General features: G+C 39.7%; 25 protein-coding genes across 25 annotated transcripts; 12 read left to right on the top strand and 13 right to left on the bottom strand.

The window, feature by feature from the left end:
• Positions 1–297: 297 nt before the first annotated feature.
• Positions 298–2,879, bottom strand: FPRO_17005 (uncharacterized protein; the record flags this gene model as incomplete). Its single annotated transcript, XM_031225098.1, has 2 exons — positions 298–389; positions 449–2,879. 2 exons carry the CDS (start codon positions 2,877–2,879, stop codon positions 298–300), a joined length of 2,523 nt encoding a protein of 840 aa, XP_031090292.1.
• A 441-nt stretch (positions 2,880–3,320) lies between these two features.
• On the bottom strand, positions 3,321–4,457 carry FPRO_16003 (uncharacterized protein; the record flags this gene model as incomplete). Its single annotated transcript, XM_031225097.1, has 3 exons — positions 3,321–3,600; positions 3,678–4,136; positions 4,165–4,457. The coding sequence occupies 3 exons, from the start codon at positions 4,455–4,457 to the stop codon at positions 3,321–3,323; spliced, it is 1,032 nt and encodes a 343-aa protein (XP_031090291.1).
• A 1,752-nt stretch (positions 4,458–6,209) lies between these two features.
• Positions 6,210–8,524, top strand: FPRO_16002 (uncharacterized protein; the record flags this gene model as incomplete). Its single annotated transcript, XM_031225096.1, has 2 exons — positions 6,210–6,864; positions 7,863–8,524. 2 exons carry the CDS (start codon positions 6,210–6,212, stop codon positions 8,522–8,524), a joined length of 1,317 nt encoding a protein of 438 aa, XP_031090290.1.
• A 3,057-nt stretch (positions 8,525–11,581) lies between these two features.
• On the top strand, positions 11,582–13,035 carry FPRO_16001 (uncharacterized protein; the record flags this gene model as incomplete). The annotated part of the gene is made up of 3 exons (XM_031225095.1): positions 11,582–11,959; positions 12,040–12,284; positions 13,026–13,035. 3 exons carry the CDS (start codon positions 11,582–11,584, stop codon positions 13,033–13,035), a joined length of 633 nt encoding a protein of 210 aa, XP_031090289.1.
• A 29,793-nt stretch (positions 13,036–42,828) lies between these two features.
• Positions 42,829–43,287, top strand: FPRO_16000 (uncharacterized protein; the record flags this gene model as incomplete). The annotated part of the gene is made up of 2 exons (XM_031225094.1): positions 42,829–43,062; positions 43,120–43,287. 2 exons carry the CDS (start codon positions 42,829–42,831, stop codon positions 43,285–43,287), a joined length of 402 nt encoding a protein of 133 aa, XP_031090288.1.
• A 5,589-nt stretch (positions 43,288–48,876) lies between these two features.
• FPRO_15999 (uncharacterized protein) lies at positions 48,877–49,259 on the top strand (the record flags this gene model as incomplete). Its single annotated transcript, XM_031225093.1, has 2 exons — positions 48,877–48,945; positions 48,996–49,259. The coding sequence occupies 2 exons, from the start codon at positions 48,877–48,879 to the stop codon at positions 49,257–49,259; spliced, it is 333 nt and encodes a 110-aa protein (XP_031090287.1).
• On the bottom strand, positions 49,256–49,870 carry FPRO_15998 (uncharacterized protein; the record flags this gene model as incomplete). The annotated part of the gene is made up of 1 exon (XM_031225092.1): positions 49,256–49,870. One exon carries the CDS (start codon positions 49,868–49,870, stop codon positions 49,256–49,258), a length of 615 nt encoding a protein of 204 aa, XP_031090286.1.
• A 1,231-nt stretch (positions 49,871–51,101) lies between these two features.
• On the top strand, positions 51,102–51,749 carry FPRO_15997 (uncharacterized protein; the record flags this gene model as incomplete). Its single annotated transcript, XM_031225090.1, has 1 exon — positions 51,102–51,749. One exon carries the CDS (start codon positions 51,102–51,104, stop codon positions 51,747–51,749), a length of 648 nt encoding a protein of 215 aa, XP_031090285.1.
• Positions 51,750–53,238: 1,489 nt separating this feature from the next.
• On the top strand, positions 53,239–54,667 carry FPRO_15996 (uncharacterized protein; the record flags this gene model as incomplete). The annotated part of the gene is made up of 9 exons (XM_031225089.1): positions 53,239–53,283; positions 53,334–53,372; positions 53,436–53,530; positions 53,583–53,623; positions 53,676–53,830; positions 53,883–53,920; positions 53,973–54,110; positions 54,165–54,584; positions 54,634–54,667. 9 exons carry the CDS (start codon positions 53,239–53,241, stop codon positions 54,665–54,667), a joined length of 1,005 nt encoding a protein of 334 aa, XP_031090284.1.
• A 2,604-nt stretch (positions 54,668–57,271) lies between these two features.
• Positions 57,272–58,218, bottom strand: FPRO_15995 (uncharacterized protein; the record flags this gene model as incomplete). The annotated part of the gene is made up of 3 exons (XM_031225088.1): positions 57,272–57,475; positions 57,525–57,863; positions 57,916–58,218. 3 exons carry the CDS (start codon positions 58,216–58,218, stop codon positions 57,272–57,274), a joined length of 846 nt encoding a protein of 281 aa, XP_031090283.1.
• Positions 58,219–60,688: 2,470 nt separating this feature from the next.
• Positions 60,689–61,958, bottom strand: FPRO_15994 (uncharacterized protein; the record flags this gene model as incomplete). Its single annotated transcript, XM_031225087.1, has 6 exons — positions 60,689–60,752; positions 60,805–61,230; positions 61,287–61,430; positions 61,478–61,534; positions 61,589–61,737; positions 61,794–61,958. 6 exons carry the CDS (start codon positions 61,956–61,958, stop codon positions 60,689–60,691), a joined length of 1,005 nt encoding a protein of 334 aa, XP_031090282.1.
• A 2,253-nt stretch (positions 61,959–64,211) lies between these two features.
• On the bottom strand, positions 64,212–64,325 carry FPRO_15993 (uncharacterized protein; the record flags this gene model as incomplete). The annotated part of the gene is made up of 1 exon (XM_031225086.1): positions 64,212–64,325. The coding sequence occupies one exon, from the start codon at positions 64,323–64,325 to the stop codon at positions 64,212–64,214; it is 114 nt and encodes a 37-aa protein (XP_031090281.1).
• A 1,745-nt stretch (positions 64,326–66,070) lies between these two features.
• On the top strand, positions 66,071–66,679 carry FPRO_15992 (uncharacterized protein; the record flags this gene model as incomplete). Its single annotated transcript, XM_031225085.1, has 1 exon — positions 66,071–66,679. The coding sequence occupies one exon, from the start codon at positions 66,071–66,073 to the stop codon at positions 66,677–66,679; it is 609 nt and encodes a 202-aa protein (XP_031090280.1).
• Positions 66,680–67,688: 1,009 nt separating this feature from the next.
• FPRO_15991 (uncharacterized protein) lies at positions 67,689–68,736 on the bottom strand (the record flags this gene model as incomplete). Its single annotated transcript, XM_031225084.1, has 2 exons — positions 67,689–68,518; positions 68,571–68,736. 2 exons carry the CDS (start codon positions 68,734–68,736, stop codon positions 67,689–67,691), a joined length of 996 nt encoding a protein of 331 aa, XP_031090279.1.
• Positions 68,737–71,069: 2,333 nt separating this feature from the next.
• On the bottom strand, positions 71,070–71,751 carry FPRO_15990 (uncharacterized protein; the record flags this gene model as incomplete). The annotated part of the gene is made up of 2 exons (XM_031225083.1): positions 71,070–71,301; positions 71,348–71,751. 2 exons carry the CDS (start codon positions 71,749–71,751, stop codon positions 71,070–71,072), a joined length of 636 nt encoding a protein of 211 aa, XP_031090278.1.
• A 1,271-nt stretch (positions 71,752–73,022) lies between these two features.
• On the bottom strand, positions 73,023–73,463 carry FPRO_15989 (uncharacterized protein; the record flags this gene model as incomplete). The annotated part of the gene is made up of 1 exon (XM_031225082.1): positions 73,023–73,463. The coding sequence occupies one exon, from the start codon at positions 73,461–73,463 to the stop codon at positions 73,023–73,025; it is 441 nt and encodes a 146-aa protein (XP_031090277.1).
• A 4,095-nt stretch (positions 73,464–77,558) lies between these two features.
• FPRO_15988 (uncharacterized protein) lies at positions 77,559–78,870 on the bottom strand (the record flags this gene model as incomplete). Its single annotated transcript, XM_031225081.1, has 3 exons — positions 77,559–78,210; positions 78,307–78,660; positions 78,716–78,870. 3 exons carry the CDS (start codon positions 78,868–78,870, stop codon positions 77,559–77,561), a joined length of 1,161 nt encoding a protein of 386 aa, XP_031090276.1.
• A 1,887-nt stretch (positions 78,871–80,757) lies between these two features.
• Positions 80,758–81,159, top strand: FPRO_15987 (uncharacterized protein; the record flags this gene model as incomplete). The annotated part of the gene is made up of 1 exon (XM_031225079.1): positions 80,758–81,159. One exon carries the CDS (start codon positions 80,758–80,760, stop codon positions 81,157–81,159), a length of 402 nt encoding a protein of 133 aa, XP_031090275.1.
• An 813-nt stretch (positions 81,160–81,972) lies between these two features.
• FPRO_15986 (uncharacterized protein) lies at positions 81,973–82,812 on the top strand (the record flags this gene model as incomplete). The annotated part of the gene is made up of 1 exon (XM_031225078.1): positions 81,973–82,812. The coding sequence occupies one exon, from the start codon at positions 81,973–81,975 to the stop codon at positions 82,810–82,812; it is 840 nt and encodes a 279-aa protein (XP_031090274.1).
• Positions 82,813–84,644: 1,832 nt separating this feature from the next.
• FPRO_15985 (uncharacterized protein) lies at positions 84,645–84,806 on the bottom strand (the record flags this gene model as incomplete). Its single annotated transcript, XM_031225077.1, has 1 exon — positions 84,645–84,806. One exon carries the CDS (start codon positions 84,804–84,806, stop codon positions 84,645–84,647), a length of 162 nt encoding a protein of 53 aa, XP_031090273.1.
• A 2,070-nt stretch (positions 84,807–86,876) lies between these two features.
• Positions 86,877–90,032, top strand: FPRO_15984 (uncharacterized protein; the record flags this gene model as incomplete). The annotated part of the gene is made up of 7 exons (XM_031225076.1): positions 86,877–87,909; positions 87,955–88,161; positions 88,211–88,303; positions 88,573–88,950; positions 89,004–89,058; positions 89,109–89,135; positions 89,186–90,032. 7 exons carry the CDS (start codon positions 86,877–86,879, stop codon positions 90,030–90,032), a joined length of 2,640 nt encoding a protein of 879 aa, XP_031090272.1.
• A 6,456-nt stretch (positions 90,033–96,488) lies between these two features.
• On the top strand, positions 96,489–99,110 carry FPRO_15983 (uncharacterized protein; the record flags this gene model as incomplete). Its single annotated transcript, XM_031225075.1, has 1 exon — positions 96,489–99,110. The coding sequence occupies one exon, from the start codon at positions 96,489–96,491 to the stop codon at positions 99,108–99,110; it is 2,622 nt and encodes an 873-aa protein (XP_031090271.1).
• A 1,353-nt stretch (positions 99,111–100,463) lies between these two features.
• FPRO_15982 (uncharacterized protein) lies at positions 100,464–100,979 on the bottom strand (the record flags this gene model as incomplete). Its single annotated transcript, XM_031225074.1, has 4 exons — positions 100,464–100,568; positions 100,613–100,782; positions 100,831–100,921; positions 100,971–100,979. 4 exons carry the CDS (start codon positions 100,977–100,979, stop codon positions 100,464–100,466), a joined length of 375 nt encoding a protein of 124 aa, XP_031090270.1.
• A 3,931-nt stretch (positions 100,980–104,910) lies between these two features.
• Positions 104,911–106,248, top strand: FPRO_15981 (uncharacterized protein; the record flags this gene model as incomplete). Its single annotated transcript, XM_031225073.1, has 1 exon — positions 104,911–106,248. The coding sequence occupies one exon, from the start codon at positions 104,911–104,913 to the stop codon at positions 106,246–106,248; it is 1,338 nt and encodes a 445-aa protein (XP_031090269.1).
• Positions 106,249–108,131: 1,883 nt separating this feature from the next.
• On the bottom strand, positions 108,132–109,149 carry FPRO_15980 (uncharacterized protein; the record flags this gene model as incomplete). The annotated part of the gene is made up of 5 exons (XM_031225072.1): positions 108,132–108,261; positions 108,433–108,552; positions 108,641–108,661; positions 108,719–108,802; positions 109,052–109,149. 5 exons carry the CDS (start codon positions 109,147–109,149, stop codon positions 108,132–108,134), a joined length of 453 nt encoding a protein of 150 aa, XP_031090268.1.
• Positions 109,150–112,620: the final 3,471 nt, after the last annotated feature.

Here is a 112,620-nt window from a genome sequence, read left to right as displayed (position 1 = left end):
TTGACCCAGCGGAGAAAGGCCTTGGCTGTCTTCTCCTTTGATGCTGTCTGCAGTGGTGGCATCTCTTCTTGTTGGAAGCGTTTCTGGAGGAGCTTAGGACGCCTGCACGAGACAAGAAGCTCATCTGTGCGTCGGAGTCGTGTTCTAAAGCTATTTTCTGCCTGTTGATACCTTCGCTTTATGAGATCGTGGTAGGTAGGTTGACGGGTTGGCAACGTTCTCCGCACAAGAGGATGAGCGTCGTCAAGTGATTTGAGCCGCGCGGAGAATCTCCATCGCCGTTTTTCCAAGAGTTGATCAACTGGCGGTATGCCGCTCTCGTGGTGGAGGATGGTGATGGGCGTCGTTTTCCAGATGGGCAGTATGGCTCTCATGGACTGGTGTAAGGCCTTGTTCATTCTTTGTATGAGATGTTGATTGCTCGATGGCGTGTCTCTATTAGGCTGACTCCATCGCGGTCTGGTGGTGCCCGGGTACCAGGCTTCAGATCCATGCAATAGTACCGGCTCGACACAAGCCATGACGGCACTTCGCACGGCGCTTGGGAGAGGGCCGTGTATCGTGTTGGCGAGACCCCGTAGATGATAGGCGACGGCATGCGCCTTGGCCGCCCACTTTTCGACGTGAACGCGGAACGATAGCCTGCTGTCAAGCCAGATGCCGAGCCAGCGTATGGCTGGCTCGGGGTGCTTCTCGACATCGCCGTGGCGTATAGCCGGCGTGGTCCTGAGTTTGCTGCGAGAGAAGTGCATGACTTCGGTCTTTTTCGGGTCAAACGAAACGCCATTTGCTGCACCCCATCGAACCATCTCGCCGATGGAGCTGGAGGCCGTTGCAGTGGTTTCATCTATTGTGTCGCCTATAGAAAGGATAGCCGTGTCGTCTGCGTAGCCGAAGCGGCCCTGAGGGTTGCCTAGTCGGTGGATTGGCTCAGTGTAGAGCAGGAAGAGGATGGGCGATACTGGTGAGCCTTGAGGCAGTCCACACTGGAGAGGAGCGAAGGGCGTGAGGGTGTCTTGATACCTCACGCGGGCTGAACGATCCTTCATGAAGGACTCAGCCCATCTGACGAGATGGTCGGGCCAGCCCTGTTCACGGAGACGCAAGACTAGTCTCTTGCGCATGACGGTGTCGAAGGCACCTTGGATATCCATCGTGACCAGGGTGGCCACCTTCTTGCGTGCAAATGCTTCTTCGATATCGTGGATCAAGGCGGTCACCAGGTCTGTTGCCGACCTTTTGGGGAGAGCGCCCGCCTGTTGTGGATGAAGGACGCCATAGTGAACAGCTGCCCACGCCAAGCGGCGAGCGATCAATCTTTCCAGCCCCTTTCCGAGACAGGAGAGCAAGGAGATGGGTCGCCATGCCCCTGGCTTTGTGAGGTCTCGTCGTCCCGGCTTCGCGATCATGACCACCTCCGCCTGCTTGAATGGTTCCGGGTGATGACCCAAGGAGAGGCACCTTTCGAACAAACGACGGATATGCGTCCCGACGATGTGCCACACGGCTTTGAGAAGATTGACGGTGATGCTATCCGCCCCAGGGGAAGTATTGCCTGTATGGATAGTCGCATGCTGTGCCTCGTCTAGGGAGACTTCGGGTGAGAATGTGATCGATCGAGGAGGAGAGACTGGTGTCCAGGGGTCTCCAATATCGTCATCAGAAGTTCGGCGTTCCAGTAACGCTCCCCGAAGTGCGCTCGCCTTGTCCATCTGAGTTTCGTATACAGCGTCGTCGACCTGCAGGGGAGGCGGCTGGAAGGGCCCCGGAGATTTCAGCCACCGGACGGTCTTGAAGACAGCACTGCTGCTGGAGAAGCTATCGATGAGTTCCCGCCAGTACTTTCGTTTTGCTCGGCGGACCACGCGATGAAAGTCTCTCTTGGCGATCTGAACATCCTGATTGAAGCTGAGGGGGTGCCTCCTTCTGATGGCCCGGAATGCAGCCGCGGCACAGGCGCACTCTTCTGTCCACCATGGAGCTGGGCAGCCACCTTTCCGTGAGGGCCGACCCACTGCCTTCGCTGCTGATGTTAGCAGATTTACAAGTGAAGACGCAAGATTGTCCAGCTCCGCGGGCGTTGAATCTCTGAGGGGGATCTCTGTGGCTCCAAGCTCTACGATCTCGACGAATCGTTTAAGCTCATCTTCTGTCGTCACTCGAATCTTGCCCGGCTGTAGTGGAGCGGGCTTTATGTTGGGGAGAGTCAAGCTGAGGGTGAAGTGGTCGGAGCTAGTGGCGAGATGGTCCTCAACAGTGGCTTCAGCAAGTGGGATGTTGGCAAAAGCGAGATCGATTGTGTTGCCGTGTGGGTTTGTTGGGATATCTAACGTGTTAAGCAGGTCGATGTCATTCTCTGATGCCCAACCGGCAATCTCTTGGCCGCGGTCCGTAGTCTGCCCTGTCTGCCAGCTTCGATGTCTAGCATTGAAATCGCCAGCGACGAGGCAGCGTTCCGGGACAGGCCATCGAAGCAGCGTGTCAAGGGCATCCCTTTCGTCGTTCTGGCGGTAGAAGTTGACTACAGTCACGCCATTGATTGTGATCCAGAGAATATCGCGAGTCTGGAACGGTCGTATCTGGTCAGCGAGAAGCCTTGGGTCTCGTCGGACATATGTCATCACTCTAGGTCGAGTATCGTTACTGTCCCAGGACTCTACTGGCGTGAACGTGTCGTAAGCAGGATGGGTCTTCGTCAGGCAGCGCGTTTTCGTATGGGCTGTCCACGGCTCCTGCAGGAGCACGATGTCATATCGTTCCGAGTCAGCCAGTGCCAGAGCGCAGTCGTGAGCCGGAGGGATCTTGCCGACATTGGCCTGGAAGACCTTGAGCGGCTTCCTGTCGTTCTTTCGTGTCTGCGAATATCTATTCCTGGTCATGAGGACGAGTAATGAGTACAATTCGACGCTTTCGTGGCGAGCCTGGTCTAGGATGCTCGGGCTCCTCCATTTCATAACCCGCCCTGGGGGCGGTGGCCACCATGATGCACGAAGGTGCTCGTGACGCGGCCGGGCTCGAGTCTCGAGCGTCTGGACGTTCGTCTGCTGGGGTATCGTCCCTCAGCAGCTCGGTCGTGTCTTGTCGGATTTCTATGTGGGATTCTGGTTGTGAATCCAAGTGACGTTGTCGGTACGTCTCAGCGCCCACTATTCTGATGTGTTCCCGTTGTTCTTTGCTGAGCCGGCGGAGGACGCCACGCACTTTCTTCGGCCGGGTGACACGTACAGGCGCTCGTGGCTAAGCAATTGACGCACTGCTCCCATGCAGCGCAGTCGTCTCCAGAGTGGCCAGTCTTGCCACAGCGTTGGCAGACTGGCTGTCTATGGCACTTGCGGGTAAAGTGGTAGCCCCAGCACGTTTCGCACTGCTTGGGGTACGTCGCTTTTGTCTACGAGTCTGGCCGCCCGGCTCCCGAAGAGGGACCAGAACCTCTTCTTGGTGGGCTTCAGGAAGGAGACAAGGAGAGCCTTGGTCAAAGGGTTATCCGAGAATTGTCTTCCAGGACGTATATCAACGGGCTTGAGCCCTGTCTGGATTTCTATCTCATCACTGACAACGCTGTCACTATCCACCTCGTTGCCGCGAAAGTCGGTCAGTCTTCTGGGAAAGTTGAGACCACGTAAGTATGCCATTCCTTGTTTTTTTCTACCGCCGTAGCTCCCAGCTCAGCCGCCCACTCGGCCTGCTTCTCTACGAGAAAATCGCGTGTTTCATGGTCGGCCAGTAAGGACTGCCAATCCCGACCTGACCGAAACTGGTGACCTTCCGAGACGGTGCCGAGTTTTTCCCTGATCAGGGTCCGGATGGCATAGCCGCTATGGTCCCTAGCCGGAGCTCCGGCTTCTAGACGGACGAAGACGCGGAGGTCCTGTCGGGGGGGGCGGGGGGGCTTTGTTGCTCTTGGCGATGAGGTGGGCCCTTTGTCGGTGCTTTGTTTTTGATGATGATGATGCTGGTGGGCTGTGCGGGCGCGGTCAGCGGGGAGCGAGGCGGCGGCGACACTGCTGTAGGTAGGTTTAGAACCTGGTACATCGCTAGAACTTCTTCGCAGGACGCTGTCGACAAACTTCTGAGCGAAACGTCGGCGGTCGGAGGTGAATTGCTTGTTGGCTTCTTCAAGCTTGGCGCCAGAAGGCCTGGAAGACCATTAGTTTGGCGTCGTACTCTTCCGCGTGTTTACGCGCGAGATCATTGGCCGATTCGATAATAGAGATTGGTTGCTGTTCAGGGGTCGATGCGGGATTGGCACGCTCAGCTCTTCGTACTCGAGGGGGCGGCGTTGAGTGGCGGGACGGTGTCTGGGCCGTCCGCCCAGGTCTGGGTGAAACACCAATGGGGCTGTTCACGACCGCGGGGCTGTTCTGCAAGAGGGCTGCACGGGCTCTTCGGTTCAGATTAGCGGGAGTGTGGACCCCTAGATCAAGGGCGGGGCCGAGGGGGGACGGGAGAGAAGCCATCGCTGCGACTTGCGACTGCGCAAAGCGCAGATTGAAATGTTTGTTGTGCACTTGTTAAGGATTTTGGTGTAGACAGGGCCACTTTCTTAACACTTGTATGCCAAGAAAGTGTGATGACGAAGGAAGGTGTTCCTCCACACTGCTCGCGGAAGATCTGTTTGGTCTAGTGCAAGAGTAAAAATTATTAGATATAGGGTAGCCTTAAGCGATTGGCTGAATCAACTCTTCTCTTATCTAATCGGCGTGTTCATGGCGCAGCAAAGCAAGGATAACCAGTAAATAACACATTTATATTGTCATCACAATAGCTTAATGCCAAACATAAAACAGTCCAGAAACGAATTTATGACTGATATATGGTCTGCATAGATTGTGAAATTATCGAAGCCTGTATTGCTGACAGTACGTCGCTTTACACGCCTGTAACGGCCTAAACCGCCTGTCAATTGCAGCCTTCCTCCAAATCGCTCTATCAAAACACGGTCAAACAGGCAGCAAGAAGCTGCGACAAAGTCGGAAGAGCATGCGCAGTGGTAGCAATGTCAGTGACAGTAGATAGCCTGGTGATTGACATGAATCAGGAACCTGGCTCGCTTGTCGACTTTTCCGATGAAGGGAGACGATCGTTTTGATTACCTAGTTTTCGATTCTTGCCAGGTTGCTGTCGTTCGTTGTCTTGAGTGGTCGCAACTTGCTAGTCAGTTTTTAATTCGTTTGTCTGGTTCTGGTGCCATTCACCGTGGTTGAATGTGACGTGCGATTGGAGATTGTGGGTCACGCCGTGCTTATCGGCTTATCTGCCGAAATCGGTCTATCGATAAGGTTATCGGCTTATCGGCGTTTGATCTATTTATAGTATTCCGCTCTTATTTCCGTGATTTGTACTGCAGTTTCCAGGTCACCATGCAAATCCACCAACCTGAGGATCAGCAATGATAACTACACCTTTCCATTTAAAATTTCTACTATCTCTGCGCTTTCATAATCGCGTGCAAGGTCTTCGAATGATATGACAGCGTCGTCATTGTTCTCCAACATCCCCATAATAAAGAGCTGGTTCGTGTCATTCATATAGGGTATTCTTACACCATGCGTAATTTTAGGATTAAAACCTCTAACTGTCCACACTTGGCCCATTCTCTAAGACGTTCAAATTAGGCTGGCGAACAATCCTGAGCTTCTCTTGCTAACTATTGGATCGACATACCAGGAGAACAACCGCTGAGGTCCATACGCATAACGAACAGCTACACGAGCTTTACCACAACTTTTAGTTCATATCCAGGCTTATGCTTACGGATTTTTTGTTTAAATGGAAGCACGTCTCGATCAGGGCCGAGGCTATACCGGTCAGAATCGTGACAGTACTCTGATGCATCAAGGTAGTCGCTTCTCATAGCGAGAAGCAATGTGAGATCTACTCACAAAACAAGAACGGTCCCGAAAGTCCCGTAGCCGCCGCGCGTTCTGATCCATATTGTCAAGGGATGAAGCGTCACTTTTGAGCTGTATTGAGGGTACGTTATGCAACGGCGTGTTTCGACCCCGACACAGCCGAGCAACAGGGCGTTTGGGCATAAATATTGGTGTAACAATCGGTCGAGGTGAGCATCAAGACAGCAGACACGTAACTGGCTCCAACTTTTCATTCAGCCATAGCCATTGCACCAGATTTTCCTCGCCTATGCCTGCTTTGACAACTTGTCGTATCTAGACAAGAGGCATATTGACCTGGCTGTCCACTAGTAAAAAATGAACAGAACCGAGGCCGTTGACATGGCTCGCCAACGGGACAGAAAGTTTGTCTTTTGGTCCATCCACAGAGACCCCTTCCCGGAAGCCATTACACCTCTGTCGCGGTTTGGGCGATACTTGCTTGCATCCGTGCTCTTCGTCGTCCAATTGACCTTGTTGGTCGGCGTACCAGCGACACCAAGCCTACTGGCATGGTCTACTCAAAACCAGCTTTGGCTGGCCCTGATTGAGTCGGGACTGGAGAAGGAAGCAAGGGAGGTCTTGGGATACCTTATCCTTGATACGATACTCCTTGTTTTCATGATCTGGGGTGCTGTGCCGGTCTTTGCGGTGACCAGGATGAATGGAAGTCGAGGAAGGATGCTCATGTATGCGGCGTTTGGCGGGATAACGATAGTGTTTGTCTGCGTCTCGATTCGTACGATGTACTTGACCTGGACCTGGTCACTGCTTTTTGAGCTGGCGGCTGGTGATGCGAGACTTGTAGGACGATGCAAGTTCATCTCCCTCACATTGGGTGTCCTGCTTTGCTTGGGTTGCGCCTCGGTCGTCATCTACGCATTCTATACGGCAAGATTCGGCACGCCCTTGGTCATTCAGCAGATGCTGGAAGATGCTGCGCAGTTGCTGTGTCCTACCAAGATGCAGGCTGGTATGGTGGCCGAAAAAAATAATGGGGAGTGAATGGGCAAGAGCCCGATGCCTAACTATCGCGTGGTCCTTAGCAGTGCATGCCGCACGAGGGAGTCATGGTCTATGAGTAATGGGAGGATTTCCGCCCGGAGAGAAGTATGTGCCGTTTCCGGAGTTGGTAGGAGCACGGAGTTGGTAGGAGCACGGAGTTGAAGCGAGCGTGCATGGTTGGGTCTGCAGGTTAGGCGGGCGTACGATAGGTACATGTGTCAGTGTGTTTGTTGAGTACCAAGTGAATATGTGCAAGTGAATAATATGTGCATAAAATGCGGGATGTTCTGTTAATGAATTGTGTGTGTGAGATACATCAGCTATGGCGCACGCGTATCGCGTATCGCGTGTTGTGCTTCCTGTGACACGTGACGCGTGGGGACGGTCGGCAAGAGCGAGAAGGCAGGGTGAGCGGGGTGGTAACTAAGGATGATCATCCTAGGCAGGTTCAAACGTCAACACTTCGACTCATCAGCGGGCAACAGACCTCATTTCCCAGCACAACACAACGTCTGGCAATTATTGTTGGTCCTCCTCACAACCACCCAATGGCACACCAAACAGCTGAAGTACTTTCGACGTCCATGCATCCAACGACCATTCGTGGAGGTGTCTGGTTGACCAACGACATGCACGTCTCAGATGACCACACACAAGCCCGGCACGCTTGGATTACCCCTCTTCATTTCTGATGGTGCTAATTATCGGGATCCTGTCCATGAATACACTTGTCGCCTTTCCTCGATCATTTTGGACCCCAGTTCACCGCCCGATAACCAGGCACTCCCGAAGACAACCCTAGAGGCCCCCGCATACAATTCTGCCTACCTGGTCGTGATAATCGTCGAAATGAGCCTCGCCGGTCCCGCATCATCGCCAGCCTCAATTACCAGCAGGCTCTTATACTCGCCAGACAATTGGGGCCCCTAGTGCTAGGGCTATCTCAGTTGCTGACGCAGAGGGGAGAACGGAGAGCTTCGAGGCAGCAAGAGCAGACGTACCAGGAGGTACGAGACGCTCTACCGCAGTTACTCAGCGGCATTCACGCGAGAGAAATTCGGGTCGTTCCCAATGCGTTCAATTCGACCCCAGCCTTCCTAGCCTACTTCGAGGCCGCCGCCCTGGGCTCTATATCTTTGGTACTGTTGGATGTCGCGAGTGCCATCAGAAGAGTCGGTGCAAGCCTCGATGCCATACGATCCGAACTCGAGATTGCAAACGTCGCCAGGGTGCAAGGTTGGGGTCATGGTGGGTTCGGCACCTACGTGCATCGCTTCGTCCAGAATGAGATGGCTGCCGTCGACGGTACACAGGATGGTCAACATCACTGCTTCTATGTATGGCACCCGGACAGCGATTGGTATCCTGCATTCGAAGGAAGACAGGCAGAAGATCCCCTTGGTCCTGCGTTCGGAGGCTATCATCATGATCTTGCGACAATATGCTTGAGGATGCGAGCCGATAGAGAAGCTCTTATTGCAACGACCGATTATGGGCGTGCCGCCGTGTTCCATCTTGTTATTCCAGCCTACTACCCGCTCGTGATGGACCATCCCATTGCCTTTGCTGACGAACTGCTACCGCTGATCGTTACCGGGGGCCGGCATCGAGGCACTGACCTGGTGTAGTTTACACTTGGTCAAGATCATAATGAAGAAAGATTGCATTTTAACTTTGTTGGTCTCCTGCCCCAAAATCATGAGAGCCTAGCGACAAGGAGCGGCATGGTAGGATTCATGGGCTCCTATTTGGGTGCGATGGGTACTGTGGTTGCAGCGACAGCTTTCCCTCCTTGCGCGCCAGTTGCAGGAATCATAGGTCAATCATTTGTTGCGTCCGGGTTCGCATCGTGGACGGTGGGAGCGGCAGGTGTAGTTTATGATGGACTGACGCGTGAGACCACTCAAGTTCTAGGGGATCCTGTTTTCTTGGAATAAGCGTCTTGTGAGCAGGCCGTTGTATTCCGCACCCATTTATGATATTCACAGAACTTATTGGGGACTTGGCTTTTGAGTATACGATTGTCCGCGTGGCACTGTTAAGAGCGACTGGGCAGGAACCACTAGTAGGGTACGGTCTCTGTTAGAACTATTCCTCAGAGAATGTTCGATATGTGCAAAGCGGCGGATCCCAGATGTAGATGGTAGCCAACGGGTATAAACGTCTCGGTATCACATTGAATTGGGTGGGGTTTCCCTTTGTTTCGCTATGCAAGCCCTCCTTTCGTTCAACTCTCGTAACACCTTTGTCCTCTAGTGGTTCTCTGATCAGTAATTTTATAGCCTTGACGAAGCATTTCTGGCATTACAATACTTTTGACTCTTCAAGGCATTTTTTAGGTTACCGTTAGGCGGTAGACCTAAAGCCAATTCACAGGGACATACATGCTCGGAGTAGAGCAGAGATTCTTGGCGACTTACAAGCACTCGTAGCAACTTGGGGGCACCGGCAAGCAACATGATCATGACGAGGACGGCAGCAATGCTTTGATGGCTGCATAACGGCAACCCAAAGTATACTATATCATTCATTGTAAGGCTGGGGCAAAGCTGAGTATGTTCAAGAGGAGTATGAGACAAGAAGAATAAAATCGATACTTAGTAGATAAGCATTGTTGATCTCATCCTGAAACTGCGTGCTCTGCATGCTCTGCTTCAAACCGGCCAGGAGCTCAGAAATCACCGTCCTTTCTCCTTCAATGACGGCACATGCTAGTGGGGAGATCTCGAGCTTCGTGCTACTAGGGGGGGAATAGACCAGTTTCCCATCAAGGGAAATGCTGAAGGATTTAGTGGGATACACGGGCTCAGGAACGGTTATCGACTGTTTTGTCAAAGCGTGATTCTTGTAGCATCTTAGGAAGTCTTTGGTTGTGTCAACGACGGCCTTGGCACTCGAGCCGGAAGAAACCAGCAAGCCAGTCATTGTATCGGCTTTTCCGGGGTCGAGTAGATGGCCAATAAGAGGAGAGGAGAGACGAAAAGTGCTTTGGAGCTGGGACCGTGTATACCCAAGTTGAAAGAGACGGAATCAATTTGGCACCCAGTAGAATATGTAACAATGACGGTTTGGAGGTGGTGAAGAAGGAAGTTGGGGTACGAGACTTGGGGGGGACATCACTTCCTTAAGTACTAAATCGTCCCACAAGTGTGTCCTGCGTCGTGGCTAGGGGAGAGGGCATATATGACAAGGTTAAGGTAAGATGCCTCACCAAGAGCAAGTCGGTACATCCCAGAACGTATCCCTGGCTATGATTGTCGAATGTCGAAGAACGGCAACCTCAGAGCGGCGTGCAAACAATATAGGCAGCAGCAGGGCTAAGTAAGGGAGGGGGGTCTGCAAATCTTGACTGGACCAGTAGCATCAGGGGGCTTTCACATTGCTTCTTCTTTCCACAAACTAGGATAGAAGTGTTTTGGTCAGAGATATTCTCTTCTGCAGAACACAGGCAGATGTTGCGAGCCAGAGGGTCAGACTACCAGTCCGGATACATGAGAATAAGAAAGACAGAGGAAAGTAAAATCACTTCACTTAGGCAGCAACAGTAAACAGTCAAGTGTCCAGCCAGTCGCCTAAGTCATCATCTGTTGCGCCTAAGTCATCATCTGTTGTAAACCTTTGGAAAGAGCCGAGCGTAGCTGATGGTTGGCAAGTAGAGCAGGAGCAGTCGGGGTAGTGTCAAATCCCTGCCCGAAACTTGTATAGTAGCAAGCTTTTTATGCCAGTTGATCTTTTCAAGATTGCCCAGATTCTTGGTATGTATCATACTGTTGGTATATCTGAGGTCCCTGCCCATTTATACAGTAAGTCTCCAACGGCTGAATTACCTTCTCTTGAAGTGAAGCTGCTCCAGGGTTGAGAAAGAAATGTTGTGATTCCAAGTATTAGGTATAATATGATTTGTGGATGTATGTATGATTCTTTTCGCAAAGGAAAGTGACTCCATGCGATAGTATCGATCTCAATTGCGGAAAGAGAGCGTAACGATGTAGCACGAATAGGAAAGAGAATTGAGTCCAGGCAACATGAGGGTTGATGTGTATGTAATCTTTTCTCATACATATCATATCTGTTGGCTTCTGTACCTTCAGGCCCAACCCACCGACTCCTTACTATGCAGTGATAGAGGTTTGTGTATGATGCTAGTTGGGCCAAAGTGCACTCTCACATCGTACAGCGGAGAATCCTAATGTGTGTACTAACATACGTCTACTATAACGCCTCCCGGAACTCGTAGTGACCTCTGGCAATGGACTGGAACAGACTGTCCAAATACCACTACGATGAGTTACATAATGAATACTTGTGATCTAGAATTAGTGTCTGGATGATGCTGCGAGCGGTGGAGGAACAGCTTTACCACGTATCGTTCCGATACACCCAATTGCGGCGATTCCTGGCCTCGCAACTAAGCTTCACAGCGTAATCAAGCTCGAATCAGAAAACGGCCCCTTGATACAAGTAAAATAACTTCAAATTCTAACAGCCTAAACAGTCTCAGGAAGAGCCAGTCTGTCATTCCATCGATAGTTCCCACACGGACAGCTTGGGCCTGGGATCGTAGGGTATATAAACAGGTATTTCCTCCAGCCATTGGACTCTGAGAAACAATGTCGTTCACATGCCTGATACTAAACTAAGGTTACCTCTAACATAAAAATCGTAATCATACCTTGCCACATACGATGGCAGCCCCGAGGTGCCTACAATGCGTCGAGGAAGGTGCCCATATACGCACTCCCTGGTCTGCCCACGTCGTGATAAAGGATATACTCGTAACTACTCAAGTAGGGCCATGGGTCTTTTATGGTGTTTGTGCCGAGACTTTAGATGCGACTTCATCGGACTGGACAAGCCCAGACTGCCTTCTATGGGTTTTTGACGATGGGTCAGGGCCACGAATGTGGCAGGACACCGCCCAGCCGTCGCCCTTCAATTCCGAGGACCCCGAAAAGAATTTTGATCAGATCGTAGGCCATTATGAATTCAATGATGGAGAGTGCTATCTCGCAGTCAAGTGGAAAAGCTGCCTGGCACCGACGTGGGAGAGAGAGACGGACATGGTGTGTTGTGGTCGCGCCATCACGCAGTACTTCACTGAGCATTGTACTTGAGACTTGCTTACCATACCATTGTTTTCCAGCCGCTTTCTCCGATCGACAAGTGTCCTCGAAATCACTTCTTTGTGGCATGGAACTTTGTCGCTGTAGCGCCTTCTGGTGGCGAAGTCACCGTCATATCAAGCGCTGTGCTCGGAGAGCCGACAGTCTGGACCTTACATGAGTTCAGAGAAAATGCACCTGAAACTCAGCTCTGGGGAGTTATAATCGAGGCCGCCCTGGACGAGCATAATACACAAAGCTGGCCTCGAAATACAAACGGGCTTAGGTCAGTAAAAGTCAACTTGACTTCGCAAACATATGCTGCTTTTAACCATCGCCTGTCCAATAATGCACAAAGCTATTTCCGCCACCCTAAGTAGTTACCTGCCGTTAGTTTTCTTCTTTTCCTGGCTTGATTGATGATCATTTCTTCTTATTTTACTATACTATACTCTGAATCTCGGGATATTGCTTTTATGAGTTTTATTAACAAGTTTATTTATACCTACTTAAATACTTATACTAAGTATAGTAGAATAAGTTACTATTATTATTTCAGTTTTAAATAATACTTTAAAAGTTTACTTAATTTAAAAGAAAGTAGTATTATTACTATTAATTAATTAATTATTATAATAGTTGATAAAAATAAGCTATAAGTATTATTAAATAACTTTTACTAATTATATATTAATTAAGTTTAGTATTTTAATCATAATTAAAGTTAGTATTATTAATTTTATCTTAAAGTAAAGAATTTATATTTAATAAAAAGTTAATTAAACTTTTAATAATTTTATAATTCTTAAAATAAGTATTTTTAAAAATAAATTAATTAAAAAAGGTTAAAGTTATAAGAGAGTTATAGACTTTATTAATTAAGCTTTTTATAGCTTTTTAGTTAATTAAATAATATATTTATTTCAATTAAAGTTATTTAAAATACTATAGCCTAAAGGTAATCTTATTAATTAAGTTTATTAAGATTTTAGTCTAATTAAAGACTTTATAATTAATACTTTTATAGCTATTATTAAAATACTTAAATCCTATTTATTAATTATTACTAAGTTAAGGCTATATAATAACTTATATAATAAGCTAAGCTTTTATCAATATTATTTATATTATTACTTTGAAAGTAAAGATTAAATAACTTAAAGTAAAACTTATTTTTTAATAATAAGAAAAAGAACGAAAATAACTTATTTAAGAAAATAATAATAAACCTTAAAACCTTTTTAATACTTAAAAGAAAATTAATTTAAAACCCTAAGTAAATATTTTATATTTTAAATAATACTTTATTAAGTTACTATTAATTATAAACTAGTTTATTTTTTTTAAAAAAAAAGTAAATTAAAATAAAAAATGCTATTATCTTTAAATATTTAATTATATTTAAAAAAAAGAAAATAATTTAATAATATAAATTAAAGCTTTTAAAAAATATAAAAGTAATATTATATTAATAAAGATTAGATTTTCTTTATATATAATAATGTAACTTTAAATATATAATTTATATAATTAACTTATTATAATAGTTAAGATATATTACTTAATTAGCTAAAGAGCTATAAAAAGTTTAACTAATAGGGTTCATAATTCCCCTATAACTTTAACCTTTTTTAATCTAGAAAATTCTATTAAAGTTAATTATATAAAATAAAGAATTCTATATATAAGAAAGAGTTTTATTTAAAAGTTAAAAGAGCCCTTTAGTAGGTAAATAAAGCTATAGTTAATTAAATAGAATTTACTTAATTAAGTATATTTACCTTATAAAATGCTAACTAATACTAAAGTAATAAATAGTAGTATTAATAGTAATTTAATAAAGATAGGTTTTATTATAAAGTAAGGTAACTTAAACTTTATTCTTAATAATTATAGTTATATATATAAATTTTATTACTAATATAGTATTTACTTAATTATTTTTAAATATAATTAAAAGCCTAGCTAAATTGATATTAAATTATAAATAAAAATAAAAATAAAATTTATAAATAATAAAAGCCTTTAATCTTATTATATTTACTATAAGTACATGTAAAAAGGTTATTAAAGCTATATAAAACTAATCAGAAATTATAAAAGTTATTAATAAAGTTGACGTTTAAGAATATAACGTTTAAGTATTTAAAAGTATAATAGATATAAAAAAAATATATAGTAAAAGTTAAAGTATAATTAATGAATTTAAAAGGCACTTAAAGCTTATTAAAGATATTAAGTTTTACTATAAGTTTATATTTAATATTTAATATTATAAATATACAAAAATAAAGTACAAATAAAAGTAAAAACAATAATTAAAGTTAAAACTAAAAGTATAAAAGTAAAAATTAAAAAAACGTAAAAAGTATATACTTATAGATCTAACTAAAAGGAAGTCCTACTTATAAAGTAGGTAGCAAAATTATAAGATAAGGGCAAAATCGTAGGATAAGCCTTCACCTTACTTAGTTATAACTCTATAATTTTTCTTGATTTAAACTAAAGATTTTAATAATATTTCTAAGTATTATTTAGTTAAATTATATAGTTAAAAATATCTTATTTACTAAACCTCTAAAATAAATAATCCTTATAATTTTAGTACTAAGGATAAGCCTTTTACAATCTATACTACTACTAAAAGATATAAAGCTTTAAAGACGTCTATTAGGCATTATCTTAAATTAATAAAGCTATTTAAAAAGCCTGTTTTTAATAATAATAGTATTAGCTACTTAAAGAATCTTAATAAAGCTAAGTGTAACGGCCACACCTAACCACTACGCCCCAGGGCAAAAGATTGGGCTATAACTGCTATTGTAGCAATTACAGTGGTGTGTACAGCTGCTTATAGAAGCCTTACAGCGCTGTTACGGGCACGAATCGTAACACTAAGGAGTATACTATAATTATATATATTATTTAGCTTAAAAGAGCAGGTTTTCCTTATAATTAATAACTTATTAAAAAAGCAGTAAATAAGCTAAAGGTATTATAAATACCTTTAGCAGGCCCTATTAGTAATAGCTAGTATAAGACATTTTTTTTAAGATAATCTATAGTTAAAGAAAAAGAAGTTAATTTAAGCTTTTAATTAAAAATAAGCAGGATTTAAAGCTAAGAGATTCTATACTAAAGGAAAAACAAATCAAAGCCTTATAAATATTTAATACTAATAAATATAATATATAGATTAGTGCTATTTAAAAGTAACTTGAAGTAGTTATTATAAAGAAGATACTTAACGCTAAATATAAGGTTATTTCCTTCTTTAATAGGGAAATAATTACATTTCTTAAATATATAAATATAACTAGATATAAGTAATCTCTACCTTAGGCTATATATTAATATACTTTTTTAATTATAATACTGCTACTAATAGTATTTAAAATATAGCTAATAAAATCTTAAGAAGTTAATAGCTTAAATAGAGCTATTTACTCTACTTACTTTAAAAGCAGCTTTTCTAATACTAAAATCTTAATAAATTAGATATATCATTTTAACTATAACTCCTTTAGTATATTATAAAGGTATAGGTAAGAGGTATTATATTTAAAGATTAATTTAGCTATAATAAATTTATAAAAGATCCTAATATACCTAACTTTAAGTTTATAAAATACTGCCTTTACTTTAATATTAAGATTTTTATTTTCTTTTTTTCTTTTATATATTCTATATAGCTGCTAAATATTAGTATATTTTAGCTATTAAAGAATTTATATTAGAAGTAGCTTTAGTAATATCTTTATAAAGGATTTTTTAATTTTTAATACTTTTATCTTATTAAAAAGCTTAGTAAGATTATTAAAGATAGCTTTACTCTTTATAATATTATAAATAGCTTTCAGAAAAGTAGAATATTTCCTATAAATAGTATAGTAATTATTTATAAAATTAAGGAGAAAAATAAGTCTCTTTTTACTTTTATAAATCCTGCTTTCTTTTTACTTTTCCTAAAAGAAGCTTACTCTAAAGATATTTATAAAGTTATTTATTATCTTAAGTATAACTATTATAATAGCTTTTTATTACTCACTTATTAGGCTTTTAGTATTTTAGATAATAGTATTATAAATAATATCTTCTAAAACACTACATTAAAAGAGCTACTTTTTATTTATTAATAATATATTATAGCTTTAAATAAAAGGAGGAATAAAAGGAAAAAAAGTAATACCTCTAGGGAAATATATTAATAGTATTATAGATAGTTAAAGTAAATTTAAGAAAGTCTAAATACCTTGATTAAGAAAGATTAAAAGGAAAACGTTTTTTACTAATACTATAATATTAAGGAATTATATAAAGCTAAAGAAAATTACCTAAAGGAAGAATAAAAGAAGAACTACAAGTATAATATAAATAATAATAGGAAGCTTATTTATATTAGCTCTAAGTATTGGAAAAAGTGAAAGGGATTAAATATAAAGGATAAGATTATCTTTATACTTCCTTTATTATAAGAAGCCTTACTATCTTTTTAAAATAACCTTTTTTATAATATAAGTAGTTTAATATAATAAAAGCACTTTTTTAAGTAATTTTATAAATACTTTTACTACTAGTCTTTATTAAAGTCCTTTTTAGAATATACCTGCCTTATCTTTAAGTAATAGTATTAAGATTATTTTTAATAACTTATAGACTTTATTAAAAAGGCCTAGAAATTAATATAAAATAGTATATATCTATATATAAGATCTACTAAAAGATAGTATTTAAAAGATATTAACCTTATAAAAAGCTTAAAAGCCTACTAATTCTATTATATTTTTTTAAAGAGATCTTTATAAACTTTATTATAAGAATATTACTAGTACTTTTTAAAGGCTAATGGATAAATATAATCTTAATAATAATTAATAAACTTATAAAATTTATATAATTCTTACTTAGTTTTAAAATCTTTACTGTTAAATTTACTAAACTTTTCTATGAAAAGATGAAACTGTAGTTTAAAGTACTTAAAGGTATTATTTTAGATAAAAGATCTATTTTTATAAGTACCTTTTAGTTAAAGTTATATTATTACTTAAAGATTAAATAAAAGCTATTAATAGTACTTTACCCCTAAACTGATAGGTAAATAAAAAAAAGATTTAAACTTTTAGTTATTATTTATAATATTTTATTAAAAATAATTAAAATACCTAGTTAAAACTTTTATAAATAGCTTAATTTACTTATAACTTAAAAGTTAATATAATAGTAAAAGTTACTTTAAATAAGGCTTTAATAAGTTTTAACCTAGAATTCTATATTATTATTAAAGATATTATCTTTAAAAGAGAAGTTGTAGAAGTTATATATAAAATAAAAAAACTATAAGCGTTAAAAGATAAGCTTCTAATATATTAATAAAGTACTACTAAAAGATAGGTAAAGTACTTTAATATAAAGTATTAGAAAATAAACTTTAAGTAAAGATAATTAGTTATACTGTTAATTAAAAACCTAAAGCTTCAAAAAAAGAAAAAAAAACTAGCTTTAAGATTTATTAGACCTTTTAAGATTATTAAGAATATTATGTTATAAGTATATTATCTAGCTTTACTAAATTAATATATAAGGATATATAATATCTTTTATATAAGTTTCCTTAAAGTACATTAAGTAAGGAATTATAAAGAGTATAATACTTTACTAATACTAGACCTTAAAGAAGAAAATAATTAGTAAGAAATTAAATAAATTAAAGAAAAAAAGGAAATTAATAGAAAATTATATTACTTTATAAAATAAAAAAGATAATTAGTTAAATATAATTAATAGGTTATTACTATAAATATAAAAAATATACTCTAAACTATTATAATATAAATTAAGTCTTAAGCTAAATTAAAAGGTAAAAGATTTACATTATAAATAAAAGTAATCTTATAAAAAAAAGACAGTGATTAAAAAAAAGTATTAATTAAATCTAAGAATATTAACTATAAAAGTATTGAATAAAAATAAAGTAATTATAAAACTATAAGTAAATCTTTTTTTATTTTAACTTAAAACTATTAAAACTAATTATAATTATAATTACTAAAACTAATTTACTAAAATAATAATTACTTTAAGTTAATTTATTATTATCTTTAATAATATAATTCTTTTAAAAGTAATTAAAAAAGCACTTAACTATAAATATTATATTTAAAGTAAAATACTTATACTTTTGAGGGAATTTCCTAAAGGTTTTAGTAAGCTTAAATATAAAATAAAGTAAAAGTTATATTAATAGTATTAAGTTACCTAATATAATATCTTTTATATATAAAGAAAGAAGTAAGTTAAAGGTATTAAGTATAATGAAATATTAAAATCTCATATTATAAGGTATTAACTAAATAGATTAAAACCTTTTGATAATAATAAGAAGTTAGGCAAGGAGTAAAGGATATAGTATAAGTAAACTAAAAACTTAACGTTAGTATTAATTATAGGTAAAATAATATAATATACCTTATTATTAAATAAAAGTAAAGTAACAGGAAGATTTAAATTAAGACCTATATAAAAATTTATATTTAAAATAAAACTAAATCTTTTAAATTTTTTAATTAAAAAGGAAATGTTAATAAAGTTATTAAATAAGCTTTTAATAGCTTACTTAAAGAAAGTATAAGTAATAACTTATTCAGCTATAAACTTATAATCTAATAACTTTACAAATAAGGTTTAATAAGTATAATAATATCTTTAGATTTTAGTATTATTAATAATATAAAAAGCTAGATATACTTGAATATAAATATAACAGTGATTTATAATAATAGTAATATATAATAAAAAAGCTTTTTATATTAAAATATATTAATATAAATAAAGAGAGTTTAATATAATAACCTATAGTAATAGCTTTAGTATTAAAAATATAAAAGGCAGTAAAATAAGTAACTTTTTATTTTTAGTAATTATAGCTATATATATAAACTTTATTATTAATATAATATTTACTTAATTACCTTTAAATATAGCTAAAAGCCTAGCTAAGTTAGTATTAAATTATAAGTAAAAAGGAAAATAAAACCTATAAATAATAAAAACCTTTAGTTTTATTATTTTTATTATAAGTAAAAGTAAAAGGGTTATTAAAGAAATATAAAACTATATAAAAGTTATGAAAGTTATTAATAATGTTAAGGTTTAAGAGTATAGCTTTAAGGAAATTAAAAGTATAATAAAAGGTATATAATAAAAGTTAAAGTATAATTAATAAATTTATAAAATACTTAAAGCTTACTAAAGATATTAATTTTTATTATAAATTTAAACTTAATATTAGATATTATAAATATAAGTAAATTAAAGTAAAAGTAAAAGTAAAAGAATTAATTACAGTTAAAACGAAAAAATATAAAAGTAAAAATTAAAAAAAGGTAAAAAGTATATAAACTAAAAAGGTTATATAAAATAAAAAGAAAAAGAAAAGAAATAAAAGAAATAGATTAAAAGGAGAATTAAATAGCTATAGGAAAGGTAAAAATAGAAGCCTATAAAAGTCTGACGAATTAGAAGCAGACCCTTTAAATTATTAAGTTAAAAATATATATATTTAAAAGGCATTTTAATAAAACTATAAGAAAGAATCTTATAGTTTTTTTAAAAAAAAATTAATTTTAAGTAATATAATATTAGCTATAAACCTTAAAGTATAATATAAAGTATTATAAATAATACTTATAAATATAAACCTATTAATAGTTACTTAATTCTATTATAATAATACCTAGCTCAAAATAACTACTTAAAAAAAAGGGATAATTATAATAATAGCCTAGGGATAAGGCTAACTAGCTTTTTATATAACCCTATAACCCTTTTAACTTTATTATAAAAACCCTTTAAGCTAGAATCTTACTTCTTTAAGCTTTAATTAGTATAATACTATTATACTTACCTAGCTTTATTATTAATTACCTAGAGGATTAATTTAAATAATTTTAAATTAAAATTAAAAAGAACTTACTTATAGTTTTATAATTATTTTTTTTCTATAAAGCTATTTTTATTTATAATTTAAATTTCTTACTTTTTAATTTAATTTAAAAATTAACTTATATTATAATAATTTAAAGTATATTTTTTATTATTTTTTACTTGACATATTTTAAAAAGATTTATATAAAGAATATTATATATTCTTATAAATTAATTTAATAAAACTAACAAATATACTTATAACTTAATAGATTAAATAATTTGAAAAAACTAAATAGATTTAAAAATTTTTTTTTTCTTTTGTAAATTTCAGGTTTTTAATTAAAAGTATAATTAAATATTTATATTAAAAATCTATTTTTTTATATTTTATAGTAAAGTATTTTACTTATTTTTTAATAATATTATATTAATATATTATAACCTTATTTTTTTGCTTTTAAAGTTTTTTTATTTTATATTTAACTTTTAAAATTTCTTTTTTAAAGCTAGTATATAAAGTAAAACTTAATTACCTTATTTATAATAAGGAATTCTTAGCTATTATTAATTATTTTAAGGAGTTTTAATATTACCTTAGAGGCAGTATATACTAAGTTAGGGTATTTATATATTGTAAGAATATTACTTATTTTACTATTATATAAGAGTTAAATAGATTATAATTATATTTTATTAAATACCTTTATAAATTTAACTTTATAATTATATACTATAAAGGGATTAATAGTAGATATATAGATATTATTAATTTAAGACCTAATTATAATATAAGAATAACTCCTAAAACCTAATTAAAAAGGAGGATATTAATTTACCTAACCAATTAAAATAATAGTAAGAATACTTATATAATAGAACTCCTTATTAAAATAAGAATATAACTTTCTTTATAAATTTTATTTATACCTCCTATATAAAAACTAAGGGATTAAAAAAATATTAAAATAACTTTAGAACTAAGGATATAAGCTTAAAAGAAAATATATAAAGCAGATTATTAAATAATATTATTTATACCTAAGAATAAAAGCTTAGAGATATAAACTTTATGAATAATTATAATGATTATTAGTAATATAATAACCTTAGGACTTAATTATAATAAACTTTATAACTAAGTTATTCTTATTAAAAGAACCTTTAGCTAAAATCTTTTATAATAATATTATAATTATAATTAATAAACTTATAAAATTCTTATATTACTTACCTTATAGACAGGTAATAAATACTAAAGATATTATAACCTAATATATTTTAATATATATAAATAAGTGCCTTACTTTCTCTCTTAATTAATAGCTATCTACCTTATAATAAGTTTAATATATATTATTTAACTTATATAATAAAGGAAGATAAATAAAGTTAAATTAATTATATTTAACGTATATATTTATTTAATAGTAAATAAAATTTAACTTATTAGCTATTAATAAAGTATCTTTATATTCATAAGCATAAACTATATTACTTAATTATTAAGAGATATAATACTTTATATTACTTAATATCATATCTTATATTATTTGTAAATATAAACCTAATATAAATAAATTTACTTATTTAAAAACCTAATTATTAAATATTAATAGATCTTATTTAAGTTATATTATATAATACTAAGTAATATCTATATAATAATACCTATTACTCTAAGCTGCCCTTTAACTACAAGATATACCTAATATACTACCTCCCCTAAGGAACTTTAAACCCTTATAGAAGAACTATAAAAGGTTCTAATAGAAATAAATAAAAAAGCAGAAATATAGAATTTACTTATTTACTTAAATTCTTATAAGGATAAAGTTAAGAAACTATAAGAAGAAACTTTATAACCTAACAGAATAATATAATACCCTCTTAAATAATACTAAGAATAATACTAAGATTATATAAAATAAGATTAAGGCTTTAAAGAAAAAGATAGCTAATCATATTAAGATTATAAAATTACTTAGGAAGATATTTAAAGACAGTTAAAAGTTATATAAAAGATATATTAAATATATATAAGTTTTTATTATTATTAGACAAGACCTTAGAGAAATCCTTTAATCTTATTAAATAAATCTATTTAATAATAATAATAATAAATTATAAGGATTTCTTATTAGTCTTTAAAGCTATTAAATATATTATTTAATTTAATTTATAATTAAAGAACTAAGATTATAATATAATATAATAATTCCTTAAAGATAAAATATTATAAACAATAAAACTTATTATTTATAATTATATTTATAGTTTGCCTAATAAATAATAATTAGTAATTAAATATACTTATAGAAAATATAAATACTTTAAATCTAAACTTAAAAGTACTTTTAAAATTATAAATAAGAAATAAATAATAAAAATAAGAATCTAATAACTTAAGTAAAAAGGATTTATTATAGATTATCTTATAAAATACTATTATTAAGTAATAAATTAAACCAAGGCAGAGAAGCCTATATAGCATAGGGATATCTAGGACTTAAGTCTAAAGTTAAGGATATTATAGTAAATTTAGATCAAAACCTAAGGATTTAAATAAGCTTATTAGTATTATTATAAAAATTAATACTTAGTAATATAAGTAATATAAGGAGAAGTAAGTTAAAAAAAATATAAAAGATTATATCCCTTATTTATATTAATAGTGCATTAATGTTTAGCTAATCTATTAAATCTATTATATGCTATGTCCCGTGACTTATTTAACCCTCCTTATGCCGCCAACGCCGACATTACGACTTCAGGTCTTTGCAACTAAACTTATATAAAACTCAATATATTTTCTTCCTATTTCTCTAAACCCTATGATTACCCCTCTTCCATCCATATTGCGGCATGCCGTCCCCCTCGTCTCAGTCGCGCTATGGTTCAAGACTATGATCAGCCTGGTCTTCACGGGTCGCCAATCTCCTTTAACGAAAGCAGTACCTCTATCGCCTGCTTCCTGATATCATGGAGCCACTCATCATGCAAGCTACCACGAAGTTTCTTTAGGAACTTATTCTGCCTTCTCCGTAGGTGGCCTTTATTTGGTGCCTATCTAAGAGTCTTAAGGCTCTCTATCTCAGCATTAAGGAAGGCCTCGCTAATCCGAGGGATATAAAGATACAGCCATATAAGCCGGAGGACCTTGCAGCCAAAGAGGGCCAGCCTAACGCGGCCATCATTATCTTCAACCATCCAGGCTACTCCGATTTCAGCAGCCATTATATAAAGCTTATTACAATTGCTCTGCTTAGCGCTTAAGAGAGCTCTTTTAATTATTCGGATTACATTATGGTCTTCTATTAAGTAGGGCTTGTTAGGGTCTAGGTGGCTGCAGGCTTCTTCGAAGTATCGCAATAAGGCAGCTGTAATGCTATTAGCAGTTACGATCAGAAGGTATGGGAAGTCGGATCGGATCACTTACTATGGAAGCGCAGTGGATGATTTAAGTGTGGTATCTATAGGGGTCGGCGAACACCTTTAAAGTGGGTTACAGGAAGAAGATTAGGGCCAGCTAAAGAGCAAGGCTCTCTAGCTGGGTTATATGCAGCTAGGTTTAGGATGCAATTAAGGTAGCTAATTATAATAATATTAACTTAATAAAGCTTTGCCTGCTGAGGGGTAATAAATATTTAAATTATATTAAACTTTAGAGATGCTTAGATATACTTTTCGAGGCTGACTTATAAACTTAAAAAAAATAAAAATAAAGAATTATATAACTTCTAATAAAATATTAAATAATATAATATAAATTAAAAGAGAAAGAAGTATATTAATATATAATATAACACTAAGCTAAGATTTATAATACTTAAAGTAATATAATAGACTTATAAACAAAAGCCTTTTAATATATATAAAGTTACATATTATACATATTATAATTATAATAGGTTTATATATATTACTAATATATATTTAAAACCTAAAAAAACCTAAGGACTTTAATTAAGGTAAGTATATATTAGAAGTGTAACGGTCACACCTAACCACTACGCCACAGGGCAAAAGATTGGGCTATAACTGCTATTGTAGCAATTACAGTGGTGTGTACAGCTGCTTATAGAAGCCTTACAGCGCTGTTACGGGCACGAATCGTAACAAGAAGTAATTAAGAAATAAGACTTTAAATAGCTATATAAACTTAAATACTAGGAATAATAAGAAGTGCCTATAATATAATATAATATACTACTCTTAGAGGAAGTATTAGGCCTAAAGTAGGATAGTACTTATTATCATACCTGAGGAAATCTAAATAAAGAAGAAAAAGGTATTTATAATAATAAAATAAAAAGTACCTAATATTATTAAGGAAATATAAGCCTTCTTAGACTTTACTAATTATTATTAATAATTTATTAAAGAATTTAATAAAATTATAAACCTCTTAATAAAGCTTACTAAGAAAAATAAGCCTTTTACTTAAAATAATAAAACTTAATAAGCTTTTAATAGGCTTAAAAAGGTAATCCTTAGTAAACTCATATTAATAATACTTAATTTAAATAATGAAACTAAATTATATATACTAAGGGGATAAATTAGTTAATAAGATAGATAATATAAGAAAATTATATTTTATTACCTTTTATTTATATAAACTATATAAAGTAAAACGTAATTACCTAATTTATAATAAGTTCTTAGTAGTTATTAACTATTTTAAAGAATTTAAATACTACTTAATAGGAAGCAAGTATTAAGTTAAGATATATATTAATTACTAGAATATTTTATACTTTATTATAATATATAAACTTAACTAGTAATAGTTATATTATATAAAATACCTATATAAGTTTAATTTTATAATTATTTATTATAAGGGATTTAAAAATCGGAGGGAAAATATAATTAGCTAATAATTAGATTATAATATTAATACTACTAAAGTAAAGAAATAAGTATTAAAGAAAAATAATAAAAAGGAATATTAATTTACCTAGTAAATATAGACTGTAAGATAGATATAAGTAATAATAATTAAAAGAATTCTAAGAGACTTATAAGAATTTATTTAGGAATTTTATACCTATTTACTATATAGATATTAAGAAGTAATTAAAACCTTAAAATAACTACTATAATAAGGGTATTAAGTGATAAAAAAAGAAGTAAAAAGGATCATTAGATAATATTATATTTATACTAAAATAAAAGCATAATAATATAAACCTTATAAACAACTATAGTTAGTTAAAGTCATAAAATAATTATAGAGTTTAATTATTATAGATTTTATAATTAAATTAATATTATCTAAAGACCTTTTAATTAAAATCTTTTATAATAGTATTATAGTTATTATAGATAGACTTATAAAATTCTTAATTTATCTACCCTATAGAGAGGTAATAAATACAGAAGTTATAACCTATATCTTCTATAATAAAATAGTGAAAAAATAAGGAATACTAAGGGAAATCCTATAAAATAGAGGACTAATATTTGCCTTTAAATTTTAGTAATTACTTATAGCACTTATAGGAGTTAAATACTAACTTATAATAGCTTTTAGACTATAGGCAAATAGCTAGATAAAATAAATAAACTAAGTATTAAAATAATACCTTTAGTATTATATTAATTATAAACAGGACAACTAGGCTAAGAAACTATTAAATAGCTCGCTAGCTTATAATACTACTTATAATAAAAGTATAAAACTTATACTATTTAATATAAATACTAGATTTAGACCTATTATATTTTATAATACCTAAGAACTAAAGAATATAAACCTAGCAGCTATTATTATAAGGCAGAGGTAATTAAAAAAATAAAATAAATCAATAAATAAAAAAAATATTTAATTAAATAAAAAAACTACTTATTAACCCTAAGGAAAAAGAATTAAGTATAGTACTTTAATTAGTAATACTATAATCTTTTAATAACTAAATATTATTTAAAATAAAAGACTTTTAATTAGCTAACTTTTAATTTTCTAATACCTCTAACTTATTAAGATCTGTATAATTATAATAAATTATTTTAATAGCCTTCTTATAAAAATACTTTTCCTAATAATATAAATACTAGAGATAAGTAAGAGCCACTTAGAGGTTAGCCTTAGCCTACTCTTTCTGTTTATTAATATAATCCTTTTTATATAATACTCTTATAATTATAGAATTAATAAGAAAGGAAGTAAAGAGGATGCCTTTATAAAAAGAAATATATAAGCTTAAGAAGTTATATTACTAAAATTACAATTAGTATACTTCTTAGATATATAGAAATTATATCATTACTTAACTTTAGAAACTATATACTAAGATAATTAATATAAAAATAGGTAAAATAATAAGGTATTTTAAACTTAAATTTATGAATTAAGTTAAAAATATTTTTATAATACTTAAAAGCTACTCTAACATAGTTAATGTACTTGAAAATATAACTAGATATATTATTAATCTAGAAAAATATTTATAAGAGTAAGTTTAAATTATACCTATAATTTCGCGCTTAGTTGCTTATAGGCCTTAAGGATAAGACCCTAGAGAGGGGAGAGGTTATATTATAACCTAATATATTTAAATATATGTAAATAAGTGCCCAACCTTTTCTCCTAATTAGTAGCTACCTACCCTATAATAACTTAAATATATACTATTTAACTTATATAATAAAAGAAGATAAATCGAGTTAAACTAATTATATTTAATTTATATATCTCTTAGTATATATATATATTTACTTAGCAGTAAATAGAACTTAGCTTATTAGCCATTAATAAAGTATCTTTATATTAATAAGCCTAATATATATTACTTAGTATTATGCCTTATATTATCTATAAATATAAACCTAGTATATACTAGTTTACCTGTTTAGAAACCTAATTATTATAATAATTAAATACTTAAATAATTTAGATTTTATTCTAAAGGCTATTTTCTATTTATTACCTTTTTTAACTTAAATGAGGTTATAAGCAGATTTAAGATTAAGTACTATAAATTATTGTTTTCTAAATAGGCAGTCCTTAAGTTTAGTAATAAGTAATAATAATATTTTATCTTTTTTTATAATCTTATTAAGTTATTAGTAATTTACTATAAGCCTTAGCTTATTAGAGTTAGGTTGTAATATAAATATAATTAAATATCTTACGAAGGATTTTAATAATCATTATAATATATCCTTTTTATAATATATTATTGATTTATTTTGTAAGTATATTAAGCTTATCTTAAGATAGGTTATATATAAGGAAGAACTTTAAATTTCATTTATCCTTTAATATAATTTTAATATTATAATTTATATATAAAGGTAAGTTAATATTTAATTCCTCCTAAAATAGTTTTCTATAAATATAATACTTTAATAATATACTCTCAAGTTATTTATTAGATTCCTTTATAGTAATTTATTTTATTTATATAATATTTTAGTCTAATTATTTAAATTATCCTTTAAGAGTTATTATTATTTATCTAATATATTTAACCTTACCTTTATAATACTTGTATTATATTCCTTTTAGAACAAGTAATACTACTTTATTATACTTATTTTTATTACTCTCTTTAGTTAAAGCTTAAAGTCTTATATTATGACCTAAATCACTTTTATTATATAAAAGGTAATCTTTATAGTTTACCTAGCTAGTTCTCTAGTTAAATTATAAGTTATAATATAATAGCTATCAATATCTAAGTATTAAATTGTATTTTTATATTAAGATAATATTAAAGTTAATATGTTTATTCTTTCTATTAATAAAGACCTTAAGATAATTAATCTCTTTAATAATATTGTTAGTTTTATAAAAATAAGTTTCTTTTTATTTTTTATATATTATATATAGGTTATCCTTATGTCTTTATAATAGCCTTAGTTTATTAATTATTATAAAAGAAAAAAAATTTATATTAGTTTTATTATTTATAAATATACTTAGCTACTTACCTTTAATTTTAACTTTTAGTTCTAGGTAGGTTTATTAGCTTACTTTTATTATTATTCTTGGAGTTTTTTTAGGTAGTTTAGCCTTTGATTTCTTACGTATTTATTACTTTATTATAAATAGTATATACCTTTTCCTTATAGGTAAGTTATATTATATTTACTATTATTAGGATATTTATCCTAGGTAGTTAGTTTTTGATAACAAGTAATTTTTATTTTTTTTATTTTATAATTTAAAATAATATTTACTTTTACTTCTTTAATAAGAGGGTTTTTTTTCCTTTTTAATTTACATTAATTATCTTTATAATTATTACTTATTTAGTTACTAAAAGATATCTTATTTATCTTAAGATATTTCTTCTTCCTATTAGGTAGTATCTTAATTAAATTAATTAAGTTTTTTATTAAATAATTTATTTTTAGCTATTTAAATTTCCTATTATACCTATTATTTTTATTAATATATTAGAAGTTTTAAATATACATTAAAGCTTATTTTTATATCTTTATATAAGCTATTGGTTTTATTACTTAAAATCCTTTATATCTTTTTATAACTTAATACCTAATTATATTAATAATTAAATAAAATCTCTATTTTTAATATTCTTAGACTTATACTAAGAAGTAATTATTTACTATTTTATCTTATTAGTATCTTAAGTAATAATATTATATATATAATATTTATAATATCTATTTATAGTTTAAGTAGGCAAGATACCTTCTTAGGTCCCTTTTAGCTTAAATATATTCTTTAGGGGGAAATAAGGTCTTTTAATATTTCTTTTATATAAGCTTAAATATAAATATTATTATTTTATTCTATAATTACTTATTTTTTAATAAGTTTTGTATATTTTTAATATTTAATAATTTAAATATAGTTATTAAGCTTATTATATTATAATACAAAAAAAGTATTTTAAATTATGTTTCTATTTTTAAATTTAAGTTTCTTAATATTAAACTCTCTTTAGATTTTATAAGATTTTAAATAATTAGGATTATTAATATATTAATTTAATTATTATAAGATGACTTTAATAAAAATATTATTAATTTCCTAGTTAATCTTGTTACTATTAGGTCTATTATTTATATTAAAGGTAATTCTTTTTCTCTTTTTAATTATAAAAATAAATTTCCTTTTAATAGTTTATTAATATTAATATTTCTTTTAATTTAATTAATTTCTTTTTAGCGTATTATTATTATTCTCTTTAGTACATATTTTTTTTTTTATCTTATAAATAAAGAATTTTTATAATTAGGGCTATATATATATCTTAAAATAAGTTATTATAGTTTTAATTTAAAATAGTATTTTCTAAGGGTTTTTTCTTTATTAAGAGATAAGTTATATATATTAATAATAAGTCTTAGGTTAAATAAATTATATCATAAATTAATTATATCAATAATTTTAGTTACTATTTAAGGTTTATTATTTTTCTTAATTATATTAATTCTCTTACTTTTAGGTATTAGCCAATACTTTTAATTAGTTTTAATAGGATTCTTATATTCTTACTTATAATAACCTCTTTTATTATAACTATAACAAGTAGCTTTAGACTTATTTTATTTAATATCTTAATAGCTATTAATCTTACTTTAATACTATAAGATGTATCAATTTCTTAGATTTTTAGTTAGTTAGTAAATAGTTTACTATCAATAAGTATAGTAATTTAATATCTTTAAAAGTTAATAGTACTTTATTAATAAATATGGTTAATATCTATAGATATTATATTTATATTACTTAATATTATATAGTTTAATTTAAATAAAAGCTATTAATATATAATAGTTAGATCTAACTATTTTAAACTAAACTATATTTAGGTTTATTATTAATAGATTACATAAAATCTAAACTAAGTATTATTAAAGTATTATACCGCTTAATAATATATATAATATATATAAAGCTTAATTAATATAAAGAATTATTATTAATAATTAGTAAGTTAAGTTCTATTTAATATTAAAGGAATATATATATATACTTATAAGATATATATATTAAATAAAGTTAATTTAACTTTATTTATTATTATTTCTAGTATTTATATATAATTTAAATAGTATATATTTAACTTTATGTAAGGTAAATAGATATTTATTAAAGGAAAAGGTAAAATATATTAATTTATATATATAAGTTATATTAAGTTATAATATAAGTAATATACTTATAGCTTAATACACTTAATAATCTTAAAGGGTTTAATAAATTTTAAAACTAGTTTCTTTTTATTTTTTTTAGGCTTTAAGTTTTTAATTAAAAGTATAATTAGTTATTTTTACTTAAAGTTAATTTCCTAGTATTTTATATTAAAGTATTTTACTTACCTTTTAATAGCATTTTATTAATATATTATAAGCTTATCTTTTGGCTTTTATAGTTTCTTTATTTTATATTTAATTTCTAAGATTTGTTTTTTAAAGCTAATATTTTCAATAATAATATAGAATTTTAAATTAAAGCGTATGAAAGTTTTATTTAAAATAATGCCTTTAAGTACTTTAAATTATAATTTAATCTCTTTATAAAAAAGCTTAATAAGTTTAAAAGTAATAATGTTTATAAAAATAAATAAAAATTATATAAATTTTATAGACTTATCAATTATATTAAGATATTATTTACTTAATAATTTTTAAAAAGTATTAGTAATAATTTTACAATAAAACCTATAAAAACCTCTTTAAAAGGATATAATAAAATTAATATATTTCTAAGCTTTTTATAAATTAATATCTTTTAAATACTATTTTTTAATAAATCTTATATATAAATATATCCCTAGATTAAACTACTAATTCTCTACTAATTTCACTTTATCTATTCTTAGATATAATATTAATTAGTTATATACCCTAATATATATATTTAATTAGTAGAGTTATTATTAACTTTAGGTTAATTTAACTTTTACTAACTAACTTATATAAAAACCTTTACAGAACCCCGCCATTACCCCGATTTACAGACACGCTATCTTTTACTATTATAGTCTTAGACTATGACTAGCCTGTCAATTCTGTATAATTAGGAGGATATAGACTACCTATTTGGCCTTAATAATCACATTTGCAAGCCACTCTTTATACCCAGCTAACAGGCCTCTAAAGGCAGTAAGGAAAGTAGCCTAATCAGATGTAAGGGTCCTGCCTTACCTAATAGCTTCTTCTAGCTACTTTAGTTATAATAGCTCTTTAACTAGCTAACTTAGTAACATCTTATAACCTAAAGAATCTAGATCTATATAACTAATTAAGCTAATTAAGATATAATTAAAAATAGCTATTTTAATTAAATTAAACTAGTTTTTTAATAAGAAGTTCTTTATACTAGCTACTACTATTATGTATTTATAGCCTTTAGCCTAACTTAAGGTTAATTTAATTATATTAAGAAGGTTATAGTTAGTTATTTAATAAGTCTAATTAGAATATAGGCTTTATAAATCGCAGGTATTATATTAATAGCTATAATTAATATTAGTAACTGTACTTAATAAAGGGAAAGTCAGGTTAGGGAATATTCCTATATAGTAAATATATTAGGCATGTCTTTTAGATAATAGAAAGTTAATATAGCTGCGAAGGGATTTATAGCTAGTATTTATATTACTTAATTAAGGTAGTAATTGCGCTACCTAGGTAGATAAACTTTTACTAATTTTAACTCTTAAGATATAGGCCTATTATAGGGGCTATATTATTTAAGATTTTAAATTAAAGTTAAAAGCTTAATAGCTTTATATAAGGCTAATAGTAGTAAAAAGAATATTACTTAATATATACTATTAGTAATATAGTAAGTTTAAGGTATTCAAAGAAACACTAAATCTTAATATTAATTTAATTAAATAATATAATTAAAATAATATTATTTTTATTATTTTTAATTTAATTTATTGATTTTACTTTTTATTAAGCTTAATAAGTAAATACAATACTATATTAAGTAAGTTTAGGAATATATTAAGTTGGATCAAGATTATCTAAAATCTTTATATTAAAATACTTAAATTATTTAATAAGCTTTTAATTAAATTTAAGAATAAAAGGATTTAAAAGTTAATTGTAATTAGCTTTATTTAATTTAAACATTAATTAAGTATTTACCTTTTTATAAGTAGTTTAATATAATATTTTATAAAAATAAATACATTAAAATACTTAAATATAAAGACATATTTATAAAATATAAAGATATTAATTTTTAATTTAAACTACTATTTCTTTACTAGTTTTACTTTATTTACTTTTAAATATAAAATTAATTAATTATATACCCTAGTATATATATTTAATTAATAAAGCTAGTTATTATTAACTTTAAGTTAATTTAACTTTTACTAACTAGCTTATATAAAAGTTAACCTAATTCCTTTAATTCTAACTTTAATAGAACTTTTAATCTAATCTTGCTATTACCCTGCCTTTATCTAGCTCTATTTACAGATATACTATCCTTATTAATTTAAAAATAGCTTCCTTTTAACTATAATAACCCTTTTAGCTATATTAAAAAGCTACTTTTTTATATATATTTAAGTTTAAGCCTATAAAAGTAATAAAAAAGGCTGTTTAATTTAATTAAAAAGGATAACTTTTTTTTCAATTACTTTTCAAATTTTAAAAGCTAATTACTTATTATTAAGTTTATTTAAATTAAATAAATTAAAAAGGCTTATATAATAACTTAATTGAATTAAATTATAATTAAAAATAATTATTTTAATAAAATCAAATTGATACTTTAATAAAAAGTTCTTTTTAATAATAGTTACTATTATACATAACTCTTTATATTTTACTTTACTAGCTACTATTATAATAGGTCTAATAGCTAAATTAAAGTTATAGGTAGTTATATAATAGACCTAATTATATAGCTATAGGCTATTTTACAGTACTATAATAATAGCTATTATTAATATTAATAACTGTAACTAATAGAGGAAGTCAGGTTAGGGAATGTACTTTATAATAGATATACTAGGCATAGTATATTATAAGGATTAATTAAAGATATCTTAGTCTTTTAAATAAGATAAAGGAAAAAGGGTTAATATAGCTGCTTAGGGATAACCCTATAGGTAGTATTTATATTACTTAATTAATATATTACTAAAGTTAATAAACCTTTATTAATTTTAATTTTTAAAATATAGGCTTATTTATTAAAAAGAAAACAAATATTATCTTTTTATTTTTTTAAATTACAAAAAGTAAAGTATTATTTAACTAATTAGTATAAATATTATATTAAGGAATTTAATTTATTATCTTTAGATTTTTTTCTTATATTATAATTAGAAATTAAAGTAATTAATAAAGTATCAAAGAAAAAATACCCAAAAAACGTTAATATATTAATTATTATTAAAATTATTATGATATCTATTTTATTTTTATTATTAAAAAGAATTTAATCAATTATTATATTACTAAATTAAGAATTTATTTTATTTATTTCTATAATTAAACTATTTAACTATTAATTATTTATATTATTCCTTAACTTATATTCTTTATACTATATTACCTTATAATTTAATTTAATTTAATTATTATTAACTTATAAAGCTAGCTTTAATTTACTAATATTTATGGTTTTTCCTTTAATACTAAATCCTTTATTTCTTAATTTACTTTTTTCCTTTTCCTTTCCTTTGTATTTCCTATTTTTTATATTATAATAGCTTTTGATTTTTTATAATATAATATTTATACTAGTAATCAAATTACTATAATTATATATTTTAACTTCATAAACTATTTTTAATATAAGTGATTATTGTTACTTAATATAATTTTAGTAATAAAGGCCTATGACTTTATTAATAGGTTTTAACTTTATTATAAGTATTTAACTAGGTCTTTTAAGGCTTATAATTAGCTTATAATATATAGAATAATAAAAGTATTTAAAGATATATTATAAAGCCTAACTTTATAATTAAAGATTATAAAATTAACTTATTAGTAATTTATTAATATATAATAGGTTTTTACTTATAACTTACTATTATTAAAGGAAAATATACAAATTAAAGATATTACTAATATTAAGATTATTAATATTAATTAAAGAACTAGTTATATAGTAATTAGTTATTATATTTAGTTAATTATAGCTAAGTTAGCTCTTATCAATATTAATTATATAGTAATATATTTTATAATAGGTTTTATAGTTTTTAGCCTATTTTAAAATAGTCTATTTAAATTAAAGCCTTAATAGTAATTACTTTAATTAAGTAATAATAAAAAGAGTACTTAGCTTACTAAAGCTGAAAAAACATCTTTTTAATATTATAAATTAAGGCTACTTATTTGATTAAATTATAAGGTTTAAAGTAATAGCTATATAACTTTAACATTTAATATTAAGGTTATTATATTTCTTAATATAGTGTATAATATTATATATTATAATCTATTAAAAAATAAGTATTATATTATATTATTCTTACTATACAAGACCTGATTAGCTATACTTTATATACTAGCTATAAAGATATTTAACCTTTTAGTAGAAAAGTAATATTAAAATAATATATTAATTTAAATAATATAATAATTAATTAAAAAGTAATATTGTACTTAATTAAAAGATATATAATTTATAAATCTACTAATTAGTTTTAATTAAATAAAATATAATATATTATATATAATAATCTAATAAAATAGTAGCTGTACCTTATTTATAGTTATAAGAAATAATTACCGTATATTAATAATTATATTACTTGCTTAAGCTATTTTATACTTTTTAATTTTAGTTTTGTCTTCAGGTATTACTTAAAAGGTTTTAGTTATAAATATTAAATAATTAATAGATTTATTTTAACTTAAGTTTTTTAAAAAAAATTTACTATTAAATAATATCTTTAAATAAATATAACTAAAAAAAACCTTTTTTAATAATTATTAGTAAAGATTATAATATAAAAGAAATAAAAGTAAAGTTATTATAAAAATATAAGTAATTTTACAAAAGATACATAAATAAAGATAATTATAATTTATATATATTAATAAATATATAAAATAGATTATACTTTTTTAAATAAATATTTAAAAAGCTAAAGATTATAAATTTAAATTTTAATAAAAAAAGGTAAAAATATTAAAATACTCATAACTACTATATATAAATAAGGATTTAAAATTGAAGATTAAAGATATATGTATATATAGTACTAATTTCTTTAATTCAAGGCTTTTATAAAAATTAAGTAATTAATAATTTAAATATAAATTAGGCTTTTAAAAATATTTCTAATAATACTTGTATAAGTAATTTTAATTAAAATAATTATAAAGTAAGTTAATAGTATTTAAAAAATTAAGAATTCTTTTAAAGGCTTAAAAGTTATTAAAAGATAATAAATAATATTATTAATTATTAATAATTAAGTATTAAAGATCTTTTATAATCATTATTATTTAATATTAAACTATAAGTATATATATATAAAAGTATTTAAAAAGGTATTAGGGATTAATTTTAAAATAAGACTTAATATTATAAAATAAATACTAAAACTTAAACTATTAAATAATTTAAGTTTTAAAAGGGATATAAGTATTATATACTAATTGTTTAAAGATTAAATAAAGGCTATTAATAGTATTTTATTTTAAAGTTAATAAGTAAATAAAAAGAATAAATTAAACTTTTAATTATTATTTTTAATAATTGATTAAAAATAATTAAAATACTTAATTAAAGCTTTTATAAATAATTTAATTTATTTATAATTTAAAAACTAATTTAATAATAAGAATTACTTTAAATAAAACTTTGATAGGTTTTAATTTAAAATTTAAAATTACTATTAAGAATACTTCATAAAAATAAAAAGTAATTAGGTATAATACCCTTTTATTATATTATTATCTTATTTATCCTCCTAAGGCAAAGTTAAAAATATTAATCTTAAGTTTTACTTACTAGTAAGGGTTAAATATAATTAAGATAAGTTTACTAATAATAATATCCTTAAGTTATTTAAAAGCTTATTATACTTCTTTTATTTATTTAAATTACTTATCTTTTTTAGTAATCTTAATAAGTAAGATAATAATCTTATTAAAGTTCTTAATAAATCATTAGTAATAATTAGTAAATCCTAAAGAGAACTAGGTTTCTTTTATTAATATTAGAACTTTCTATTTAATAATTATAGTAATTTTCTATTTATTTATTCTTATCTTATTATAAGAGATTTTATATCCTAGGTAGATTATCTTAAACTAATAAAAGTAACTATTAATAAGTTTAATAATATATAAATTAAAGCTAAAGGCCTTAAAGTAAGACAATAAAATATGGTATTTATTTTTAATATAATATAATATAAGGCATTATATACTATATTAAGAAATCTAATAACCTTGATATTAAGTCTTAGTAGAATATATAGTTATTACCTTAAACCTTAATATCTAATTAAATAAATAGCTGTAATTTATAAGTATAAAAAAGATATTTTCCCTATCTTCAGAAGGCTAAATACCCTCTTTATTATTACCTAATTAAGCTAATTACTACTAAGGCTTTAACCCTAAAAGATTATATTAAAGTAAGCTAAAAACCTTAACTTTTATTATAGGATAAATTACTATATAACCATTATTAATAATAATTAACCTAGTCATGATTATTTAATTATAGTAGTTAATAATTATATAATAAGTCCTTTAATAGATATTAATAGGCTTAAATTTAAATATATTTTTACTTTATATTCCTTCTTATAGTATTATAAAATTATAAGAAAATACCTATTATATACTAATAAATTATAATTAATATCATAAGTTAATCTTATAATCTTTAGTTATTATATATAACTTCTTAGTATTGAGAAAGATATATATTTTATTAACTATATTATAGGCTAGATAGAGGTATTAAAAGACCTAGCTAATTACTTAGAATAAGGTTAAGGTATATTAAGGTAATAATAGGCCTTTATTAATAGTATTATATTAGGTAGTAATAATAATTTATATTAGGTATAATTTATAAAGTTAATATATTTAATATACTTAATTAAATTAATAATATAAATATTTTATTCAAAGAATTAAGGGCTATTATAAGATAAAAAAGAGAAGTAAGAAGGAAAAGAAAAATTAAGAAAAAAAGGTTTTTATACTTAATAAAAAGTCGTAAATATTAATAACCTAAGGCTAGCTTAATAGGTTAACCATAAATTAAACTAGGTTATGAGATAATATAATAAGAGGAAGATAAGTTAAGGCTAAATATAATTAAATAATATATAGGAAGTATATTTATAATTATATATTAACATACTTTAAGTAAATTATTTAATTTAAAAAGTATAATTATATATTTAAATAATTTATATCTTATTAAAATAGCTGTTTTTTATTTATTATTTTCTTTAATTCAAATAAGGTTATAAGTAGATATAAAATTAAATATAATAAACTATTTTTTATTAAGTAGTTACTTCTTAAGTTTATTAATTAGAGGTAATAATATATTTTTTTTATAGTAATTTTATTAAGTTATTAGTAATTTACTACAAGTCTTAGCTTATTAGAATTAGGTTTTAATATAAATATAATACCCTAGTTTAGATTATTACTTTTCTACTAATTTTACTTTATATATTCTTATATATTAGGTTAATTAGTTATATATTATATTATATATATTTAATTTATAAAGGTTGATTTAAGTTTTACTAACTAACTTATATAAAAGTTAGTTTAATTACTTTATAAAACCCTGCCTTTATGCTATATTTATTTAACTTTATATGTAAGCTCCCCTTACTAATTTAAGAGCAGCTCCTCCTTAATAGTATTAACCCTTTTAGATATATGAAAAAGCTACTTCTTATTTCTAACTAAGTTTAGACTTATAAAGGCAGTAAGGAAGACTACGTAGTCTGACTAAAGGTAATAACCTTCCCTTAAACCCCTTTCTAGGTCTTTAAGACCTAATAGCTTAGAATTAACTTAGTTTAGATTAATTAAATTAATATGATACCTCTAGTTTATATAATTAATTACATAATAGGTATAACTATATAGCTATAAGCTATTTTATATAGGTATTAAAATAATATATTTATTATACTATTAGTAAGAAGGGTTAAAAGCTAGGTTAGGAAACTTACTTATAAGTTTATACTTAATTACTTACTTAGCTAGGATTTAACTAATCTTTAAGGCTAGATAAAGAAAGAAGGGTGACTTAATTACTAAGAGCTATTATTAATACTGCCTGGTTAAGGCAGTAATTATATTACTAAGGTAAATAAACTTTATATAATTTTAGATTCTATAATAATAGCCTGCTATAGGGGTCTTACTATTTAAGCCTTAATAGAAAAGTTAAAAAGCTTAATATTTTTATATAAGGCTAATAATAAGGAAAGAAAAAAATAAATATAATACTTTAATAATATATTCTTAAGTTATTTATTAAATTCCTTTATAATAATTTATTCTCCCTAGTTTAAACTACTGCCTTTTTATTTTTATATATAAGGTTAATTAGTTATATATACCTTACTATATATATTTAATTAATAGAGGCTAGTTATAACTTTAGGTTAATTTAACTTTAACTAACTAACTTATATAAAAGTTAACCTAATTCCTTTAAATTTCTATAAAACCCTGCCTTTACCAAGGCTACTTAATCTAACTTAAGGTAATAACCTTCCTTTAGGCCCTTTTTTATGTCTTTAAGACCTAATAGCTTAGAATTAACCTAGCTTAGATTAATTAAATTAATATGATACGTCTAATTTATATAATTAATTAAATAAATTAGGTTATAAGTAAAAATAGCTTTCTTAATAAGGTTAGATTTATACCTTATTAAGAAGTTCTCCTTAATAGTAATTACTATTATATAAATCTCTTTAAGTTCTTTTTTATTAATTATATCTAAGGCAGGCCTAATAGCCAAATTAAGGTTATCACTAATTAAATAATAAATATAATTATAAAACTATAGGTTATTTTTATACACTAAGTATTAAGATAATATAATTATTATATTATTAGTAAGAAGTGTTAAAAGCCAGGTTAGGAAACTTACTTTTAAGTTTATACTTAATTACTTACTTATTTAGGGTCTAATCAATCTTTAAGTAGAAGTATAATAAATAAACTAGGCATAGTATTCTTTTAGGTAGGATAAAGAAAGAAAGCTAACCTATCTGCTAAGTAGTAATTAGTCTTAATACTACTTAGTTAAGGTAGTATCATACTATTAAGGCAGATAAATGTTATATAATTTTAAATTCTATAATAATAGCCTGCTATAGAGGTCTTACTATTTATGCCTTAATAGAAAAGTTAGAATGCTTAATAGCCTTATATAAGGCTAATAATAAGAAAAAGAAATACTAATAATAACCTTTAATATATATTTCTTTACTTTCTTTAGTATTTTTATATTTCTTAACTCCTTATATATATTTATCTTTAGGTAATACGTATATTTCCTGTTTTAATTTTATTATATAATAGTTTATAAGGGTATTTCTATGTATTTTTAAGTTATTTATTTTCTTTATAAAGGTATCCTAATATTAGTTATATTATACCTTCTTTATATCTTATACTTTAGGAGTATTAATAGTAATAAGTATATATTTCAGTTTATATTACTTTCTTTTATTTAATTACTTTTCCTTTCTTTAAAGTATTATTTTAATAAACCTAGGTATGTTATACTTAATAATATACCCTTTTTAGTATTTATTATAAAAGTTAATTTATTATATTAGATATTTTATTTTTATAAAGATATTATTTATTCCTTTAGATAACTAGGCTTATTTATATATATTATGGGTAGTTACCCTTTTTTTTCTTCTTAATAACCCCTAAGATTTATACTTTTCTGAGTCCTTATTTTAATATATTTCTTTATTATAATATATTTTCTCTTACTTATATATTTTCTTTTAATTAATATATTAAGTCTTCGTTATATTTTCTCTTTTTAATTATATAATACTCCTTTTATTATTTTTTAAACTTATTACTTTTATTATTTTTTATATATTTGCTCTTATACTTAACTAAGGCGTTTTATTTTACTATTTCTTTATAAGTAAGGAATAGGTCTTATAGCTTTTTTTAATTAAGCTATCTAAGTAAAATACTTAATAAAGCCATAATTAGAGAAGAATAAAAGTAAAAGTTAAGAGAAAAATATATCATAAGCCCTAATAATCTTAAATACTAAGACGCATTATAAAGATATTAATAAAATTAAAAACAATAAATGATAAAATAAGTTAATACACTAAGTATATTTTACTAAATTATATAAAGAATAAAGCTATAAAAAGAAACCTAGGTAAGTTAAAATACTAAGAGTTATTAAAAGTAAATATAAAACTATTAGCTTATAGGAGAATAAGAAACCTAAGTAGGTATATATTCTTCTGCTTCTTTATATTAGGAATAAGTCTTATAGCTTTTTAATTATTCTTTATATATATAATTCTTATCCCTTAGAAGTAATATTATTATATATTTTATAACTAGTCTAAGTTATTTCTAGTATTTAAATATAAATAGTTATCTAAGGGTCTTATTATCTAATTAGTCCTAGGGTTTACTTACCTTAGTATAAGTCCCTAGGTTAATATAATTCTAGGCAGCTTTATAGTTTATGATTATTCTTATTATAATTATAGTATTTAGCTTTATATATATTTTACTATTAATTATTACTATTCTCAGGCTAAGTAGCTCTAAGTAATATAAGTTTTAATTATATTTTATATAAGGTATTACTTAATAGGTTTTCTTATTATTATTTCTAGTTTTAATAGTTAACTTATCTACTATTTTATTACTAGTTAAGGTAATATAAGTTAAAATTACTTTCTTATCTTACTTTAATCCTAGTATTTCTTTTTTCTTTTATATTTATATTATCTCTTATTAATTTTAGTTACTATAATAATATATTTTATAATATGATTAAGTGAATCTGCCTTATATAGCTTATCCTTAACCTCTTCGTTTAATCCTCTATAATAAATCTTTGGTAAGGCTTTATTATCTTATTAAGTTTTAAAGGTAAGTTATTAAAATTTAATAAAATAGGCTATATATAAATAGGTTATTTATGTATTATAATTTTAATAGCCACTTAGTATTGCTTGTTAATTACTTAAATACTATTTTTAAAAGTAATTTTAAAGTTATTTTAATTAATAAAGATATTAATAATTTCCTAGTTTTATATAATTTCCTTATTCTCTAAGTAGTCCCTAAGGATAAATTTAAATTAATTTCTAGTATTTCCTTAGATTATAGGTATTATATATAATACTTTCTTTATAATTATATTTAATTAGGAATTAATAAAAGTAGGCCTTTATTCAGGTTAGGAATAAGACTATATTAATAGCCTATCTCTTAAAGGGTCTTAGCTTAAATAGCTTTAATACTTCCCTAGTATTTAATAAATCTTACTTATTATTTTTATTCTACTAAGTAGTTCTTTAATATAAGAGGGTATTAATTTAATATTATTATAATAGTTAGGCTTTCTAAACAAGTAAACTAGTCCATACTAAGTTACATTTATAAATAATATAAAGCATAGTACTAAGTAATATAAAGTATTATATCTCTTAATAATTAAGTAATATATATTAGGCTTGGTAATATAAAAATATTTTATTAATAGCTAATAAGCTAAGTCTTATAAAAGTGCTAATAAATATATTTTATATACTAATAATAATTATATAAGAGTATTATAATATGAGGTTATTATTAGTCTTAGAATAATATAATTCTAGAGTATTATTATTCTTATACTTATTAATCCTTCTTAGATTAGCTACCTAAGGTAAAGTCTCTATAGGGTATATATAATACAACTACTAGGATTATAATATAATTTCTCCTCTTTATTAATCTTATCCTTAAGGCCTATTAAACTAAATAATATTATTCTTCTTTTAGTAAGGCCTAACTTAAATGTTTTATTATTATATCTTATAATATCTAATTATATATCTAAGTAGTTATCTTATAAAGATTATAAAATCTAAATACTTACTCTTTTTATTAAGTTTATTAATAAAAACGCTAATATGCCTTATATTTATTACTTTAAGGTAGGCAAGAAGTATTTAATATTTACTAATTCTACTTACTATAATAAGTATAATTAGATTAAAAAATCGTAGCATAATACTTATATTATATCTTTTTATTACTTATTATGTATTATTTTATTAATCCTTTATTAAGTATTATAATTATAAATTTAATAAAAAAAAAACTTAAAAAAAATAAAAATAAAATAATTAAGGATTTTCTTAAACTTTATAAGGAGATAGTAGTATTATAATCTTATTTAGCTTTAGTTATTAATTATTTATTTAGGATTTATAAAATTTATAATTATATAAAGGAAAAGTCTTTTAAACCTACTTATTATAGCCTTTAAGAACTAGATTAAGAGGATAAAGTTTTATCTAGGTTAAATATATATAAAGATATATTACTTTAAGACCTCTAGGTAAATTATATTTCTAATAATATTAACTAATCTACTTTAGGTTTAGGTAATAAGCTTCTTAATACTTTCTTTTTATTTAAGGTTAATTTAAAAGTCAAAATGCCACTCTAGCAACGCGTAAAGTGAAGCCAAGGCCTTAAAGCAAGATAACAAAATAAGGTGTTTGTTTTCAACACAACACAATAAAAGGCGTCACACACTACGCCAAAAAACACAATAACCTTAATATATCCACGAGCATAAAGAAGATGTTTTCCCCATCCTTGGAAGGTCGAATGCCCTCTCCATCGCCACCCGGTCAAGGCGATCACCACCAAGGCTCCAACCCCAAAAGACCACATCAAAACAAGCCAGGAACCCCAACTTCCATCACAAGATGAGCCGCTGCGTAATCGTCATCAACAACGGCCAACCCGGTCACGGTCATCCGGTCTCGGTAGTCAATGACTACATAACGAGTCCTCCAACAGACATCAACAGGCTCAAGTTCAAGCATATCCCCATTTTACATTCCTTCCTGCGGCGTCATAAAATCACAAGAAAATACCTGCCGCATGTCGACAAATTGCGACCAATACAGCAAGTCAATCTCGCGATCTTCGGTTACCACGTACAGCTCCTCGGTATCGAGGAAAATACGTCCCTCATCGAATACATCGCAGGCTAGATGGAGGTGTTGGAAGACCTAGCCGATCGCTTGGAAAGGGGTCAAGGCATATCGAGGCAACAGCAGGCCTTCATCAACAGCATCGCATCGGGCGGCGGCAACGGTCCATACTGGGCGTGGTTCATGGAGTTGAAATGCGCGGTCGAGTTGGTTGAATTGACGGTGTAAATGCTCTATCGTGAGAATCGAGGGCTTCCGCGAGGTGAAGGAGGGGAAGTGAGGGGGAAAAGAGGGGGGACAAGGCAAATTGAGAAAAGAAGGTTTTGGCGTTTGGGGAAAAACTATGAATGTTAGCGGCCCGAGGATGGCTCGGCGGGTTAGTAATAGATTGGATCAGATCGTGTTACGACCCCCGCGGTTACGTCACGTGTACCCCACAATTTCATCCAACAACTCACCAATCATGTAACAAGCCATGCGGGACGACCGTGCCCCCTTGGGACAGCGTCCTAACACCCAGACTACTAGTATATAGAACACACTCATTAGCACTTTCATAGACTTAGCTCACCAGCTATCAATAAGACTTCTTTACATCAATAAGCCTAACACGCATTACTTGATCATTAAGAGACGTGACACCCAACTCGCTCAGTATTAACGCCCTACGCCATCTGCAAACATAAACCTAGTACGGACTAGTTTCCTGTTTGAAACCCCATTCGTCACAATTAACTTAATGTTATTATTGTTACGACCCAACACATTCTGACGCACGTGAGAATGGGTGCCCGACTCTTTCTTCCAATCATTAGCTACCTACCCTGTAACAAGTCGAACGCACGCCATTCGACTTACATGACAAGGAGGACGGACAGAGTCGAACCGACCGGGTTCGAGCTGCATATACCTCAGTATATATACACATTCATTTAGCAGTAGATAGAACTTAGCTCACCAGCTATCAATAAGGCATCTTTACTTCAATAAGCCTAACACGCATTATTTGATCATTAAGAGACGTGGCACTTCGCATCGCTCAGCATCACGCCCTACGTTATCTGCAGACATAAACTTAGTACGGACTAGTTTACCTGTTTGGAAACCCAACCGTCACAATTATAATTAGCTGCTTTAATTATAGCCTAAACCTAGCTATATATAACCTAGTTAAAGAGTTTTACTCTTTATCTTAATAACTTTAATAATTAAAATAAATATTAGAAATTTAAATTTATTTTAATATAGGGTATACTTTAAGGGCTTAATATATTAGCCTTAATCTTCTTCTTATAACCTATTTTAAATGTCTTTTATTAACCCCTATAAATAATGTATCTAAATTATCTATTATTAATAAGTAATTTACTTTAACTTCTTATACCTTTTAATTATAAGTATTAATAGTATTAATATAGTTAATGAGTAAGCTAACTAGATAAGCAAGCTAACTATAAGTCCCTTATTTTATATTATTCCTAACTAATAAGATGCTTCGTGACTACTTAATATATTATAACCTTTAAGTAAGGCTAGAACTCTACTTACTCTCTAAGCCTTCTAAAATAACTTAAAATTATATTTCTAATATAGTATAATTATATATAAGGTTAAATATAGTACCATTTATAATAAGTAAAATAGTATATAATTATAAAGTTGTTACGATTCGTGCCCGTAACAGCGCTGTAAGGCTTCTATAAGGCAGCTGTAGCACACCCATGATTGCTTGCATAGCGATTATGGCCCGATCTTTTGCCCTGTGGTTTAACGACTTGGGCAACCGTTACACCTGTGGCGTAGTTGTTAGGTGCAACCGTTACACATAGAACGAGAGCCAAGTTACCTTTCAAGTTCTCGAAATATTCAAATGTGATTCTTTAGTCATGAGATGTTGTTTGTCATACATCATCCATCTCTAATCTTTGCAATGACCTCTCGCATAACAAGATAATGTTAGCTAGATTCGTTGTCAGTTTTCAGAAAACCTCGGTCACTTTGGTGATATCATTTCTGGACCTATTAAGCAACCCCATTGTTGCTGAACCTTTTCTATACAAAACCAACGTTGGATAACCTTACAAGTCTACTCAAATGAATATTAATAAGTAGCGTCTGGCAATATGTGTCCTATAGAAGGAAGTTCCAACCACCCTGGTCTAGATATCGTCTATGTTGCTACGAACTCACCTTAGTTCGCAGAGAGAAGCCCGATGTTATCGCCTATAGTGATCCTTGATGTCTGATATCGTCTAAGAAAGAGCCTTCTTGTGCCTTCCTAGCAAATCGCGTGATAGCATGGAGGATGGATGAGTCGTAGCCTAAGACCTTGGAGGTATAACAATGTGACTTCCGGCACCGCAGGCTTCGTCCGTTCACGCTTCGTAGCAGAGCAATTTCCGGCCTTACATGCTCCTAATGTGAAGTTATCTGAATAGTAAAGATCTGGTTTGGCGGGTCCGAGTCAAGGTTGTTTTCTGACGTTAAGCTTCTCTGCTGGAACGGTATACACAGTCGGGAGTTTCTCGCTAAGGCTGGAGCTGTGCAGTGTCCACTATATGGATAGCTCACAGGAAATTGAAAATGTAATGAAATACAGTAAGCCCAATGTGGCCTGGATAGACTAAAATAGATATAAAATCGCACAAACTATCTATCGTCTATCCCATCTGTGTTTCCCGTGGCTCTGGCATGTCGAGAAACTAAATTACACGAGACGGTAGGGCAGCGTGATGCTAGTATGGAGAAGGGCGAGAGTTAAAGGACGCGTAAGAAGACGCCGGTCGGCAAATGTCGTCGTTGAGAGATGATGTTGAGTCGGGAGGCGTATGCGAGGTCAGCGGGATGCCCGGATGCCCATTTGCAAGTCCACGGTTCCGTCGCTTCTGTTCTGCAGGTCGTAAACCCATGACTGAACTTTCCGTGAAAAGGATGCCTTGTAAGAACACAAGGCTCGGGTATTTTCCACTGGCTGAAAGCCCAGCTAGAACCATGGAGATGATTATCACAGCTAAGCCAGCCCAGAAATGGTGAACGGCCGTTCGTCTAGGTATGCTGTGCCTTTGAGTCCCACAAGAAGTACGATACATTATCGCTATTGTTACGACTTGGGATGTCAGCGGAGGCAAGACACACGCAATTTCGCTGTGAACCTTGACTTGAGGAACGAATATCAAGGCCACTACGATGATAACCTCAATACACTCAAAGGCAACAGCAAACATCGCCCAGATATCCAGATCGAAGCCATTCCAGATAGGAAATATAACCGCCAGGACCTGCAAGGATATCTTAGAGCAAGCGCATGACGGGTAGCAGACTCTTCACTTACTTGTAATGTTCCAATCCCCCATAGTGATAGCGTGATCAAGATCGCGTACATAGCACCCTGAGGAGACCAGGAATCCTTGACCACTCCACTCATCTGAAGAGAAAAAAGAATCAAGGCCAGCAGCTCTAGTATTATCCATACTATAGCCAAGGCCACCAAACACGTATTTTTTGACCAAGCGGCGTCGAACTTGAGGTATATGAAGAGAAGGAAGAAAGACAAAGAGAGTATGGATAGGAGATAGCTATCAACGATTTGATATTGGTGCATGTTGTCTATGTTTGTTTCAAAGAAGTCGATGGTAGAGTATTCGTAGGCTGCACTCAGGGTGGTTGAAGCGTCATGATGAGCGACTGGAAGTGGAAGCCGGGCCTTATTTAAGCCTGTCACCCATCAGATCCATGGTCTCTTTATTGGCGATTGAAGTTGGCATGGTTGCTCAACACTGGGTCTCGCTTATGACTGGGGATTATACAAAACTACCTCAAGTCCGCCAGCCGGTCTTTAGCGCTTTACAAAGGATCTGTGGAACAGTTCCGAGACCCCACGAATTTGTGGATTTGGTAAAGCCCCTGACGCATGGCAAAACTACGATAAGAACTCAATCACGCTAATTAGTTCCCGCCAACGGTGTTGGTCGAAGTGGCGTCAGGGAACTCCTGACTTGGATCATTCAGATAGCCTACTTCCCGATATTTGACAATTTGCCACCCAAGTTCATGGCCGTTCCCATGACTGCCTGAGGGAATCATAGTTCTACTCTCTGTGAACACGATATAAAGTCACCAGAATCATAATGAGTAGTTTTGTTCTACAACATGAATCAAATTGCTGGATTTTAATTACGTTTCTTCTCGTCGGTACTTGTCTACTGTCTGACGAAAATAGATGTCTCATCCACCTTCTGCCCCATTCGCTGTGTAGTCTTGCACGACGCGGATCTAAGCAGCATGTTAGCTCCTGATGCAATTGAACATCGCAAAGACAAACCTACCCTCGTAAGGACGACAATGCGTTCAGGTTCTTTCTTTTCAGCCTTTCCCTCACCCGATACCATATTCTACATAGGTTTTTGGGCGCGTGTCCAGGGAACATCTCACAGAGTTTGGCCAACTCATATGGCGATGTCCGATTCTCGCGCAAGCACGCCTCTATGCGTTGTTCCATCTCTTCGAAAAGACCTCGTGAGCCTAGTCATGACAACACAGACGCCATCGAGCCAGTGAGGCAGGATGAAAACAATGAAGAAAGACAGCCAACGACTCAGCGAGATGGACCTTCGTCTGGTGGAGGGGGTCTCAACGAATTCATTACCTGCCATGACATGATGGCTATTATGGAACCAAGTGTCCATGTAGCTGCAGCTGGAGAAGATGGTAACCTATCTCGCAAAGATGATCCGGCCAACGAGAAGAATGTCTAAGACAGGCTTTCTACTGAAGCAGTGTTGGGATCTACTACGGCATGACTAAGATAGTTTTGTTTATTTAATGTAAATTTCTGGTCTCTCCATTCAGAAGGACAGCGAATCCCCCTCCTGTAAAAACACCAAGATGATGCTCGTTCGTACGGTTTGTCGGACCTTGACAATTATCAAAGCCGTTCGGCCAGGCAGATTTAAAGCTGAAAAGGCATATTCACCGTCTATATTTGTGCGCACAGATTTGATTTGATTTGATTTGATTATCCTACGCGGTTGTCGTCGTTTAAACAGTTGTGCGCACAAGGTCGTCTGATGTTTTTCTCTAATGTAATCAAACTTTTAACCTGATTTGGTTTCAGCTAGCTTCATCTCACTTTACTTCACTTCATTTCACTTCATTTCATCGAACTTCATCTCAGTCGAGGTCGATTATCCCTTGATAGATTGGTGGCTAGGAATGTGCCCCACTTTCCCTTCTCGCAGTATTATCCTTGCATCTAGAAAGTGAGGGGGGATGAATCAACCCCTGATCAAGAAAAAGAATCAAGTCTAGAACCAATGACTCACCACATTCTGGGCCGCACTTGGATACACTCACCCTATCGCATTTGTGCGTATCTTCCATCCATTTGCCCCATAAAATAACTACGGGTCGCTTCACCATTAATATTTTTACCTCACTTCACTTCACTTCACTTCACTTCACTTCACTTCACTTCACTTCACTTCACTTCACTTCACTTCACCTCACCTCACCTCACGTCATTTCCTCTCATCTCCCATGTTTCTTCCTCCCGCCTTAGTCATCGTCAGTTTCAATACGCGTTACCTAATTTCACCAAGTCTTAATTTGTTTCATTTCATTCAGATTACCCCAATATCAAATCACTAGCGGCATTAGGCACGAATTTTGCCGAATACGCCGCTACCCGAATGGCCTAAGGTTGCCCTAAGAAGCTTAGCAACAATACCTCCTCGACTCTTCTCGCCGCCCTCAGGTCCGAATTGCAACACACTCAAACAGTCGTTTGTAATATTGCTTTTCTCTTGATTAATAACCGATATGGTGCAGCACATATCAGAGACCGTCGCCAAAGACGAGGGAAGGCTCAAACAAGAGGTCCAGAGACTGGTAGGCTCGCATATTCCATCTTCAAGGCTACGTTTTTAACTGTCAATTAGTTTGATGATCAAACGAAGCTCCTAGATGAAACACAAGGGACTGGAAGTTACTATGTGCCGGGCGTACATTATACAGTTTGCGGGGTGTTTGTCATTGTTCAGAGCGGTTATGGAGCTGTGAGGGTACTCGGCAAGGATCAAACTCTGCATGAGAATGTGATCACAAGCCCTAACGAGAAGGAGCAATACTGTATTATCATGGTTGAACCAGGGCAAGAATGCGGGATCCTAGGAAAGCCATCTTATCGTCTCATAATCCGTTAAGAATCTTTGTTTCGTATTTGCCTCTGCATAATCTGCCGTCCAATTGCATGTACCACGTTCACAGACATTTCCATCTTTACAAACGAGTCGTTGGATCCAAGTCTAACAAACGGGAGAGGGATTCCATTGTAAGGGCACGAAATTTGGAGCTGCATCTCCCCAAAATGTTCCAGCAGAAAGCTGAATAACTCCTTGCAAGTGATTGGGATCTGGACTTCTCGTGAATCAGGCGGCGATTCCAGTACTGATGGGAGAGCATCTTTGTTGAGATCCATGAATCTCGTCAAGTCCTGAGGCTTATCCACTCCGTGCCACCATTGCGATGCAGCGGCCAGATAAGTGCTTGATTTCAGCGACGCGAGCTCAGACTGATTAAATGCCAGGGAGCATAAGAAGTAGACTTCTGGTAGATGCGTCCATAGCTCAGTCAATATAGTATGTGCTCGTTTCTTTGGGATATTTTTGACGATATCCGACGCATCTTGTGCTATTAGAAGCTTGGATCGCTTGAGGCGGTCGATCTGCTTGGTGGTCAAAGGGAAGCACCCAACAGAAAACTCTTGGAGCTTCTCCTGGAGTCCGGCGATGAATTTATTGTCGTCAAGGGCCATGCTGACGAACCCGACAAGGGTCTTTGTGACGATAAGGCGGTGTGCGTGAGATGAGATGAAGGTAAGTGATCTAAGATAAAGTGAAGTGAAGTGAAATGAAGTGAAATGAAGTGATATTTTAGAGAGCGAGATTTTTTAAGCGATAATCTTTTTGTGATGACGTGGCCCGAGAGCGTTGGCCAGCTTTTCACTGGACAAGCCCCGCTCAAGCCCTTCAATTCTTGACCCCGTCGTCCAAGTCGTCAAAAGCGAAACTCCCACCAATAGGATACACCCATTAGAATACCACATTGCTCGCCGTATAAGCCTGACAGACAGCATCTGGGAGTGTACCTCATTAGTCAAGTGGGGGCCAAGGCTGTTAGATACCCACGAATACGACGGGGTGAATGTATCCTAGTGTGGACCAGAATGTGGTGATGTTATTGATCGTCGACTTGATTTTCTGATCAGTCTGTCAGGGGGGCGGGGTTCGAATCCCCTTCATTTTTGGATACAAGAATAATATGGTGATAAAGGGAAGTGTCGCAGGGTAGGCATGATCTTCATGGCCACAGAAACAACTGCGTTAGTAAGCAAGCTTTATACTTTAAGTAATTATGCGGAATGGTATTCCATGCACGAAAAAAAAAGAGAAAAAAGAAAAGAAAACAATCAATCAACTCACTACTGCTGCTCACTATTAATAGCCTGACCTTTTATCTTTTAAGCACACTACGTACGACACACCATAACCAATCAGTTTGTTCAACAACTTGCGTCGGTTGGCGAACCACACAACTTGGCCGGTGTGGGCTTGATTGCAAAAACATCCAGTCTGATGCAGGGCACCGAATCAGCTCGAGGGGGAAGACTGGGACAATGGCCCGTTGGGACAAAGCGGTGGTTGCTAACTAAGCTAAGCACGTTAATTCAGCTGTGGCTGGCTTAAACAACTGTTTTACTTTTGGCTACCGGAATGTTGACCCGTCCATTAGTATGCAGCCGAATGCGCCATAGCGGGTCCGGGACGACAGAACAGGCAGATCATTTGCGGGGAACAGACAGCCGAGCAAGTAATTTAGCCCCTGATGAACGGACTCCCGGCTTGCCGTCCTGCATACGGTAGGCTCCTTGATCAGCAGTAAGGTAAGGCTATCCACAAATACTAAAGTCTTCGTCTTTAGAATGCAGCTTGGAAACCTCTTTCAAGTTACTGTCTGCAACGAAGCTTTTGCTTCCTCTTTCTGCAATGGCTGAGACCACAAGCAACAAGGGGGGCCTAACAGCCCCGCCAAACAGCCCAATCCAGGGCGCCACTACTCCTCCAAGTTGCGACGAAATTCAGTCATGCTCACTCATGGGTCCTATCCCTAAGACCCGGATGAGAGAACAATTAGAAGATGAGCCACCACAGTCAAGCTCTTCCTCTCGAGCTCCTTCTCCCTGTCAGCCAGTCACTCTTAGGGGCAATAGCATTGTCCTCTCACGCGCGAACTACGGCCGTCGAGGGGACGACGAAATTATACACGCGTCTGCCACTCCCTCGCTCAAAGACAATGTGTCTCCGAACAACAGTCCTCCTCTGAATCACTTGCTGATTCGACTCAACCAAAATGCATTGCTGGCCTGTGGAATTTTCAATCACTCGAGGCCCTCGAACCCGTTTGCCCACTGGGATGTGCAATGCCTCAATCAATATGGCGTCGAAGTCTACACATGGCATCTCCTTGCCTTTACCGAATTGTCGACCAGTAAACAGCGCAAACGGTACAAGAGTAACGCTCAATCGCTCGAACTACGCCTTCGTGACCTCCAAGCGCATCTTCAACTGCGTGATTATGCTGTTCTTGAAGCAGAGTTTTCGGATCGGCAGACCCTTGACGGTATGACGATGTAGGCAATGCTATGCCAACTGCAGCGTTCTTAAGAAGCCGCACTATCAGACTTTGCGCACTTGCCGAGTGAAGGCTATGACGATGCTGTTGCGATTTTCCTCACTAAGTGTCTTGCTCGATTGCGATTTACGGCTTCCCTGGCAGCTCTTCAAGCAGACCCTGCGAGAGTCATGGCAACCATTTATTGGAAGTTTGAGAGAACTCTTCAGTCGGATGGTTTATCTTCTAACTTGCCTTCACCTTGCATCACAGATCAGGCAGATTTCTCTGAGGAGTATCATTGCAAAAGTTGGTTGGCAGATGTAAGTGATGACAGTGATGATGACAATATTGGTTGGCGGTCTGCTTAATGGCGATGTTCGTGGCAGTGGCAGATATATTCTGCGTCAGTAGGCAATTGGACGAAGATGGCAATGACCATCGTCGATTTTCGGCCTATGTTTCCAATTCATGTTACTGAGCATAGGAAATCGTGTTGGTGGAAGGATAGGGAAGCGAAGGTATCTAAAAGTCGTTATAGAAGCGCGGATAGGAAGTGGTTTGAATTGATCTTGAGAATAATACATCGTGAAATTCTTCTGGCAAATCCTGACCACCGCTAAAGTCTAGGGACGTACCTTGCTCACCTGAGAGCCTGAACTCTGGTAAACTGCAAATTTGGGTACTGCACGGCAAGGACTGTGCCCCTCGTCATCCACACCATTCGCCTGGTCGATCCTTTGCCCTTTAACTGCTATCAAAACTGTTACATATCCAACAAGATGTTAAGGTCATGTATGCTTCCGTCAGTAAATAAAAGATAGTCATGTGCTGTATGTGCCGTATTGCGTTAAACCGCCCCGTTAAATCCCCGTAGTTGGTTTGTAAGTGGACCGCAAAGTCTGCAATCACCTCCTTCAGGTTCAAGATGCCTTATTGTTCCGATATGACTCTGGCAGGGCCAATCACACGTCGTGCTTCCTTGGTCGCGGCCCGATCCCTCTTAGATGGGATGTAACGCGACTCTCGATTCTCCTCCTTGTCGCCTAGCCGCCACCACAGTTTTTCTATTTTCTATTTTTTTTATCTTTATTTTTTATACTTAGGCTCTTTTGTCACTCTATGCGGACCGAGCACGGCTCAATTTTCAGTGGATTATTATCCGGCTTTCACTCGCAGTATAGTCTTTTCCCTGGCAGATACGACCTCTACATCTGCAAGCATGTGGGATTGGATGGAGAACATCTGGACCTTGTATATTTGTTGGTCCAACACTCCGTCCAACACTCCGGCGGGGCGTCTGCTGAGATGAGAGAGAACAACGTAATTCAGCTCAGACGTAATTGGTCCCCGCTCAAGCTTGGCAACAAGGGGGTTAAGGTATTAAAAGCTGGCCGACTCGCCGCCTTTTTGTGAGGGGAATGCTGACTGCAATGCTCTGTTCAGTCTACAACCCGGCTCGTTGATAAACGAACCAACACACGCGTATAAAGACAATTCAGGTTCAACACAATGGCAGCAACCAACGGAGATGTTATCGTAGCTCCCGATGATAATGTTCAATCCCAACTACAAACAATACAAGCATGAGCTAACCTTGAGTCTAGGATGTTGCCGATCAAGACTCCTCTTTTGGAAGTGTATGGGTAGCCTCTTGCTCGTTGTCTTTTAAAAAGACGTCAGATAACTGACATAAGCCCTGGCCATAGGAAACGGCGTCGTCAACCACAAGCCTGAGAAGCTCCATTCTTGACTACCGACGCGAAAACGGGAGAACGTATCATCGATTCAAGGATGGAAGTGGGTTAACCTTCCTTATCCTACAGACATTTCCTACTAATACATACCAACTCTAGAGTACAACCTTCCCACGACGAGCGAGAGAATGAAAGGCTAGGTAAACTTACGCAGCTCACCCGCCGTTTAATTTTGATGCTAAAATTGTTTAGACCTGCAGCACCATTTGTTTCTCCGAACCTTCGACAACAAACTTGGTCTCGCCCCACCAAACCTGCCCGGTTCCAACGTCGAACGAGTTCTCGACGTGGGCACTGGAACAGGTATTTGGGCAATTGGCTTTGCGGATGATCATCCTGAGGCCAAGGTAAAGGAAGCATCCCAGAGCTTAAGATGCTCATAGCTGACATCATTTATAGGTTCTCGGGATCGACCTTTCTCCCATTCAGCCTAGCTTGTACTGTATGAGCTACTCTTTGGGAGCCAAATAGTGACTGACGGTTAACTAGTGTCCCTGCCAATGTGGAGTTCCAGATCGACGATATTGACGAGGAGTGGAATTATTCTGCGCCGTTTACTTACATTCACAGCAGAATGATGAACATGAGCATTCAGAACTGGGAGGATTATCTACGCAAAATCTTTGAGTAAGTTTCACTTGAGGCCCTGTATTGCCTATAGGTTAACCCTGACTGGGCTAGTAATCTTGCTCCAGGCGGCTACGTCGAACTCCAAGATATTGATGCTTTCATGAAGTCTGACGACGGTACGCTTACCGAAGCACATGCACTATCGAAATGGTGTAAGCTTCTACGTGAAGCAGCGGTCAAATTTGGTCGCCCGTACATACCAACCAAGGAATTGAGGAACATCATGGACAAAGTTGGATTCACCAACATCGTTGAAACTCGTTTCAAGTGGCCGTCAAACTGCTGGCCCAAGGACAAAGAATACAAGGACCTCGGAGCATGGAACAATGAGAACACGAACCTTGTTCTTGAATCAATCAGTTTAGCACCATTAACGAGGGGCCTTGATTGGACTATCGAGGAAGTCAATGTTCTTTTAGTTGATGTGAGAAAAGAGTTGAATGATCCAAACATTCATGCCTACTGGCCAATGTACGCAGCCCGCCTTTGACTTCGAGTCTACATGCTAATATATCATTAGTTGCTCAGTTTATGGAAGGAAACCAGAAGTTTGAGGAAGGGTATGCGAGCAATGCAGTAGCTGCGGAATGCTATGGTTGTGTGAATAACTTTGATCCCGGGTCGTGACGCAGTCAGCCACGACCATCAACTACGTAGAGGTAAATCGGCAGCAAGCAATCGAACCTAGCATCGAGTCCGACTGAGCATCTTTGTACTGCACGCATGAATAGCATGCAGTGTCTGTATTATGTTACTCCCATAATCTTTCGGGCCCGTCCACGCATCTCGTAGGTCCATCAGCATCTAGAATACCGCTCTGGCCTTGCTTGCCCTCCTACGGCTTATCGTATGAAAATAGTCACCGCTGTGCTTTGTAAACCTTCTGATCTGTAAGCTCTTTTCCCTATTTACACATGTGCTCATGACGCAGTCTTTCGTAAATTTACAATATCCAGGTCCACGTCATCTAACAAAGGATTAGAAGAGGTTAACGTTGTCCTCACTGATCGTGAGATTGTCGATCGACCTGTCTCTTGGATGGAGCCTGTCTTGTGCAAAGGCTAGGTGTGCTCGATGAAGCACTCAAAAGCGGCAAGCAGAGCCCATCGAGAGCTGCCTTGTAGACAAACCTTTCTATAGCCTAGAGTATGACATGTTGATGAGCCCTGTTTGGTAGTGCATGGGTGTTAGCCTTTGCTGGGGACGTGGATTTGTTGTTTATATTGCGTAGTAGCGCTTGGTGAAAGTATTGGTTATTAAACTTGATTATATGTTATTGAGATTAGACTCCTTCTCCGTGTTAAACCTCTAGATGATTCCATCTAGCCCTTTGAACTCTAAATCTAGGGCTTTCAGACAGTTAGCCTGAATCCTGAAGGGAATGGAAGGAGGATTCCGGGATGCTGCAGCAGCATTAGGATTGCTTAGTAAGAGTGTATTGGGCGCCAGTTGGCTAGATGAGCACTTCTTACTGGTGGCAGTGCTACTACATCCTTCCGGGAATGCCTCAAATGCGATATTCTCCCGCGGTATTGGCCGTTGCGACGGTTGTTCGTGGACCTCGTTATGCCCGTCCCCTGTTGAAAGTTGTTCCAAACGTCGGCATCCATGTAGCTGAAGTCCCTCCAAGACACCACATGTAACGTCTCGTCTTCCTCATCGCGTTTCGGGTATGCCGATGACCACTTCATAAGAAACGCATCTCCGGACATACTGCGAGGTGGGTTTTGCTACAAGTCGTCGCCCAGCCAGCATTCAAGCAACTGCTGTATCACCTCGTCAATGACGATCTCCTACGTAATGCCGTTCCGCTTGATCTTGAGGAAGCTCTTATAGTATGGCGTTAGGTTGATTAGGGGCTCCACGTTCCACTTCGTTCGTTTACGAAAAGCTGAGGATCGTGGACACAAATTGCAGTCCATCCTCTTCAACCTTGGACTGCTGGTATTTGCGACTAGTGACACCAAGAATCGTTCCTAATATTAGTGCCACTTATAGGTGACGCCTAAGGAGCGCTGCCCGTGTCTGGATCTCGAATGCCTGTGCTTGGGTGCGCGGATACGCAGCACGATAAAAAGAATATTGACCAGTGTCTATATGTTGTTTCCCTGCCTGTTACCGTCGCTCACCTTTCGTTCCTTTTCTATCCTTGGCAAATTTCATCTGTCCCCGGTCAGAGCTTCATTTGGCATCTTTGCCTGTATTTGGACTTGCGCCAAGAAACACCAGCGCTCTGCAAGCATGTGGAACGTCGCGCGTGGCGCAGCCTACCCACCTGCTTCTCAACCGGCATAGGCTCCGGTATCATCTTTGATTTCGGATACCACTCTCTCCTAGCCTCCAAGCCCGTAAATGTCTTAGCTAAGGCTATCTAAAAGATCGTCGCCGGGTAAGGCCGAATTTGACTGCCACATGCTTGAAGATACCGTTTGCCAGGTGGCCACGAGTTTGTTGATGCTGAACAACGGAGCTTCATGCAGTATGTGGAGTGCGGGCTGCCTAAAGACAAGTTTTAGACGATGCTGCGGTGTGTCTGGGATGTTATTGTTGGAGACATGGACGCCAAGATGTGGAAGCCGATTTAACTTGCCTTGAGCATGTAACAATAATGTCTTGTGGTGGAGTATATAGAACTCTACTTGGATTGATCTAGCCCAGTTCCATGCATTGGCACCGTGCACCCAGACCTGACCAATCTGGTCTTGTCCCCGCGTGTAGTGCGGCAGGGACAAGCACTTGGATTGCAGGACACTAAACCTGTTGATGCTCGCGTTATCTGGGCTCGAATATTTGCTTCCTGCCGCCCGGCCTTTCACCTCATCCCTTGCCTAGTTGACATGGTGAGCATCACCGGCCGTAGAGGGTCACTATCTGAGTACAATTTGCGGCCGACTTTATGCCACGCATCCGAATCACATTCCCACAATAAGCTATCCGCCATCCCTTACGCGTCCTTCTCTAGAGTGGGCATGAGCTGGCAAAACGGGATAGGAGGGCTTGAATATTCATGATTCGCCAACTGCTTGGACAGACTTTGCCGACTTAACCCATACAAGTATAGGCGTGGGTCGGTAAATGGAGAAAGTCGTCGATGCTCACTGCAACTCAGCACATCGATCGTATGCAAAAGACTGAGGTTTTGTAGAGTTGTCACCCAATTACACAGGATCCAGCGTTTCTTGACTAGGCATACAAAATGGATAATCGCGGGTGTCTTCGTCTTCGTTGAGGCGCCATTGTGAAGTTGGCAACTGCCGCTGCGGCTGCAGTTTGAGTTCTACCTCGGGACTTCGATGAAACTCAATAGGGACCAGTGACGCGCTCTGAAATACATCATAAGCGGCAAAGGTTGAGGCAGTAGCCTTATGTGTTAGCGATGGCTCCTCACCGCTGCTGTGGTTTGTAACTCACCAAAAGCCCATGGTCGGTGGACGACGAAAGCAAGAAGACGAAGGCCGCCAATGTCAGTACAATACGTGCCATAAGATACCCCTTCTCCATCAGGCCAGGTTTTCCTTCTGACATAGGCTGGTTCTTCTCTGCAACCACGCTTATCCATTCCCAGATAAAATAAAGATGGCACCCGCTGGCCGACACCTTCGCAAGTACGAGGCCGTGGCTTGAGATTGCAAGCAGCTGGAATATAACCCCGAGCTGGAGCAAAACCCAAGCAATACCAAAACCCGACCAAATGTGCCAGGGGTTGAAGATGCGCATACTCGGTTGCCAAGCGAAGGTCGATATCATGGCCTGGATGCGCTGTTAGCCATAGGTCTTGGTCTTTTGATTACAGTTGGCATACCTCATGAAACAAATTAGTAGATATGATCCAAGTGGCTAGTACCGTGGTGTAAGGCTCGCCACGAACGAACGTTAAAGCTGTAAGGGCTGACGTCGTTGCGGATGTAGTGGACACGAATAGGAATATCCGCCAAAAATACCGCTTAGGGTGTCGTTCCCTGTAACACGAGAACGCGCTCGGTGCTTTGGGCTTGCATATCTTGTTCAGCCGCCAGTAGATAAGCCGCGCCAAAGAGATCAGACATGAAGTATAGGTAAGAATGAGAGTGACCAAGAGAGAGATACTAGGTGACGACCAGGACATTTTTGCAGCCTAATGAAGAAAGACACTGACAAGTAGATGAGAAAGATGTCTTGTCTGCCTCATCTGCAGAGTACTGTTGCAGGTCAGTAGAGCATTTATATGTCGGCCAAGACCGTGGTCTCGAGGATTAAGAGGGAGACAATCCCAGTCAGTCGGCCTCTCATTGAACAGAACAAAGTCTTCAGGGAGCGGAGCGATCCTCGTTGGTCAGTAATCACAACCCGCTTAACTAGTGTTCCATGATCCATGTCCTACGAGCTTCAAGTTCCGGCAGCCGTTCCGTCCCCTGCACTGACCCTCTCACCCTCCTTTCTTCGCTTAGGGGTTTCTGCATCATCCTTTCCGTGTGGAAGACGAGGTTGCTAATATTTTATTATGTTGACTTTGTTTTAGGCGACAGTATAGCTCAGTTGTTTTGCGCGTTTGGTACCCCAGCCTCTGTTGAAGAGTGAAGATTGAAGTTTTCGTACCGTGAGGATACTGCGCGTAGAATTCTCTGCGTGCACAGTAAGGACGGCGAACTACTACACCTAACGGGTCACATCTTTGCTATATCGCGTAGCGCTAATGATCTACCAGGGTCCAAGAGAAGCGCGCACCTCAACGACTGTTTCCTCCAACGAATCAAAGATTATATTCGTTTGTGGAGGATCCCGCCTCAGCCGACACCTGACCCAACACCCCCTCCGTTCATTAACGTTACTGCTGTCTCTTTTGGCGCGGTTGTTCCACTGGCACAATTGTCCCATCGAGGCTGGATTTCCACTTATCGCCTGACGCGACTCTGTTCCCTCACTAACTTGACAACCCAAAAGTTAGACATCCATGCGAGGTTGCACGGTATTATTCCCATCTTTCTTAATTATATCGGGTGGATGTTGCCCTCCACACCTCAGCCGCACCAGATATCTGCCAATGTTTCCAAGATTTTAGGGAAACGAATGCAATTCAGTTCGAGTAATAATAGCCATAGCCGCATTCATCACTAATGTTCCTGCATGGGCCTATCGTCGTGATCCCAATCGCCCGATTCGTAAGAAACTCCGCCATCCTGGATATTGAGTCGCCGGCTCGCAAATTCTATAAATTGCAGCGCCCCAGCGTCGTCTTTTAACACTCTCTGTTGCTTCTACCATTTAATTTGTAACTATGACGACCTTGACCGTATTGGGAACAGCTCAGTTTATGTACTCCAATATGGGTGTCAGCTACGCTAACTACTTCTCTTCTATGGTATCTGATTTCAACATGCGTAATATATATGGAGTTGAAGGTTCCGGTTGCTCGATAACTATTCCAAGTATCGAGACGTTACTGAAAAGCTTGTCCCAGATTTTCGGATTCCTGTGGAAGCCGGCGCGATAATATCAGGAAGTTTTCGAAGAAGGTCAATGTCGCACTCCCATGCAAGTACACTTGGCTGTTCTGCGATGGCTCATCACGAAGAGAAGCCAGCGTGCTAGCATATCCTAGGACATCCATGGCCAGATTGAAGGGGTACCTCTTATGGATCAAAGTATCCACCTCGCAGCAATGCGCATGTGGACAAACGAGAATAACAGTCGAGCATTCTCTTTTCCAATGCATAACATGGTCGACGCACAGATCTGGAATGCTGCAGTGCTCTGAGACACTGAGGCGATACCTTTTCTTCTACCTGGGAGGAAAATAACTATCAAATGACGCGAAATGGATGCTAAATATGTAAGCGTTCTACGCAGCCATACGATTTGCGATAGCTACAGCTCAACTCGACAGACGATATCGAGGCCAGATTGTAAAAGTATACCTAATCACCCTTAATAACCATTCACCTTATACCAAACACCCCGTGCCGTGAATGCGGATAACATTTCCGTCGCCGTAGATAGGACATTAGGCACTTGCAGAATCGTCTTCAAGCTAGTCCGGTGGCAACGCTACTAGATCACGGGAAAACAGAGGGGGCAACGGAGCAGGAAGAAAAGCGCAATCGAGGACCAGATTCAGTATGAGCTCCAATACATGGATTTCAATCTGAATGATGCAAGGTACGGCGTGGGCTTAAGGAGATGAGGACAAAAAATAAGGCAATGTATGTGTATGCAAGCATTAGTGGCTAGGGCCCTATCGGCCAAAATAAGACGCTGGGCGTAATAAATCGTTTTGTATTGTATCGATTCTAAACTCATTTAACAACAGCTATTCCTCGAGAATCCGAGAGGCATTGCTTTCAGCCGCCCAACATAGGAAACTGAACACTTGGAGGAACTGGACTTCAAGTCGACTTGCTACTGCTAACGCGAGGACCAGGAAGAGTGATGACTAGACTGGAAGAAACAAGGCGAGAATGGTGAGCTCGGCGAGAGCAAGGCGATGACTAGCGAAATGTATGTATCTTTAGCTTCAGAGCCCTTTGGGCGTTGGCCCACTGGGTGTAATAGATTAGTGTCTATATGTGTGTGTGTGTGTGTGTGAGTGTGTGTGTGTGTCAACTCGAAAAAATTGAAGAGCTTCTAGAGGCGGTTCCTGGTTTTCTTGCCGTCCAAATATATCTTCGTCGGTTGTCAGTGACTGGCCGTCTGCCGCAGGTATAGTAAGGCTTACATTCTGCAATATGCATGGTAGCTCCGCATACATATCTCTTTGTTAACTCTATTGCAAAGATCTTCCACCTCTTCTTTGGACATGCCAAGCATTCTTACCATAGGTGCGCACGATAGAGCTGTGAGACCGCTAGAGAGCCCCATATTGAACCATCTCGCTGCCTCTTTCTCCGTGGCGTCCTCGGGCCAAGGATTGTAACACGCTCTGATGACTGTTTCACTGATGTCTACGAAGCCAGCCACTGCAAGTTGCTGTCGCGTTTCCTCGGGGTTTACTCTCATTGGGCGGCCGTACTGGTCCATTGCGTCGAGAAGTTTTGAGGCCCATTGACTTAGAGCACTGTCGGTCGGAAGAGAATCGTCGTCACACTGTGGGGCCCAGTCGATTTCAACTTGCTCCATGTAGCCGCACCCAGGCTTCAGATGCCTTACTAAGGGGTTAGCAAGGTTAGCGAGCAGGGACTAATGGCGGATGCAACCAACACGAGCATGTTTTTGTACAGATCTCGCCAGTTTTGAATACTGCCGAAGAGTGTTCGGACATGCATGAAGTCCCAGTCCAGGTCAACGGTCTCCCAGGAACCCTCAAGGTCGAATGGTTTCGGAGGTGTCATAGTCCGTGGAATCCTTCGCGATATGAGTCAGCGAAACTGATATCTCTTGTTTGCACTTACATCTTAGGCTGTATCATATTGAAGTCAAGACCCTGTACGTGCATATGGGGATATTTTCTATAGCAGTTTGTAAGATTGAGGGCCAAGTTGTCTACATCTTGATGGACTCACTCAGAGAGTTCTATGGCCCAGATTCCCGTGCCTGTGCCGAGGTCGAGGACCCGCAATGGCTGCTCCACGTCCAACAAAGCCGAGAACAGATTGTTCTTGCGAACTACGAAGAAGAACTTGTGCAAAATGTCTAGGCGAGCCAGCTCTTCCTTTACGCGAACGAGGTTAGTGTTATCGAAGGCAAGATGGGGGTACTTGCACTAACTTTGTCGATTGGGAATATGTACTTCTCCCTGGGTAGATTACCATTCTTTCCGTACCAGCGACCATAATACAAGTAAAAGTCTTGGAGTTTTCGCGACGCTCGGTAGTCGGCCAGATCGCTACGACAGGATGTCAGTACAAGAGGATGGATTGTGTTGTAGGCCATGTGGTGCAGATATCTCAATTATAGGGAAGAGTTTGAGCAGTACCTGGTGTTTTTATGGCTACCTGGCATACTGAGAGAGTGCAATTCTCTCTGGTGGACTTGCAACAGGCTCATGTCAGCGTTATTTTGAAGAACAATCTACGCCCGGAGGTGCGGAGACATTTAGTCCACATCCACTTCGAGTCATGTGAATTGGGTTCCACAAATGGCTAGCCCGCTTCAGCCAGCAAAGGTGGAGAAAGTGGACGGAGAGTTGGGTAACAAAACATCGTTATTTGGCACCAGCACTGCCCTCAAATAGAAAATAAAGTTAGATCCGGAGTCATATTTGAGATATTTGGCAACCCTCAATGCTAGATTTGTTGTTTAAAATATTTCTTCAAGTATTTCAGATATTTCGAATCGTACTCTCTATGCTCTTCATGGTAGTATGCCCAATACTCCCCTAGACCTCGTTCTCCAACTTGCTGTCGCCCCCAGCTTCACCGCACCATGTCTGACCCAATTCCCCAGGCATAAGAGCTTCTACAGGCGTTCACCAAAATCAACTTTGGTGGCCCCACAAGGAGTGGTTTCTAGAGGCTTTGCCAATGATCGCTACTCGCAAGGGCAGGGCAGTGTTGTTAATGTTGATCGTTTCGCCCCGTCCCATTACCGTGATTGGCAACCATTGCAAAGCCATCCAGAGCATCTCAGCTTACCTTCCGATTATGGGATGAGCCATAGTGTACAGACTCCTCCAGATAGCAACTACTGCCATAGTCCGCTCTTCTGAATCCAGAACCGTCAGACGAATCAGAAGCATACGATAGAGGAGGGTGGCTTCACCATCTACACTTTTCTCGACAAGAAGAGATGGGAGCGCATACTCTAAGATTCACCGCGCAAACGCAATATACCCCGCATAAAGAATACGTCTCAACCACTCAACGCTGAGGGTCATGCACTTGTCTCCATTGACGTTTCAAGCGGCTAGATGGGCATCGGTAAGCACGTTCTACTTTATAGGAACACTGAGGATCACCCTGACCTGCCGACAGGAGCTTTCTGCTACCAAACTCATAGAATTGGCACTCCCAATGCTGAAGTTGACGCAAAAATATTCTCGCATACCCAGTATTACAAAATTCTTAAAGCCCCAGCCCCTGGACAGTCTCGGGAAATACCTGCTTTTCCTTTCGTCGAACATTGTGTCGACGTGTATTTCCAGCAATGGGCTCGTCTTCCCTAATTCTACATGAACCCACGTTTCTCGATGCCACCAACAGGCTGTCGAGCGTCTTTGGAGCTTACCCGGAACCTGGTGGATCAGGTCTAGTGAGTGGATATGGCCAATCAGAGTCACGATACAGACCTTACGTTAGTTTGCTACCCCCGACAATGACTTCGGATCGACTAAAGGGAAGGTAGCTTCTTAACCCTCATGATCCTGGCCCCACCACACCAAGCCGCGTTAGTGCTAGTCTGTTTACCTCGATGCGTGCGATTCCTTGCCGATCGACGCCTAACCCGATGGAATCCAACGACATTATGCTTCTTCTCCACCCTCCGCCTTTGCTCCTCTCCGCCCACCGAGAAATCTGGCAAGTCAATTCGAGCTGACGACGCGGGTGGCTTCACCAGACCACCCTACCGTTGCAGATCTTCCGCGAGTAGCATGAAGGAACAAATGATATGTTTTAGACGAGTCCTTGTCCCGGCAAGGCTCGAAGGGCCGAAAGAGCTGGATCAAGCGCCATGGAATTTTTCTCGTTGAGATTGACACTAACGACAGCCCGTTGATTCCTTACGGGGCCAATCATTTGTGCGACGCGAAGGGGGTCAGCCCGAGTTCTTCGCCGCTGCTGGTACGAGTTCGGCAGCTGACCACCCCCTCTAGTATGTGAATGTGACGTTGAGCACCATTGACCAACGTAGGTTCCACAGGATCTTCGAGAGCATTCACGGCGCTGGTACAGACCCGTCAACCAATGGATGTGAACGGTCCAAGTGACGGCTCTTGCAGTACAGCGCCGCTTGCTAGAGTCAAGGTGATCTGAGAACTGAGCCTGGGACTTCTGACCAACACCAATGTTCTTTTTCTTTCTTTAACCATACATTCTTTCAGCAACTCGCGTGCCAACTCGACCCCCACCTACCTGACCAGTTCCCAAGGATATCTCCTGGCGAGTGAGTTTACAGCAGAGCTAGAAGTCGTTATGAACAACGACACGAGATGGAACTCCACTTATCTCATGATCTCTCGGGCGTTCCTCAAGCAAGGAGACATCGGGGCGTCCTTAGTCCATCCAGAGGTGGCGAAATGGCTACTAGAGGCCGACATGTTGAAAGGGGAATGACTGGAGACTTTTGGCAGAAACCAAACATATTATTGAGCCATTCTACCTGCAAACTATGGCAACGCAGGGCTTGGCAGCGAAGGAGGTAATGGGCATGGACGGCTTTGGGAGGCGGCGACAGGCACGAAATACTTGCTGGAACATCTTGAGGATCGGAAGTTGTTCTACCATGCTGTTCCAGACGAGGCAACCGAAGAGAATACCGACTCGCAGGTCGAGCTAGCTCGAAGACGACCAGACCGAAACCGGCAGATTCCTGCTAGGTTTAGGGATTACGAGATCGACATCCATCCGCGAAAGTCAATGCAAAGCTTCTTACCAGGTCATGGTTCGGGACAATGTGATGATGGATCAGGCAAGATCATCGGAAGTTGACGACATGAAGAAGGATCTCCGACGCTATCTGAGACTCCCTATCATCACCGCCTGGCAGAAACACAATGAATACTATACCACTCTTAGAGAGTCGCCGTTGTTTGCCGCATCCACCATTCTCCATCCATAACTGGGCAAGAGCTATCTGGAGGTGAATCGGGCATTGGAAGAACAGCTTGTCTGGGCGAGGGACGTCAAAGATGGACTAACTGACTACCTGGACCGCTGATACCGCTGCAACCGGTCGGTAGATGAGCAGCGAGGGGCAATTGTTGATACTACGGCATCCCCAAGAGTGCCGCAGAGAACCCGGGTGAACAGTATGGTCAAGCAGTGGGTGAAGAGCAGGACAGCGAAGACTACGGCAACGAGAAGTGAGCATGAGAGGTATCTGCGGCTAGGGCCGCAAGAGATTGAGGATCCAATCGAGTGGTGGATGGCTCATCAGGGACAATTTCCGATGACCAGCCAGTTAGCTCTCGGTATACTCGCGATACCGGCGATGGCAAGCAATTGCGAGAGGTCGTTCAGCCTCGCCCAAGTTAACGGCGACGTCGCAAAGGGCTTTCGATGACGACAGAGACATTGGAGAGGTGTGATGATGGCGGAAGACTCGCGATGGCACGTCTGATTGGTAAGGCAGAAGGATTCAGTTCGTCGGTTGTCCAGAGGTTTTCGGGGCTAGGACCAATTTCTCAATCCGTATTATTAGATTACCCAGATTTTGCCATGTAAATATCACAGACGATCAATATCAACTGCAGATCTCCAAAGATTCAACTGACAAATGAAGTTTGAATGAATCATGTACGTGGAACTGCGACTTTCTCCGTCCGAGTCCCTTTGCACGACAGTGTAGCACTTCTCAGGAAGTGAACTCACCTCAAGATCTGAAGAACGTCCCATACGGTCTACCGACGACGAGAAAACTAAGCAATACAGTTCAATATAAACTCTGGTACCTTGTTCTCATTCGGCTCAGGGGTGTTTTCTTATCGCGAGATATCAGAAGCGGTGAGTCGAGTCCGCGACGATCGGTGAAAATGATGATAGGGGTCAAAATGGACCTCGCCAAGCTCTGTCGTTTCTGGCCGTCTGTTGGACGTACGGACGGGAACCGCCAATATCCATTTTGAGGACGTGCAAATATCCAAATGTAGAACGCCATGATTCTAAAAAAAAAAAAAAAAAGATTACTTGAGCCGCAAACGCATGCATATGATCGACCGATACTGGATGGCATTCTTAGTTACTCGAGACCAATGGCTAGTGAAAGACCGCCTAGGACTTTCAGCCCCAATAACTTGCATCATTGTCCTTGTTGATCGGATCTAACCCTTTCCACAAGATACTCGCCGTGCTCCAAGCTTTTGCGATCCTTAAGCCCGTGAGTCCGCCATGAATCCAGCTGCCGACCAGGACCTTCTGCTGTATTCAGCCCTTCCCAATGATTCAGATTGTAAGAACGAATGCCCCTTGCCACAATTTATCCAAGAAGAAGGAGGCTTCTTCCAAAATCCATCGCTCAGTCATTCCCTTCCATCTGCATCGCAGCCTGGGATTCTTCAAGATAGCTGGCACCCGACCTCAGCTCAGGCTGATCACTCCTTCGATGGATGGTTCGAAAGAGATTGGGTGTTGTTTCCAGATACGCCAGATGCAGTTGAGCAACCTGACGATATAACGGAGATCTCAGTTGTCCTCAGCAGTTACGGTTCATTAGAAGAGGCCCAGTTTAGAGTAGATCGGCACGTGCAGCGGACATTGGGGCAAAGGCATCTCGTGGCCCAGAGTGGCAAGAACAAGCGCCCAGCAAATGCATTCATCCTCTATCGTATAGCCTTTCAATGCGTGGCTGAAGAGTTCTATAGCACCAAATGTCAACAGCTTGTATCAAGAATATGTGGGAAGAGCTGGCAACTCGAATCGGACGATGTAAAAGCGTGGTTTCAAGAACAGGCCACGATCCAGAAGGCGAACTATAGGCGGGCTTTTGAGCATGGGTGAAGGAGAGGCTTGAAACTTAAATGTATTTTAACAGTTTTCCTTCTTCTGAGCTTCTCTGGTGGAGAGTGATATGGCCTTTTCGAAGGGGGAGAAAAAGGCAAATATTTGCACCAGAACCGAAAGCTACAGTGCCCTTGGAGGAAAATTGTATCCAGAAACATGGAAAGCAACTCAACAAAGCGCGGACACTATACAACAAGCGCCTCACAGAAATGCAAATATATCTAACATGAAGAGTGAATTGTCTTTTGGACCACTTTGCTTACATATGTGCGTTGCTCGCCCACTTATGGAATTCCTCGATTACTAGTTAGAGGTTTTGAGATTCTTCGGACTCGCGTCTAAATGCATGATAAAATCGCGAGAGGGTATGCCATAATTCTTTAGGTGATGCGGCAAGGACAAACTGTGTCGCTTCTTTCGTGAGATATGAACAGGGATGCATGTGGTACAGTTCACTGATGCCGAACAAACACTGGCAGCCAGCCTGAGAGGGCGCTACGGACATGAGTTTTCCCCTCTTGACTTGTTGTATCGGTATTCGAAAGGCTGCCATGAGCATTAGAACATTATAGCAGCTGTAGCTGGAACGGCATTCATCGATTATATCTGTACCAATCCTTCTGGTCTTTTATGTTTTACCTTTTATATTTAGAAATATAAAGAATAATGATATATCTGTAACTTAAACCGCCATAGCGCTCGTCTATAGTCCTTATTAACGTATTGTCAGACTCGGTGTATCTTGTCTGACTGTTGGTAAAGTCAAATTGGTTGAATCCTGGACCTAGAGCTTGGATGTCTATGGTTTCGAGTTATAACTTCAAGACTAACGCCATTTGACATTATATCATGTTTCCCTTTCCTGGCTATCTCGAATGCAGCCTATGCTCCCCAAAACAGTAGCCCAAAGCAAGGCAACCAAGCTCAGTGGGCCGAAAATTATCATCGGGAGAAGCGATACGAGGAAATGCCCTATTATGTTAGCGAGAATTGGACTCAGTGTCATCTAGCAGGCGCTCTTACCGAAGAACAACGGCCTTCTCGTGATTGTTTGCCAGAACTCCTCCGATGTAAGCATGTCTGCAGCACCACTCCACTGCCAGGGTCCCAGGAGACGAAACTTAGTGTTGAAGTGTGCGCCAAAAGCCCAGACAACAAGCAGACGCCACCCATCACGAACGTGTTTTTTCTGCGCAATGGCCAAGACGTCCCAGAGCCCTATTGCTGAGTTCATATCCAAAGCCAACTGATATACATAGCTTTCATGGTCGACACCGTATTCTATACGAGAATCTGGAGGAAGCTTTAAGCGGTAGTGTTCTTCATCGGTAGCTCGCAGAGGATGGGGTATCTTCTCTGGAGCTAATATATTCAGAATCCAAAGCTGAGCCTGCATTTCTGCCAGGGGCGGGATGGCGCCAAGTGATGGTCTCACAAATCCAATAAATCCGACGGTTGGCTCATCACGTCGCCAGATACCGCGGACATTGGCCTGGTTTGCCGTTCCGTAAGCTCTGGTAGGTTTTGTTCGTGAAGGCTCAAGGAACGGAAAATCTTGTTTATAGCCAGTAGAGAGAATGACGATATCTGGTTTGATTCTCTCTCCTTTCAACCGGCTGAACTCGGGCTGCTGATTATCGAAGAAATGGACAGTCCCATCCCGGCCTATCTCCTTCGGCCATGGTGCCAAGTCCACTTTTCTCCCATTGGTGTCTGGAACCGGAGTTTGCACGATGGCAGATCGCAGGGCGTATAGCCAGAGGCGTGGGCCTGGCATACCTGGACGGTACGGAAGGCTGATGTATGGACAGACTTTCATAGATTTGTTAAAGAATACTAGAGGAATGGTCAGCACTGCGGTGGGAGTACGGTCGTAGAGGTATGTTACTCTTGGACGGATGATGGCGTTCCGGACTGATCCTTCCGATCCACTGGTCCATTCCCGCTGTGGTTCCAGACGACAACCAAAGGATGAACTTGATGTACCAGTGATAGTAGTGCCATAGCACCATGGAATTGCGAAAGAGTGGGTGAACATATGTGGTATCGAACATGTTGGCCCGGCTCACATCAATTGGTATGCCTGGCTCTTTAGGGTCCGGTTTCCTCCCAAGAATTGGAAACAACACGGGACCCGGATTTCTCTGATCGTATTGTCAATAGACAGGACAAAGGAGGAGCATTTGAGAAACGTGATACATCACGGAGTGCTACAGTACATACCTTTGGAGCGAAATGCAAGCCATCTCTATGGCAGAGTAAGACTCTTTTGGTAGGCGACGTTGCCGCTAGATATGCGATATCTGCCCCAGTCTCTCCACTTCCAACTACCATGACGGTTTTGTCGGTCCCGAACTGCTTTCTTGATTTGAAGCCGGAAGAATGAAAAGCCAACGGAACATTTTCCATTCCCTTTATGTTGGGGATGTTGGGTGTCACATGCAAACCTGAACAAATAGCGACCGCATCGCATCTCCATTCACATGGAAACCGGGCCTCGTTTGTTTTGTACGTGATGATGTGGCTCCCACGACTCCTCGGGTGACAGATAAAACTCGTGTGTTGAGTCGCATATGAGGCCACAATTTGAAATGCGTGCAGTAAGCTTGAAGATACTGCACATACTGCTCAGTGCTGAGAAAGTCACCATGCTCGGAATGTCTGAAGTCGGAGAAAGTGGTGAGTTGTTTGGAGGACACGAGCTGCAGTGAGTATCAGTGGTTTGGTTCATAGTCTCTCGACTGCTCTAGCCACTCACCTCGGCGTCTTCGTATGATCGTGCAGCAAATGTACCTCCAACTTGCGTTTGATATTCAAATAGAATTGCTTCGACAGGCTCGCAGGATATGCTCGCAGAAGCCTGGATTAGGTACTTCAAGGTGACAAGCCCTGACGGACCTCCCCCAATCACCGCCACTCTCATAGCCAAAAGGCCAATGCTCAATCTCGTCGATTTTCCTTCTGTATGAGAGCCGGATCACAGAACCGCTTCCTCAGGCAGCACTTTACTGATTGCGATAAGCATAGTGCATTGATCGTGCGAGTAATGAACATAATTAATACTCTATCCAAGTGTGGATCACGAAGAGCTGAACACGAAAGGCGGACGACTCTATTTGGCCTTTCAACGCTGAGCGCGCGTCGATTGGACGGGCGAACCTTCGAGGATCCTGTACCACAGTATTGGCCGCAGGCCAGGCCTGGAACCTGTTCCCAGAGCGTTCTAATGGCTGTTTCTCGACGAATTTTGTTCACAGGCAAGCATGTGGCCAGCTTTTTGCCAAAACTAAAACGTTTTGAGAAGCATCCAATTAGATCAAGATTTGGCAAATGGTGTTAACTGCGGTTGAAAAGGTCAATCCTCGCTCATTATGTGTGGCAAAGCCGATGCAAGCGATTCAATCCTTTATGAGATCATCTCAGCATAGACATATTGTAGACTACGCTGCCAAACTCAAAAAAGGATCAATGGAAAGAAAATTCGCAAATGGCATGCAACAGTCGCTTGCTTACCCTAGAGCCCTTCGGGCTATTGGCCAGCCAGATGGCTTCTAAACATAATCTGACAATGCTGGGCAAAGAGGGGTAAGATTAAGAACCTACTTTCGCTTTGGCAGGTCTGACGAGAGTACCTCTCTAACAGGTAGCATCAGTGAAGACTCTAGTATAACAGGAACTACATATGGAGTACTTGCGCACCACGGCCGCTGAGGGTGTACGAAGGTGTTGTGATAAAAGACCGATGAATCGTCATTACCCGGGACGCCAACATCAGTTCCGCTAAGGGCGGTTCTTGCGCTTGAACACACTCATTAATGTTGTCCTCGATTTCCCATTAAACATGAAACAGCCGAGTACGGTTGAACATATTTCTTACAGGTACTAAACGAATTTATGCTTGAGCATGGGTAACTTAGTCTATGAATACTCGCTACGGAGTATCAATAATTACGTTTGTGTTTCCAAATAGGTATCCGGCTTGTTTGGAATGGCTATTGATTGTTCTGAAGGAATGCTTTCCGAGACTTTGGTCGCCGTAAACCTCCTGAGCCTTTCCCGTGTTCGTGTGTTCTCACCCACATTAATACTATGATTTATTGATGAAGGACGTGATGCCACATGAGGCCCGTTGCCCAAAGGTCTAGAGTAGAAATTTCTGGGTACAAATTTGTGCTTCGGGAGTATGTTGTTGAAGAGGAAGCTTCAAGTGCTCAATAATGTATTGTTACATCAATCTGATTTATGATCCCCATTCCAGATCATTCTTTTGTTCCGATCCTCAAACAATGATAAGAGAGTAAAAGAACAAGACGTAAATGAACCTCGGCAAAGCCATCATGGATAAACTGCCAAGTGAGGTGCGATGACGAATCTTTTGCTCGTCCTCTTACAGCTGTGGTGCTTCCGCCTTACCCCACGAAGATATACGAGAGGAAGCTACATAAACACGAGCGAGTGTACCGCAGCCTACGACCCACCCGAGCGATCCCAGTAGTACAGAAGAGTTCACGACGGTCGACCCAATAACACCTGCTCCGAGAATGAGGATGGTAGTATATTTCATCTTCAGCGATCGCGCTTCGCCCCCGCATCGCGTGAAGTACAGTAGAAGAAGGAATCTAATTGGTGTTAGCATATATGGTTTTCAGTGTGTTGACAATATACAGTATGTACAATATGGCTCGAGTAAGGATCCATGCGATACTATAACGCCAAACCCACCATGTCAGGACACGTTCAAAGAAGCCATGCTTTGGGTGTCTGAATCCGGTGGTGGAGGGCCAAAGGTACGCCAACAGCGGCTTGAGCCCTACCAAGGACACTTTCCCCATGAGTGGCCAACCAGGACTGAAATCACACCATCGCGTTCGAGCGCTGAAAACTAGGCTCGTTATGTTGGCCAAATCTATAGGGCTGCGAGAAGAAAGCGCATATGTGTCGACAAGCGAGGCCGCACTCGCAGATAACCGGCTCGATAGATCGACCAACCCATAGATTACTGAAAAGAAATTGTTCCTTTCGGGCAGCGAAGAGCTAGCTTCCTTATCATGAGTATTCGCTTCAGGCATTGATAAATACGGCTATTCACACAGAAGATATTAATAGTTCCGGGAACCTGAACGTGACAAGGCTATACAACCAGTGGGTATTTATGTCAACTTCCAGCCAATATAGGGCGTACGCTTTTTGGAAGGCATTGCGGGCAGAAACCGCCGAGTGCGAAGGCCTGTTTCTTCAGTCTTTTCATAATGTCGATATTGGAGACAATTTTCACCAGCTTCTTGAGGAATGGTTTGACAATTGTTTCGACCTTTTCTGTAATATGGACTCTAATGGACGGCCGTAATTATTTCGATGGTGGTTATATATCGACTTTGCAAACACACTTTGTTGACCTGTTGCCTGCGTCTCTGAAACTTGGATTCTGTGTCTTCATTACAAAATTTTCATTTCAGCAACCTCTTCAAACGGTGGTGACTCCAACCTAGATACAACCACAACGTCCTGAAATGGCGAAGCCCCAAGCAAGTCTGGTGACTATACGATGTTTTCTCTGTGCCATTCTCATAGAGATAATGTCTACAGACGACCTGCCTGCGGTCCGGATAGGAGAGGGGCTCTACTATTGCAAGAGATGTAGTATTAGCACTGGATACTCTCAGGAAGTTCTGGGACAAAGAGGAATATCCCCCGAGCAGAAAACCAGGGGTCGAACGTAGAAGAAAAGTCAATAACAATATCCAACTATCGAGACATGAAAGTCGCTGTGTCCATGTAAATAAAACCGACTTCTTTAGAGAAGCTTTGATCATATAGAAGGTTCAAGGTGTCTTTCAGATCATCCTTATCGGCTGTTCTTCAACCTTCTTCAAAGAAAAGCCCAGATATCGGACTATGGATATGACTCAACTCATCTGACTACCAAGTATTGGTTTATTATCAGTCTGCTATTACACTACGTTATGTTGCGCTGGTGGGAGGCATCCACAACCTGTAGTATTTGTGGTTCTACAAGCTGGCGTGCAAGGTCAATGATGGTTACGTGTCGGCAAATATCTCACTTTTAAACAAATGCTGGTTGATCAAGAGGTCCTGTATAGATAGTTGTGTTCTCTGAGAAGTTTTACTGTGATTTCTTCCCTTTATTCTGTCCTTTTTCTTCTTTGTCCATCAAGAACTTAGGTTACAAATTCGATCGGACGATTCCACTAGGTCCTGAAGAACACAGTTACATAATTTTGGCTAGGAAACCTGTATACAAGAAACAGCTATTTCAATCCTCAGCTTCTACGATAGAATGACCATCTCTCACCCCTCACGGAATTTAGGGCAGTTGAACTTAGTTGGCGTCGTGGATAAATTTCCTCTTTTTCCCCACACCGCTGTATAATTGCCAATCATTCTTTTCGAAATCTTTGAACTGGTTTCGGAGGCTCGTGACGGTGGTCTCGAGCTCTCCTTTCTCGTTCTCCAACCGCCATACATTGCCATATAAGTCGCCAATGTGGAAACGCTGTGTTTCGATTGTAGAATCTCTCTCTCGCAATAATTCTTCACGTCGCTGGACCTCTAATTTGAGGATATGTATCTGGATTCTTTGTTCTTCAAGTTTCTTTTCAGCATGAGATGCTTTGGAGAAGGAAAAATCTTCTTTCGGTGAACCAGATTGTCCAAAAGCCTCTTGAACCAGCGCTCCAGGATGTTCTACCAGTTGAGGGTCCACCAAGGGCAAGTAATCGCCAAAGGTACATGAAGATTCTGTGGTATTGAGGGTTGCCATCGCGTTCCCCTAGCTTACACTACCTTGGTGACGGTGGTGCGTAGAGCTTGCTAGATTTAGCTACGAGAAGGTTACGCTATATATTGGCTCCTGCGGCAGAAAAAGGCCGCCGTGCGTCTGAGCGAGTTTAGGACTAGTCAGTCGTTCGAAGGGAACAGAGATAAGTTGTGGTCTGTCTCGTCTGTCGAAAAGCAAATGGTAAGTTCAAAAAGGCAGCTGTTTACTGCCCCTTTCGTTCTTGTGTCTGGAAACAAGCCGTTTCTTGATACTTATGGGATTGTCGCCTGTCTCGGTAATACAAAGGCGCGGTCAGTATCAGATGTGTAAGGTAGTGACTAGTGATTGCTTGGTTCAGTGCTCGATCCTATAGCCAAACCGATTCGATTGCTTTGGACCCAACGACGAAGCAGCTGGACTAAGCGTTCTTTGAATTCGGCGCATACTGATTAATTTTCATATAGTACGTCCAGTGAGATATATCAGTCGGCTGATCTTTAGCAAAACATACGCCGAACAATACGTGTATTCAGTTCATTGACGCAGATTTTTGTATTCAGGTTGTGTTCTATTAAACCTCTGGCACTTGGTAGATTTACTATTTCCGTGTGCAATCTTAGAAGACGCCTTGCATGTGACACCCCGTCACATGCTTACTGCATCAACGAATATAGGAAGCTGGTAATATGAAACCTGCCAATGATGCTTTACTCATTAATTCACATGGTAACACATATCCTTCCAAGAATCTTCCAGAAACCTACTTCTCCTCAATTAATGCAGTCTGGCAGCTATCTCAGAACATATCATTTTCTACCAATACTTGCAATAAAGTGCAGGTTCGGCGTCAATAACTTGACTAACCAGAGACATTCATTGCGTACAGACAATCCAGACGGAGGTCACTTGAGTAGCCACCTTCAGTCTAAACTCGAGCACTTCCAAAATCAACCTACTAACGCTTAATACGCACCAAAGGATATACCTAATAAGAATGAGGCCTTGTCAGTTGCTACTCCATACTGATTGAAAAGGTAGCCTTGACTCGTTAGGCCCCTAGAAATTTCTCCAGCACTACGCAAACTAAGTGAGAAGCAGATGAAACTAGCGCGACGATAGACACCCAAAACGCCGTACCGGAATGGAAAGAAGCTTTCGGGAGCTCTGCCAACCCACGACCAGAAAACCAGATAATAATAACCAATGTCATGAAGCAGGTGAAAATGCCACACATGCATATACTTAGAATGATGCATATGAGGTTCTTCAAAGGCAATCCATTACTTGCTATTGGCAAGATCATGACCACAGCATTTACGACAGCATAAGCGCATGATATAGCGAAGCAAACGAGTCCAGCAATGAATAAGCTTTTTAGTGAAGGGAGGCGGTGCAGTTGGTTCACCAGAGAGCCAGCTTCATTGGACAAATTGGAGATGATGTTAAAGGTCTTGTCGTCCCCCAACGGGAAGCTCACACAGTCAGAGTGGCCGTCGCCGTATTCCACACATCCGGTTGTGGTCCCAACGGCTAAGGCCTCTGGAACAAGCTTATTCAAAAGGGTTTCTCCCGCCGCGATTGCACTAGTGACTTTACTTTGGATATCTTGAACGACATGTGTGGCTTGAGCGACAGCAACAGTCGCTTGTTTTGCAACGCCGTCGGCCCCTTTAACAACTTCTGTGGCCTGAGAAGGTATATTCTCCGTGGGGATGGATAGACCTCGATGAAGGAGATTTCGTCCTAACTAAACGTAACGAAACATCAGCCGAGAACAATTTTAATGATTGGGCCGTCCAGTACCTCAACTTTGAAGATGCCTTCCTTCTCGTTCTTGCTATCATTGAGAAATGTCGTACCAACTGCAATTAGAACTATGGCAAGGGTGATGTGAGCCGCAAGTGAGAAACACGCTTTTAGCCTTTTCAGCATAATGAATTACCAGATAATTGAGCTGTGCCCAGACATTTGACATAAGACGGGCGGTCGATGTAAATAATTAAAGAATAACAAGCGGCCATTCAACGCCGCTTGGTTACTTCAACCAAACGAGCTCGCTCAACAGTCATAATCGACCAGTTTGGCCTACTATTAGCCTTCGTACAGGGAAACAACAGCCAAATTATGACCGCATTGGCAAAAGACCAAACTTATAATAATAGAGAAATGCAAGCGACCTTCTGTCATTCGAGTAGCGTGGTCCTCTCGGTCATCATAAGCAACAGCGAATATGCCCTCAGCCGACGCATCTTTGGTACTCCGTAATACAGATGTACAGTCTACTATCTCAAACTGTCTCAGGTAAACGCTGGATGAAGCTGACATCGGTGAATCAGGTCGCGTCGCCATATTATTGCTATCTTTTGCCAGACACGACACCTCAGCCTACACCCTCGCCGCTTGGCCAGTCGATAAGCACTGTGACACCTGCAGTCAATGTGCCGATGGTGCCTGGGGCTGATCTAAAGAGCATTACGACAATGTGGCCGACAGGAGCCCCATCGCACGCTCAAATCAACACACCAGCTACTTTGCTCAGTAGCAATCTTTCGAGAACTATCTGGACGCCTCCCGAAATGGCTACTGAAACCCCAACTGGGATTTCTTCGGCAGGCGCGAAAGTAAAAACATCTGGTGTTATGCTGTGGCTGACTTTTCTGAGTGCCATGGCTGTACGGTCGCTGTGAAACTCGAAGGGCTACTCGAAGCTACGGTATACTTTATACCTAGTATCACCTTTAGGTCCTGAGATAACCATCAGGCATTCGACGAGGCTTTGTTGTCGTAGTTGTATTAGTTAAAGAAACATTGCATGCATTTTGGGCTAGCCTTGTCCTCCCTATGATTTTGTGAGCCCATCATCCAAACTCTTGACCTTCTTGGTGCCAGGACTCATTGGGATATGTGTGACATACACTTACCATTCGGTCTTTCCCGGCCTCCTTCTGAAGGGAAAATGAAGCACCAAAGTTTGAGACTTTACAGAGAGGCATTACAAAGTGTCTTTCCCGAGAGTCTCACTATCTATGTTGCCCTATACTAGTTCCTACTTTGATGTCTCAAGGATTCTTGGCGCCGATACGAGTCAGCATGGATCATAATTTAGATGCAATGATATATCTCCAACTAGTGGGTGAGTTGAGGCATTCTTTGACTCGGCCCAACATGCTCAGTGCCTCCATCCAATGAAGAAAGTGCGTCATCGTAAACTCACATGCCTCGCAGCTATCATCCGGTTCGGAGACGACTTGGTCTGGTGATGGATCCAGTACATGCAAGCTTACTGAAGCCCTGGAGGTATGTGCTTCTCGAGCTGCCCAACGCCTACTGCCGATCGGCGCACGCCTGGGAAAGACAGAACCCATATGTTCTTATGCAGAGCAAGGTGCATTATACACAAGCAGTCTTTCGCCAGCCTTCGATGACTGACTTTCTCGCTCATTCAGACCTCGGCAGTCTCTTTGTTTTCTGGACAGATAAGCTAGTCCTGGATGATAAAGGGAGGAGACAGACCGGTTTGAGTCGAGACTTTCCGGAACCACCAAGACAGAATTCAGCATACATAGCGTAGTCATCACCTTGCTTATATGAACATCAAGAAGTTGTGCTAGAACGCGCTTTGACAAGGGACTAGTTAGTGTGACGATAGTGCTAAGGATGAGACGAAAGCTCTCGACAATACTACATCTCTCGCATCCTATTTTATTGACGACTTGTGGCTTCAGAACTGGTGAGTAGGTCATGTCAAGCTTCGAGGCTTAACCGGTATCTATGACGTGGAGTACACATGTCTCGGCAGCCCTGATGAGCTTCTGCAGAGAGTTGTTGACCAATCGGCGATGAGTCATGGCGAAAACGAAGAGTGGCACCGCCGATCTTGTAAGCTACTAGAAGTTGGGTCCTCTAGACCAGTGCACGAGCAGTTTCAGCTCTTCTACTGCCTCGTTGAAACAGTTGCAGGTGTTGACAAATTCACGTGGAAAAAATGCATATAGTACAGTACAATATAAAATAATTTATTACGGCCGGTGGCTTATTTTGATCAGGTACAGTATAGTACCTATCAAGTTCAGTGTCCCTGATGCACCAACTGTAGGTTTAAGAGCGGGCCTTACACCCGAATATCATGTCTAAAATTGAGCTAGCAGATTCCTCACCAACGGTCAACTTCGCGAACCGTCGTATCCAATTGCCATGCTGCTGCCGGTCCGGATTATTCGCTATATGTATGATAGCTGGCGGACAATGGCTCTCCATATGTATCTTGCGCTCTTCAGCCACTTCCCGCCCTTCCCGCTGAATGGTTATGAAACTTTGCAGTACGTTTGAGTCGCTCAGCGTCATACGATCGAGGACGTCTTGGAATACGTTTTTCGCCAAATAATAGCCCCTTCCCTGATCGCTGAGGCCTTTCTGCGCAATGAGTAGTGTGGCCTTGGCGGCTCTGGGATCTGTATCCCCCACATCCATACTAGATTCATTTGGCCCGGAGGAATCTCCTGCCCTGAGGGAATCGAGCTTATTAAGAGCAAGGAACGCGAGCATGGTGAGAAACTGGGGCAGCATCATATTGCCGTATTCGAAGCTATGGCGGAGATAGTGGATACGCAGAATAGTCTCAAAGTAGGCTCTGTATTGGGTAAGAGATTTCTGGAGCTTGTCTTGATCAAGCAGAAGTGGCGGTGAGCTGTTGTTCCCATATGATCCTAAGATTTCGTAAAGTTGGATGAGGACATAGCAGTAATGGAGGCTTTGGTTCATGTTAGTCTAATTTGTTCCCAGTAGAGCAGGGGTGTATCAACTGTCCTCTACCCCCACTCTCTTTCAAGGCGGACGAGATACTTACTGTAACTTCAGCTGCGATGGGAACACGATATTTGACGGCAACAACGGGTCTGGCAACGTCTGATACCAGGCTTCTAGCTTTTCTATTGTCTCAATAATTCTTCCTGTCCCACTTTGAACTACTTGATTGTCGTTTTCATTCGTAGAAGCCTGAAGCATGGCCGCGTTGAGAATGAGGCTAAACTCGACCCTGGCCTTGAAAGTACAACGGTACTGCATTGGCACTAATACCGAAGTTGAGGGGTACTTCAGCCAAATTTCACTATACCAGTCGGGATTGAGGTCGGGATCGGGTAATGGACTGTGGGGCGGAGTTCGTAGCAGCGGACCTGTCTGGAACTGAAGATTCAACGTACTGCATTCAGTTAGTGAAGTGTCAGAAATGTATTGGTAATGCTAGTGTTTTATACCATTGCCAATGAAACAGTGACCACGCCGTAAGATCATAAGAGTGGCGCAACTTCTTGTGCTTTTGGTATGTTGTTGGTTCGAACAACCCCAACTCATGAGCAATATCAATTGCCTGGGCTAGATATGCTGACGCCAGTGTATCCATACCGAACATGTTTACGATAGTATTAATGATGAGAGCAGCTTGTAGGGTGGTTAGGCTTCTCTCAGGGGATGCATGATCAAATCAAAACAGCCCCAGGTGCCTGGAAGCGATACTGTGATGGCCTAGAAAACCTAGGCCATGTAAGCATTACAGTAGCCGCAACACGAAAGCACAAGCGTTAATCTATTACAGGTCCAGAACGTCCTCGAAGAAATGGTTCAAAGTACGCCTCGCATGGCGATTCCCATAATTCAAGTCCACTTGGAAGGAATAATCTCATCCATTCTAGAGTCGACAATAGAAGCTGCGTGAACCGGCCTTAAATACTGGGCTTTGCACTTTTCTTCAGATTCCCGTAGTGGCGGGACACTGGCAGTGCCAGCGTGATCATTCTCATTCCGCTCATGAATCAAGGTGTGTATGAAAGGGTTCGTTGAAGTTTGTAAGTATGAGGACATCGAAGGTGAGTAAAGAAACTGATAGCGACATCTGGTTTCGGGTTCCAGTTGAACTTGTAGAAGGAAATCGGCTGTGCTGAGTTGATGCGCGACAGTCTCAGCATCAGAACCAGCTCGAATACGACGAATAAGCTCGTGGACTTCGGCCTCTGGTAGAGTCTGTATAGCGCGATAGATAACAGCAGCAGGATGCGATACTTGAAGCGCTTCTAGCTTCTCTCTATAAATACCCCCAGGTGTTCTCCGGTAAATACAATCAGTATGCTTTATTCGGCACTGAGAACACATCGGCCGAGCACCGTTACAGTATGCCAACCATTCAGCCCACGTTTAACAGACCGTCAAGAGAAGGGTTACATCCCGAGGTTAGTGTGCGTACCTTGGATTTCCGTTGCCGACACGACTCACAAGCTAAAGATATAGGAATTCTTCGTTCTAAGGGAGCTATTCGATGCCCAACATGGGTCCTTACCGGATGACGGTGCGGAGCCGGAAGTAAAAGTCGGAGATTAGTCCCCTGACTTGATTCGCGTAATGATGAGGTCGAGGGATCCGAGATATTAAAAGATCCGTTTGGAATCATACTTGACATTCTTAGCAACGGGTGCGGCATTGAAATAGATGAAAGGCTACGGCCTCCAGCTTTTTAACCGAAACGATAACCTAGCCTCCTAGTCAGACCTCGACGAAGCTTACGGATAAAGTCAATGCGTAATTACCAATTACTCGTTGGTTCATGTTCAGATAAAGCCGCCCATTGCAGCAGCCGTTCCCTCAACAAGAATGATGTCATGGTGGTGAAAGGATGATCTTTTGCGCACGTTTTTACGCCATTGACGGGAAAAATCAGAGTGACATAGTTTATCGGCCTCAACCAGTGAGTCCATAACGTAACCTTTGTTTTCTTGATTTGTTTGTGAGCCAATCACAGTCGATGAAGACCTCAGCTGACTGATGGGTCAGGTTCGGACTGGGAAAAACCACGCAGAGAGCACTAACATGGGACCCTATCAATATTGATGTCAGGTTGATGTAATGAAACACCTTACCCAGTCCCTATGACACGAGCATGACATGCTTTCACTATCGCTCTTTCTCGCCCTCCTCCATAATGAAATACGGACCAATGGATTCCATCTTTCGAACTCATGTTATATGATGGCCCTATGAAGCAAAGCGTTGATCACTATAATGCCCCTGTTTTGGTAGCGACTTTATTTCTTAATTCCAGTCCGAATCCCATTCCTAATCAGAGGTAGTCGCAAGAACGATTTCTTACATTGTTCTACGTCCCTGGTGCCCTGCCTGTACGCAACCTGTAGCATCCCTCCCTTCGACTGCGAGTTTAACTAAGAGATTAGCTACCAGCAAAATCGACCCAAATCTATCTGTATACCGGCCCGAAGAGAAAGTTATATCGAGTGAGCAAGCACCCATAATGACCAACGAGGAGCGCGACATTAGCCGGCTAGCACGACTGGATACTTATGGGGGGCAATATTCCAAGAACTCGGCACTGAATGCTGAGCGATCCCGACTAGAGGCGGAAATAGCCCATCTAAGCTACCTACTCGTAGCTCACAGGGACTGTTGCGGCACTTCGCAGGGGTGCACTCACTCCATGCACCTAGGGTCGCCTCAGAATACACCCGGTAAGCGAGGCGTCTTCCCGTTAAGACTGCAAAACTTACTCATTTGCCAGACTTGCAATGTAGCCAAAAATACAAAAACTTCGAAGGGTACTGATTCTACCGGTAAAAGTCGGATGAACCATCATGTGAACTCAGTAAGCCATTGCAGCCCGAGGCTATTTCCCCTTGGCGCAGTATGCAATTGTTGAATAGCTTATTTCGGTAGGCAGCTGGCGATGTCGCGCCTGCTGCGATTAGCGGGCTACCCAACGCATCTGCGACGCGCTGGACCCCATTTCAATGGTGCCGGACGGCTTTCATGACGGAGATGGGAAGTTATGGATTGTAGGAGAAGTCACCTCGCTGATACCGTCACTTCGAACGACTTCATAGTCAAGATGGTGCCCCGCTGGTTTGAGAAAGTCGAATCCAAGGTCAAAAGGCTGTTGCAAGTCGCTCCATAAGAATCCGCCTCGGCCCCTTCACCGTCATCACTTCGCCGACACCATTAATTGCGTGTCACGAGGAGCGGCATAGGCAGGCTGAGACGGCGATAGTATCCCCGCCTTTGGTAGTCGCTGCTAATTTAATCCCCGAATCGGGCAATCGGATTTACTGTTATTTCGGTAGCGAGATTTTGCACAATGTAAGCCAGCCCCATGACGTAAATGGTGAGGCCATTATCAAGAGGGGTGATGGCCCCTCCACTACGTGACAACCTGCTAAGATTTACTTCTGGTGACGTCATACCTCCGTCTGTTTCCTCCATCAGCTAACGAACAGACGATTTCGCGCCCAGCTCAATTGCGGCTCATTCTGCCACACCGAAACCAAGCACAAAATATCGTCCAACATCCTTGGAATTGGTCCCCAAATCAACAGAAGCTACTATAAACAAATCTTGTCAATCGTCATTCTAAATCCTTAAACAAAGAATTAAAAAGGTAGGGTACGATTCTCGTAGCTCCTCATCTCACTGCTGCGAGCTATTATGTCTAATCAACTTTCCAGGCAACTACATGATGGGTGAAGGCGGATCTACGGCAGTTGATCCCATATTAAATAAGCTGAGTGTCGACGCTTTCAATATACTACCCATTTCCCTCAATCCTTTTTGGGAGCAATGGTGTTCAATGGACCAGCGAGCCTTCCCTCAGTCGGCGGAAGAAGGCAATTTGGTGAGCGCTTACAGGCAGAGTAAATTCGTGTTCGATGATTCCCTGCCTACCTCCCCAACCAGCTCCCTGGATCACTGCAGTGATCCGTACCCTGCCGCCACCTTCACGGCTACACCCTCAGTCTTTCAGACGCCATATTCCCAAACATCCCACCAGTTAGGCATCCCGTCTCCGCCCCTAACGGCTAAAAGGGAGGAGCGTCAAAAGCGGAAGCGTTGCTCAAATAAGAATTCAGCTCGCAAATCTTTAAGACGATATTCCTCTCGAGATAGCAACGCCAATACAGCAACGAGAGAAGGAGGTGCTGGCCGTTCAAACAGATCTTGCGGTACCCACAGCCACCATGGTAGTGAGCACTCGGGCCAACAAGACAAGAACCATAGCCAACATACAAAAGAGAGGAATCGTATTGTGTCCGGCAAATTCCGAGCTAAGAAGCGAGAACATATGCTAAGAGTCCAGTCAGAGGAGCAAGAGCTGGAACGAACCAATTACGACCTGTCCATCTGCGTAGCTAACCTGACTCGTGAGGTCCAGGAGCTCAAGATGAAGCTTTTACAACATACCGATTGCGACTGCTCGCTCATCCATGACTACCTCGCCATAGAGGCCCAGCGCTACGTTTGTGGACTCAGTATGCAATCGCAGCTCAAGACTACTTCCCCCGGCGCAGCATGCAAGTAAAGCACTATAAGGAGAATAATTGTGAGAACGGGGAGACGAATAGTGATGATACCGTTATTTATGTGTTTATTTATCTTGACGTATATATGCATAAGGTTCTTGTTCCCATGGAATGCTAGTGCCGGCATGAGCACGGGAATCGTTCTGTGTCTATAGTCGCCCCTAAAAGAATTCGCTGGTCTCACGATTCCCCTATCTCCCTAGCCGCCTCGCTGTATCGTTATGTTGGAACCTTTCGGAGCGCTCCGCATGTGATGGTCCGGTTAGCTTTATAGCACTAGAGAGAGTGCGTGCAGGCTTGTGGAGAACGGCAGCGCTTCTTGTGTGCCAGAAGAATGGTTTCTAAATTGACAAGTTCCGTTTGTAGTCGGGATATCTCGACCTTTAATATTAAGTTCTGTAAATGGTGATCCTCTTGAAAACGCAGACCTGCTAGCTGGTTACTGCTAGGCTCGTCGCGGGACATGGCAGGTCTCCAGAATGTGGCCATCGTACTGGCATACATCCACTAGATTTGTTTTGACTCAGAATCAAGAAATGTAGGAGGCCTCTGCCATAGATAGCTTACAGATAGATGATGTTAACCTTGCCGCTGGCTGACTCCTACTGTACGTAGACACATCGAACAGGATGATTTTGTAAGTAACTCGTACAAGGGTCCCAAGTCCGTAAAGATGTGGGGAAGCGGCCTTTTATATCCTCGTTACTAGTAGGCTAATTAAGAGGTATTGGACTTTGAAATATCTTAGTATAACGTAAAGATGTCATAAGCTTTCCATCACAGGGCTGTCATAATGAATCATAAGAGTCACTGGGGAAGTAGCGGTTCACTCCAGATGGCGCACTCTGCTGAAAAATGGAAATTTAAATAAAATGACATCTCCAAGACTCAAATGTTCAGGATCTCACTGATGATAAGCTTTCTCATCTCTAACGACAACATTGGACTTTTGAACCTGGATCTCCTTGCTCTACCACCTGTCAACTTTAATCAATCGACTGGCGCACCTTTACACGGTGCTCGCCACTCTGCTGGGATATAAATGCCGAGGTTGTATGGGTTGTAAAAGACGGAAATAGGATGCTTTGGTTGTCTTCAGAGTATGGAGTCTTGTAATCGGTTGTGGTGGGATCAACAATTGCTCTCAGCTGTCGTTTAGCTCATGTACCGGTGATGGAGTTCTCTTAGAGAGTAGGCAGACAGGGGCTTATATTACGCCCCGGCCATATCCGAAGACTTCCGTATCCCTGGTCAGTCTGCGTGTATTATTTCTTGGGGTAGACAGCTGGGTGATCTAGAGAGCATGCATATATACCTTAGATCTATATCTGAGACCGTAGTCCCTAGCTTGATGCTCACAGTAGATTCTATTCGCTTGGCACAATAGTACTGTAGCACTCCTTGGCTCGTTAAGATACATCACACCCATCTAAAAGTCCGCTGATCCAGACGAGCATGATAGCATCAAGCTCACTCACAATCCTCGAGATTTGTACAGTAATGCGCTTGTAGGCCCGATTCGACTCGTCAAGGCCTCCTATCAGAACTGGCATAGAATCTGAATAACAGCAGCATCAATTTGTGCCATATCTATTTCGAGAAATGTTTTCGCATCCTCGGTTCCCTAAAGCCGACTTCTCACCTCGTGCCGAATTAAGCCTAGAAGACGCTCCATTTGATCTAAGGTCTCGAGAATTTCCGTACCAGATAGCGGAGCACATCGATTGATAAGAACATCAGCCATGCAAGCACGGCCTAAGGAGGCTGCCCGGATCTAAAATACTCTAGTCAGATATGTATGGAATCAAGGACGAGAGAAAGATCTATCAAGTTAAAGTTGCCCGTGATCAACTTCGGAGAGTTTTCGCAGGCTGTTCTGCCCACATAGCTTTCGGATCCTGTTGCGTTGAGCTTGTGGTGAAGGGTTGTCACGTATGACATCCTGAACAACAAGGGAACGGTCGCAGCTACGGGTCCACCAAGAACGGAGCATAAACTATAAAACTAAAAATGTAAAGCTCAAATGATGATCAAAAACCTGAAGAGCTCCTAGCAGTTTATAGGGCACGTTAACTTTAACTATGATCTCGCCAGCAGAATCGCCTTTCGTTTTATGGGAGATCTTCGCGTCGCCGAACGGGAAAGCAGAAAAAAGAAAAACAAAAAGTGACAGTAGGGTATCAAAGGTTCTGAAGGGAGGGCAGCAGGGTGGGGAAGACCAAGCTCGATGCTCAACTTAAGCCAATAGCAATCCTGTTAGGGCCCCTTGTGACAAAATGTTGACGAAGTGGGGTAGAAACTTTTGCCATGTTTCACGGATAGTTTGTTTCCGCGCCAGGGCCTCAATTGCATCTGGCCATGATCACCATTATTCAGAGAAGACGAGGCGAGATAGCAACACCGCCAAGGCATGACAGCTGGGTCAGACTGGACACTAAAGCAGGAGTTGGTATGTGAGAGTGAAAATTTCGCACCCAGCGCACCTTACCTGCCTGCCTTTAGAAAAAGCGGCGTTATTAGTGGTACGACGAGGTAAGCACCTAAACGCTGAAGGGCGAAATAGAGACTCCAGTCACCAACGAAAGTCAAGAATTGGGCACCTCTGAAGAGATGAAGGCCGGGAATTAGATAGAGTTGCAGGAAAAGCGGAATCCAGAGTACGTTTTCTGCCTTAGGCACTAGGCTTGGCTCCGCCGAAAAGCCAAAAGGCACCTTGCTGCTTGGCACTGTGTGCTTGTATCCTCGTACACATTCAACATCCCATCCCAAAATTGTCAGACATTGCGCGTATTCGGTTCATTGATGTGAATTGGTGTCTTCATGTTGTGTTCTGTTGAAATCTACCCCTTAGAGGTTTTACCATTTCGGCTGTAATCTTAAAGTATCCCTGCTTGCACGTGAGGCCCCAGCACTTGTTCAACAAAAATGGCCGTCCTAACTTGGCTTTTATCTCCATGGTGCCGATCAATTCAATCTGGGTTGTCGATTGAGTTGAAGCAGGGTGGACCGGTGTGTTCTATGGGACGTGCACGCTTGCACGGTTCACTGCTTGATCTGTTGTCCACCAGATGTGTGATTGAATTGAATTGATCGCCAGCCCGGTTATCTCCTAATATTACTTTTGCTTATACTCCCGTACCGCATTCAACGCCCAGTTTCATTAAGTACGTGTCCCACTCAGCCAAAGAAAAATCTCCAGCGCGCCTTGTCCCTTTTCCGAACTTTCTTCCGCGGACCCGGGCTCTTGGATTCCCAGGCTGAATTAGGCCGCTTAAAGCTAGATACAGTATGTAGACAAGAAGCACTGTACTCCACCAAGTTGATATGGGAGAGACGCAGTACAGTCGAAGGAGACGAGAACCCCGCTCTATATTGCTGTAGATTCCTCAGAGGCATTGTATGTACAGTAGAATGAAGACAAAGCGTGTACGGTGTTTTTCGAGGATGACTTACGGGATTCTCACGAGAATTGATGCGGGACGTTCAAATAAGTTAAACTTTTGGTATCACCAAACCAAATGTGAGAACGCCAATAGTTCATGACTAACCATGAACTCATAAGCATTGTTTCTATGAGGAATATAAGAACTATCAGCTAGTGGATGGCTAATCGTGTCAGCAATTGCATCGGAGTTGATGATATCTCATCTAATGTATCGTAATAGACAAGCCGTGGTAAGCCGGAGACTGTCGAAAGGACTTCGTTTCGACGACAAATTCACCACTGCTAAGCCAATGCCATTTTACATAAACGGCTCACAGTTTATCATTTTCAGAGTTCCTAGTGATATATTTTGTACTTTTAAGTCTTTGTCGAGTTTCGGATGCGGGAAGCCAGGATATATCTCTAATTACAAGCGCTTTGATATCGTTTATGTCCTGAAATGAAGCCGGATTGAATATGGATTGAATATGGATTAGCACTCAAAGGCCATATTTTGACAAATATCAAAGGCAATGTCTACGGCTGATAGCGGACTTTTGGGCAAACAGTAGCACCAAGTTTGTAAATACTTAAACATGGCCTAGACATTTTCACAAAGCACTTGATGAACCACCAAGAATGAGTCGCTGCCGTCATACATGCTGGCTTAAACCCTGGAGCCTGGGCGTAGAAAAGGGCTTAGAGGTCACAGACCGACCTCAACGTTTACTGAAGGAATTCGAAAATCCCGACGCCGAGAGCGCTGGCCTACTGGTGTTAATAGGAAATCAATCGAAACAGGCGGCCTTCAAGAAGCTAAGTTTTCAGACGGGCAGGATCCGAGCAAGGGTAGGAGGGGAAGTTCATTTACTTGTCTCTTCGTTGAAAGAGAATCGCCGTAAGCGTATCGTGATCGCCGATACAGATGCGTCTGGATCACAGGCCAAGTTGCCGTTGTTGAGCGCCAGTGCTTGCCACGCTGTAAAAGTCTATACTGACACGAAGCAACAAGTTCCTGAAGATGGACTCGACTACGAAAATCTCTTGCGTAGAACTCTACTTCCATCTGCTGACGTTGTATGCATATTCGTCGATGATTTAGGAGGATTTGGTGAGTCGTTGAAACGATTACGTTTCTGGCTCCAGAGTGGACCACCATCAACTAGCCCAGTGCGGCCACATATCCTGCTTGTAGTAAGGCAAGAATGGAGACAGAGGCACGAAAGTGATCTTCAGAGGTTTGTAGCAGAACACCGATCTAGAAGTCTTGATCCGAGTTTCAGTGGCATCACTCTCGTCGGAGTTCCCAGAATGTCTGGTAAAAGTAGACGGCGAAGCGGCGGACAGACGCGACGATGGCAAGTGCTCAGTTCGGAGTTATCAAAGGCATTAGAGACCAGTAGACAGGCTCGACGACGATCTGACTCCATCTTCTCGGTACACCATCTTGCTCACTTCTTACAGTATGCTGCTAGCGTAGCGTTGAGCGTAACTGCGGAACCTTTCAGCTTCGTGAAAGTTTCTCGGCTCCATCGAGGAATAGCACCGGACTTGAGTGACCATATCAGGAATTTTCTAGGAAAGTTTGAATTACTCAAGACGTTCCAGCAGGTGGCTGTCCCGTTGATCGCCTCAAGTCTCCTTCTCGACCATTACTCGCCTGGGATGCACCGTAAGCTACCAGAATGCTTTATTTACTCGTGTTAACCGAATTTAGCCTTCGACTGTCACCAGGTTTTTCGTGAACTCTACGAAAATGCTTGCTATCAAGCCAGCTCCGAACTCAAATCAAGCTTCGAGAGGCCTATACCACCTTCAGAAACTGTAAGATTGATATCGTGCAGCATGTTCACTCAGTTGGCGCAGTCCCAAGCTGTGGGCTCGATGCGTGACTGGCATCGGCAGCAACTCGCCCAAAATTTTGGTATATTACGAAGCATCATGTCGAACGACACCTGTCTTAGCTGCATTAGGCGGCGGCCGCAGTACGGCTTCCCATGTGGACATCTTGTTTGTCAAAATTGTATTAGAACCTTCAGTCCTAAAAGCCGCTCTGATCCGTGGGAGTATGTACCACAGTCATGTCATATCTGCGGACAGCTCACCCCAGGAATTTCGATACGTCTGTTTCCTGATACCAGCCGACTCCGAGTCTTAAGTATTGATGGTGGGGGCATACGTGGGTCCGCTCCAATTGGCTTCCTCAAGGCGATCCAAGACGAGACTGGTATACCATATTATAATGTACAGCGCAGTTTCGACGTCAAGGTCGGGACCAGTTCGGGTGATGTTTGCTTACTGACGATCCGTGTTTCCAAGACTAACGGATGTGTAGGTGCATTGAGCGTGATCTGTCTGGACATTCTGGGATGGAACGTAGACGACTGCATGTCTCATCTCAAGCAGTTTGCCCAACAATCGTTTATCCAGCGTTCCTCGTGGTTTACACGTTTACTAGACCGTCTTCCACTTTTCTCCAATGTGGCATGGCTATTCCAACTGATCTGCACCTTGCTAGCTGATAGCAAGTATACTGCTGAGGGGCTGGAGAAGTTGTTGATTGAAACATACGGCCAAAACCGAAGTACGACCGATATATCCCCAGCTACCGCCATAGGGGCCCATGTAGGTGTAACATTGACCAGAGCGTGTGATGGCAGCGTATTCCTCGTCACAAACTATAACAGCGCCACAGGGCAAGTCCAGGATTCTGGTTCGTGCCATTGGGAATGTCACTTCCTACTATCTTTTGCTAACAGCAACTAGATTATCGTCATCTCGAATTGAATGACGGGCAATCTCAAAGTAAATGGTGGCAGGTGTAAGTGGAATCGAAACCGCCTCAAGGCTAACAAAGCTAAACCTCAGCAGGTTGCGATGTGCAACAGCAGCGCCGTAGTACGTTGATATGGTATCTTGTTCACAAGTCATGGCTAAATCATGTACAGCTACTTCAAGCCAGCGCGTATCGGCGACCTCGGAGTTTTTCAAGATGGTGGGCTTGCAGTTAACAATCCAGTGTGCATTGCTATTCGTGAAGCAACATTGTTGAGTCCAGATATGGCGGAACCTAGTGTTGTGGTTTCACTTGGCACCGGTTCTGCTTCAGATGATGATAATGGGTCATCAGGCATTTTATCTGAAAAGTTCCTTCCTAGGCTTTCAAGGGCTCTTTGGAAGCAAACCGGTTCAAAAGTCACGTGGAGCCATCTTCTGAGTCATCAGAGAGCCGATAGCGACACAAAGCTTTTTCGGTTTGACGTCGACTTCATGGGAGAAGAACCTTTGCTCGATGAGGTAAGTATGGTAGAACGCGTACGACAGACGGCCCACGATACGGCGACAGGATCGTCAAGCCTTCGTAGATTGTGCCGCCATCTGCGGGCTGAGCTTTTCCTCTTCGAACTAGATGAACTTCATCCACCGTACTTCTTGAGGGGTGCTTATCAATGCGCTGGTCGCATTATCTGCCGGTTGAGAGCTCACACGCCAGAATACAAAGGATTCATCAAGCAGCTGTGCGAGAGAGAAGCGGCATTCCGAGTAGGAGCCCAGTTCCTGAGGATTACATATGAGAATATCAATACAGATCTCTGTTTCAAGGTAAATTTCGCCGTACCAACCCTCAGTAGTTCGATCTCGATTGCTTTGTTAGAAGGGGCGGATGAGGAATCCCACATCAACGGTTCACCTTTCGCGATAGAATGGCTTATCCGAAGGCAAGCACTGAATGCCGGCTTTGGCACATCCGACCATCGGGAACTGGCGCATTCTGATCTCGATTGTGTTCCATGAATTCGACCCGCCACTTCTCAAGTCTAGGATGACTTATAGGAGCTAGTATCAATGAGCCATGTCATTGCTAGGCGTTATATTTACTGAAGCTAGTATTTAATACTTCTGTTACCCATTATTTTAGGTGGAGAAACTAAATTGCACGATGAGGTGAGATTGGAGTTCTGTTTCAGAGAACAAGTCACTGTACAGAGGAATTTATAAAGTCTATTAAATCAAATAATCATGACATTTATCGTCGCTGAATGGTACCGGTAGGCCAAGGTCACGCGCAGACATATGAAACGGAAATTGTTATACATTACGTATACTCGGTCTATTGATGCAGATTTGTGTATTCATGTTAGGTTCTATGAAAACTCTACGACTCCGAGAATTTACTATTTCCGTGTGCAGTCATAGAAGGCTCCTGCTTGCACGCCGCATCCCAGTATATGCTTACTGTTCAACAACTCACCGCAGTAATAAGACAGACAAACTTTCTTTTCTCTTCTTTCCTTTATACTGCGGTCTTCTGAGACTAACGATGGCATTCCGCAGCAGACTTCAATCTTCGTGTTCGCCCATTTAACCGCTCAAGTACGCCCGACGTCGCTGCTCGTCTAAGTACCGGTATCCCTGTCTACCCGAGATTCGTATGCACCACGACTGGATAGTCGAGCCTTGGGCCTACATATGTATCAGCACCCTCTAGGAGATTCGGTCATTGAATGTTATTGGCTGATGTACGTACCAGATGTGCTCCGTATCTTCCAGCGATGATTGCAGATGAATGTTATGATCTTTATGCGAAAGCTGAATGTAGCGTCAGTGGATTCGCATCGTTCGTAGTCGGTGGGATATTTGGCTCCGACGTAAGCTCGTCAAGGGAAATGATAGGAATTTCTGAATCTTTGACTGGATCAGGGATCAATTTGGGCGGCCTTTCGCTGGTAGCTATCCTCGCGCTTAGAGATACGATCAGTTGGTTCTGTGTGGCAACCATCTCTCCGCACGTATTCTCATATGCCATGAGCCGATCTTTACGCGCCTGCAACTCTGAGATTTGACGCTTTAGGTGAGTGTTATCATCATCTAGTCGACGGCAGAATTCCAGCCATTGTTGCAACTGATTCAACATATCATGAGGCAGCGAAGCGAAAAATTCTTCAGGCATATTGACTCACTCCTACACAGGATCAGATATTGAGCAGAGGCTTGTGGCTCATGGGCCTTAAGTATCTAGGTGCCCTGCTAAGACAGGAATACAAGATGGAATACCTGCCCAGGATATGTTTGGGCCCAGAGACCGTCCAATCTAGACTAGCTGTCTTGGTACAAAGAACCTGCAGTGTGGAAAAAGTTCGAAATGGGCCAGCAAATAACATCGGCGAGATTAAGATCTTCCCGGATGCCATCGGAAGGTCTGTTCATGCCTCTACATTAGCTAACCAAGTCACTTGATTAGGACATATTATTACATCAGGGGGGGGACTTAAATACACATTTAATACCGGTTCTCACAGAGTCTCATATGGGACTTCATCTATGAAATATTGGTGTTTCAACGTGACGAAGGGTCTCCTCGAAAGGAGTCTTCAATAATCACGTTGTATCTTATACAGTACATTGCAATCCACATAAGTTCAGCTACGAGGCTGTTCTGCCTGTTTGGCATCTCGATAATCAACCACTCCGCTTTGAATCTACACAACGGCAAGGAGAAACTCAGATTTTATGGATAAAGTATTTGCGTGCCTCTTGGGTATCAAGGCATCTTCATAGACGCAAGCTATGGGTCTCCTTATGCACGACAACGTTCTTGAGCCAAGAGCAACTCACAAGTCCAGCCTTCGCAATAGAAGGCATTCAAAGGCACAATCTATTTATGTATCTTTGAAAACTCACATGAACGACATATTGGGCACTTCCAGAGAAAACCATAGTGCTTATATCATCGACAGCCGGTTCCCCAGGTCTGTTCCGAGATATGATACGCAGTATTCGTTGCTAGAACATTCAACGCCTTCCAACAACGGCCTCAACTTGCATATCAATTCCTCATCTCCACCAGTCAAATCAACAAAGAAGAGCTTCCGGTCTCCGATCTGCTTAGCAAGAAAAATAGGGCGTCAAATAGGAGGCTTCCGGAGCGGATCAGTGCGATATCCAGCCACTACCTCCGAACCTTTAGAGGAAGACATAACACATAGACAGCGTCATGGTGTCGATATTGAAACGCGGACGGTTCTCGACAACAGGAAAATGAATCCTTTCTCAAAAACACGGAATACTCGATGCTTGGAATCAAGGTATTCTGGTACAGAACCTTTACTTTGCGATCCTCAGGCTTCCAGGCATCCGAGGAGGGGGGATAGTCCCCCGGAGGAAGAACGACATCATGTTGATATTGCGCAGGACAAAAGTTATTTCTACACATCGTCACAAAGCGACTCAGAGAGTGTTCGCCAATTTTCTCATCAGTGGATGATATCAAAGATCAACAATGCATTGGATCAGCTCCGAGATGCTTTCAGTCTCGATGAACATGAGAGGGCCTTCTTCAAATCTCGCAGGAGCATGCCAATAGACAATACTCCAAAGCAATACTCAATGTCGGTGTTTATTGACGGCAGAAGAGTTGCAAGGAATTGTTGAAATCGATTCCGAGAGCGAGATCATCGGCTTACCGTTTAACCTGATGAAACACGTGCGCTATGGAGTTATAGTCCGAACTTGATGTCTCAAAAGATGGATGAGGGAAAGATTTAGATAGATGAGTATTTAGATGATTGTAAGACTAAATCTTTGCACATTTTACAGTAAGGTGCGGGTTCACCGTCAGTAGCCCATCATCGTAATTTGGTTGAATTGACCCAAAACAGACTAGCTGCGGCGCTAATCCTACTGACAGATGACGCTAGTGTAGTCACTGTTCTGTCATCCACTAACAGCATTCTGATCAGCATCAAGGAATTAAAGCGAATGCGGACATCATCTAGAGTCGGATGGAGCGATAGTTACTAATGAAAAGATCCATCAGATGATTGAAACTATAATAGGCTGATCTGAATATTGATACCCGATTCCGGACCGCTGACATAGCAAGAGACAATTATGGCTGAGAGATGGCGGGGTACATTCTGACTCGGGTTATGCATGGGTCGTGCGTCACACTAGTTCATCGTGGGGCACTTTTGATAAAAACATGATAAAAAATTGCTAACGGTGAACCCGCACCTTACTGTAAGATGAACCTATGATCGCTTTAATAACCTGGAATTTATCTTGCTTAATAATCATCGCTTGGTCCGGTCCTGGATAGAGTCCACATTCATTCATATTCTTTGATACTGATCTGGATGCTGCTAGTGAGCGAACAGGACAGGGACTATACTAGCGTCATCAGTAAGTGAGGTGTGCGCCACATCTAGTCTGTTTTGGGTCACTTACAACAAAATTACGATGGTGGACTACTGACTGTGGACCGGCACCTTACTGTAATAAAACCTTAGTATGTCAAGATATCTTGCCTTTTTTTCTTGTCTTTTCTTTTTTTTTCTTTTTTTTTTTTGATACCTGACGTAGCTTTGCTCCTATCCAACCTTATTCGTAGGGCTATTTGCTCGAGGTTCTGGCCTAGCGTCGAATAATCTCTTGTCTACTGAGATTGACAACGAATCTTTTACCCCGCCCTTTTTTCCCTTTCAGGATCAGTTGATAACATTTTACTCAATGTTCGCTCAAAGTCGGATATGCTAAGAACGGAACATGGGGAATCACATAGCACATTTCAACTAGGGCGCTTATCCAGAAATTTATCCATTTCCCATTGGTGAAATCGTGGTTAGGTTCTATTTATGCTATTCTCTATGTATATTTGTGCCTTACAACTTATGACGGTGAAGCAGCCAAGTAAAATTGAGCGACTGCGTGTTCGAGGGCTGTGCTCAAAAATGTTGAACTCGTTTGACAGAGAGTCCAAGAGGTAGCAGTCTGGGAAGAATCGTGAACCTATTGCGACGTGATGACATAACTAATTTCTAATTTCAGTCTTCATGCCGAGAACCCTTCGGTTATGCACACACACACACACAAGTCTATTTCGCCCGGTACGCTAATGCCCAAAGGGCTCTGAAGCTAAAATTACATAACGTCTCTCTAGTTTTTGCCTTGCTCTCGCTAAGCCCTTGAAAATCTCGCCTTGTTCTTTCCAGTCTAGTCATCGTTCTTTGCCTTATCCTCGTAGATATTGGTATGTATCAAGCCGACTTAAAGCCCAATTCCTCCAAGCGTTCCGTTTCCTATCTTCGGCAGCTGAGGCGATGCCTGCTGTTAGCTGTCTGAGGGCGTCAGGGGTTGTTGGTTGGTGTTATTGATTGAATGGTGTCAGGATAGTGCAGTGCGAGCCATGCCTGTTCCAGGCGACCTGTGGCGATCGTGAACATGACTGCAGCTAGTCCCGCATTCATGTTCAGTGCCCATTTGTGACCGTCTGATGTTGCCTTGCCTCCTAGGCGAAAGGAGAGGTTGCCACCTTTCTCATTCGGACATTGAAACATCTCTTTGCGTTGTGTCGTCCATTTCATGCATCGAAAGAGGAAATGTTCTACCGATTCCGTTGCCCGCCCACATGGGCACTCATCCGCTGGTGCAGCCCTGATCTGATAAGATAACCGTTCAACCGGGCCATTCCGGTTCTAAGAAGGGAGAGGAAGCTACCAGATGGAGTTGGCAGCCATTCTAGAAAGGTCGACTCAGCTCTGCCTGGAAACATACCCGCCTGCTGTACGACCAATTATCATGGGAAGAGGCCAGCATGCTGGCACAACGTGGATCTGCTCTCGTTCGATTGAGAATTGTGGTCTTCGGTTTGGTCACTCCTCTCTATAGCGTCATGTACGGTTCCGTTGCGTAACGGGTTGACATCTTGGCTGTCTCCCGAATTTTGAGCTTGCTGTTGGGTGGCAACCAGATGAAGTTGACTCTGTTTCCGTTTGCGCTAAGCTTCTCTACAGCATCATATATCACTCATATATACCCTTGACCTGATTGCTGGCGAGTTTACTTATCGCTTGTGCTGCAGGTCTGTTACTCGTTAAGATCACAATAACTCGATACTCGATTTCTGACAGACAGCCGAGGCCATGAGCAATGGCTGCTAGTTCGGCTGTGTATGGGTTGTGTCTTTCCCTCGAGCCCAGGGTGACCGAAAAGGTTTCGTTGGTCTTGCCGGCTCTTGCCGCGGATATGGGAACTCTGATAACTCCTCCCATGCCGACTTGACCATTCCGCGCGGAGCTGCTTATCGCTATCCTGACCGCCCATCCCGCTTTAACTAGTTCTTTGATCTTGCCCTCTTCTTCCTGTCTTGTACTGTACTGTACTGTACAATACAATTCAATTCAATTTATTACGCACGGCTACTTGTTTTAGTAGAAAGGTGTCGCACTGAGCGTGCTTAAAGGGTTAGAGTGAATGTGATGAGGAGCAGCAAATGGGTTGATTGATTGTCTTGAGTATTCCCTTGTGCGGGGTATTTCATCCCGCAGAGTTACTTAAACCATATAGCTAGTTTACTAATGCCTACCCTGCGACAAAAGGGCACTAGTGAGTTATGTCTCACGCTGTAGATCGCAAGCCAAGGCAAGCCATTCAACACGGTAATCATAGATGACCTGTAGTACGGTATTGTTTAGGATTTTCTGATACCCGAATTAAATTGATCACCGAGCATGATGGCCACTAGTGGACCTGTGTAATGTATCAACAAGCCTTGATGTCAGCGTCTGTTTGTTGACTTGCATCTACAACCTGTACTAGCCCCACCACCAACGTCCCGATTCGTTCCCGCAGACTTTTGACGAAAGCCAGGCGGCCTCCGGTTTTGGTCAGAACCGTACATATTTCCACCTCTCTGAAAAGAAAAATACTCCATTTGAAACTAAAACATCCTGTTCTTGGCCATGCTTTGAAGTGGCTGATTTAAGCTGCGAGTTTTGCCCGAGAGCGTTTCGGAGGCTGAAAATATATCACAATGCTGACCATAAACCCGGCCGACATGAAATAAAACTAGAGTTAAATATGACAGAACGTCTGCAGTTTCACGCTTCAGTCCCGGTCACTTTCAACATACTGGTTAAGATAGAGAAACGTGCAGTTGACCGTCGAAATAATGAGCTGGACTACCTTGGCTGAAACAGGTACTCCCAACAACGATCACCTTACTAGAGGTGAAGGTAGTAGACAACCAGGCGGCGCTCAGGTGGACCAGGGAATCGGAGTTTCCAGCTTTATCGCTGCATTAAGCAGTGGTTTTGCGATATTTATGTTACAGCTCTTACTCTTCTTGCTGCTGAGGAACAAGCTGGGGCGCATCTCGTAAGATCACCTGTTTGTAGTATGCCTCGTTCGGACACTAAATCATCTAGCAATGAACCCAAACTAAAACCACGAACTCGTTTAAGTAAGCCAGATATGAGATCCTTGAGTCTAATCTCCTCCATCAAACTGTCATGGAACAGCAGCGACTCGGACATTGCCCGCGACTGCGGTCTCGATGCCTACTTTTTCCTCCGCTACTTGAGAACTCTTCTTCTTGCGTTTTTTCCAATAGCAACGCTCGTGATACCCGTGCTGATCCCATTGAATTACGTCGATGGACGCGGTCATCAACTTGATGCCGATGGACGTGCTGCAAAGGATCATGACAACGCACAAGTCACTGGCCTGGACACGCTTGCCTGGGGCAATATCAGACCAAGCAATGCTCACCGCTACTGGGCGCACCTCGTGATATCCATCCTTACTATCGTATGGGTTTGCGCTTTGTTTTTCTATGAGATGAGGGCCTACATCGACATACGGCAAACTCATCTTGCCAGTGCTGATCATCGATCAAGACCTTCAGCGGCAACTATTCTTGTTGACTCAATCCCTGACGAGATGTGTACCGACAGTGAATTGAGAAAGCTCTTTAACCATTTTCCAGGTGGCGTAAAGAACATATGGATCAATAGAGACTTCTTTTTGCTACTTCAATTGATCGATCGCCGAGACGCAATTGTCCAGCAACTGGAGGTTGCGGAGACAACCTTGATTAGGAATGCCCATCATGCTCATCAAAGTCGATGGAACAGGGGTAAAGCAGGAGATTGGCGACGGCTCTTTCGCGGAAACTCTAAGAGCACTGGAATCCAAGGCTCAACCGGAAAGCGTTCTGAACCCCGTAAATTCTCGATTACTGATTGTGAAAAAGACAGCAGCGGTGGATTGCGGGAAAAGTACTTAAGTAACAGCGACCGGCCCGCGCATAGACTCTTTGGTTTAGGATTGCGATGGCTATTTAACGCTGCGTCTTTCTTCGAAAAAGACGAAACTATAAGTTGGTGCCGCAAAGAGTTAGAAGAGCTTAACACAAGAATTGAAGAGCAGCAGAGGCATTACGCTGACCTTCCGCCCGCAAACTCAGCATTTGTCCAGTTTCGCACTCAAATCGCGGCACATATGGCTTGCCAAAGCGTAATTCACCACTTACCAGAACATATGTCACCACGGTTTATTGGATTCTCTCCAGATGAGATTATTTGGAGGAATATAGCATTGTCTTATAAAGCAGGTTGGGTCCGTGCGGTGATAACTTATGCTATTCTATTCCTAATGATATCCTTGTGGTCACTTCCAGTAGCGTGGACGGGCGCACTCAGTCAGGTTGATCAACTAATTCAAGGGAACGGCCTGCTTTCGTTCATGGGCGCACTCAGTCAGGTTGATCAACTAATTCAAGGGAACGGCCTGCTTTCGTTCATTGGCCGTACAGAGGTGCTCAGACATGTCATTTCAGCAGTTGCTGGCTTATTACCGACTACAGCATTAACAGTCCTTTTAATCCTCCTACCGGCTTTTCTAGAATATTTGGCGGATTTTAAAGGGGTCAAGGCTTACTCTCTGAGACAGGAGTTTGTTCAGACTTTTTATTTTGCCTTCTTGTTCATACAAGTATTCTTAGTTGTTTCCATTGCTTCCTTCTTTACGGCGTCGATCAAAGAGCTAGCTACGAACGTCCGGGGCGTGCAGCAAGCTAGTGAAGTGGTCAATATCCTTGCTCAGAACCTCCCGAAAGCGTCAAACTACTTCTTCTCTTACATGGTTCTTCAGTCCTTCTCTACCAGTGCTGCGACGCTTCTTCAAGTGGGCAGCTTGATTTCGCATTACATTGTCGCCCCAATGTTTGACGTCAGCCCACGAGACAAATGGCTCCGAAAGATGAAACCGCATTCGGTTAAGTGGGGCTCCGTGTTTCCTGTATACACGAACTTCGCATGCATCGCTCTAATCTATTGTATAATATCCCCACTTATTTCTGTCTTTGCTATTCTCACCTTCGGTCTCATATGGCTTGCTCAGCGGTACGCAATATTAAATTTTTATCGCTCTGATCACGACACCGGAGGAGTTCTTTATCCTCGCGCCCTCAACCAGACATTCACAGGCGTGTACGTAATGGAACTATGTCTTACCGGTCTTTTCTTCATGGCCAAAGACGAAAAGGCAAATGCAGTCTGTACAGCACATGCCATAATTATGGCAATAGCGTTAGTGGCTACAGTTCTCTTCCAGGCGTTTCTGAACTGGAGGTTCGCTCCTCTCTTCCGATTTCTACCTGTAGATTTGGGGAATGATGAAGTGACGATGACCGGCCAGAAGAAACAAGTAAAGGATGATCTCCAGCTGCAACAAATGGTGTTGGAGGATGTATCAAACATGGACGAAAGGAATGAAGTCTCTGAGGACCTCCGTACTAACACAACCAATAAATTAAGCACCGAGTTTCCCACGACGCTAGAAGAGGTACCTATAAACAAGAGGGAAATCCTAGTCAATGAAGCATTCAAGCATTACGCTCTCACCGTAAGACAGCCTATTATCTGGATTCCTCGAAATGGCCTTCATGTCAGCAAAGATGAAATTGACCAATGTAAACAAAGTTCGGGTTCTATCGATATGTCTAATGATGGTGCCTATCTAGATGATCATGGGCGTGTGGTCTGTCATGACAAACCACCAGATTTCTCAGAGTTCGCCTATGTTAAGCTTTGATTAAAGACAAGCATATTGGAAATTATTTGCGAAAGCACGACGCTTTACATTTCATGTTATTTTATATGGTGCTCTCAAACTTTTGTTAAACAAATTGATAGCTGGTTAATATACTCCATTGGTTGCGACTTGATCGAATGTGTAGCGTTGATTAATTATAGGGAAGTAAACTCCCTTCCCAAGAGATTTGCTGACGTGCATGCACATTGGTTTCCATCATTCGGACAAGGCAGTCTGGTAACTACCGAAACTGAAGCAAATGGCTTTGGCCGGTCATAGCACGAAGGTCGGGTTTTGTGTAATGGAGAGGATGTATAATTACACGAAAACAAGCCATGTCCGTTGTGTGAGTTTCGTGGCTTTCATCCTTGATTCGTTATGCCTCTAGGACTTGTTCATTTTTCTCCTCTCCACTTAGAAGCATCCATTGGAGACTTACAAAGATGGAGCTGCCACATTTTGGTTTACATGGTGGAAAGTTACATGTAATTTGATCAAATCGTAGCAGTGGGAGTGAAATGTGAAAATGTCTTAGGGCCTTCACGTCTTCGAAAGAACCAAGACACTCCGTTAAATGGGCCGCTCAGGCATTTTCCCCTTCCCTATGAGAGGATGAGAGAATTCGCGACCTTATATGTGGACCTTTAATCGTTCCTTAGAGACATTATGAAATGTACTTCTACAATAATCATGGGAAGACGAAACCAAGCATGTGGTAGCACTATAGGCATAACGAGTAATACTAGCAGACTATAGAATATGTTCATGAAATGCAAGGTTGATTTGAAAGTCAGTGGTGTACTTGATGAAGACAGGAAGTTCATAACTCGCTCTTTCCAGTATAGGCGTCTTCACAGTAGTGTAGCGACCACAAGCCAAGTTATATGCCCATAACTAAGATAAATCTGGACTCGATAAAGTATCCAATACAAGTTTGTAAATCAATATACAGTTACACAGTCAACGTTTTCTAATGGTATTTTCATCGTACTGTAGTGACCAAGAACCTACGGAAGCATCTGCGCGGTGCGAGGCAGGCCAGCGGCACTCGTACACCCCCTTTTCTTGGAAAAGGGAGCCACTCGTAAAAGCCAGCCTCCGAGGGGACCATGTCCCATTAGGAAATTGTTTGCTGCGAGTTTTGAGGTCCAAGTTTGGGTTTATTTCCTCGGGCACTCTGGTTTCTCCCCGGTACGGTGGTCATCAAGGCGTTTCCCTAGCCGGTAGGCAAACGGCAGGTTTTTGCGATGGAATGGTGAGGCCATTGATATCCCTAATGTAAGTTACTAAATTGAATCTATCATATATATTTCTGTCGCTTCAAATAAACAAGCCTTACAGGCATGTCAGTGGCTAAGTTCGTTGAGACTCGTCATTCGCCAGCAATTTTGCACGAAGGGCAAACCGAACTGCCGTCGTCAGAAGGTGGGGGCCAGCAGCGCCATAAATGTATGGGTCCTATTTAGAATTAGCTGCGTACTTTCATTCAAAAGTGGACTCACATCAAGTCTGGGCAATTCCCCGTCCGCAAGGAAGTCAGAGGCTTCCTTTGGTAGATCCAGACAGCTTTGGGCCATTGTGGCCATGACTCCTTCGAGATAAGCAACTATGTAACCCTCGTTCGCATCGCATAAGATACCATCAGCACAAAACTCCCAGTTCCAATCGAGCACTCCCTTTTGTCAGTTAAAGCCCTTTCACACTTATTTGCGAGCTTTACCTATCTTAATTATCCCATACTCATTGACTTGAATGATATCGATGCCATATACCACTTCAAGGCCCTTAAGGTGATGAAGGCCTGCAACGACCTTGAATAATCAGCTATCCATAACAATCCCTCGAGAAGGAAAGACTTACCTGTTTCATTATACAAGATACCTCTTCTGGATGTAATGGGAAAAGGTCGAATACATTAAGGTGCAGATACTCAAAAACGATGAAGAGATTGTCACTCTCAGTCTCATAATAGAATGACTCTGGTCGTACAACATTGTCATGGGAGATGCAGGAGAGTTTTTCGCAAATGGACAAGGATGCACGCGGAAGCTGTTTGATTCTGACCAATTGTCGACTAATCAAATGGCGATGCTGGCCAACCCACATTTTCCCATGGCTTTGTTGGCGGTGGCGCTGATAGTCTGAATCAGGATGTCTATGAAGGTAACATGGAACAGCGGCATGTTTAGAGCGTCTCGCGTTTAACACGCAAAAGGCCTGTTTTCGTCGGATCAGCGTGCTCATGGTTTTGATTGCTTTCGTAGAGAAACGAAGGCTGTCGGGGCTATATATACTACCTCGGCTCATTGGTGTTGTAATCCAAGCCAGGGTTTTTATTTTTCATCTAGTATGGACCCTGGATACCGGCCTTCCTCAAGTCTGTATTCAGACGAACCCTTCTTTCTAGAAAACCTCGTTTTCTCCCCTCCGCCTATACTATTAGGGACGGTTGCGCATACCGATATGGAGTTAGTCAATAAGATTGATCTTCTTCAATCCGAAGTCGACAGTCTAAAAGCTGATTGGACACCCACATACAAGATCTTCGAGCTGTCTGCAGGACTTGCGTGCCATATGGAACTGATTTTCGAAGATGTCAAAGAACGTATCACACTAGAACGAAATAAATGGTTAGCAAACTGTACAGCCTTTTAGAGTTAGCCTCGTGTTGGGCTATTCCACGCGCCTTGAAAAGTCATTTGAGAAATTTAAAGTCTGTTAAGACTGCAAAACGCAATGACAAAGAACCTAAATAGAAGCCCGGCTCAAAAGTATGAAATTAGAATTAGGTTATCCAATTGAAGATTCATTTGGTATGCTAGCTCGTGGACATGGCTTCTATTAGAGATGAAGAAGGCAGGCACGTTTGTGTAAATACCCGTGACTTTCCTTTTGACGCATCGTGAACACTTTGGAGTTCCGAGGTCGCAGCTATACTTTGCCTTTGCTCACGCATTACAATATTTTCGGAGAGAGGTTCGCATTGTTGACCGAGGCAAGTTAGATAATTTTAACAGTAGAGGAGGAAGTTTATAAGGCGGTAGCATGAAGTGGAGTAAGTTTTATCTGTGAAACAAACGGTCTAACCTCTTCTGAGCAGAAACCCTAGTTGGTAGCTGAGTAACATAAGACGAACTACCCAACTATGATATAGATCGCCGAAACAACGAACTTGAGGGACTGAAAATAAGCTCAGATGTGGAGCTTCTACTATCACATACTGCTTCTCAATCCTAATACTTAACTAACAGTATGCCTGACCTCAAACTTGGCCATTTCTGAACAATCTCCTCAACGAATCTAGAAGCCCATAATATCGTTCGAGAATCTCGCCTCTATGGTGGACTAGACGAATGTAGGCACTAACATGGACCATTTTTGGAAGTGCTCATTTGCCGAACAACAAAATAAATCTTTCTCACAATGGCCTGCAAAACGTTCCTCAGGAATGCGTGGAAGCCAAGGCCAACCTGGTCGGTGATGGGCTGACAGATGTCAACATTGATGCTGAAGACGTAAAATTTCTATAGTTCAGTTTACCCTTCAATAGCAAGTAGGACACACCCTTCCTCCCCCCGCAGACATCTACCACTTAGGTGTAGGCTCAGATTGCTCTAGACGGCGCTTGCTGGTACGTCGTTAAGTATTGCGTCAGGTGTCGGCCTAGCGCAATCAAATTCACCACGAATATGACACTCATATCTCTTTTGATGCCAGCTTGCTACGCATATGCTTTAATGCACCTTGATTTTATTTCCTTTCACTTGCTGCCCTTCTTCCAATCATCTCAATCAAGTGGAAAAAACGGAGATGGAGGGAAAGAGCAAAACGAGGACATGGAATGAAGACAGAATGACAGTATGCTTCACTTGCGCTAATCAAACGTAGTAGAAATCCATAAAGATTTCAATTAACTACCCAGTTGGATGACTCAGTAGAAATAGAGTGCCCACGGCTGTTCCGTATTTACTTCTGTCGTCAAGGGTGACCCCCTCCGATCAACGAAAAGCTTTATCTTTGGCCTGTTATCACACGCATAGTACTCTCTCGCCATGGAATCTTCCAGGTAATTACATAGGACCCATCCCATGTAAGTGCGCTGATGCCACTCGCCGTCTGGTGCTGGTGCGTCCACTAAGTCGCTCATGCGTCTCAGAGTCGTCCGATCCTGCCGTATCTCTTGCTGCCAATTTATCACCTGGTGCTCTTCAACAGCATCTGAAGGTACAACGATTATGATCGTCCGTAAACGTGGAAGTCGGGCAAGTGCCTCAAAAAGGGGAAAGAGATCAGGGCTGTCTGCAATATCAACGGCAATGTGCTCTATAGGTAGCATGAGATCTTCCAGCTGAGAGTCTGTGATCGCGGAAGGGGGAACTAGAAAGAGGGTTCGAGGGACAAATAGATGTTCCAGAGCTCTATCGAGCCCTGTATAGACACGGCTAGAGCGGAGCCATTCGCTCCTCGCCTCTTTACACGGATATGTAATTGCTGGTGAACGGCCATGCGTGGAGTGCGGAAGGCTTACTGTGATCTCGCACCAATCACGCGCGAATGTGCAGACTGCCACGGCCGGGTCCACACCATCAAAAGCTGCTCGCCAGATCATCATGCGAAGCTCTGTCGGGAGATGTTCGAACTGAGGAAAGCTCGCTATACCTGCATCTCTGTGTATGTCCGTGTATTTCTCTTCATATTTATCTGAACGTTCAGCCGCGTACTTGCCAGTCTCCTGCGTGCATTGGATAGGCTCCTGCAACCTGAACCCTACGTAAGGTAACAGCATCTAGACAGTAACAAACAGATAGTCTACAGAGGAACATAGTGATGCGTCTGGAAGAATTGGAGACCTTATACGTAACATCAAAATTACATTGACGTCCTTATTTTGACATATCGGGCCAAAAACGAGAGGAGTTCACTATAAGACCTGGCAGATCATGGACAGTGGTTTGGCGTGACACGAAGGGGAAGTCGGTATTAGGCGTTCGCGTATATTGAGACTATACTTAGTATTCATTCTTCAGAATCAATCTTGCCGACTAGAGAAGAGATGCGTGACACAACCCGAGATAAAGTTATCCCAGCTCTGAAGTTCCCCAGAATGTGATCCATAACCCTTAGCATGGCTTAATTCGGTCATGGAATTCGCGCATAAGCAATTGTTCAGCTCTGCAACATACATACCTCTCAGGTGCTACCTCTCGGACCACTGTCCCAGAATGGATTGGCCTTCACAGTGCGTGTTGGTCATACGGCTCCATCCCCTTCGACACTATGATAATGTCTACAAAGCCAGCCGGGTACAGATGGCAAGCACCATGTGCCGAGATTTTCGTGGGAAATGGACGCAATTCCGGCAGTTGTGGCACATCATGGGCTTGTGAAGTCGGGAACGAAAAGGTAGGCAATGTAGATATGCATTAATATCTAGTGCCTGCCTGCTCACAACAAGCAGTCAGTCGTAATGAATGATAGATTATATGCTAGGGCACTGTATTGTAGTACATGGACATGTACCTGCTTACGCAGCGACTTACAGCTGTGGTTGTCGAAAATAGTACCCTAAACACATCCTTCGACTTCGATAGATGATAGAGTAGTGAGTTTTCTAGCGTCCTCCCCCACTGATCTCTACACAAAAAGCCAGGAGTCAAGAGGCTCTTTTTGGATGGCTCATAGAATATAAAATTAGATAATTTCTCTCATAATATCTTTTGCTATTGTGACTAGGCACGAGAGAGCGTTGATACTTGCTCCTGACCTCAAGTATCTTCCTCCAGGTCCTGCTTCGACATCAATGAAGGAACATGTCAGATACGGGTCTTGTCCCTACTACAACAGTGAAGTCGCGCAAATTTCTCGTAGAGTAGATCATCAAGTGCAGCAGCTTGGGGGTAGAACCAGCGTTTCCCACAGTTCCATCACTTATGTAAATCGAGGTGATGATCAGGTGTCGCTTCGAAGAAGGATCGTAGAACTCAACCGGGAGAACGGGAGCCTGCATCATGAGGATAAGTACTTTTCTACACTGGCTAACGATGTATTAGTATCTCTTAAATCCTCGATCCAGTCTTGTCTATCCAAAATCCCTGACGCTCTGCTCTATGATAACACAGCTACTTTGCACGGCAGCGAAGTGGGGAGTAGCACCTCGCAAGGGTTCAGGCGCCAACGCCCGCATACTGACCCTCTCTCGAGCCTCAATCAGCGCAAGGATCATATTCACGGTCTCGCTGATGCACAGGATCCTCAGATAAATTTGGTGTCTTCCTGGGACCAAGGTGCAAGAAACCGTCCATTACCGCCGACTCCACACCCAATGTCGAAGTCTATGCTCGAGAAGTTGGAGATTAATCTCATAAGAGAAAATGGGATGATGAGACAATCAATCGCATTGAATAGAAAGCTCGTTTATCGGGTGCTTCTGCGTTTAGTTTCTCAGATACGACAATTGGCTTCTGCGTTCCGATCGGTTGTCGCAGAGGCAAACCTCTTGATTGAGCAATTGAATACCGACTGGCGACAGTACATTGAGGATGTTATCAAGGAGAAAACAGATCCAGAATTCCAGGACTCAGGTATCGATTTAGCCTGCAGCTTAGATGCCAAATATCGCGCCGGCAACATTGACAATAGATCAGAGTCAAGGCTACGGGATTCGGATCTAAGTTCGAGCTACGAGCCAGACTCGATGGAGCCAGACTATAGAATAAGGGATCATATACCTCGTTCCGCTACACAGGCAGGTGGCAGAGATTTCAATTCACTGAACAGCCCATCCATGAATCGAGGAAGTTTGAACACGGGAAAGAGCAAGGAGGATCAAGGTCAAAGCTGGCCGTATGTAGAACCTCTTCGAATAGCTCATCAGCAATCTCAGCCTTCCCCTGGTTGTGATACTGCGTCGTCGAAGGCTAAATTAAGGCAACGCCTCGCCATGCTTCATTATGAGCGCATGTACTACAGGAGACTGGCGAACGAGGCAGTCGTCCGATTTGTACCCACAATAAAACACCACGTTCACGAGGTCCAGAATCTTTTGCACGAGTATAGCGCGGAGGAGAATAGACTCAGGGGCTTACTCCAGCAGCAGATAAACCTTCGAACCACTCAGCATCCTGATAGCGACGGATAAGGACCAGACTTGTATGCGTCATATCAAGATAGCACTCTATGTCAATACTGTACTGTACTGATAATCGCCTAGATAAGGTCTCGTTTCGAAATCCATCACCTCTCCCTTTCTTTGTTCGTTTTGCTATTTCTTTTTTCTTCCAGAATCACGTTCTTTATGGTGCTGCCTAATCAGTAATCAGACAGCATTCCTATGGAATATAACCTCCGAATGGAACAGTAGTAAGGGGAATACAACATAGTAGCGATGTGAAGCGTATAGATACTCATCAGTAGAACTTCGTTTAGTGCAGGATAGTGGAAAGTACCCTACAGTCCATCATCACAATCAACGTCAACGTTTTCGTAGAGGTAAGGGCAGGTTTGGAGCTACAATGGAGAGGGAGCCTCAAAAGGCCGTCCAGTTTCGAATTCATACTAAAAACCATATCCGCTGCTATTGTGCTGCTATTGCCACGCCCTCAAGTTTCGTGGAATGAGTGAGAAAGGGCTATCGCTTGCAGTATATCTCCGAGTCAAGTCAATCTTGCCACTACCCTCGAGAGCAGCTAGCATTTCGGAGAGTCCAACAATTCAAGTTCGTACACAACAGAAGAAAGCAGCCGTTCGCATGCGACAGAGAAGCCGAGAACGTAAATGGACTCCTGGGTCGAAGTCGGCTACATATCACATTCATTGCGCGCGGGGATGAATATTTATACCGTCTCTTGACCTTGAACGTCAGTGCCTTGAACTGAACTGACTTTGTTAGTTTTTTTCCGCTTCTATCTTTCTCGTCCGCCAGCCAGCGATCTAATGGGAAGCAGCTCGGTCCCTAGCGTTCCTTCGCCACCGCGCGTTGCGCCACCGCACGCAATGACCGTTGAGCAGCTACTCCATTTCTTACAAGAGAGGAGCCACCTTCTTACGCTGGAAAATGAAAGACTGCGCCCACAGTACGAATTTCTCCAGGCCTCAGTCGATCAGAAAGAGGCTACGGTGAAATGGCAACAGTGGCTCATCCGCTTAGGAGAGGAGCATGTGACCTTGCTAGAGAGAGTACTTCAAGGGCAGTCAACTGAGACGGTGTCCGCGACGGAATCGCCGTCACAGTTCATGGAGCATCAGTTTCGGCAACAGACCTGCAGCTCACCTCTGAACACACCACCAAACCTGAGACTTGAGTCGAATCAAGACGGCGACAATACATCGTTTGTGGCAGGCATAACAGATGATGATGGCAGACGAGGGATCATTCAAGACGATTTGGAAGTGATGCAGCGATGCGCCGAATCAGAAGCCCTGGCTTATTTAGCATCCTACTGTTAGCTTCATTTGAATTGAGTGGAGAGAAATTGCCTTTTATTGTTTGTTTTCCCGGTAACCGCCTGCAACATATACCGGTAAACGTATATATCGGCGCTTCCTGCCGGCGTGATCATTGAATACAGCCTACGTATCCGTCTCTACCCGCGCGACCTGTTCAATATAACTCAGCCTTTGATAAGAAAACTCTTGTTTTTCTCCCCAGCTGGCAAAATTCTCCATTCGCCTAGCATCGATATTGTTTTAGTTTGGGTCTGCCCTAGGAGGTCGTCATGAGTGGGTCGAGGCCTGTATCCCTTCTCTGTCCGGCACAGTGAAAGGCGGTTGTGGCTTTGCTTTGCAATTTGGAGATTCACCATGTTATTATTGCATCACCATCCAGTCGTCTTTGCGAAATCAAACCTGACTCGGTATTATATTTGTATGTTACGCCATGTCATTGAAGTTATCCCCCGTCGTAACATGGTACCATTTCGTCTCTCCATGCATGTATAGATACATACGTATACATAAATCTGTGTAGATATCCATTCCCAGTGCGTCCAGCTAGACCCGAGGATCGCCTTGTGAACTTAGCCTTTACGAGCCGTTATTTTCAGTTCCTCTGGTATTGCTCATCAGATTGGAAGGGTCCACGGTAGAGTCCAATCCCATCTGGAAAGGAGCGCCTCCGCCTGTGGCTCCCTGTGTATGAAGGTTGGTCTGACCACTAATCGTGCGTACTATGGTCTCACTTATCCGCTGCGGTAATTGATTGTTGCTGTAGATCCTGTTAGCTATACTAGAGGGAAATTAGGAAGAAGAACTGCTACAAAGGGGTAAAAGGAACAGAAAAGAGAGAGAAGAAATCCCTAGTGATGGAGTTAGGACTAAGACGTACTCTGTTCTGATTTGCTTCAAGGCTTCTAAAAGCTCTGTTCTCGTCTGCTTCATGCTTTCAGAAGACTCAGTTCTCATTAGCTTCATGTTTTCAAGAAACTCTGTTCTCATTTTATTAATGCTTTGGAAAAAGGATTAGCCAAGGAAGAACGACAGAAAAGAGAAAAAATTAAAAAATAATAAAAGGCTTGACGGATACGACGACTCACAGTGTGAAGGTTGCTTTCGATCTGGGGTAAGCTAAGGTGTCAGCTTCAAAGTGGTGCAATGATGTAAGGCTGACTCACTGCTGGTTTATTAGGGCTTCCAGAACATAACGGTCGTCGTCTTGCGGCTCTTGCGGGTCTCCAAATTCTTCATCGCAGCTAGGTCTGCACTTCTTGTCAGTCTAACTTCGTTTGCGTGGTCCGTGTGATTGACGTGGCAAAGCGAGCAAAACGAAGGATTACGTCAAACAATGTGGAAGAAGGCAAATATAGATGGGACGAGAACAAGTACAGTGATATTGAAGAGAATAAAGGCGGAATAAATGAAGACAAAGAGAGGGAAAGTAAAAAAGGTCAGAGAGTGGGTAAGAGGGAAGGGTGAATGGATGGGGGGAAGACAGAAATAGGACAAACCCTTCATCATAGTAAACCATCTCGTCACCTTGCTCGTCCTCGGGATTAGCGACACGCAGTGGCTGCCGACCATACGGATCATCACGAACTGGGATCATTTGTCTCTGCCAAATGTTATCGACCGGCCGCCGATAGCTCCCCAGTGAACTAGACCGGACATCCTGAGGTGCCTCAAGAACAGTCGGTTTATGCCTGCCCCGTTTGGTCCTCCTATTAATACGCTGAGCCTCCCGCGGTGCTAGCACTGCAGGGCGCGACCGGATATAGGCTTGGGATAGTCTAGGGTTTGAAGACTCCATAGAAAGAGAATTGGATAGAATGGATCAAGGCACCTGTGTAGAAAAGAATGTCACACGGAATACAGATAAGAGGGGGAAAAGCCAGAGGAGACCGGTCAGGAGACTGATCGAGTGACTGAAGGACTGTGCCAGAGCTTACGATGCAGGTACAGCGGTGAATGTATCAGCGTCCAGTTCTTCCCTTCAACGCAGCTTTATATGTAGGAAATGGCTGTTACCGACAGTCTGGTTCAGCGCAGGCAGCAGCGCTCGTGTTGGGCGGCCGACGGGTCGAGTAAGTACCCAGCCATCGTGGGAGGAAGATACTGTAACCTTTCACAAATATTGTGTACCTTCCGAAAGTCCTCAGCAACATGCCCCTTTTGGACTTTGATCGTTTTTGTCGAAGCTATTCAGAAATCGACAATATACAGTCGCAATGCACCCGTCCGTTTTCTACGCTTGCCTACTGTTCTACAAGTTAGCACCGTTTGGCACCGTCCAGACTTTGGCGTCATTTCGCAGGTGCTACCAAAGCGTCCTTTCTAGACCTAGGTACTCGCGCTCTCTCTCTTTTTTTTCCTTTTCCTTTTTTTTCTGAAATCGGACATTTTGTCCGTCCGCCCTGGGACGACAAGCTGATCGCTTGCTTCGTTAGCGGAAAATCGCAGCTGCTTCTGGTATGGCGGTTGAGGTTGAAGAACAATAATTTCGGGGGACTCGTCTGCTCACTCCTAGCGCATGTTTGGTAGCGGAGTTACTGGCGTCCACCTTCTATGGACCTAATCTCTCATCTTAATGTTGGGATGTTGCTGCATGCAGCAGCATGTTACCGTAGTGGATACCATAAGGCAATGGCGTTTTGACAAATACAATTAACTACCCCATTTCTCAACGGTGGAAGCGGCTCCGAAAATCTTCGGACGCGCACAGGTAATGCTGAAAGCTTTCGGGGCCATCCTATTCTGCTGACTCGTTTCGTTGCAGATCTTGGGGCCGCAATTCACTTCCGGCCCGCCTTGACCCCACATGTACAACGTCAACCAAAACTGGCGGGGGCGGTTGAAGCCAAGTACGTTTTCTAAATCCAATTTTGGCTTAGAAACTGCTACACAAGGCAACGCGAACAGTTTAAGCATGTCATCCCACGTTGTCAAGCGGCATGGACCCATCCATTACCCAATCACCGCCAAAAGAGACTTGGCTATCAGCATGCTAAAACAGCAGGATATACTAGAACCCCCGATCTTTGATAGACTCAACCAACGGCTCACAACGGCCCAGGACCGAGAAGCTAGGTAAGAATAACGATAACAAAATATAAATAGGTATAAGTAGTTATAAGTAAATATGAGTGATTGAATAAAAAAGAATAAAAAAAACCCTCCGGATTCTTTCACGCTGGTGTAGGAGGGCGCGCTACAATGCCGATTGATACGTGTCGCAGGAAAAGGCATGATCTACGGCCTCAGAAAACTACTGTGTTAGTAATCTAGCTATATGCTTTACGTAACTCTGCGGAATGGAATACGCCGAACGAGAGAAAGCTTGGCAACAATCAATCAATACATTTGTTTGCTGCTGCTCATCACTTTCACTTTAGCCCTTCAAGCACGCTCAGTGCGATAATATGCCCCCGCTTCATCATTCGGATTGGCGCTCATTTCCAATCCCGAGGACCAACAGCCGCACGCCGAAATACTTCGGGTTTCTAGGGCCAAGCAATTGGGGGAGGACGGGAGTTGGTAACCCCCAGAGGTATCAACTGGAGAGACTGTTCGATAGCAAATAACCTATGGCGGCTTACAGGCCATTCTGACACCAGAATAAACGTGTGATGCCTTGTCCAGTGTTGCTCCGCAAATCAAGTGTTCCACCAGCGAGCGACAGCTGACATGCCCGGATAGAGCCAGCAACGGTTTCGTTATCTCCTCGCCCGGGCCATTCTTAGTTCGGCATCGGGGCCGCTTGATTTTGCTTGTTGACACAGATTCTGACAGCCATGATACCCCTGTGCTAGTGCGCGTGCTGTCATTCCGGATAACTTGCCTAGACTTCAGTCTAACTTAGACGATCTACGTGGTCCGGCACCAGTTCTTCAGCGCCTCGCTTCGTTCGACCTCGGTCGCTAGTCAGTGTCAAATTTTAGCTTTCCTGTAGTTCACATGATATCCCACAATGTAGGGGCGATATGCAGTTCATTCATGATTCACGTGAAGCACTTCATCGAGCCGTGAAAGCATGAAAGTGGATGGATAGACAAGCAAGAAAGCACAGACGCAGACAGGGATATTACGGCACTAAAGAAGGGGAGCGACAATATACATAATAAAAAAATAATAAAAAATAAAGAAAGAAAGGAACAAAAAGAGGGGAGGAAAAGCCGGAGACCGGGGAACCGGAATCACTTTAGCATGCGGAGTCATTTCGCAAGATTTTCTTCTGCTCTAAGAGTAAAGCTTCCTTCAACGGTGCGCGAGTCAGGGCCTTCGAGTCGACACTAAATCAAACGCCACCTGAAAATAGGGCGCTACGCTGTGCCATAAACGCCCTAGATCATCAGTGCAATGGTGCTTAGTCTCCGAGTAACAACGTCCGCTTCCGCCGCGTCAATTTTCCGCTCCTCTTAATCAGTGACGGCTCCAAAAGTAAAGTGGATCAAGAAGCCGTTTTCGCTACTCAGGTCGGGACTTTACCTGCATCCCGGCGGAGCCGAGCGACATCCTAAAAACAGTCACCCAGCAAGACGGAAAAGTCGAAATAGAACGAGGTGTAACGGAATCTCTACCGCACACACAGTTCTCAAAGACAGTCATTGCTGCTGGCAACTAAGCCCCGCGTAGTGTGTATGGTAGGAAACCAGACGGTATACGCCGTAATTCTTGGCTAACGCACAATAACCAATCGTTATTCTTGGCTTTACGGCTTGTAGAAGGTCACTGTAAGGCTGACTCGCGCCGTCATGGACGCAAGTACATCGGGACTAATGCCTATGCTCGCATATACTTTCTAGGTACATCTCCTGTGCGGCTAAGAGTAGGCCTATGGGCCAATTCTGCCACCTAAAGTGGACGATATGTCTGTCTAAAAGGTAGATAGATGTACCTCCAGGACTCATCTTAGAAATAGAGAGAATGTTGTCGCACGGAGGAAAATGCCTCTGCACTATACTGCACATTGAGCTGTAGAACATCCAGTCGCGCATCGGACTTGACCATTGGACAGCACGAAACTACAGGCTACCCTACACTCGCTAGCATCCTACATTGGCAGAAATGTGCCAACCTTCCT

The sequence above is a fragment of the Fusarium proliferatum genome, assembly GCF_900067095.1.
Source record: "Fusarium proliferatum ET1 genome assembly, contig: FPRO_scaffold019, whole genome shotgun sequence".
In the NCBI taxonomy this organism is placed as follows: domain Eukaryota; kingdom Fungi; phylum Ascomycota; class Sordariomycetes; order Hypocreales; family Nectriaceae; genus Fusarium; species Fusarium proliferatum.
This window is presented reverse-complemented; position numbering and strand designations above follow the sequence as displayed.